Genomic DNA, 144,179 nt, shown 5'->3' with positions numbered 1-144,179 from the left:
GTTATTCTGCTTGGAAAGTTATAAAAGACATGTCATCTTCTACAAGCGTTTTGTAGATGATCTTTTCTTTCTTTGGCAGGGCAATGAAGAAGAGTTGTTTATTTTTGAGAAAGAAGTGAATGAATTGACTTCTTTTTTAAAATTTACCATGACCTTTTCTGATAAAAACATATTTTTTTTAGATATAAGTATTTGGCGTCTCCCTAATGGTGGGTTTAACACTGGTGTTCATAGGAAGATCTGTTATAAGAATAACTTATTAAATAGAGACAGCATGCACCCACCACACATCTTTAAAAATGTTATGAAAGGTCAGGGTATGCGGCTATCTAGGCTTACACCAAATAATGAATTATTTGAAGAAGAATTGAGGGATATGGAAATAAAATTTGGTGAAAAAAACTATAAAACCAAAGAAATAAATGATATATTCAATGAAGTCAGAAACTTGAGACAGAATAGAGCTACACCTATTTTTTCTGAGGCTGGTGCGATGGAATATAAAATGAATACTAGTGATATCCTGCACAATAAGAAGGACATTGTCAGGTTTATAGTACACTACACACAGGATATATACTCTATAAAAGAATCAATCATTAAATATTGGGAAATTTTGAGACTGGATCCCGAAGTATCTAAACATATTGGAGAACTTCCTAATTTTGCCTATAAAAACAAAAGTAATTTATATAATATGTTGTGTTGCTCTGATATTAGACATTGTAGTACTTCAAAAGAGTTTATGGGCTCTGTACCGTGTAATAAGTGTAATTATTGTTCCTATATATTAAATATACCTATGTTTATACATCCAACATCAGGAGATTTTATTTTTATTAAGGTTAATGCAAATTGTGAGACCAAACATCTAATATATTTAGTTAGGTGTTCCCTATGCACAGCGTTTTACATTGGTAAAACCAACCGTATGTTAAAACAGCGCATTCGAGAACACTTATACCAAATACGCATCAAATCTGAAGTAAATGCCCTATCAAAACATATTTTGGGAACGGATAACAAACACACTTTTACTTTTTCTGTTCTACAAGTTCTAGAGCCATCCATCAGAGGGGGCGATATCAAGAATAAAACTGAGTCTATAGAAACTCAGTGGATTATCAGAACCAAAGCTCATATTTCACCGGGACTGAATGACAGAGTCCCTCTGAAACCCATACTTAAAAACAGAAGACACAGGCTTTGATATATGTTTTTTATAATATTTATCCAGATACATCTCTAATATTTAATGTATCAGTTGAGGTTTTAACACGTTATGTTCAATTCTTTACATATGTAATATTTACAATGATTTGCGATTAAATCTGATGTTTTTAACAGTATTGCTTTAAATGGATGATATAGGACCTGATAGTAAGTTATTTTTAAAATTGAACAATTACTATTTAATTGATTATCTAATTGGTTAATTAAGTTGTACAAATGATATATATTGGATGTGTAAATGAATGATTTTACTGGTTTGACAAAGCTATTGCGAAAGTGCTTACCAAGGATCCAATAAACCTGTGTTTTTTACATCTGAATGGTTCTACTTTACCTTTTGGACTTGGGAATTCATCGTAGTATTTTTTGGTCTGAATAGACCTGACTTTTTATGGCTTGTTGCGTTTCATCACCTAGCTCCTGCTTTTAAGCTATGAACTGTTGTTTGGGTCTGAATAGATGTAGAGACTGATTCTGTTATGTCTTAGACGTTGTGCTTTGTGACAAAAAACTTTTTTCCATGGTATAAACACCAACAGTATTTTTCGTTATTTCTTTACATTTATTCTAAAAGTGTATTAATTCTGGTTTAAGCACTTGGGCTTTCAGGCCAGTTATTTTACATTAAGATGGTTCGTGGTCTGCACTCTTGTGGGAGGAGAGGCTGGACTCTGCCCTTCTGAGCTGGGAATTTCTGGTTAAAGGCTTATAGTGCATGCATATCTGAACTGATTCTTACTGAAGTTGGTGCGCCTTGTTTGCTGTGGCATAGACTGGATTCGGGCCTGCTGGATCGAGCTTTGTTTGTGTAACTTGAGCACTAATCCAGGCATTCTCTAAAGTATTCAATTGTATTTATTACTGCTTGGTGGTAACTTGATTAAAGTGTAGCTATCATTCTAAGTCTTTTGGATTAAGCACTTGGGCTTCAGACCAGTTGTTTTACATTAGGAAGGTTTGTGGCATGCACTGTGGTGGCAGAACAGGTAGCTTTCATCCTTCTAAGTTGGGAACTGCTGATTGAGAGCCCAGTGTCTGTTATTCTTAAAGTGTATTAGTTCTGGTTTAAGCACTTGGGCTTCAGGCCAGTTATTTTACATTAAGAAGGTTCGTGGTCTGCACTCTTGTGGGAGAAGAGGCTGGACTCTGCCCTTCTGAGCTGGGAATTTCTGGTTAAAGGTTTATAGTGCCTGAATATTTGAACTGTATCTTACTGAAATTGGTACACCTTGTTTGCTGTAGCATAGACTAGATCCAGGCCTGCTGAATCTAGCTTTGTTTATATGCTTGTTGTTTGTTTGCTTGATATTTCCCTGGAACGCTAATTCCACCTAATACGCAGCTTCTCAGCACTTCTGTGGATCACTAGTGATATCTACATTGCTTACTGTACTTATTTCCTTGTTTCACTTGAAAGAAAGTTACTGTTTGTCATTTTTGCATTTAAGTTACCTGTAACACATTGCACTTAAGTTACCTGGCACTTGCTCGCTAAAGCAATTATATAAGTCAGCACTAAAAATTAAAAGCACTACACCCTCACTCCCCACTGGCCCTTGTTTTCAATTATTAAGGAATTGCCAATAATATTCTAGCATGTCCAAAGGTCAGTTGTCAATCTCCTCTCCGGTCCAGCTGGTGAATGTGGGAATCTTAAGGCAATGTTACAACTGCCTCATGTACACAGACAACCCTCTCCTCCTCCCAACAAATTCCAACACATGTGAGAGATGCAACCATATAGCCAAACTGGAGGCTAAGCTCTCTCAACTCAGTACTGGCATAACCAGTCAGGAGGAGAAGGAAACCACACTCACTACAATTCCAGTCTCACATAGACCTACCACGACAGCAAACCAAACACAAAATCACACAAAAACATACTCGGAGGCTCTAAATAAAGATCTGTCTAAGCAGCAGAGACCTCCAAAGCAGACACCCAAGCAACCGCTACCCCAAAACAAAACACATGCAACACATATCTCACAAAGCCAGTGTGCCGAACAGTCACAGCCCTTAAGACTAAACAACACTCCTGATACACTTGTAATAGGTGACTCTATCGTCAGACACACTGACGTCCCGCTCACCAGGCTGAACAAGGAGACGGTCACGGTGAGCAGCCTGTTGGGCACTAGGATCCGCCACATAACACAAGCACTCAGGTCACTCCAAGGCAAGTACAAATATGACTCAGTCATTGTCCATGCTGGTGTGTATGACCTGAGACGTACCTCCCTGTACTACATGAAAAGAGACATAAAGGAGCTCTCTGAGCATGTAGCCCAGGCCGGTATGACCCTGACCTTGAGTAGCATCTTACCCTCACCAAGAATGATGCCACAATATGAAGACAAGATGATCAATTTCAACAATTGGCTTAAGTACTGGTGTCATTCAAAAGGGATCCAATGCCTGTCAGCTTGGGATGATATGCTCGGTAAGCCACAATGCTTCGCTAGGGACGGCTTGCACCTGTCACCCCTGGGCTTTTGGATATTGGCAAAGGCTCTTGCTACCCCCATAGTGCCTTTTTTAGGCAAGGCTCAAAAGACAAACCCACCACCATAGGTATCACAAGAGATAAGAAACTAAGAGTAATGCTACTCAACGCCAGAAGTCTAAACCTCAAGATGCACGCACACTAAACTCTCCTTAGCATGGAGAACATCAATATCTGTGCAGTAACAGAAACCTGGTTCAGGGCTCCCGAGAGCACCTCAGCACTACCAGGTTATACCTCATACCATGCTTTTCGGCCCCAAAACTTGGACAGAACCACAAAAGGAGGGGGAGTATCGATATTCATCAAAGATACCCACACCTCCAGGTTGGTGGCAAAGCACGAAGCATCAGAGACTATCCATGTGCAACTAACAGTGGGTAAAACTGCCTTCCAGTTTATAGCCTGCTACAGACCACCCTCCCAAACCCAGGAACCCCACTCAGCCTTTCTGAGAACACTGGAAAATATGAAGGTCTCTCCAAACACCATTATATTGGGTGACTTCAACCACCCAAACATAGACTGGGAGCATTACTCTAGCTCCAACACCCTAGCCCAAAGGTTCCTAGAATTTATAAACTCAAATGCTATGGAACAACTTGTTACCACTTCCACAAGAGGGGAAAACATACTGGACCTGATCATTACCAACATGGGGACTCTATGCTCCAGATCAGAAGTGTATCCCTCACTGGTAAGATCAGACCATAAACTAATCTCACTGGATATTCACATCCCGACCCCACCCCCTGCCCAGAAAACCACAGTGAAAAACTTCTCTAAAGCAAATTTCACACTCCTCAAAACCAAGGTGGAATCCTTCAAAGCCCCCAGGCCTGTGGAAAATAAGGCCCAAACCGCAGAATCCTTTATAAATGCATTCTATGAACACCTTCAGGAATGCATGGATCATGCGATCCCAAATAAAACCAAGACCCAATCCTCCAAAGGCAGACGTCCTGTCTGGTGGACCCCAGCCATAAACAAACTATACAATAGAAGGAGGAAGCTACTAAATGATAGAGCAAATTCCCAAAAGGGGAAGGCATCACTGATCAGTATTAGCAAAAAACTACGGGCACTCATAAAATTGTCTAAGGCCAGCTTCGAGAGAAAAATTGCACAGGACACTAAGGATAATCACAAGGCTTTCTTTAGTTATGTTAGGAACCTGGGTGGTAATTCCCAGATATGCTCAGAATTAGTCCAAAATGACAAAAAATACACTGAACCCACAGACATTGCCAACATCCTAGCTGACAGGTTCAGCGCAAACTCCTCCCCCTCCCCACCAAAAGGGCAAATATCTATCTCAGCAGAGTGCTGCCCCCCTGACATCTCAGATGCTCAGGTAAGAGCCACCCTCTCCAAAGCAGAAAACACAGCATCAATGGGACCAGACGGTGTCCTGGGCTGCGTCCTACATGAACTCCAAGAAGAGCTAAACCCAAACATAAAACTACTGTTCAATCTCAGCCTTACTACAGGATATGTGCCCAAAGAGTGGCGTACAGCAACAGTGGTCCCTCTCCATAAAGGTGGTGCCTCAACGGATCCTGGAAACTATCACCCCATAAGCCTGACTAGCTTGGTCTGCAAAGCTATGGAAAGGATCATCATGGACCTCATAAATAAAGATATTGGGGACCTACAGACACTGGATCCTACCCAGTTCGGCTTTGTTAAGGGCAGATCCTGCCTCTTAAACCTGGTTGATTTCTTTGAAACAGTCACCAAGGCCATTGACCAGGGGAAGGTGGTCCACACAGCCTACCTGGACCTCACAAAAGCCTTCGATACAATACCCCACTCGGACATTATAGATAAGCTCACCAGCTTAAATATAAACCCCTATGTCACTAGATGGATTGCAAACTGGCTCAAGGACAGAACCCACATGGTTAGAATTGCTGGAGCCATGTCAGACTCCAAACCAGTTACAAGTGGTGTCCCACAAGGCTCAGTCCTGGGACCTCTCTTGTTTGGTATATATTTCTCGGAGGTACAGGCCAACACGGAAGGACTGTGGCTGACCAAGTTCGCAGATGACTGCAAACTGGGTGCCATAATCGACTCTCCAGCAGACACAAGCATCCTCCAAAAGGGCCTCATAGAAACAGACAACTGGTGCCAGAGCCATGGCCTCAAGCTAAATGCCAAAAGTGTATAGTCATCCCTTTGGCAAAAACAAAGTGCCCACAAATTACCACATAGGTAGTAATCCATTAAGTACAGAAGAAGTAATTAGGTACCTGGGGACCCAAGTTGATAGCAATCTCTCATTTGACAACCACGTGGCCAAAGTGGTTAGAAAAACATTTTATATAGCCCACCTAATCATGAAGGGATTCACATCTAGATCAGGGGAGGTCATCGTGCCTCTTTACTCATCCCTCATCAGGCCCATAATTAAGTACAATGCCCCTTTTGGGATGTACCTTACCAGACACCTGCAGCAACTGGAAAGACCCCAAAAGTACCTCACCAAGAGGATCAAAGGGCTCAAACAGATGCCATATGCTGCCCGGTTAAAGAAACTCCAGCTCTACTCAGTGGCATACCGCCTGTTCAGAGGCGATCTGTGCCTGACGTATAATGCTATGTCCTACCCCTAATTAATGGACATGCTGCACCTCAGAAAATCCAAATCCCATCGAGCTATGCGCTCGAGAGACTTGAACCTCAGCACTGAAATAAATAGGACATGCTGGAGGGACAGATTCATAACCCAGAGGCTCCCTTCACTCTGGAATAAAATCCCAGTCCAGGTTAGGCAGAGTCCCTCATTGACTCTCTTCAAGAGGAATCTTGATGAGTGGATGGGAGATCGTAGGTTTACCCCGGGTATCACTTCTGTGTCAGTGTTAGACAGAGGCACAGTATACTAACCTCGAAAAAGGGCATAGCAAAATAAATTTAAAATGGGTGGTGAAAGCCAAACACATTCTGGCTAGGCTTATAAATGCCCTAGGGCAGATAGCCTAGTATGAACCTATGTACCTATGAACCTATGAATTCTGGAACAAAGTGTTTTTTTTTTCTTAACATGTTTATTAACATTACGCAATGCATAGGGCATGGGAACACATTCAAATATAAACAAGAAAATAAAGTATTACATTGTTTCTTCCTCTGTACATATTATACAACTATAATTTGTGTCTTAACAATTATTCAGTTTAACAGTAGAAGACTGTTCAAGTCCAGCCTTTCCTTAAATATCACTCTGGCTAAACATTAATGTTAAGTTGTCTATCTCGCCTTCATTCTTGCTGGATGGGTTCGGAGCCAATCCTCGGCTCCGACTTGGCCTATTTCTAAAGTTGAGAGCTATTTACTGGCTCGAGGCTTCCCCTTATCCCACAATGCTAGGCATCAGATATCCAGATCTCGTTTGATGCTTCAGCTACAAGGTTTACCAGCTTTTTACTGCTATTTTTACTGTCAGAGTTGTTATTTTTAGATTTTCTTCTATATTAGTTTTATTAGATCATGTTCCCCCTTTAGACCCCACTTAGGATCTCCTTTTTTCTGTTGTTACAGAGTTTTCTTCCCTTCCTCCCCCTCCCCCCCTTTTGGGGTAGTGGTTAGGCCTGTCTCTTTATAGTATTGTTATATATAGATATATATATAGATATATATATATATATATATATATATATATATATATATATATATATATAATTTTTGTGTTAAGTTTTTTGTTATTTATAACTGTTATAGTTATAGAGGTATTGTATTGTTAGTTCTAGTGCGTGTGTGTCTGTGTTTAGTGTTTTAAGCACTAGTTTAACTTCCCTTGGTATCTCTCCTATCATGTCTAAAGATACCAAGGTTTCAGGTTTCAAGAAGTGTGACTCATGCTGTCAGAAGATGTCTCTGACAGATGGTCACACTTCTTGTGTTTATTGTTTGGGCCCCCTACACCTGCAGGACTCTAGTTCGGTCTGTCATGCTTTCAGTCTGAGAGTCCTGCAGGAGCGTTGGAATAAACTCATTTTAAGAGGCTTGTTAAAGCCTGAAGGATCCCTGGCTAAGCCTTCGTCGGGGAAATCCTTAAAGCCCGCCAAACAGTCGGCTCCCTGTTCGGAGCCGACGCCGAGCAGAGCTTCTGCCTCCTCGTCGGTTCCAGCCAGAACCGACACTTCAAGACCTCAGTCGGCTCCGACTTTGCTATCGGAGCCTTCTCTGAGCCGAAGCATTCAAGATTCCCCTCCTTAGAGTCCGTTCACTTGGCTCCAAGGTCCCCATTACTACAATCGGAGCGGAGCCATAGATTCCACTCCTCTCGGTCCTCCAGGCTATCTGACCATGACTTAGAGAGGGTGGTCAGTAGGCTCTTTAAGTCGCAGGCACTGGCCAAAATGTTGATTAGCCCTTCTCAACAGACTGTGGCTAGCCCTGTTTCTTCAACAGTTCCTCCTCTGACTCTACTACCGTGTTCGGAGCAGGAGCTTGTTGGGGCTCGAATTGTCAGAATGTCGGAGACAATGCCCCACCCTTTGGCTCCTTCGTCGGCTCCGATCTCTTCATTGGTTCCATCCTTGGAGGGATCCGGGCGCCGAGACTCCCTCATCGGCTCCGAGGGGGTGAGTGACATCGGACCCTTGTCCGACCCCGTTCTCCCTCTCGGGGCCTCAGCGCAGGTGAGCTTGGCCCTGACATCAACCTCGGAGCCATCCCTCTCAGTACCGGGAGGGGTTCACGTCTCTTCGGAGTGGGGACCCTCTTCTCTGCCTGATAGGGGTGCCTTTGAGGTCATGAGGAGTGTGCTGACTCCGGTGTCGGCTCCGCGATCGACCCCTTCGGTTCCTCCCCCCATGGTGCCTGCGTCAGTCTCTGTCCATCCTCCTGACCCCAAACGTGGAGAACAAGCGCTCCAGGTAACCCCATTGGGTGTATCTTCCTCTTCCGAGGCCTCCCCTGATCTCTCAGAGGAGCCCCCTTGGAAGAGAAAATGTAAGAGGAAGCATGCTGACTCCCCCGAGTCAGTCACCTCTGACACCGACTTGGAGGATTCGGAAGGGTCCCCAAGGTCCCCCTCTGAGGATGTCTCCTTTTCAAACATCCTTGAGATCCTTAAGCAGAGGGGGAACTGGACCACCCTCAACCCTTCCGAGGACGAGTCAGTGTATCTGGACGTGTTTGGTTCTCGCACTTCCACCTCCTGGGTGTCTCCGCCTTTCGACCCACTCATGGAATTAGTGGCTCAGAAGGTGTGGATGGCCCTGGATACAGTGGAACCAACTCCCCGCAGGCCCACAAAATTCATTACACACCCGTCCGACAAACAGTTTCTTACAAAGGGTGTCCCTGTTGATGCCATGGTGGTTGCAGCAGCCACTAAGAAGGAGTTGGCTGACCCTTCAGTGCCTGTCCATCCACTTAATAAAGAATTTAGGACAATGGACAGGTACGGGAAGCAGATGTTCTCTTCAGTGACCTTTTCCATGCAGTCTCTGAACTATCTGTGCCATTTCACCTGCCTTCAGAAAGATCTCCTTAAGGAACTGGGTGATACCCTTCAGGATCCATCTGCTGCAGGGTCTCAGGAAAAGATTAACTCCCAGCTGGCGACCCTTAATTCTATAGTCAACTCCTCCATGCGGCTCATTTCTTATGCAGCCGATGGGGCGAGTAGAGCCGCAGGCACAGGCGTGGCTTTGAGAAGACTTGCCTGGATGCAGTTATGTAACTTTGCATATTTAAGGCATCCTTCACCAATACCCCCTTCGATGGTTCGGCTTTGTTCGGACCACAGGTGAAGGATACCCTTACCAGGTGTGAGCAGGAAGGCAAGACTCTCTCTGCCGTGGGAGTCCGTTTTTCTACTCCTTCTAGACCATACCCTAAAGGTCAGAAGAGTGGGAAAATGTGGTTTCGCAAACCCCAAGGAGTCATGCCTGACACACGTGGTGAGTTTCCCTCCAGGGGCAGAGGAGGGAGCAACAACAGACACTGTCCGAGGGGCAGAGGGGGTCCACAAAATCAGGGTAGCAGGGAATCTTTTTCTGACAAACCCTTTCAGCACCCCTGAGGGGCTGCCTGACTGTCCACTCTCGGAGGCAGTCGGGGGAAGATTGTCACTGTACCCAGAAACCTGGCGACTCCTCACACAAGACAAATGGGTACAGTCTATCATATCCGAGGGTTACAAAATTCCCTTTGTCCACACCCCCATGCAAACAAACAGGTCCCTTCCAGATGTTCCACCCAGTCTAAGGGAACAAGCAGTACTAGAAATTTCAAAACTGCTAGAAAAAAGAGCCATCCAGCCAGTCCCAGCAGACCAGCAAGGATCCGGGATTTACTCCAAGTTCTTTTTGGTACCAAAGAAAACAGGGGACTGGAGATCCATTTTGGATCTCAGCAGGTTAAACAAATCTGTTCAAAGAACAAAGTTCTGGATGGTCACGCTTCAGTCCATTCTACCCTTTTTGGGTCCGGACATTTGGATGTGCTTCATAGACCTACAGGATGCGTACTACCATATCAGAATGAACAGATGCTCCAGGAGGTTTCTCCGCTTCCGGCTGGGAGCCAGTCACTATCAATTCAGAGCCCTGCCCTTTGGCCTCACCACAGCCCCCAGCGTGTTCACCAAATGCATGGCAGTGGTCATGGCTCACCTGAGACAGCGAGGATTCCAGGTGTTTCCATATCTAGATGACTGGCTCCTAACTGCTTCCACCAGGCATCAGCTAATCCGAGCCAGGGATTATACCATCCAAACTTGCTCAGAGCTAAGTATCTCCATAAACTTCGAAAAGTCTGCGTTGTTGCCTTGTCAATCTATAACCTTTATAGGCGCCATGTTAAACACAAAAGAACTGTCAGCAAAACTTCCATTGGAAAGAGTATTAGACATTCGCCAACATGTTCAAACGTTACTACAATGCAAGAAAATCCAGGCCAGATTTGTACTGAAAACTTTGGGTCTCATGGCAGCAGCAATCACATTACTTCCCCTGGCTCATTTTCACATGCGGATTCTTCAATGGATGCTTTTTACCCAATGGTCTTTTCAACAGCTTCCGATGTCTCACAACATAATAATCACCCACTCATGCAAAGACCACCTTTCTTGGTGGATGGTCTCCCCTCAAATTTTTCAGGGCAGACCATTTGTACTTCCTCCTCCGGTTGCCACAGTGACAACGGATGCCTCTCTGATCGGGTGGGGGGGCATTTTCAGGGCAGAACTGTCCAGGGCACTTGGCAACCCCTAGAGTACCATCTGCACATAAACGTCTTGGAGATGAGAGCAGTACTTTTAGTGTTGCAAGCTCTTCAGGACTCTCTATCTCCCGGACTATTGCAGTTCAGATGGACAATATGTCAGTAGTGTGGTACATCAACAAGCAGGGCGGAACCAGGTCCTATCCTTTATGTTGAGAAGCACTCAGACTCTGGCAGTGGGTGATCTCCTCTCAATGGTTTCTGATAGCAATGCACATCCCCGGGAAGTCCAACGTCATAGTGGACATGCTAAGCAGAGCTATCCTTATGCCTCACGAGTGGTCTCTCAATCAGTTAGTAGCAGACAAAATTTTCCGCAGATGGGGTCAACCTTGCTGCGACCTTTTTGCAACCCCTCTCAACAGCAAGTGCAGTGACTTCTTCACTCTCTTCCCCCTCCCAGGCCATTCCCCCAGAGATGCTCTAGTTCACGATTGGCCCCAGGGTCTGCTCTATGCATTCCCTCCTTTTCCCTTAATTCCAAAACTGATTCAGAAAGCGACCGCTTTGGGATCCAGGATGATCCTCATTGCTCCTTACTGGCCTTGACAAATTTGGTTCCCATTCCTGCATTGTCACCTGCTGGAGCAGCCCTGGAATCTGGACCCAGTGCCAGACCTCTTGATCCATCAGTCGGGTGGGCTGCACCAATCCCTTCACTTTCTCAACCTCACAGCTTGGTTGCTCCACTTCCAACCTTAGCCAGGCTTCCACACGTTTCTCAGCCAGTGTGCAAAATCATACTTTCTTCGCACAAACCTTCTACTAGAAAGACTTATGCTAGTAAGTGGAAACATTTTTCTTTCTGGGCAGAGGCTAGGAAGATAAACCCCTTTACAGCACCTGTCCATAATGTTTTGGATTTTTTGGCGGAACTTTTTCGAGCAGGTTCCTCAGCTGCCACCATTAGGGTCCAATTGGCTGCTATCGCAAATTTTCCTGTTAGCCTATCAGTGTTCAGTATCATGTCCCACAAACTTTGTAAGGCTTTTCTTACAGGGACTATGTTACTTAGACCCCCAGTTAAAGATACCCCCCTCCGTGGGATTTGAACTTGATATTAACTTCATTGATTCTCCCTCCTTTTGAACCTGCAGCTTCTTGTTCCTTAAAATTACTCTCCTGGAAGACTCTCTTCTTAGTAGCTATCACCTCGGCCAGAAGAGTATCGGAACTTCAAGCCCTTTGTGTTCGCCCTCCATATCTTATTTTTCACAAAGATATAGTTTCACTCAGGACTAATCCTTCCTTTTTGCCCAAAATACCCTCAGAGACAAATCTCAATCAGGCTATTGATTTTCCTTTCTTTTTTCCTAATTATTCAAACCGAGCTGAACAAAAGTTACACTATTTGGACGTTCACAGGCAGTTACGTTTTTATTTGGATAGGACCAAACAGTCAAGAAAATCAGATCAACTCTTCCTGTCCTATGCTGAGGGGAAGCAGGGCCTGCCAGTTTCTAAGGTAACCTTGTCCAGGTGGCTGGCCTCTATTATTACCTTGATCCACCAACTGAGACATAAAGAACTTCCTTCAAAACCAAAAGCTCATTCCACTAGAGCATTGGCTACATCGGTATCTTTTCAGGCTAGACTTCCAATGGAATCTATTTGTGCTGCAGCAACATGGGCCACTCCTCATACCTTTATTTTGCATTACAAGTTGGATATGGCCTCCAGGAGTCGAGCTGATTTTGGTTCCACTGTGCTCAAGAGTCTGTTTCGATGAGCCACCCAGGGCTAAGGTGCTAGGGACACTGTCCCATCCAGCAAGAATGAAGGCGAGATAGACAACTTAACATTAAGAAGTTATGTACCTACCATAACGTTCTATGTTAGTTGTCTTCATCTCGCCTTCTTTCTTGCGTCCCACCCTCCATCCCCCTAGCCTGGTTAGGACCGAGAAGAATCCCTTTTTAGGCCTTCTTCCTATGGTTGACCTTGTTTTTAGGTTACGTCCTCCTCTGTTTGTAGCACTGTAGGTAAACCTTTGGTGGGAACTAGTGTGTTTTTCCATGGTGTTAGCTTTCCAAATGAGATCTGGATATCTGATGCCTAGCATTGTGGGATAAGGGGAGGCCTCGAGCCGGTAAATAGCTCTCGAGCTTTAGAAATAGGCCAAGTCAGAGCCAAGGATCGGCTCCAAACCCATCCAGCAAGAAAGAAGGTGAGATGAAGACAACTAACATGGAATGTTATGGTAGGTACATAACTTCTTATTCTGCATCGTTCCCACAGATTCAATGTATTTCTGTGTAGTTTATTCCTTTCTTTTTCTAAAGATCCACCTCTAGTTCTTTTATCTTCTTCACAACATTCAGCAGTTCTGTTACAGTTGGATTTGCTTTTGATTTCCATTTTCTAGTAGTAATTGTCTTTTGGCAGTCAAAAGCATTGAACTTAGTAGGACATTACTGTGTCTAAACATTTCAGTTTCTATATCCCAATTTGAAGGAATCAATTAATTTATATTCATAAAGTAGCAGAAAGTATTCTAAGAACTAAGCCAACATGAGAATGGAGAAAGAAAATTCTCCCTATAGAGATGACTGCAATTAGGGGTGTAGAAAATAAGCAAGATAGGGCTGGAACTTACTGGAGGAAAGTGGCAAAGGAACCAATGTACTGGGAGCAAATAACTAGAGAGGGAAAGGTAATGGAATGGGAAAAGACTAAGAAGACATTTGGACTAAAGGGTAGAGGCTGCCTTCCCTATCAGGGATTGATATCAGAGCACAGGCAAAGAAAAAGGGATCAGAGAATCCTAAGTGAAAGACCTGCTCTGGCAGAGTTTTTAGTTGCATCTAGAACAGAAGCTGCTGTTAAAAAAGGGATAACTAGTAGGGAATATAAAATATTGCATGACAACTATAAGAACCAATCAGAGGAGGTTAGAAAAGCTTTGGAAAGGTGATTGGATAAGCAATTCAGAAGGAAACAATGGGATGACATGTATATGTCTCCCAAATATGCAGTGAAGTCTAGAAGATTTAGGATCTTTGCTTGGAAGTTTTCGCATAGCTATTTTTATACCCTAAGCAGACTGCAAATAATTTTTCCTCAGTAAATGGCAAATGTTGGATGTGTTATGGGAAATAAAGAGGTAACTAGGAACATATGTTTTGGGAGTGTAATGAATTGGCAAATTTTACAAATGCCCTACAGAGTACTCTCTCAGAAATAGTGGGAAAGGAAATTATTTTTTTAGCCAGGATAGCAGATCTGAATTGCCTAGATATAGTAAGTCCTTGTTAACTGCAATTCTGTTGGTTGACAAAAAAGCAATTACTAGAAAATGTAAATCAAAGTCTATACCAACTGTATTTGAAGTAGTGAGTATTGTAACAGAGATAAAAGAACTGGAAGTGGGATCTTTAGAAAAGGGTAGGAGTAAATTACATAGAAAAAATTTAAATTGACTGAACAAAACATGCAGAATAATATTTTGGAAGAGGAGTGATGTTTAAGGGAAGGCAGGAATTGAGCAGTTTGTGTAATGTTGGATTGATGATAATTGTATAAACAAATGTATGTGAACACGTCAACATGGTTTGTTTTCTTTTATGTAAATGTAAGTTTGCCTATGTCTTAAGTGATAAGTAAATAAATGTCCTAAGAAAATAATCATTTCTTTAGTTAACATAATTGTCCCCTACCAACATTTCTGAAAAAGTATCCTGTAGGGAATTTATAAAATCTATTAACGTGTTACATTCCCAAAAAACATGTTCCCAGGTACCCCCTCTTTCCCATCACACCTCCAGCAATTGCAGTCTACCAGTCAAAATATTCTCTGAAGTCTACTTGGGGTATAAAAATACCTTTGCAAATACCTCCATGCAAAAATCCTAAACCTTTACAGGTTTTGTTGCATAATAGAAACCATACAAATATCCTCCCACTGTTTGTTTGTATATTGCCTTTCCATTCTCTTTTCCCCACTTTTTCTATACTCTTTTGAACGATTCTTATAGTTACCACATATTATTTAATATTCCCTACTAATCATCCCTTTTTTAATGCAGCTTCTGTTCTAGACTCAAAATTCTCCAACAAGGTTAACCTTATTAATGATCATAAACAATCACAATATATCAGATAATCAAAAAACATTCAGTGCATAGAATAGACTCTTGATTTTCTCAGGCTTTGTAACAAAATTCTCCAGTCCCTAAGAATTATCACAAAACAGCAGGGGTTATCCAGCTACTACACCATCTCCTCCCCTTTATTTTATATTCTTCTACTTTAAATATACCAAAATTAAAGATACTGAACTCCTACTTGAACACATTTCTATTGATGCTCCTACAGGTAAACTACATCCCTGGTTCATAAGCTTCTGCAAGGATTTTACTGACGCCAATCTTCAACATATTTCCAGCTTGTGTATTTGCCAAAATGTTATGCACAGTATTTAAAAAGCAGCCTTAGTGAAGCCAGTACTTAAACAGTCATGTCCTGCTGGTACTTCAGGTTGTGTCCTGTTTCCATTTTATCCACTTTGGGTAAAATCCTAGGAACAATAATTTAAATCTAACTATCAGAATACCTCCAAAAATACAGTCGTCTCTCAACAAAACAGTTTTTGAACATGTAAACACACAGTGGATATCCTATGAACAGTGACTGAGGAACTACTCCTTAATTTGTATAAATACACAGCCCGTATGGAACCACACGTAAAAGATATCACAAAATCCACACGATGTAAATTCACTTCCAAGCTCAGATGTAGTCAGCAAAATAAATCCACCGGATAATAAAACAAACAATGGTTTAATACAGATAAACTGCAAACGTTAAGCACTTTCACTAGACTAGGCTAGCTTCATCAGAACAAGTAAAACAGCTGATTACACTCCATTTTAAAATATAAATGGCGCCAAATATTAAACTGTTCTTAAAGCAACATGTTGTAAAATTCATCCTTAATAAATATATTGTATATACTTTATCTAATAATACAAATGTATTACAAAAATTGTGGAAGTTTAAAAACCATATATTGTTATGTGTATTTATTGTACCCACAAATAAATACTTATGTTAACTATTTAACATTAAAAGGGGTTTAATTGAAAAATGATCATTGATGCCTGGTGTTCTTGTGGCATCTGTTAAAACCTGCCAATAAAGTTCTCTATAAGCTAAAAGGTTTTTGATGTTACCTCCTCTAGGGTCACTTTTAACAACCTCTATTATAGCAAATTTAAACTTATGTTCATCTCCTTCACTTAAAATGTGCCTGGCGAGTGCATTCTTCACATCCTTGTTTTTAATGCAATATAAATGTGCATATATTCTCTGTCTTAATAATCTTTCAGTCTTCCCTATATAAAATGAGGGACAGACTGTGCACATAGCAATATATACCACCATTTTCGATTTACAATTGCCTCTAGGTGTATGAATTTTAGTTCTGTTCTCATTTCCTAAAATAATGGGACTCATTTCGTATATACTTGAACATTGTTTGCAAGTCCCACATCTGGATGTATGTGTAATCGTAGTATATTTAATCTTATTTCCAAATTCAAGTGTTCTCTTGATGTTCTTGCCCATCTTGTTCACAAATCGCCAATTATTAATGATAATTTCTTTGATAAATTGACTGTATGGACCAAACTCTATTATGCAAGCTCTTTTGTAACTACTGTTAGTTGTTTTCATTTTCATGTCTTTTATGACAGAATTTTCATTAGTTCGGTTATTTGTTAAATCTTTAAATTTTCTGTTTGAGCCAAGTAATGGTAAATATTTAATTCCCCATTGGCTTATGACGTATGCAGATACGTCTTCCATTAATTCCTTATCATATCCTCTATCTGAAAATAGGGAAGTGATATATTCAATTTCTCTAACCATGTCATTGTAATTAGAACACATTCTCACAGCCCTTATGCATTGTCCTTTATAGATGTTCCTTTTCACTTTTCTAGGATGAAAGCTATTATAGTCCACATATGAATTAGTGAAAGTATCTTTTCTATATACTGTGGACTTCATAACATCATTATCAACTGTTACCAGTGTATCTAAATAAGGAACACCATATTCATTTACCACTGAAGTGAATTTCAAAAAATCACTACTGGTATTAATGTGGTTAATAAAAGCTGTATATGAATGAATATCTCCGTTCCAGATAATTATGTGATGGACTTGTTAAATGTGCCATCCAATACATATGTTCTTCCCCATCATCATATAAGGTTTGTATAATATGGATAACAAGCTGCTCCCATAGCTACACCCTGGTCTGAAATATAATTATTGTCTAGAACAATGCTCATTAGTTCGACCAAAAGTTGAATCTTATCCCATGTCAATTTTGTGTGTTTTCTTAAACTGTTGGTGAATGCTTCTAGGCCTTCCTCCATGGGTATAGAACTAAATAAATCTATGACGTCTATAGTGCTGAATAGTGTACTGTGATGGTACTTATCTACTGGATAGTTTCTTAAGAATTCCCAGGAGTCCTTTACTAGATGTTTTACCTCATTGTATATAGGTTTTAATATTGTGTCAATTACCACTCCAAGAGGGAATGTCTTTGATCTACTTCCTGAGATGATAGGACGAAATGGAGGGTTGACTTGGTCTTTGTGTACCTTGGGTATCCCTATGATTGTTGCTAAGATAGGATGTTCAACAATCATAAATTTATACATCTCTTCAGTTATTCTATGTTCCAAAAAATATTCCTCTAGGTACATGTCTATCCTCCCATAAGCTATATTCACCTCATTTATTGATGTTACTGTATAGTTTCCCGATTGATGTAATATATCTTGTATGGTGGCATTGTAAGAAAGAGTATCATAAATAACTATGCCACCACCCTTATCGGGCTTCATTATACATATGTTGGTATTCTTCTGTAGCTCATATAATGTATTCTGTTCTTCTGTGGATAAGTTCTGTTTAATTTTATACTTATTCCTATTTCGATATAATTGGTATATGTCATTAGTAACCATCTGATCAAAAGCCTGTACACTTGGATTATTCACAGGCATAAAACTACTTTTCTTTTTTAATCCTAATAATCCTTCACTGTGTTCTTTATCTTTTGTTTCTTTATTGTCAAACATCAATGCCAAATTCAACTTCCTTGTGTATTTCTTGAATTCTAAGATGTTGTCCACTATATTGAATTTAGGAGTAGGAATGAAATTAAATCCTTTAGAAAGTAGTCCGAAATGCACTTTCTCTAACTTAATGCTGCTGTAATTATAAATTTTAAAACTTCTATACTCGTTAACAGCACTATTTGTAATAATGTGATCTTGGTCAGAAACTGGTCCATCAGTTTTAGTGCATTCTTTGCTAACTAATGTTTCATTTTCCATTTCCCTGCTTTTTTCCAATTCCCTTGATTCATCTTCTGGGTGTGTGTAAAAACTCTTGATTCATCACCCTGGTTTGTAGGTATAATTGTATCCCTATCCTGCTTATTATAATCCCATTTATAACACAAATTCCTTCTATACTGTTCTCTATCTCTGTTTAATTTTCTGTGCTTTCGTTCAAAAGCATTTCTAGCTCTGGCGTCAGCTGTAGTGAATTGTTTATGATATAGGTTTTCCCATTGGGAATAAGCTAAATCCTGTGTAATTAAATTATTAATGTTTTCCACCTCAGTCAATAGTTTGCACAACTTAGCATCATTATGTTTTATGAGTAATTTCATGTATTGGAAACCAAAATTGTCAAACATTGCATTAAATTCAGTTTCAACTTCCATGTTGATATCTATCCCCAAAGGCATTTTGTAAAATCTCAATCCCATAGGCACAATATTAATTGATAAACAAAAATTTAAATAAGCATTATCAAGCTTTAAAGCATTTATACTATTTAATTTCTTTCCAAAGGTGAAAATCCAGTCCTTTAAAGTCCCTTTGTCTTTAAAACAATGGTCGGGTTTGTTTCCCCAATGACTGCTGTCAAATTTACACTCTTGACCCAAAAAGTCTTTTAACTTATGTTGTTTAATATCAGGTTTAACCTGCCGGACAGTACCTTTGTCTTGATAGTTAGTACATGAAGCGTGTGCATATGTATTATTAGATAAAGTATATACAATATATTTATTAAGGATGAATTTTACAACATGTTGCTTTAAGAACAGTTTAATATTTGGCGCCATTTATATTTTAAAATGGAGTGTAATCAGCTGTTTTACTTGTTCTGATGAAGCTAGCCTAGCCTAGTGAAAGCGCTTAACGTTTGCAGTTTATCTGTATTAAACCATTGTTTGTTTTATTATCCGGTGGATTTATTTTGCTGACTACATCTGAGCTTGGAAGTGAATTTACATCATGTGGATTTTGTGATATCTTAATTTGTATAAAGGTAGCCTCACTGTGGCAGGCTTTATTGACTTACCCAAAGTTTTCGATCTTGTTGACCATGCCATATTCCTTAACCATCTATTGGCTTTAGTCCATCTTCTAAATAGTTCAAAGAATGTAATTCGAATAGGATATTTACAGTTAGAATTGCTTTTTCTTGCTCATACAAAACACCTTCAATCAAAGGTGCTCCTCAGGACTTCACAAAAACACCACTACTCTTCTCTGTTTTTATGTATCAGTTACCTTGTAAACTTTATCATCTCTCAATCATACTTTTTTTTTCTAATGACACAGTTCTGAGGTCATACTCACACCATTTGGCAATAGCAAAACAATTAGAAATTGATTTACATCATTACTGAAATGCTGAATAGAATGAGACTTCTCCTAAAAACCATTAAAACCTAGTCTGTGATAAGTAGAACAAAGCAAAAGCTATTCAAGGTCCCTACTTTTGGGGACATTACAGATCATAGGAGCAAACCACAAGCTATAACTTGCACCATCAAACCTCTAAATATGTCTTGCATTCAACCCTAAATTTCTAACTATATATAAATATAACAGGAACGAAATGAATTGTCTACTTTTCTGGATAACAAAAACATCTACTTTTCTGGGCCGTAAATATCTTACTTTCTCACTTTCAGTACAAGATGTTTAACTGACAGAAGAATGATGTTGCTTCACTTTGAGTACAGCTTTCTCTTAAAGGAGAATTGCATCCAAAGACTCAGAAAACATGTTTATTTCATCACGGTTTGGTATGTCCTACATTTTAACATCACTTTGGGACTATTTAGAGCTTTTTAGATATTTTTATATGCAATTTCTGATTCTGACCACATGGGGTCTGGCATCCTGAAATAATTCTGATTGTTTAGTCTGTCTCTAAGCATCCCAGAATGCATTGTTTGTCTCCAAAAAATTGCATCATGTCTGCCACTTTTTCCCTAAAGCTCCTGTCAGTGCACTGATGTTACAGGCATTCACTGCTGTGTTATAGTCACCTACGTTTGGTTAAAATGTTATCCTTTTTCAATAACTACTTCAAACACAAGCAGTGCAAATGCTACAGAACAGAACAGAGCTGAAATGTGCATTTTATTGCTCTTTCTTCTTAGAAATGCTAACTTGATTTCTTTTGTGAAGGCAGAAATCTACTTCTTCAAGGTATCTCCCCTCCCCTTTCAAACCTACCTTCCCTAGCTGTCAAAGAGCTAAGGGTAATTTGTCCCATTTTCTGCATATGATTGACAGCTCACAGCAGGTGACCAGACTAATGTGCTGTTTTCTTGTCAGCCTTTCCTTCCTTACAGTGGGAGACTTTTTTTTGTTACACTCCTCCTGTCAAATTTAGAACCAAGCTCCATAGCACTGGGAATAATCACTGCTTTGCAAAGCATCAAACTCCTATTTATTTTTCCTTCCTGTTTGGTTAAATAGCTAACAAATGATACACTATAAACACACACACACACACACACACACACACACACACACACACACACACACACACACACACAAACACACACACACACACACACACGCACATGCACGCACACACACACACCACACGCACACACATACACCACACACACACACACACACACACACACACACACACACACACACACACACACACACACACACACACACACACTTGCATTCACACACACACACACACACACACACACACACACTTGCATTTGCACACACACACACACACACACACACACACACACACACACACACACACACTTCCGCTTGCTTGCATTCACACACACAAACACACACACACACACACACACACACACACACACACACACACACACACACACACACACACACACACACACACACACACACACACACACACACACACACAAACACTTGCCCCTTTGCTCTACAAAGATGTAAACTTGGATTCAATCTCAGCTATTACCATGCATGCATGCCCAGCAAAGACAGCTGCTTAACACTTGCCATTATAGTTTGATAGAGAGATTTATCATAAAATGATTACTGGCTTCAAAAATGCAGCCTCCCAAATCCCAGAACTGGCAACTCCTTCAAAAGATTTCACATAAATCTGTTACAGACAATCAACACAAGTGAGACTATTGTTCACCCTTATAGGGTGTAGGGGGCTGGGAAAGGTAGCTCTGACATCACAATGTGGGAGGTCCACTGGCTCTTCTACAGAGCATGCAAATCAGGCAGTGTTATGTCACTTTGGGGGAGGAAACGCCCCTGTAACTACAGCAAGAGCACTGGCAGATGTGACATCATCATTTAAGAGCCAGCTAGAGGATGTTCAACTGGGTTTTCAAAGTGAAAGTAAAACAGTATGGAAAGGTAGCAAGCCTAAGAGGTAAAGCAGTTGAGTGGATTACTTTTTAAAGCTGCGGTTCTGATTTTTTGAAGCTGTATCAACTAACAGGGACTAAAAGAGACAGCAGGATGAGCAATCTGCATGAATATCCCATTGCTGTCCTTTAATTGCTTCATTGCCATGTAAAAATAAAAAAAACTCTTTGAGTCATATCAAAAAAGATATGTAGATTCATTGCCCATTCACCCTGCCAAGAACACCATTGCATTATCTTGCAGCAAGCACCATGGCTACCTCTTAAACAAATAATTAATCTATTAATGGATTTGCTGCTACTTAAGGGATCAAAACTTGAAGCATTTCCATCTCTTGTTTCAAAACTAATGCAAAGCATTCCAGCTAACAACCTTAGAATTTCTGAATACTCTGCTTTTGTACTGCAAACACCAAAGAGAGAGAGCTTGCTGGTATAATAATTACTATTTTATTTTAGTCCAAAACTATGGAAATCAATATATTGACCCATAAAGACTTTACCATCCAATAACACATTCCAAGCTAAATATAAATATAACAGAGTTTCCTACTGAAAATGCTCCAGTACAGCAAGCATTACTTAGCAATGCAAATTTCTCTTATTCACAGACCTGCATTCATTAAGTATGCTCTCCAAACTAAACACCTCATCAACAACAGCCGACCTACTCCCCAGCTATTTCTTGAAACTCACAGCAGATGCTATTGCTATCCCAATCTCCACTCTCATAAACAGATCAGTTGTTGAAAACTATGTGCCCAAACTCTGGAAAATATCCTATATTACACCCATACATAAAGGCAGGATCTCCACTGAACTTAATAACTACAGACCCATTGCTTTACTCTCCCCCCTGGCCAAAATCCTAGAAAAATGCATCCATACCCAGGTGCTAAAATATCTCCTAGACAGCAACATCCTGTCACCTACTCAGCATGGTTTCAGATCTGCCCATAGTACCACTACAGCCCTCCTCTGCTTCACAGACACAGTAAACCATCTCAAAAATGAAGGCCTGCAGGTGTCAACTCTTTTTTTGGATATGTCCAAAGCATTTGACACAGTCTCGCACCAAATCCTGCTAAACAAACTAAACCAATATCACCTATCAAATTCCACTCTTACCTGGTTCAAAGCTACTTAACTGACAGGTACCAAGCTGTGAAATGGGAAAATTCCCTCTCTCCTCAGCTGCCCATAACTATAGGAGTCCCACAGGATTCTATCTTAGGACCACTACTATTCACAATCTTCACAAATGACCTCCATACCTCCACACAGCATGCATCTATCATTCAGTATGCAGATGACACTACCTTAATCTGTGCTGCACAAAATATTCCCACCCTCCTGCAAACAACTCAACTAGCATTCTCTGATGTTGAAAACTACCTTACCAAAGCCCAATGTATCCTCAATCCAAAGGAAACTCAGCTTATGATTATAACCAGTTCTAACAAAAACACTGATAACAGTCAATTCACTATCTACTCCACAAATGCTACTCCAATTGCTCCAGTTGCACAGGCTAAGCTATTGGGAATAACCATAGACTCCACCTAAAATTTGATAGTCATTTCAACTTAACTATTAAAAAAGTACATGCCAAACTGGGATCACTCTACCATATCAAACCATTTCTTACCAACAACACAAGATCAGCCATTGCTCACTCCCAACTTCTATCCACCCTACTCTATGCATCTCCCATTCTGACTAATCTCAACAAAACTGAACTAAGCAAAATAGAAGCCTGCTATAACAGAATTGCCCGCTTTGCTGCAAATTGCTCATATAAAACTCATCACTGTACTGCTTTGAGACAGCTCCACTGGCTTGAACTGCCCAACCTCCTAACCTACAATCTGTTCTGCTTCTGTCATTCTATTACCTCCCCAATAAGTGTCCTGCCCTCAAAAACCTAGTACTACGTCACTCAGCCAAAAGGCCTCTTAGATCATCAAGCAAACTACTACTAGAAGTCACAAACAGCTACAACAGCTCTGGAGATGCACCATATAGTAGTTCAGTGGCTAAAAAATGCAACTCTGTCCCCACTAGCATTCAAAATACATCATCCAAAGCTTCCTTTAAAGACCTCATTAGGCATCATCTCAAGCAAAGTTGGCAGTGCCATGATTGCTCCCCAGGCTTGTGAAAGCAGATAAGGTACACATACTAAACCTAGAGTACTTGATAATAGTTTTCAATCTTACTCACAAACACTGGCTAATCTACAGCGTATGTACTGTACCTGTGTACTATGTATGTATTCTACCCGTGTTCCAAATTTCAGCTGTACACCACAAATCTATTAATAACCTTTATTTTTAAATTAATATTTCTTTGTTTGTTCTCTCCACTGTAACTCTTGATGTGCTGCATACCACAGTAAAAACATGTCTTTTGTAATTTGTGTGTATACTGATCATGTCAAAATAATTAAATGTATCTGTAATTTTTCTATGTGGAGCTTTTCTCCCCGGGCCTCTGCTGAAAAAGGGCTTTTTTGACTCAGTCAGACACCCCCAGTTAACAAATGTAAAATAAAATAAAAATAAATAAATAATTATTCTTTGAATAGTTTCTGGGCAGCAAACATTACCTAACACCTCTAACATCTCTTAACTCATACTCCCACATTCTTTTCTCCTCAAATTTCTTTTGCAAATGATTTATTGAATCAATCATCACCTAACAGCTTTAAATTTTCTAAGTCATACTCCCACTTTCTTTTTTTTTCCTGGAATTTCTTTACATAAAAAATTAATGTTTACATCTTATTTTTCATATACTGTGTATTAACTTTTTATTTTATTGTGAAACTTAACTCCTGCCCAGTTAATCACAAATGTAATACTTTATGACATGTTTACAATGTTTCTTTTACAGAAACTGTATCTCAAAATTGCTAGGCTATCCACAACATTCTCAACAACAGTCTGTTTGTACATATTAATTTATATTACAATATCCTTGTCTCATGTAAGTATAAGATGTTAACATGTGGATTTTATATTTTGCCATTTCTATTCTTTAAGATTTTGGACTGGATAAGAAACTTTACTTTATTGTTGCTTGCTTCTGGTATGAAACTGAAATAGTTATAAAAAAATAAATATGTACTGTCATATAAATAATTGGCAGACTCTTTCTTAGCTCGCAGTAAATCTGAAACTTTATGCCTCATCACTGCAACTTTCGCCCTTTTTGTCACTTGAAGCTCAAACCTGTTACAAACTTTTACATCTTCTTTTCCTTCAACAAACAAACATGTAGTATACCATATTTTTCATGCTTGAGGCTCAATTTGAGTCAAACAAAAGCATCTAGATCTCCTGCTTCCAGGTTTGAGATGAGTCACTCTCAAAAGAGAGCTTATTGGGTACCTGCAGCTGAACCATTTCTCCAAAAGAGGACAATACAACTTATTTTTGAATTTTTCTTCGTCAAGAGGTCTTTTCTGGTACCGTTAGAAAAATGTTGTTTCTTCACTTCCATACCTTGCACATTTTTAGGCAATTAAGACATCAAATTTCTTTATCTCTAACACACTGTAACATTTACTATATCAGGATAGCTGACATAAAAAGACCAAGACACAATGTAAATTGCCACCTTCCTCAGCGAGTGTTTCAGGCTGTGCCACATAACAGTAACTCATACGTAATTACTTGAACCAATATTATTCAGTATCTTTATGTCTGAAATTCTTTTAAATCAGAAGATCTAGGTAAGCGAGTTTGCAGATGGTACCAAAATGGCAGTATAATAACCACTGCTGAGGATGAAGCAAACATTCAAAGGTTCTGGATGTTCTTAAATGATCAAACCAAAAAGACTGACTTTTTAATGCTAAGAAATGTAAAGCAGTATATTTTGTAATAATAATCGGGTTATCCATAATCTCCCAATAGTTGTATTTTATCTGAAGAGGACAAAATTAGGGTTTGGAGCATTATTATTGCAAAGACCTAAAGAGACAAATGTTGGTAGTCCTGAAAAGGACATTTGGTATGTGCCGTCTGCTCTTTTGAAACCTGAATTGATTTATCATTCCAGTGTTCTCTCCTGTCTATCTGATGAATCTGGCCATCTTGGGGCAATGTAGAAATTGCCTCATGTACACAGACAACCCTCTCCTCCTACCACCCAACACTACAACCTGTGAGAGATGCACTTATCTAGCCAAACTGGAGGTAAAGCTCTCTCCAACCAAGACTGAACTTGACAGTCAAGAGGAGAAGGTAAACACTTGCACTACACCACACTCATCACATAGTCTCACTAAATCTACACCACCAAAATCCACACATAGAATCAAAAAAACATTCGCGGAGGCTCTCAATAATAATCTGCTCAAGCAACAGAGACCTCCAAAGCAGAAATGCAAGAAACCTCCACCCCCCAACACAACCCAAATGACACATAGCCCGCAGACTCAGTGTGCCACTCAACTACAGCCAATAAGGCAAAACAATGTACCCAACACACTAGCCATAGGTGACTCTATAGTCAGGCACACTGATGTCCCACTCACCAGGCTAAACAAGAAGAAAGTTACTGTCAGCTGCCTGTTGGGTGCCAGGATCCGCCACATAACCCACGCACTCAGATCACTCCACAACAAGTACAAATATGGCTCTGTCATTGTCCATGTTGGTGTGAAAGACCTGAGACATACCTCCCTGGACTACATGAAAAGAGACATGGAAGAGCTCTCCGATCTTGTAGCCAAGGCAGGTATGATCCTAGCCCTGAGTAGCATTCTGCCATCACCTAGAATGAAACCACAGTACAAGGACAAAATGATCGACTTCAACAATTGGTTACACTTCTGGTGTCATTCTAAAGGGATCCAGTATCTGTCTGCCTGGGATGACATGGTCGACAGACCATGATGCTTTGCCAGAGATGACCTGCACCTGTCACCCCTGAGATTCCGGATACTGGCTAAGGTTCTTGCTGCCCCTATAGTGCCTTTTTTAGGCAAGGTTCAAAAGACAAATTCAACACCGTAACAGGAACAGGCAAGCAAAAACTGAGGGTGATGCTACTCAATGCTAGAAGTCTAAATCTCAAAATGCACTCACTCAAGGCACTCCTTAAAATGGAGAACATCAATATCTGTGCGGTGACAGAGACCTGGTTCAAGGCTCCAGAGAGCACCCCTGCACTCCCAGGCTATAACTCATACCACACTTTTCAGCCATGTAACCTGGACCGGAACACCAAAGGTGGAGGTGCGTCCATATTCATTAAGGATATCCACATCTCCAGGCTAGTTGCTCAGCATAATGCATCTGAGGTTATCCAAGTGCAACTAACTCTGGGCAAAACTGCAATCCAAATTGTAGCTTGTTACAGATCCTCCACCATGCCCCAGGATTCCCACTCCACTTTTCTTGATTTACTGGAAAATATTAGGGTTCAACCAAACATCCTAATAATGGGCGATTTCAACTACCCCCACCAGTAACTGGGAAAACTACTTATGTACCAACTCCTTCACTCAACGCTTTCTAGAATTCATAAACTCCAATGCCCTGGATCAACTTATCCACACCCCCACCAGGGGCAACAATATCCTAGATCTAGTCATTACCAATATGAGTGACCAGTGCTCCACACCTGAAGTCAATGCCTCATTGGTCCGATCCGACCATAAGCTAATCACTCTAGATATCCACATCCTGCCCCCACTCCCCATTAAGGAAATCATGGTAAAACATTTCTCCAAAGCCAACTTCATGCTTCTTAAGACAGAAGTGGTGAACTTCATGACACCCAAGCAGATGGACAATACAGTTACGACTACTGAATCCTACACAATTGCATTTTATAAGCACTTACACGAGTGCATGGATTGCGCTATCCCAAACAGAACCAAGACACTATCCTCAAAAAAAAAAGGAAGCCAATCTGGTGGTCCCCTGCCATAAACAAGCTGTACAACTGAAGGAAGAAACTGTTGCAAAAGAGAGCAAAATCCCATGAGTGGAGGAGATCCCTGGTCAGCCTCAGTAAGAAGCTGTGATCCCTGATAAAATCCTCCAAAGCTAGTTATGAAAATAAAATCACCACTGATTCTAAAGACAACCACAAAGCATTCTATAATTATGTCAAGAATCTCAATGGCAACACTCAGATCTGCTCTGAGTTACAGTACAATGGCAGTAAATATACAGACCCAACTGATATTGCCAATATCCTGGCAGATAGGTTCACTGCTAACTTTACCCCCCCCCCCACCCCTAAAGGGCCCATCTCTATACTGGAAGAATGCAAAGTTCCTGTAATCATGGCTGCACAGGTAAAAACCACACTCTCCAAAGCCAAGAACACAGCATCCATGGAACCAGACAACATCCCAGGCTGCGTTCTACACAAACTACAGAACGAACTGGCACCCCACCTAAGTACCATGTTAAAATCATAGCCTCACCTCAGGCTTTGTGCCTGTTGATTGGTGCACTGCGACGGTTATCCCACTCCACAAGGGGGGGAGCCATCACAAACCCTGGGATCTACCGCCCCATTAGCCTGATGAGCCTGGTCTGCAAGGCCATGGAATGTATCATCATGGAACTTATAAGCAAAGACATTGGTAATCTCCAAACTCTGGACCCCACCCAGTTCAGGTTTGTAAAAGGCAGAGCATGTCTCCTAAACCTGATAGACTTCTTTGAAGCAGTCACCAAAGCCGTAGACGAGGGTAAGTTGGTTCACACAGCCTATCTAGATCTTGCCAAGGCTTTCAACACCATCCGCCACTCTGGAATTATAGATAAACTCACTAAACTAGGTATAAACCCCTATGTCACAAGATGGTTTGCCAACTGGCTCACTGACAGAACCCACACTGTGAAAGCAGCAGACTCCAAATCTGACTTCAGACCAGTGACAAGTGGAGTACAACAGGGTTCAGTCCTGGGTCCTCTCCTGTTTGGTACTTACTTCTCTGAAGTACAGGCTAAAACAGAAGGTCTTTGGCTAATGAATTTCGCAGATGATTGCAAACTAGAAGCCATAATCGAAACTCCTAATGATGTGGACATCCTAGAAAAGGGCCTCACTGTGACAGATGCTTGGTGTGAAAGCCATGGCCTCAAGCTCAATGCCAAAAAGTGCATTGTCATCCCCTTTGGTAAAAGCTCTGTACCCATGAACTTCAACATAGGCGGTAGTATACTTAACACTGAAAGTGTGATAAGAGACCTTGGGACACAGGTGGACAGTAGTCTCTCCTTTGATAATCACATTGCCACAGTAGTCAGGAAATCCTTCCACATGTCACACCTCATCACAAGAGGTTTCTCATCCAGAAAAAGAGGTCATTGTTCCCCTCTACTCATCACTCATTAGACCCATTATAGAGTACAACACCCCTTTTGATATGTACCTCACAAGACATCTATAACAACTGGAAAGGCTGCAGAAATACCTCACAAAGAGGATTACCATTCTCAAACAGATGCCCTACGCAGACCGTCTCAAAAAACTCCAGCTTTACTCCGTCGCATATCACCTACTCAGAAGTGATCTCCGCCTAACATACAAAGCTATGTTAAACTCAGAGCTGTTCGACATGCTCCACTTAAAGAAATCCCAATCCCTCCAAGCTACATGCTCTAGGGACCTAAACCTTGTCACCACAATAAACAGAACATGCCGGAGGGATGGATTCCTGTCCCAGAGACTTCACATACTCTAGAATAAACTACCTATCTATATCAAACAAAGCTCCTCATTAGCACTCTTCAAGAAAAATCTTGATGATTGGATGGGAAATAGGAAATTTACCCCAGGGATCACTTCCGAGGCTCTGCTTGACAATGGCACAGCAAAATAATTTTCTTGGGTGGCAAAAGCCAGGGTACCTTTTTGGCTGGGCTTGTATAGGCCCTAGGGTCGATAGCCTAGTACCTACCTATGAGTGTTTTTTCCTACTATCAGTTATCACTGCCTTATTTGCTTTGTGGTTGAAAGGATGCAAAGTAGCCTTAAATCAGTTTCAAAGTAAAAGCTTTATTCATTTTATTATTCGAAGGATACTTATTACTGACAACAATCTATGATGTGCTAATCATTGTCATTTAGAAATGTTATATTATAATAAAAAAACTGTCTCTGTTGTTTAACCAGTAGTGAAGAAAAGTTGTTGGTACTGTTTTGTATGACAGCAATTAAGCCTCACATGGAGTGTTGTGCGGTGGCCTGTATTTATGCTCTGTCTTTGCTAAAGAGTTTAGAGAGGGTTCATAAATCATTTACAAAACAAATCTGTAAAATGAAGCATGTAACGAATAGATATAGGTTGTCCAAGTTTGTCATCTATTCCATGCATTATAGGTTAATTAGTGGGGATTTTATTATCATTTATAGGTGATATGCCAATGATGCTATGTCATCATTATTGGGTACCACATTTACACATCAGATATCTAAAACAAGAAATAATAGTTTTTCGGTAAGTCTATCAACTCTCAATACAACTATCAATAGCAAATCTTTTCAGTGGAAAGCTGGTAGACTTTGAAACTTCCTCTTTTTTAGAATAAGGAAGGCAGAATGCTTGGCTATTTTCAGAAAGCCACTTGATCAGTGGTTTGGGGACAGGGTAAATAACATTGAATTCTCTAAACACATATTTGTATACAGACTCTTCTGATGTTCTGAGTTTGCTAATTAACTACATTGAAACATTGGATACATTAATCTGAGAAAATAGTTTTGTAAAGTTAAACTCTGTATGTTGCTTGGGAGGGGTATCTTGCCTATTAAAGGATGAACCATTTCCATTACAAATTGTAAAGAATAAACATTCCACTCTGAAGTACATTTGGTTATTTTTCCAGCTAAGCTGATAGTCTGCCATCTAGTGTTAGTCCAGTTACAAAGGGATGGACTTAAGCAAAGGTGAACTAGGTGGCAAAGTACTGTCTTTTTGTCAGTTATTTATTTTTACGTTGGTAGTGGGCAATCATGAATGTGTAATGGCTAAAAACTGCACCTGGTGCAGTCATTATATCTATCTGCATGACATGTACAGTCATTTAAATAAAATTAATACATATTTCTTGACAAAATCTACCCCATAGCAACTTGACTGGCACCAACCTCAAGTTTTGGCTGGTGGTGTACGTTCACTCAGAGTTTTTATGTTCCCTGCTACTGATTGTAAGAGGTTATAGAAACAGCCATTTGCAGAATATTTGGCTTTGGAGTTGGTCATGAAGTGAAGATGAGTGGCTGGCAGATTATGATGGGGGTGTTCTGGGAGGCCTGATCCTGACCACTCTAAAGACTAAAACTCAAACCAGTGAGTGCTCATATGGGGGGTAGTGAACATGTAACATTATGGTACACATTGATTCTGTCATGTCAAGCTAAAATCTTTTTTTCAATCTTTTTTTAACATCTTTATTGAATTATCACTTAAGAAGTATGCAAACATGTTATCATTTTCTCAGTTACAGACATTATACAGCACATATATTATTTTATACAATTATCACCAATCCAACATTACATAAATTGATCAATTCCTGCCTTGCTTAAACCTAACATAAGGCAGTCTCCATAATTTCCATTTTTTCAATGTCATTTGCTCCTACCACTTTCTAAAGAACCCACTTCCATTTCTTTTATCCCTGTTACAATATTTACTGTCTCAAATACAGTTAGTTTAGACTTTAATTTCCATTTTCTAGTGACTGCTTTTTTGGCAGTCACCAGAATTAAAGTTAACAACTCCTTACATTGTCAAAGAAATTCAGATCCTGTATCCCAGCTCAAAAAAAATCCTTAGTTACACTCATCTGCTCACCCAGTATTTCTGACAGAGTACGCTGTAAGGAATTTTTAAAGTCTGCCAATTCATTAAACTCACAAAACACATGTTCCCAGTTGCCTCTGATTCCCCCTCATAACTCTAACATTTGCCATGTACCTGAGGAAAAATACTTTGCTTCGTGTATAAAAATACCTATGCAAACACGTCCATGCAAAATCCCCAAATCTTCTAGATTTTGTTGCATATTCATGAGCCATACATATGTTCTCCCATTGTTTCCTTGTGAATTGCTTATCCAGTCTCTCCTCCCAATCTTTTCTGACCTCCTCTGATTGATTCTTATAATTATCCTGCAATGTCTTATATATATTACCAATTATTCCTTTTTTTAATACCAGCTTCTGTTCTAGATTCAACCAAAAACTCTACCAGAGCGGGTCTTTCACTTAGGATTCCCATATCCCTTTCTTTTTCCACATAATCTGATATCAGTCCCTAATATATAAGGCAGTCTCCAGCCTGCAGTTCAAATATCTTCTTGTTCTCTTCCCATTCTATTACCTTTCCCTCTATTTGTTCTCAATACATTGCTTCCTTTGCCAGTTTTCTCCAGTAAATTCCAGACCTCCTTGCCTAATCTCTGTATCCCAAATTGCAGTCAGCCCTATCAGCAGAATCTCCATTCTCATGTTGGTGTAGATCTTAGAAGACTTTCTGAAACTTTATGAATATAATATTCTGCATGGCTTTTGTTATTCTCCTTATGGATCTGCATCCAAAATCCTACTCTCTCATTTCTTAAATTTTCGCCATGCTTCATCACCATTCTTTTACATTTTGAATTATAGCTTTCTAATTGTGTTATGTACATGAGCCTTAACTGTGTAGCTCTAAAACATCCCTTCAAATCAGGTAATCATAAACCACCTTGTTCTACTGGAAGGATGGATTTATCCCAGTTGACCCTTGCTGTCTTTCCCTCTCAGATAAAATCCTTCAATTCTTTGGTAATTGCTATCCATCACTTCTCCTCTGGTTGATAAAAATATGCCTGAATAAAAACATTTCACTGCTTGCATCTTGCTATCCATATCCCTAAACAAGAGCTATCAGTTTCTCAGCTTTTGTATTCTTTTTTTTGTCTCTTCCCACATATAATCAGCTGCCATAGCAGAATCCTTTTCAACCCATACTCCCAAATATTTCATTTTATCATATCCCCATAGATATGGGTATTGCTGAACCAATGCATACGTGGCTACATAGTTTACAGCTATAGCCTTTGTTTTGTCTTTATTATTTTTATATCACAAAAAGACTTGAAACTATCTCAGAATATTACACAATGCTAAGTCCTTTCTGTTTTTATCAAGTACAAAATAATATCATCTGCAAAAAAGCCACCTTTTCTTGATTAGCAAACCAATTATATCCCTAAATCTCGGAGTCCCTTATTTTCTTTGCCAATGGCGCTACATATAATGCAAATAACAAATGAAAAGAGGACACCCTTGCCTGGTTCCTCTGTTCAGATACAACTTATCAGAGAAGTGCCCCCCTACACACTTTAATTTTTGCTTCTGATCCCTCACATAGTCTCCTAATTAACTTTCGTATTGTATTAGGAAATGTAAATGCTTCTATTGACCCACTTATAAAATCCCAGCTTAGTCTGTCAAATGTTTTCACTGCAACAAGAACCATGAACAGCAGTGGTATTTTCTTATATTCTGCTTCCCTCTGTGTCATTATTGTTCTATTAATGTTGTCAAATGTTTGCCTCCCCTCCACAAAACCACACTGATACATATCTATCAGTTTTGGCAATACCTTTGCCATTCTTTTAGTTATTATAGACATAAACACTTTGCAATCATGATTTAAAATTGAAATGGGCCTAAATGAAGCTGGGTCTGATGGGTCTTTACCATATTTGGGTATTACAGCCACCACTGCTTTCTTCCAGGATATTTGTGCTTCCCCCCATTTTAAAATACTGTTAAACAAAACCTTCCAGATCTTTATCACATCCTTCCCTCTTAGCTTCCATACTTCTACAGGAATACCATCTATTCCTAGAGACTTTCCTGCAGATTGTTTATACATCACTTTTTATCTCATCTCCTCTTATCTTAACTGTTAATTGTTGAGCCTCATCTACCTCTAACCTTGGCATAGCTAAGTCTTCCATAAGTATTTTCATTTGTACCTTTTCTTAATTGTCACATTCCTCTGCTTTATACAAATGTTCATAAAATTTCTGCAATATCTCTAATATCTCTACAGGATCTCAGATTATTTTTCTTGTTATAGGCTCCCTAGGTTTAGCAACAACCCTTTTTACTTTCTGTTACCAAAGTCATTTTACAAAAAAGCTGTTGTGCTCTGGAGTTATTATCAAAAAAAGTTGCTTAACAGCAAGCTTTCTAAACTTGTGCATATTATCCAGATACTCCCTTATTTTCTCTTTAACACTCTGCATTGGTGCCTCTTCTTGTTCTGTGAGATCCCCTTTATTCTGCAATACTTTAACCTTTGTCAGTCCCCTAAATAATTATTGTTACTTCTTAAACATATTTCTTTTTCTTTTATTTCTACCCTATTTTAAACTCCACTTTCATTTTAACGTACTCACAAGCTATAATGTCTGAAGATTTTTTTATCTTGTCTAATAACTCTTTAATAATTTCCACTAACCATTCCTTAAATTCCTCTCTTTTTAACAGCTAGGTGAGGAAGTTCCAGTGTCTCATTGGTACTTCATTACCCTGCATTTTTATCTTTGTTCTTATTGGCACATAGGTTGGTACTAGGCTATCAGCCCTAGGACCTATACAAGCCTAGCCATAACAATTCCCTGGCTATTTCTTCCCACACTATTTACTTCCCTGGACTCCTGTCTAGCAGATTGACTGACGTGATCCCCGGAGTGAAGTTCCTTTCTCCCATCCAATCGTCAAGGTTCCTTTTGAAGACGGCCAAAGAGGCACTCTGCTTGACATGTATGGGCAATCTATTCCAGAGTCTGAGGAGTCTCTGGGTCAGGACCCTATCCCTCCAGCATGTTTTGTTTATTGTGATGACAAGGTTTAGATCCCTGGAGCATGTAACTCTGAGGGATTGGGATTTCTTTAAGTGTAGCATGTCCAACAGCTCTGGGTTTGACATGGCCTTGTATGTTAAGCAGAGATTGCCTCTGAGTAGACGATATGCGACAGAGTATAGCTTGAGTTTTTTAAGGCGGTCAGTGTAGGGCATCTGCTTTAGGTCTGTTATTCTTTAAGTGAGGTATTTCTGCGGCCTTTCCAGTTGTTGCAGATGTCTTGAGAGGTACATACCAAATGGGGCATTGTATTCTATAATGGGTCTAATGAGGGATGAATACAGTGGGACAGTGACATCCTTTCTTCTGGATGAAAAGCCCTTAGTGATGAGGTGTGCCACATAGAAGGATTCCACATGATCTGGAACAATTATTGGATGTGTATCAAAGCTTTCAATTAAATGCACGTTTCTCTGAAATATAATCCCTGGATAGTCTTGCCCAGTTATTGTACCTTGAGAAATAATATGTGAACTCTCTCTGGGTTCCTACTACTGAATGCATGTCTTCCATATCAAATAATGTGATAAATTTCTTCAGAAATCTATCCACTTTTGTTACATTTTCCCTTCTATGCTTCCATATACATCTTCACTGTTGCAAATCAGGTTCTAGTCCCACCTATAAGTAATATTCCTTGCTGAAAGCTAATTATTTCTCCCAAAATTTTATTAAGCTCCATAACAGAGGTTTTAGGTGGAATATAAATACATGCCAGCATAATTCTCCTCCCTTACCAGTAGCCCCCTACTACCACAAATCTACCATTACTATATTTTTCCTCTTTTATCACTATTAGAGCTCCTGTAGCAATTAATATAAGCACCCCCTTTTCCTTTGTCCCTGATATTATGCTGAATATCCATCCTGAAATCATTTCTATATCAAATTCACATGCTTACTTTTCCCAAATGTGCATACTGTAGGATTACTATTTGCACTCTGTATTTCTTATATAATTCAGTAGCAGTACTCTTACCTTTCTGTGTATACCTGTGAGGCCATTCACATTACAAAATAATATGCTTAAAGTAACCATTATAAGACATTATTATTCCCACCTATTACATATGACAGCTTTTTTTAAATGTCTATTTCCAGCTTTTGTATTACTTGCACTCATTAATGTTTGGCAGATTGATCCTTATACAGTTGTTTCTTGTCATCTTCATTTGAACCTATGTCACATTTTACAAGATAACAAAAAAAAAAAACACAAACCGAACTAACACACTGAAATAGAAAAAATAAAAAAACAGTAGGAAACACAAGCTCAAATTTATTGTTAAAACATTCAACAGTAAGCGCTTTCGTCTCTGAACACAAGACTTCATCAGACTGTAAAATGCTCATAAAACACCTGCATTAAATACTAAATTACTTCATCACATGACTTGCAAATCAATACTTAAGATCTTTCCTTTTAAGGAAGGCTACAAACTCTTCTCTGTTATTAAGACCCAGTGGGTGGCAGGCATCCAGCCACACTTGCCATGAGTACTCTAGCCACCCTAGTTCATCTTCTGCATCACATATACTATTAAAATGTTTAATGTCACCCAATACTAAACATTTAAATTCAACTTTACACATACTAATTTTATAACGTTTGCCAAGTACATTGTTTTCATCCTTATTCATTGCAGCATATTTGTGTTCATACATTCATTTGTAAAGCTCCCTAGTAGTGCATTCTACATAAAATGCATTGCAAGAGAAACATATTACTAAGTAAATAACAAACTTTGATTTACAGGCATATCTTCCTTCATTTCTGTATTGTAACCATGAATACAGATTCTGTTAACATCAGTTAATAAAATATGACATATTTTGCAATTGTAAGACTTATACATACCAGGATTAGAAATATCACTTTTCACAGGTTTTAATTTACTTTGAAAAAGATTTTTAAAGCTCTTTCCTCTTTTTCACACAAATACTGGGGCATCACCCACAACTGCACATACCTCGGAGTCACATTTCAATAAATTCCAGTTATCCTTTAAAATCTTCATAACAGCTTCAGAACTCATTAATTCTCATCAGTTGTCCTTTTATGATGTTAATTTTAGTTTTTTTAGGATGCATACTACTGTAATGTAAGAACGCATTGTTCTGTACATCTTTCTTATAAATGGACATTATTATATTTTCCCCATCTTTAATAACTGTTAGATCTAAAAAAATTACAAAATTTGAATTGTAATCAATTGTCAATTGTAAAAAAGAATTGACAATGTTTAAATACGCTAAAAACCAATTAGCAATGGTTCACCACCTTTCAATACAAAAAACTCATTGTCAATAAATCTTTTGAAAAAAATGATGCATTTCATGTAGATGCTCTCAGAAACATTCACTTTCTCCCACCCATGTATAAATACATTGGCATAACTGGGGGCCATAGCAGCCCCCATTGCTATTCCATTAACTTGTTGAAAAAAATGTATTGTTGAATTGAAAAAAAGTTAAAACTTAGAATAACATCTAATATTTCTATAAAAAGACTTATGGTACTGTTAGAAAATTTGTTTGACTTCATCAGCTCAAACCTTACCATCATAAAAGGACAACTGATGAGTATTAATGAGTTAACAGACAGAGATAAAGATTCTGAAAAAGAGAGTACAGGTTTATACAACAAGTTTATTGCAAGGGGCTATCCCAAAACTGTGGTAAAGGAGAAGTTGGAAGAGGTAAAAAGTGAGAACGAATAAAAAAGAGAAAGTCAGATGTGATAAACAAGTAGACTACAGAGTCTCTATGCAAATAACAAATAGTGTTGATTCTGAAGCTGTTAGGAAGATTTTAAAGGATAACTGGAATTTATTGAAATGTGACTCTGAGGTATGTGCAGTTGTGGGTGATGCCCCAGTATTTGTGCAAAAAAAGAGGAAAGAGCTTTACAAATCTTTTTCAAAGTAAATTAAAACCTGTGAAAAGTGATATTTCTAATCCTGGTATGTATAAGTCTTACAATTGCAATTGATGTCATATTTTATTAACTGATGTTAACAGAATCTGTATTAATGATTACAATGCAGAAATGAAGGGAAGATACTCTTGTAAATCAAAGTTTGTTATTTACTTAGTAATATGTTTCTCTTGCAATGCATTTTATGTAGAATGCACTACTAGGGAGCTTTACAAATGAATATATGAACATAAATATGCTGCAATGAATAAGAATGAAAAGAATGCAGTTGGCAAACATTATAAAATTAGTATGTGTAGAGTTGAATTTAAATGTGAGCCACGGTGGTACAGCAGTTGCATTGTTGCCTCACAGCAAGAGGTTCTCCCGTTTGATTCTCAGCTAGTGTGCGGGGAGTGCCTTCTGTGTGGAGTCTGCATGTCCTCCCCGCAGTGGAGTGACCTCCAAAAGACATGCGTAAATGGGCGTGCCCTCACTGAAGGTTGGGTGTCGGGCTAGCAACTTGGCACCATAAAAATCTACTGCCAATTATTAGCGGACCGGAGTTCCGCTGTGGCTACCCCTTACCAGGAAAAGCCGAAAAGACAAACAAAAAAGAGCTGAATTTAAATGTTTAGTATTTGGTGAAATTAAACATTTTAATAGTATGTGTAATGCAGAAGATGAACTAGGGTGGCTAGAGTACTCATGGCAGATGAGGTTGGATGCCTGCCATCCACCAGGTGTTAATGACAGAGAAAAATTTGTAGCCTTGCTTTAAAGGAAAGGTTTTAAGCACTGATTTGCAAGTCATGTGATGAAGTAATTTAGTATTTAATGCAGGTATTTTATGAGCATTTTACAGTCTGATGAAGTCTTGTGTTCAATGACGAAAGTGCTTACTGTTGAATGTTTTAACAATAAATTCGAGCTTGTGTTTCCTACGGGCTTTTTATTTATTTTTTTAAATTTTACAAGATGTTTATTTAATGAAAACCCTGAAAAACCCAATCTATTAACTTCAACAAGCACAAAAAACTAAGTATACCTTTGAATAATGAAGTTTAACCCTCCTGATAGGAACAACTGACCCAAATCAACAACTGTACCCAGAAGCATTAACTAATGTAAAATTAAGTTAATCCATGCTAAAGTGCATGTTAGAGCCTGCACCCTTACTTACACTAATTGTGGTCTGTCCTTGTCTTATCTTTATTCCCTTTCTAGATGTCAAAAACGGCTTATATGATTTCAGAAAACATTAACTTTAGCCTTAAGAAAAGGTGCACTGGCTATCTGTAAATAAAACTGAATTATAAATTGTTCTAGTAAATGCATTATTTAGTTACCAAAAAGCCACTATCTCTTATTCACTTCCAGTAATTTCAAACTTTACTTTTTACTGCACTGCTTGTCCTTGTACCTTTTAATTTTACATTTCTCTCAGTAAACAATGTTGAGACCTCCTAATTTAGTGCCTTCACCTTTAGTCAGCTTGTTTCCATGTAAACACAAAAAAAGAATGTACTTATCAACTAACAATGAACATTTATATGCTAAAGGAAAACTATTCATTACATTGTGATCTCTCATTTAAAAAAAAAAACGCTTAAGCAAAAAACTTGTCATTAGATTAAGCCAAGGGCATTAATGCAGACTTTTACCTATGTAAAAGTAAAATAAAATAAAAGAAAACATTTCAGCTCGCATATATTATAATCAGTGTACTTTTACACCTCATGCCCACCCCTATAGCCCAATATTACAGCACATTAACTTAAACATGCTTTTCCTCCAGTCTTTCTTTTATTTTTACTTTGTAATACCTACATTTCTTACAACTAAAAAAGAAAAACGTACTTGTTTACTTTAGTATCTTTATCATGTATGACAGTCACTGAAAATACTTTACTATCCAACATGCCATTTAAATCATGAAATGATTTATATGAATACTGTTATCAACAAAAGTTATTTTCTCTTTTTCCTGTCTTTTTTTTCTTTTAGTTCCTTGCACACATTGATAGGAAGTGGGATATATGCCTGTCCATTCCCCCACAAGTATAACAAAGTCACAAAAGCCCAGTCCTTCTCAACCCCTTCTTCTTGTGAAGCCATATTTCACAAATGTGATTGATGCTTTATAGTCTCACATTTATTCACTAATTTCAGTGTTGCTGGTCTTCCTATTCATCTCCATCTCCCAACCCCTGACTCTGGTTCATCTCCAAGGTACTTCCGATTCTTCTAGTCAACTCCTTTCCTTTTTTTTCTGTTTCTCAAGCATTTTCCTTTAGAAAATTAGAAAAGGTTTCACTGACAAAGTCTCTCTGTTTACTTTATTATCAGACGAATGGGAAAGAGTGTTCCCTTCTTTTTGATGGCTCAATTTTTGTTGGACAAACTTGGCTCACAGACAGGACCCAGAAAGTTAGAATTGAAGAGTCCACCTCCACAAAGAGGGCGGTCACAAGCAGAGTCCCTTAGGGATTGGTTCTGGGACCACTCCTTTTTGGCATTTACTTCTTTTACATCAAGGTCAATGCCAAGGGCCAAGGGCCTCTGGCTGCCCAAATTTGCAGATGATTGCAAATTAGGAACAGTCATAGACTCCTCCACCAACACTAATGTTCTCCAGGAAGGGGTGAAGCAGACAACTTGTGTTAGAGCCATGGACTAAAACGAAATGCCAAGAAATGCATAATAATTTATTTCCGGAAGTCATCCACCTCTGGTACCTATCATATTGACAACACACCTCTAAGATATGACCAATAGTCAGGGACTTGGGAACACACACAGACAGTAATCTAGCCTTTGACTATCTTGTGTCTATAGTAGTGAGGAAATCATTCTACGTTGTGCAACTTATAAACAAAGATATGGCATCTAGGTCCAAGGAGGTCATTGTTTCACAGTATTTAATATTCATCGGACCTATTATTGCGTACAATGCCCCCTTTGGTACGTTTCTAGCTAGGCACCTCCAACAACTGGAATATCCAGAGAGGTTCCACATTAAAAGAATACAGGGTATAAGTAACTTGCCCTATGCAGACCACTTCCAAGTCCTATCCCTGTATTCTGCCTCCTACATGCTGTTGAGGGGAGCTCTATCCCTGGCATGCAAGGCATTGTCAGTCCCCACCCTGATAGACCTCCTGCATATCTGCAAAACAAACAGCAACAGAATGACCCATTCTATGGACTTAAACCTTGCCTCTGATATAAATAGGACCTGCTGAAGAGATACGTATGTATCCCAGATACTATCTCTTCTCTGGAACAGACTCTCTCCCATGTGAAGCAAAGTTCCTCCCAAAACCAATTCAAGTGTAACTTGGACAAGTGGATGGGGAACAGGAAAGTTAACCTTGGTTTAGCATGTATATCTCTAATGGACACCAGCAGCCTGTAAATGGTTCACTTCCCAAGCCCCTGCTTGTAAATATTTAATCTTCCAAGCCCTGCTTACAATTATTAAGGGTACCAGAACTTGACAGAGATTTATGATGCATGACTATGCTTAAAAAGCCTTAGTGGCCATTAGCCAAGTACACAACTATGATCCTATAAGGACAATGGGCCATAAATAAAAAGAAACAATAAATAAAAATAGTAAATAGCAAAAGGACAGAAGGAGAATAAGTAATAAAGAGTCAGAAATTAATGAAAGTTAAGCTGAATAAGCTGTCTGTACCAACAAAAATAGTTGGGACAGACCACAAAAGAGATCTCTGTTAAAAGTATGAAAAAATCATGGTGTGAAAATGCAGATAAAAGATGTGAGATGCCAAGTTAGGGAGATACAAGTTAGGCACAGTCACTTTTTTCATGTCATTCTTAAAAAGTATAGTTTGAATGGTGCATTAACTTAAAATACTCACTTCAGAAAGCACTTTAATAGAAGCAGATGCTATATACCCAAAAAAAAAAAAAACTACAGAATGTTTTTGCTTTAGTCATTTAGTGGGGTCCAAGTCTTCACAACCACAAGGACTTTAGCATACCTGGCCTGTTAATCCACCCCTGCTTCTCTAAGTTCTTATGAACTGATATTCATTTTTTCAGAGTTACTGTCTAATCATTTTAGCCTTTGCTGACACTCTTCCACTTTTGTCTTCAGTCTTTCCTGGCATCCTGGCATCTATGCCTTAATTACTGAATCTTATTTTCATATTTTGTGGCCATAATTTGAAGAATGAATTCTGATTGCTAAAATGAACTTGTAAATGTTTAAATACTGGATGTACTTTCATTGAGTGAAAGTGAAGACACTGATAGACTAAATTCTTCTGAAGATCAGTGCCATATAAAGAAACAAAATGGATTAGATTACATAGCATTCTATAATATAAATATAAATAAAATATAAATGTTAGAAATCTTGAATGAGCATACCTGAAACAGAAGTTATTTTCAAAACTATGGTAGTTTAGCTGTGAACAAAGAAAATCTTTTAAAAGACTGTGGCAGTGCTTGAATAACGTGATACAGTAGTCAAACAACAGGTTGTTTTAGTCATGCACTGGTGATTTTCTGTCACTAAACACAGGGAATGATGATCATCTTTTATCTCCAGTCTTTTTGTTCTGCTTGTCCTTTTTGGGCACAAGGAGCTCCATATAGTGGAATGATGGTGGGCTTCTACTTCCTCACGTCTTGCAGGCTCCGTCACTTACAGTTAAACTTACTCCTTTTAGAAGCAGACTTTATGATTCTGGCCCAGCCACCTCAGATGTGTCATTTTATGTGCTCAGGTTGAGGACCTTAGAGAAAGTCACCACTGTGCTGCCAAAATCAGATGGCAGTAAATCTATGAATAGGGTCTATGACAAACTCCTTTTCCTCAGGGAAGGGAGGTCAGTAAGCATACAGGGACTGTAGCAGAGAGGATAAAGCATCAGCATGAACATGGTCATGCATCCATGGAGTTTGTAGGTAAGTATCTGGCTATCTCAAAAAGCTGGAAGAAGCCATTGTGTTAAGCGGTCTTATAACTGGAAGTCCCTTACATAGTTAGTTTGATTTTTAGTCTTTCTATATAAGTATATATATATTGTGATTTTAAAAATTATTCACAGTGTAGCTTGTGATGGAGGATCCTTTTTATTTCTTTAATATTCATGGGTGATGAAGGTACTAAAATCAAGATAATTACTTGGATGGATAATTAACGATTACTGATTTGGAAGTGAAGCATATTCATAATTATCAGAGGGATGCTGAGTTTGAGAAATGAAGCTAAGGCTGTAATCCGAAGCATCCTACCATGTCTACAAAAAGTGAAATACTGTATTGTGCTAATATTAACATTTTTTAAGGCTAACTTGTCCCTGAGTGGATCCCTAATTCCTTTGTATACATTGATTTGCCCTCACTTTTCAGATTTGTGTTTTTGTTGCAGTGAATAAATATGAAGCAAAAAAGCATTTAAAAAGAATAGCAACTGACAAATGTACTAATTATATAACTAAGAACAAATCGATATTCAGAAGCTTTCCTGTTGCTAAGGGAATGTTTTTATGTATCTCATTACTAAAACATTATTTAAAGATTCAGAATGCATATCACAAATTCTAGGGTTCACTTTATTTCACTGTTGTAGAGTTGATGGTGAAGGGCCCATGGATTTAAAATACCAAGATACACTTAATCTACCACTGTTAAGTGAAGCAGCTCTCAGAGCAGAAAAAAAATACAAACTGTGCAGTGGCATGGATGATGGTGAAGAAGTGTGGTTGTTTGTTGTTCCTATCTGTTGTGCATAAGAATCACTGAGAAAGAAGGAGTTACATGATAAATCTAATACCACAAGGTAAATGTGACTGCTGTGTCCAAATATAAAATTGTATAACATTTTCTTTCAGTAAAATAAGGTACTGGTTTAATGGGGTTCTGCCCTCCAATCAGAATAATGCCCATATGCCACTACTTTACTGCAGAGAGAGGATGGGGATATTTACAGAGATCTCAAAACAGTGGGAACAGGTGGGAGATGAAGCAGCAGTGGTTATATGATCTTGCAGCCCCGGTGTTTATTTGTAATTATTAATATTATTCTGTACATTTTTGTACCATTTCATGGGGTGGCAAAAGCCACATCACTATGGCTAGGCTTACAAATGCCCCAGGGCAGATAGCCTAGTACTATACTATGAAACTATAATGATAGAAGCATTTATACACACTGATAAAGTTATAGGGACTACAGAGTGTTTTCAGTGACAGATAGAGATGTCAAAGCAAGGGAGTTTACATGAAGCAACTGAATGGATGGGAATGACTGGAATGGGGCAGGACTATATTATGACAAGTCAATGAATTGTGTACCTGAGATTAAACAACAGATGGTGTCAGTCACTCTTATCTGTCAACTGCTTCAGTATCCACTCATTCTAGCCATCACATTGATTATATACACTGCAGATGTCTGACTGTGGTCAATAGGGCTGGCCCCATGTGAAATGGAGCTCAAAACAAAAGCCTTCGTGAAGCATCCATCCTTTTGCCTATAAGATCTCCCTTGCACGACCCATAGTTTCCCCTGTGACCCTCCCTGGTTTCCTTCCATCTGGACCTTCCTACATCATCCATATTTTTTTCACATTTTTGTCTTACTATTCAGTTTTTTTATTTTCTCCACTAATTTAACACACTCTAACTGGCCAAGACTGCAGTGTAATAACTGGAAGAAGTAAACAAATTAAGCCAGGGATCTGATGCCATTAAGCCTCCCAGATGCCATGAGTTTTCAGATGATCTGATGCGTATTTCAGAGTATTTTCCAAATATTTGATCCAGTTTTGCCCTGAGGAAAAATCACGAGTAAAGAAAAATGCAGTATTATTTTTCTTCTGTCAAGAAAGAAACACATTGTGTGCACAGTTTAAAAGTTAAAGATGGCAAAACTGTAATTCCTAATAAACTGATAGGACAAACACTTACAAGATATATAAATTATATCTGGGAATAGTACGTGCCTTCCTACCCATTCCCCAAAAAGAAGATAGTCACCTTCTGTGTACCCTCTAGTGTTAGATTGGTAAGAAAGTGCAATAACAAATGGCTAAATTTATATATCTCAAGTTGTTGGTGTCACACACATACACAGCATAACTTTTCAAACCTACCTCAAAAACAAAACAATAGTTTATGCATTTCTTTGGTGTTAGAATGGGATAAAAGTGAAAGAATAAATGGCCACAGTAATATAGTTCATCTTGTTGCTATTATATATATATATATATATATATATATATATATATATATATATATATATATATATATATATATATATAGACACACACACACACACACACACACACACACACACACACACACATCATGCTTCCTTATCACTACCCCAAAGGAGAGCTACCTGTATATACATATGATGTCTAATTGTAAGAAGTGGAACAAAAATGATCACAGTAATGTACTTCAGCTTGTTGCACTTACGCAAGTTATGATACTCTCTGGTGTACATCTCTGAGGTCTGATTATGTGAAAGTTAAAGAAATAATAACCAGATTGTCTCCAACTCCTACATAAACTTTAGTGATCTTCTGTGCACAATTCTGAGCAGAGCCAGTTTTAGAGCGTCTATATTATAACGTTGACAGGGTAGAAGAGCGAACGCCCTTACATTGACACAGCTTAATCAAAATGATTAGATCTCAAATAGCCAGAACGATTTTTTCCCTGAGGGAAAAAATCACTGGGCCAAAAAAAAAAAAAAAGACAGACAAAATAAAGTAAAGGCTTCGCCCACCACAACTCCCAATGTGGGCGTCTGTGCCCCACACCCCCCCCCTACTTAAATATATCAACTCCAAGATCACACTACAGTGGAGGAAACAGCAAAGTCCCAACAATAGCCCAGCTATTTTTTCCCTGGGAAAAAAATCGCTGTTCTGGGCGTTTGAGATTTAGTCATTTTGGTTATGCTGTGTTGACGTAATGGTGTTCGCTCATCTGCCTGTCAGCATTCAAAAATACACCCAGTTTTAGACTAGGTGGGGGACATGCCAGAGGTTGAGGATGAGGCCCATGTACTAAACCTTGTCAAAAATCTTTACAAAGCCAGGATATGGAGGCTTGGTGGCCCCAGATGTTTTGAGGGTCTTGATGTATTGTGACAAATTTTATGCCTTATTTTTTTAAAGATAATTACTTGTTAACAGTTCTTTTTGCACTGTTATGCAGAAGAGTTATGTATGTGCACCATAATACTCACTGTATCCACCACAAATAAAATTTGATATTATTTTCACACATACACACACACACATACATTTACACTCACATTTACACTCAGATTGGGTGTTTTCACAAAAACAAAATGCAGGAATACCAAGTCAGCTTTGGCATGCCTTCCAGATGTTGCAGGAAGCCACACCATTTGCATAAAACCCACGCAGAGATAGTGAAGACATGTGGGCTCCACAGAGAAGGAACTGCAGCTAAAATCTCAACCAGAAAGAAAATGCACCACTGTGCAAATGATTAGTTACTTTCACACACAATCTTCTGACACCACAACCATAGTTATTTATTGCATATAATATTACTATTTTACTGTAATAGAAAGTGAAATAAATTATAGCCAATGTGTTATTCTTAGTTTCACTGCAAAACTCACCCCACCACACACACACACACACACACACACACACACACACACACACACACACACACACACACACACACACACACACACACACACACACACCAAAACCACAGCAGTTATCTTTTTACTCTGATTTCAGCAAACTGCCCTGGCTTCTGCTAAGCCAGCTTAGTGGCTATTTAGATGTGATCAAGTAACAGTATGGTTAAGTCACTTTCATCTAAAGATGGCTTCCAGTCCCATTAATTACAGACTCTTTGACTGTGCAAACCTCAGAAGTCTGGTTATGATTTAAAGACAAAGTGACTACACTAAAATATTTCAACTTGTTTCTCATAAATGCCCAGCAGTTCTGCAAAGTATATGAACTGCTTAACTAAATCAAGACAACAGGTTTAGACATTCCCTCTATACAGCAATCATAGCCACATTGTTGATCGTATACATCTCAGATGTCTGATTATGGTAAAAGTCATGGCCACAGTAACATATTTCAAGTTTGCTTCACACACACACTCACACACAGTAACCCCAGTAAATTATTTCAACTTACTTCACATAAATGCTAAGTAGTCCTGCAAAGCCAAATTAATGACAATTTAACTTGGACAAATAACAACAAGATCAGTCTCTTTCATTCACAGATAGCTTCTGCATTCAACAATTATAACCTCTCTTGATGACGTATACCTCATATGTCTTACAGCATTAAGAAACTGCAGCCACACTACTGCATTTCACTTTTACATAAACAACAGCCACAATAAAGAATTTCAACTTTATGTCACACAAATACACATTAGTCCTGTAAAGCTAGGACTACCATTTAACTTGAGCATACAACACTACAGTAGGAGATTTTCATCCAAGGACAGCCTCTGTCCAGGAATTATAGACACTTTGTTGACTGCATACACCTCAAATGTCTGACTACAGTAAAATAAAACATCCTCAGTAACTTATTTCAGCCCTGCATACATGCACACATACAGAAACACATATGCACTTGCTCAGCAATTTCATCCATGTTGACTGTGTACACTTCAGATGCATATGATCAAATGAGAGAATAAGTACATAAATAATAGCCACAGTAATGTATTTCAGAATGTTGCCCTGAAACATAAACAGTACAGCCTGCTGTAACATCTCTTTGCCCCTGCACACTCAAGTGCACTCACAAACTCATACACACTCACCAATTATAGGTACTTTATTAACTGCACACCTGTCAGATGTCTGAATGTGACCAAATAAATTAATAAGTACAAAAATAATGGCCATAGTAATGCATTTCAGCTCACTGCTGTCAGATGCATACATTGCAATCTACTGCAATCTTTTACACACACACACACACACACACACACACACACACACACACACACACACACACACACACACACACACACACACACACACATATGCATGCACACACACTGTTAGCTATGAAAAAATGCTTACTGCCCTGAAGGTTGGCAGACAGTGGAGTTCACAGAATTTATTTAAAAAGACATGCACAGTTCTCTCCCAAGCTTGCAGTCTTCCCTGCTACTCCACATTCTTAAGTTTTGATTTAGGTTGCCTCGGACATTGCTCTCCTAATACAGGCTAAAACAGTGGGATAGGCTTTACTGAGCATCCTAAGCAGCGTCCAATGCAATGTAGTTTGTATGGTCCTGAAATATCAAAAGAACCATTACTAAAGTATTAAATTCCTTATTCTTTCTAGAGACATATGCAAAAAATGCTGGGCTATTTTAAAAACAGCCTGGTCAAGTCAGGTGGCTTTTTTATAGACCATATTACTAGTTCTGATTCCAAAAACAGCAAAGCAACTGTTATAAAAATGAAACACAAATACAAAAATAATTATTTTTACTTTGGGATGGCTGCAGCTCAGCAGTCAAGTAATATAAGCCATCAATGAGTATATTGCAATTTCAATTAATTTTACTGAAATGAGGCTTTACTGAAATGTTATTAAGATTTGGTATTTCAAGTTGGTGATATGTACTGTACAACTGTTTAATGGGATGATTTGTGCTTCAGTTGCTAGTGGCTATGCTACTTATTCTGACAGAAAAAAACTTCGCACTGTGGGTTTGGCACATTTCACTTTTTCTTCACTGCACCCAAGATTTGTTCTTTTCCTGAGATCATGCTGTTCACACTGGTTCAAAGTTAGCAAGTTTTCAAAGACAAGTCACATCAAAGTAAATGCAATTCATTGAAATGCCTCATATGTTGGAAGTTTGGCAATTGTCAGAATTTATGTACATCTCGTATATTCCAAGTCTGTGCTTAACAGCAAGGTGGCAATCTGACTAATGCCCTTTTATATTTCCCTATCTGCTACAACATGCATAATGGCCGACACTATTATACTGCAGATCTGATAGGAATGACAATAACAAAATGACATTGTTTTCTGTGGAAAACATCCCTCCAGTTTGCAGAGGAACATGAAGCCTTGTATTGTATCATATCATATCATATCATATCATATCATAAGGATAGTTATATTCTGTGAGAACCTCTTGCTGTGAGGCGACAACGCTACCACTGCACCACCGTGGCTACCAGCATTTGAATCTCAATATTTACTAGATATTCTACAATACATGCATAAAGGCACATTTTGTGATGGTGCTGACCCAGATCTTGGGGAATGATTGTCATTCTACTTTAATGGTTGAAAGTGAAGCATGCATAATGCTCCAAAATTAATAAAACATCAAAACACCCTGTAGTCTAGTCAGTGACCATGTATAAATGCCGTGCCTTCTCTTTTTGGGTTGAGTGAAACTTGCTTGTAAGGAGTTCAAATATAGATGTATTATAAGATTAACATAAGTAAAAACTAAAGTTGCAGTGATGCGTTTGCCTAGTTGTTTGTACTTTGCTAATGTCTTAATTAGTTTAAAGAAAATGAGCAATGAAAAAAATACCCTCCCTGTACAACCTGACCAAGCCAAATTCTTGAAATCCATTTTCTTCTTATACACATACAAAGTGTTTAGCATAACAGTAATACATTTTTATGTAGAGATAGCAGCAGCTGTAGTCAGAAATAGTAGTACTTGTTGAACAGAAAATGTTACTAGGTATCATCCTAATTAGCATGGCATTAAATGCAGTCAGATGCTTCTGAATGTGTAATGGTTATTTCATGCATTTTGAACTGCACCCTTCTCATTACCAGTCACATTTCCACAACCAGATCTAATTTATGTTTTATTGTATTTAGATGTTGAATATGAGGTCATTAATATTCAACAATGTGCATATTGATTGGTCACAGCAATCAATATGCTGACTCCAAATTGAGTATTAACCACAAGAAAAAGTTCAGCTATTAAAACTGTTCTCTGTGCACTGCTATATGGAGAACCTAAAGTCCAAAAACTTCTAACCCACCCTCATACACACCACAAGACTGCTCAGTGGAGAATATATAAGCATTAACTAAAAAAAAATCATAGCTCAGAGTGCACAGAGTATCCATACAAACAGCTCCATGAATGCAGACTCTTTGATCTCTTTAAAAAGCACAAACTACTATACAATGTACAAACTTCAGTCTGCACATACCTGCTCAACACATGTGCAGTATATGCTTTAGACTGCCCCAGCATAGCAGAAGCCGACAGCCAGCAGAACAACATTAACATTCATTTATGCAATGACATTATTTAGAAAAGGTATGATTTTTTTCTCAGAAAGTGTCACTGTCTTTTAACAATAATGCACGACTGGGTGTGGATGATGCTGGATTTATGATGCTGGATTTAAACATGGCAGGCTTTGTTTAATTTTGGCTACATCCAGCATGCTCACATCTAGTCATGGATTATTGTTAAAGTAAACTGTTTACAATGAACACAGGAGGTTATGTAGTCTGCTTTCAGATAAATGATTATACTTGAAAGCATCTTTTATATTTTTTGCAGGAGGCAATACTTCTGTATCCCCCATGTGGGGGACTTCATCCCCCACACACATCTCCCCCTTACTTAAATATACTAAAACCATGATCACACAACTGTGAGAAAAAAGACTAACATCCTGTAAGGGTAAACACAGCAGCCGTATAGAGATCTTGCAGTCAAGAACTGGAAAATACGGTCAGGGAAAGGTAATTTTAAGGTAAACTGGACTGAGTAGACACTGACTGACCAGTGCAGCCTTGGGAAATGGTAGCTGCACTAAGCAGGAGAGAATGGAGAATCCAGAAACTGGAGGGGGGTGACTGCATTTCACATGAAGCCAACCCTGCAGTTGTAGCTTTCAACTTATTTGCTCAAAAATCAGAAGCAAAGCCAAAAATAATGGGGGAACAAAAATCTAAAATCTGGACAATTTTTAAGTATTACTGTTAAGGCACAAGTTAACAGAACAACATGTTTTACCTCAACTTGCATTATTTTTCTGAATAAGAAGTACAAACTCTTAAAGTCTGATATTGGTAATTGACTGCAATCCTCAGTTAAGTTACCAGAAGTCAAACATTTTATGACAAACATGTCAAAAATATGAGGCTAAAATTAGAGACATTCTGCAAAATCAGGAGGAGAGTTGAGAGGTATGTCTGAAGTTTCACCTTGTAAGATTGCAGCTGGACAGAACTTTCTTAACTGCTAAGCAACAAACACTAGTTTTACTACTGCTCCAATGAAATCCGGATTTCATATTAAATTTGCTAAATCATTTTAAGACACTTGGACTCTAGTTCAATATTCAGTGTATGCATAATGTCTCTAAATAGGCAACTACAGCATCAGTAGAATAACTTTGTCTACAGGATACTACTTCATGTCACCCTCATTCACTGATTTGTTTCTTGGACAGCACATCCAGCTTATACTGCTGAAACTGGGGTTCAATTTGAGAGATGATGAAATCAGCAAGAAAAGGAGAGTAGTATTGCTGGAACTGAATTCATCTACATGTCTTGGTGAGTACCTTCACGTGGTGGGCTTTGTTTTCACAAGATCTCACCAAGATGACACATATATAAACTGTAATTTGTATAGCATGTATCACAAAGAGAGGTAGATTTAAAAAAAAAAACAGCTGAGTGCACATGTCCCAGGATAAAAAAGTGTCAAATCCTGGTGTATGCTCAAGACATGGAAACATTCCTACAATGGGGTTAGGCCAGGCTTTGGGGGAGGATGCCTCTCCCCCAGTTGTACAAGGAAGTAGTAGTCCACTAAAAACACAAAAAAACCAACAGGCCAAAAAAGCCAGAAAGATGATAGAGTGGACTATTGAGGATAAGATAGACATTATGTATGGTTACTATTGTGCAAGCAGCTCAGAATTTCCAGACAGAAAATATTCAGAAAGATTAAGAGAGAAATTAGAGAAAGGAAAATACTTGCAAATGAAAAACTGTCAAATGTTTCAAATCCAAATTTGCATTCATGAATACAACAGACCCATGTAAAACATCATATAGATGAAGAAACCCTGGACCGTCTAGAAAAAGAAGCAAAGAGGAAGTGTGAAAGTATAAACAACAAAATCCAGAGATTTTTGAAAGGTATAAAAAAGAAACATGGGCATGGGAAAGGAAAAGAGCTCTGATAAAGGAGAAAGTCAAACTAATCAATAAAAAAGCACTTTCAAAGATATTTGAAGAAAAACAAACAAATGCACCCAGACATGGAAAATTTCACAATACAAAAAATAATTAAAAAAAACAAAGGGGATATGTAGAACAGAGGAGCAGTAAGGAAGAAGTTAAACCAATAGAAACCAAAGTTATGGACTACCTGTGAAGTGAATGATTTAGTGTAGAAAGTCCAACACCAGTGATATCACAGTATGGTGGAACAAAGAGTTCCCAAATTAATGAGAAACAGGTGGAATGAGAGGCATCTGAAGAAGAAATATGAAGATTGGAAAGAAAAAGAGATCTGATATGGTACAACATTTATGCAAAGGAGAAATCAAAACTAAGCAATTTAAAAAAGCAGCACCAAAGATATCTGAAGAGAAATGCAGACAAAGGCACCCAGATATGGAACATTTCACAAAACAAATAAAAATGAGAAAACAAAGGGGGAAATAGAAAAGAAGATTAATAATTAAGTTTAAAGAAATAAAAATTGAAGCTATGCATTACCTGCAAAGTGAAGGATTTATTGTTGAAAATCCAGCACAAGTGATGTCACAGTATGATGGAACAATGTCTCTAAATTAAGGAGAAACAGATGGAGTGGGAGCCATCCGAAGATTTAAAACATGGTTATAGTTTGGAGCCTTCTATAGGAAACTAGTATAAAATTAAAGTTGAAGTTGTAGAGCAAGGGAAGGAGCAGAAAACAATGGCAACTCTGACAAGGCAATGTTATGAAGTGATGGGCCAATGAGTTCTCATATGAAGGAACAGCAGATAATGCAGGATGCATCTGAAGAGGATATGTCACAGAAAGATATTCTGCAGCTTTCTGTAAAATGTCCACAGGAAATGGTAAGGAAAGAATATGCTCTCAATGTAGAAGAAAATTATCTAAGGGAAGAGTTACTTGACTCAATAGAGATGGATAGACATATTTAGATAAATGAAAATAATAGATTACAGAAAGCAAATAAGAAACAAAATATTAGAAATCTGATAAATCAGATGAACACTGTAACCAGGAAAAATCAGATGAACACTGTAACCAGGACTGTTAAGAGAAAGTCATGTGATATAACAGATGTAAATAGGATATATTACTGTGCAGCTAAATTAATAACAGATGAAGTCTTACCACAAAAACATAGAGCAATAAGGGAAAGGAAGGGAAGAAATAAAATGTCACCATGGAAGCTTTGAACAGAGAAAACTATAAAGCAGTTAGACAAGAAGTGTCACTGTTGGAAGAACATAAAAGAGAGAACAGATCAGCAAAAATACTTAGAAAGATAGACGAGGTAAAAGCAACATACAGTATCAAAACATATCAGGATCTATCATACACTATTGCATATAATAAACTAAAGATATCAAGACAGGCATAAAAAATTACAATTGCAAATAAATATAAACGTACAAAATAAGCAATCAATTGATGACCAAAAATGTTTTATAGATAATTCAGAAATAAAACAAAAGGAATAGAAACACTACCAAAAAAGGAAGAAGAAGAAGAAGAAATAGATACATTTTGGAGAAATATTGATGAAGACCCTGTGGAACATAAAAAAGATGCTGAATTGACAGAAAAAATAAAAGAAACAGTAAAGAGTTCAAGTGTAGAGGATATGAAGTAAGGCGAAGTAATGGCCAGAGAAATTTGAAACCAAATTAAGAAAACCTCCTAAATGGAAAACCCCAGGTCCAGATGCAGTGCCTAACTTTTGGCTAAAAGTATTAACATCTTTACATGAAGATTAAGTGCTGAGTAAGAATTACTTATATGCACATCCCAAAGAGACACCAGTCTGGTTAACAATGGGAAAAATGATACTCCTCCTTAACAGTGAATCTACAAAGCCATCTTAAAAACTATAGACCAATAAATTGCCTTCTAGTAATGTACAAACTATATACCAGAATTGATGGAGACACCGATTATAATCATTTATAAAAAAAAAGAAAATTACGGCAATAGAACAAAAGGGTAACAAAAGGAAATCATATGGAACAGAGGATCATTTGTTGCAAAACAAATCCGTAATAGAGAATTGTAAAATGGGGAAGAATATAAGTATGGCATGGATAGATTACAAAAAAGAATTTGACAGCATCCCACATTCATGGATAAAAGAGTGTTTACAGATTTATAAAATAAAATCTATATTGATCAATTACATTAAATTGACCATGAAATAGTGGCAAATCACTTTGCAGTTAAGCCTTGACAAAGGGCAAATTATTATCCCATGGAAAAAAAATTCAAAGGGGAATGTTTCAGGATGAATTTTTGGCACCACTGCTTTATTGTCTTGCCCTTAACCCATTAAGCTATCTACTTGATATATTAGGCCATGGTTACAATTTGACTCCCAGAAAACATCAAAGTTTAAGGAGTTCTCATCTACTTTTTGTGGATGACCTAAAACTATATAGTTCATCAGATGAGGAGTTGAAAGCACAACTGCAAGTGGTTAAAACTTTCTCAGATTATATAAGAATGTAATTTGGCCTTCATAAATATGCAAAAACAACATTTAAAGCAGGAAAGCTGCAGCACCAAAAAATATCAATCTAGAACAGAAATATGCTATTAAAAGAACTCGAGCAGGAGTAAGTGTATAAATATTTGGGAAATTATGCAGGATCAGCAATAAAACATGAACAAATTCAAACAAAACTAAGTCAGGAATACTTTAGAAGACTAAAACTAATCCTGAAAACAGCCCTGGCATTTAGGAACAAAATCCAAGCTATAAGCGCATTTGCTCTTCCTGTTCTTACTAACAGTTTTTGGGTGACTGAGTGGCCCCAAAAGGTTTAGGATCAGTTGGACAGGAAAACAAGAAACATGTTTCATACTTATCAAATGGTATATAAATAAATCAGTGTATACCAAGATTATATATTCCTTATTCTGAAGGAGGTATGGGCCTCCTCAAAATTTATTACATATACAGATTTACAGTCATGGGATTGCATACCTATCTGCTGACCTCACCAGATCAAAACATAGTGAAAGTTTTAAAACATAAGGACAGGAAGTCTAAGATGCCCTATTTGCCTAGTTTAGTTTAGTCAAGTTGGAAATTAAATCAAACCAGAATTAGACAAAAAAACAGGCAGCAACTGAGTGTGCCAAAAAAAACAAAAAGAATATGAGGAGAATGTTCAGATGAGAAAGAAAGAAATGTGGAAAAGGTATAAATATTGTGGCAAGGATGGAGATCTCATGGAACAACCTCAGGCAGATCAGGATTTGACACAGGAATGGCTAAGGAAATGTGAACTGAAACCAAAAGATGAACGGTTAATAATGACAGCCCATGTTAGTGGACTGCTTACACATTGGTGTATAAAGTTCATTGAACACGTAGGAGAAACAGACAGGTTCTCTAAAACAGAACTGGAAACAGTCACACATCCTGTTGCTGGGTGTGATACACTCATGGCAGAAGGCCTCCATACTGAAAGGCATAATAATGTGGCAAAACTGTTGCATTGGAGATTATGCAAACATTATAACATTGAAGTAGCTGAGAAGCATTGGAATCATGAGGCACAAAGTATTATAAAGAATGATGAACTTTATATTACATGGTAATCACCCATTAACAACAGTTCAGAAAACAGATGCGAGAAAGCTAGATGTAGTAGCTACTGAAAAGAGGACAAAAGTAGCATTGACCATTGAAATTTCTACACCACCGATTATAGTGTCTTACCTACAGACAGGGAGAGACACAAAGACAAAAAATGGCAAAATTTGTGGGGAGAAACGAGAGTAATGTGGAAGAAGAATATCCAGTCAGTTCCAACAGTAGTAGGAGCAATGGGTCTCATAAAAAGGAATTTGCAGTCGTATTTACATATGCTCCTGAGTTGGTTCCGAGTACATTGTGGGTGCTGCTACACCTCTCAACTGTCCCTGATTTTGACTCAGATTTTAGCTCTGTCCCTCTTAATCCCTCCTAAAACTGGTGACTTTTGCTGGAAATGTAGTGAATTACACTTAATAAATAATGACAACAGACTTCTTTTACTTCAGAAAATGTATATAATTTCACATTATCTTGTTATGTTAATGTTTCAGTTTAATAGTGCTAACATTATAAACGTAACCCTGATTATTTCTGGATTTGTCCTTGTTTTTTTTTTGTCCTGATCCATGGGCAGCCATGGGTACTGCGAAGAGCATTTTTTACTAACATCAAAGATTGAAACAATGTTAATTTCATGAACTTTAATCATAACCCTGAGTTATACTCCTTTGTTATACATATTATAAAATATAATTCTACTTGAATTACATTATTATAAGATACTATTCATGGAGAAATAAGCTTTATTTGTACATTTATGGAAAGTATGGAAGCATTCATGTAAATAGTGTATATATGTTGTCATAATGTTGTTAGAATCTTGTTTAGGAAACCACCTGTGTATTTCTCTGTCAAATATTCTGTACGAATATGGAAAAAAACAATAAAGAATTATTGAAAAAAAAGAATGGGGTCCATTCCGTCATGATATTAGAAACCCAAAGGACTTTGAGAAATTAAACTAACTAAAACGTCCTGCCATACCTTCGAATTTAGGCTGCTCTGCATGAGCTTTGCAATCGGAGGCTTGATGAGAGATGGAACTGTACTGACAGTAGTGTTTTTCGAACGGCAACAAAATAGGAAGACTGGAGGAACACATAAGGTGTTGCACAAATCAAAAACAAGGAAGAAACCCGGTAGACTAGAAGAGAAATCTGCTCTAGTGTTCTTTAATGCTGTTATAGTTCGTGAGGAGAAATGTTTTCGTGGAGTTGGATTGAAGAAGGCTTGTGGTCGTTCTTAATCGGGTTTGTCTTGCAGTTGTAAGAGGTCAGCGCGGGCCCGTGCGACCCGAAGCTGGTAAGGTAGTTTCAATGGTATAAGTGTTCTTTGTTAACGTTCGTGGTGTTGGTAGCGTCCCTGTTATTGGAAAATTCGGGAGTAATTATATGGTAGGGAGTCACATCGGGAAATACTACTGAAGTGTGAAGGCATTACAAAGGTAATCACGGTTTGGTTAAAGAAAGGGGCGATGTGATGTGAAAGAAAATGATGATACGTATGTAGACGTTACTTGCAGCTTGTCCGCCAGACGTTTTGTAATGTTTATTTTGTGTTATTATTGCTTCTCTGTTTTCTCCTTGAAGTAGTAGGTGGCCTTTTATATACACTGGCTAATTTTAATTACCGTCTTCCGGGATCATCGAACCGTTCTAGGAACTCTCAAGTACTATTTATATAAATACTACTATTGTAACAGTTAATTGTAGTTAGTATGATTGTTTGTAAAACTAACATTTTGAGGTCGAAGTATTGTTAAGATTACCTTAACAGGTACGTCTGTGCAGCATACCATAATTAGCTGCTCGTACAAAATAATCACAGGGCAGTGTATCTTTTGCACAACTTAATGTGTGATGGTTGCGTGACTGGCTTAACTGCATGAAACGTATTAATATTTATAGTTTTTAAGGAGCATGTGATTGAGTGGGCTGCCAACACAGAATGTTTATACCAGAATGCACTGAGAGCATGTAGGGCACACCCCTCCAAAGAGTATTGAGAAATATGAATTGCTCTCTTTGGTGTACACATCTGTACCAGGAAAGCAGCGACAGTTGTGTAACCCTCTTAAGCAAAAGTTGTGTAATCTGTGCTGTGTTGGATACTCCACTACTGTTTTCTCGTAATTGGTTTCCGGTTGTCTACTCCATTTTCAGCTGCACTTAATTTTAAAATTTGCTTGTGTGTATTTTAACTGAATGATTTACTTCGTGGGGGAGCTTATACTTTTCTAACTCCTGTTTCATACCAATAAATAAAAGTGGAGTGAAAGATTAAAAGCTTGCCAGCCCCCCCAACCACCAAGTATAGCACAAAGCGTGCATCTTCATATATAATTTTTTAACACTGAAAATGCAGTAGGGTGTCTGCAGTTGTAAAGAATGCTAGTTTTCCTATATGTATGTGTATCTGAGACTTCCGACTCATAGCATACACAAAACAATAACAAATACAGTGTGATTTTTAACAAACTGTGGCCAAAGGTCTCCAGCCAAAATGTTCTGGAAAGAACTGCTGCTCAGGTTATATTTATGGAGCACCTATACCGACATTTTCATTGTGACATTGGCTTTTGTGCCTCATGTAAATGCTCAGTTAACCCTGCCATTTTCAGCTGAGAAATATGTAAACCTCTTTGGACTTTATCCTAGCAATGTAAAGTTATGATCCTTGGTATATACAGTTTATAGCATTTGGATTGTTAAAAGCATTTGTATCCATAAAAGGTGATTGTGAGTATCAAAGCAGTACAGAAACCCTCCTTAGTTTCTTTGCTTGAGCATCTGAAAGGATCAATACCACAAGAATTCTAGCTACTTAGAAGACATGTATGTAAGCAGCAATAGTTGGCTGTATTGTTCTGTGAAGTCAGATGACCATAGAGATACTTGGATGTAGTTAAATGGAAGTGAAGGTGTGCTTTTTGTTTTTGCTTACTGAAGTACACAGTTTTTGTCTGCTTTGATTTTTTTTTCTCTTGGCCTTACTTATGGCATTGTAAAGTACAGTACACTTGTATGCCTACATAGATGTAATGTACTCTGATTTGGGAGTACTATATCTGCTTGAATGTAGATCCCCTGTAAATTTAGTGCATAAAGTAGACTCCCCAAAGTGTTTGCTGTTGCAGTGCTTTAACTTTGTTTTGACTTTACTGTGGTATTACTTTTTTTGAGCTGTGTTTCACTCTTAAGGGGTGCTTTCTCTTTTTCCCAATTATTTTGTACACGGTGAGTTAGTATTTGTAGTTATAAGGATGTCCTCACACATGGGGTGTGCAGGGAGCTCTCCCCCAAAAAGAACAGTGTTTTCGTGCTTTGTTTCCCCTTAATGATATGCGCATTCAAGAGTTTGCCTTGGGTGGTATGTCTGCAGGTAGTCAAATTTCTGACTTTAATAGTGGATCCGTTCACTCACTCACGTGTGTGTTTCATCAACCCGAACCCACCAAATGTTCACATATATGTCTATCTTTTAACTAAATAAAACCTCCAGGAAGCAAGAGCCTGACCCCTACAACTTATCTGTTACAATAGTTTGCACGGGTTTGCTCTCCCCTCTCCCAACTGGGATTAAACTGCAGAAAGTCTGTTTTTGCCCACTGAAGCTGGCTGTCTTTTAACTAAATAAAACCTCTGGGAAAGAAGGACCTGACACCTTATAGTTTTTCTGTTGCAATAGGTGAATTACATAGCCTACCTATCGGCCCTAGGGCCCATACAAGCCTAGCCAAAAAACGTACCCTGGCTTTCGCACCCAAGAAAATTATTTTCCTGTGCCCCTGTTGAGCAGAGCCACAGAAGTGATCCCCGGGGTGAATTTCCCATCCAATCAAGATTTTTCTTGAAGAGTGCTAATGAGGAGCTCTGTTTGACATAGGTAGTCTGTTCCAGAGTATGGGAAGTCTCTGGGACAGGAATCTATCCCTCCAGCATGTTCTGTTTATTGTGGTGACAAGGTTTAGGTCCCTAGAGCGTGTAGCTCGGAGGGATTGGGATTTCTTTAAGTGGAGCATGTCCAACAGCTCTGGGTTTGACATAGCTTTGTATGTTAGGCAGAGATTAGTTTTTGTAAAGTTCTAAGGTTTAGTGTTAAAAGGTGTGTGCACAACATTGAAGGGTCTCTCCTCCCCATTATTCCATCCATTTGACACTAGATGGTGCCATAATACCGTGAATTAGCCTTACATGCGCGCACAGGCATACACACAATCTTCCAGTCCCAAGCAGTCACTGTTTTAAATTAGTAAATTTCTGCCTTTTACTTTCGGCATTCTCTCTATATACTAATCACAGCCCTCTCTATAACTGCCCAACAACCCTGTTTGTGTGCTCCATCCCCTAAACTCTAGCTATCCTGCTCATGTTCATTTGGTTATCATGCCCATCTATTACTGTGATGTCACTTACACTGTCTCTCCTAACAGTAATTACAACTCCTCTGGACACCTAACATACCTCCTACACCCACCTGTACAACCACCACACACAAACCACATTTAGCAAGTTACTCGGACATCCACCTTAGCTTATTCACAGCTAATACCTCTGTACTATCCAAAGTAAAGACTCTACCTCTCCAAGGACAGCCCCATTATCACACCACCAGCAGCAACTATATCATTTTTAGAAAAGAATAATTCTAACCTACGTAAATTGCAAAAGCATTATATTCCAGTACAGTGATACACAATCCACCACCACCCCCAGCCCCAGAAAACCTAGCAAATCTCTCCTATCAACCATAAATCTCCAAAGCTTTAGAAACAAGATACCTGACCTCCAGGAGTGGATTTCACAAACCCTGATATTATAGCAGCTACTGAAACCTGGCTGAAATCATATGTAAAAGAGAGAGAATTTCTTTTCCTAGGCTACTCATGCTTAAGAAGCTATTGGCCCCACAAGAGAGGAGGTGGAGTAACAATACTCTTCCCTACTCAAAACCAACACCCAACTTCTTCCAGCCGAAGTACTAATCTCTATATTAAAACTTGATCATAAAAAACATTTGCATAATTGTTCTGTACATTCCTCTAGGAAACATGCCAATATTAGAGAACTTACTTGCTTGGACATCCCAAAACATAGATAATGAAACCATCATCCTAGGGGATCTAAATATTGATTGGCTAGTCATTGCCCAAAAGAACCCCTTGAAAACCATAAACCTTTACAACTTCTCCCAACTAATTCAAGACATCCCCAGACCCCACAAAAATAACAATTGGGTCTCCACAGTAGATTGGGTATTAGTGTCCAACCCTAACAATATCACCACTGCAGGCATACTACCTAATACCATTAATGACCACCACTCAGCATATATCCTGCTCGTATCTTTCCCAACGCGAGTACAAATCAACCAGAAATTTGACTAAGTTCCAACCAACCATATTTAATGAAACCTTAGTTAAAGTAAATTGGGCACCCCTCAAATCCCTACAACTTAATGAGGCTGTTGAATCCTTTAACTCAACATTAATAGACATCCTAAGTAGGTAAGGCACCCACCTGCCAAAAACTGATAAAACATAACCATGCAAGCTAGCTCTCAAAATCCACCAAAGTAGTCATGGCCACAAGGGATAAAATCTGGAAATCGTGGCAGAAAAACAAACTCCCTCAACTCTACTATAATACAAGCAACTCCATAACCAGGCAAAATGACTAATAACTAGAGATAAAAATCCCACTACCTCCATCTACAAAGCTAACATTAAAGATAATCCCCAAAAATTCTGGTCCTCCATTAGCCAACTATTACACCCAGGCTCTCAAAGCAGCCCGTACCCTGACCCAGACAAAACCCCAGCCAAACTTGCCACTCTCTTCAATTCCTACTTCATTGACACCAGAGCTAACCTAACCACCACTTTTCTTACAGTTAGCCCGACAACCACCACCAAGACAGCTGATGACCAAATAATGCCAGAAAACATTCCTACCCTCGATTCCAACCTAAAATTCTCCCCCATACCCACCTCCACAATAAAAAAAAAAAACAAAAAACTTTTAGTTGAGCTAAAATCCTGTACTCTGGCCCCTGACAATCTACCCCCACTCTTTCTGCAGCTAGCTGCAAACTCTATAGCTTATCCCATCAGCATACTCATTAACAGACCAAGTGAAGAATCTCTAATCCCAGACATCTGGAAAAAAATCTTACATTCTCCGCTTACACAAAGGTGGCACCAACACAGACATCACAAACGTTCGGCCCATAGCAATTATCTCACCCCTCTCTAAAATACTGGAAAAATGCATCCATGCCCAACTCCTCAACTACCTGCTTGATAACCAAATTCTTTCACCAACTCAGCATGGTTTCAAACCAGGACACAAGCGCCACTACTGCCCTCCTGTCCTTCCTAGATACAGTCATCCGGGCACAGGATTGTGGCAAAATAATTGTTTCTCTTTTCCTAGACCTCTCCAAAGCTTTTGATACCATTTCCCACACCATCCTCCTCTCCAAACTATTCTCCCTCCCCATTTCCCCACCTACCCTGCAATGGCTGAATAGCTGTTTCTCCAATAGCTAGCAATCTACCAAATGGCAACAGTCTTACTCTCCCTTCCTTTATACTTCCATAGGGGTACCCCAAGGCTCCATACTTGGCCCTCTCTTATTCAGCATCTTTATTAACAACTTTCACTCCACTCTTCCACAGTGCTCAGTAATCCAGTATGCTGATGACTCTACAATAATATGTACTGCAAATTCCAGCTCTGAACTCCAGCAGCAGTCACCCACAATGCCCTCACCTGTACTGAATCTTAGATGCTTAACAATAATCTTGCCCTAAATATTAAAAAAAACTTTCTGGAACAGAATCAGACTTTTGAACATTCAGGTCTGGAAACAATGTCTGACTCATGCTTTGATTTAGAGTTTGCATCACAGATACAGTGTTGTGATTGGAATGGACGAAGATTTTGGTACAGTAGGAAGTAAGATGTCTGCAATTCCTGCTATACTCCCACGGAGCTTACCAAATAGGATCTCAGCTTGGCACAGATGCCTGTAATCTGTCCTATTCGATCAAAACCTTTCATTGTCTGAATTAATACCGTTTCTCCTTCCCTCAATGAACAAAGTAGTCTGCTCAGTCTGTCGTAACTAGATTTCTGGATAGTACGCTTCTTCAATTGAGCCTTGATGGCTTTTATTGTTTTTAGAGTTAGGCAGCAACAAACTTGATGACATAGCGTACGTAGGTCTAGCCCGTCTGAAATGTAGTCTTTGAGTAGGTGAGCCAAGAATATCCTCACTGGGTATTTTTCTGAGATTATGTAAATTCAAGAATACATCAGTATTGTCATGCTTTGACGTTTCAAGTAATTGCTTTGCACTCTGTACTGCACGTTCAGCTAGACCATTGGATTGATGATATTCAGGACTACTAGTGACATGTACAAAGTCCCATTCCCTTGCAAATTTCTGAAACAACTAGCTAGTAAATTGAGTACCATTGTCGGAACAAAGTTTGTGTGGACTACCATGGACTGAGAAATGACATTTCAACTTAGTAGTAACAGCTGTTAAGGTTAAGTTTGGTAGCAGATCAATCTCAAACCAATTCGAATAAGAGTCTACCAAAACCAAATAGTGGTGATTGTTCCACTCAAACATATATCACTTGCTACAGTTGGCCAAAGTAGTTCAGGAATTGTGTTTAGCTGAAGCAGTTCTCTTTGCAAATGTGCTCTGGTACTATTACATTACTGAACAAGAAGAAAGAACTATATCAATATTTTTTGATAATAAAGGCCCAAATACTAGCTCTCTTGCCCTTCTCTTAGTGGATGATAAACAATGGGTGGCCTCAATGCAAAATCAGAATATATTCTTGCTGTAAGGATGCAGGATCAACAATTTTGGGACCTTTGAAAATAATGCCATATTCCATCAACAATTCATCTCTGTAAGGAAAAATACGATTGCACCTCCGATGATGCACTAGATTGCTTTGACAGCCATCTGACATTGATGTAGTGATTTAAGCTTTTGTGAAATTGGATCAGTCATAGTGTGATCTCTCAACTCATCAAGTCTAGTGGTGGAAAAATTACCCTCTGATATTGCATCAAAGTGAAAGTTTCAGCATCAAGCTGTTCTATTTTACTTCTAGGTGATCTGGATAAGGTGTCGGCCAAATAGAACAATTTTATCTTTAGTGTAAACATTTTGAAATTGTACTTTTACAATGTGAGCATCATTATTTGTAATCTCGCTGGAGTGGAATGCATAGGCTTCTTTAGAATAGAATGGTAACTAGAGGTTGATCAGTTTCAATCTGGGTAGTTCAACCATAAATATAATTGTGAAACTTGGAACACGCAAAACTCTATCGCCAAAAGCTCTCTCTCAATTTGAGCATAATGCATCTCAGTTTGAAAAGTGTCCTAGATGCATAGGCTACTGGTCTGCCCTCTTGAATAACTACATCAAGACCAAAATTTGAAGCATCACAGGAAAGAACTGGTTTATTCACATAATATCTTAACGTAGGTGGGGGTGGTAATTTTCTGCTTAAGGTCATCAAACACCTTCTTTTGATGTTCCAACTATGATCATGCAAATTTTGTACGTTAACTCTCTCAAAGGTGCTGTCAGCTCACTGAAGTCTGGTATAAAGTTGCTTAAATAGTTGACCATGCCCAGAAAACCTGTAAAACTTGCACTTTATCTGGTGCCAACATCACTAAAGTAGCTGTTTGGTTGGGTCAGGTGTTAAGCCTGTACTTGTAAGCAAATGATCTACATATGTGACTTCTGGAAGTCTGAATTTGTACTTCAGAGGATTGAGGTTCAAGTTTACTTCATGTGCTGTGTCTAGAACTTTGAGGTTTCTGTCATGCTCTTCTTCGCCATTGCCTCCAACTAATAGATAGTCTACTATTATGGCACAAGGATAACCTGAAAAAATTTCTTCCATTGCATGTTGAAAGACTTCACTTGCAGAACTTATTCCAGATGGTATCTTTAGGAATCTGTATCTGCCAAACTGAGTACCAAAAGTAGTTGGACATGAGGACTTGCGATCAAGCATCACTTGCCAAAATGAACTCTCTGCATCCAAAACAGAAGATACAGTGGCATTCGGTATTAGAGCTGCAACTTCTCAACTGTGCGCATTTAGTGATATGGCCTTTTTAATGCTTTGTTCTAATCTCTAGGATTAGTGCATGTTCTGATTTCGTCTGTGCCTTTCTTATGAGTGGCTACCATGGACGGCACCCATTCAGTTGGTTCTTTGGACAAATCGCACTTTGCTGCACCATCTTATCTAACTGAGCTTTAACTTTATTTTGCATTGCTATTGGAACTCTTCTTGCTGGTCTGACTACTGGAGTGATCTACGGATCTAACGTCATAGAATACACACATGGATGTTTGCCCAATTTGTCATCGATAACATCAGCATACTCAGAGAAAATGGCTTTGGAAAAACTTGAACTTGGAACTGCACTCACATGATTAACTTCTTTAGCAAAAGAAAGCAGATTCATTCTCAAACTATCTTTTGAGACCTAGTAAAGATTGCACTGGTCGTCAGACTACATAGAGTAATAAGTTGTAACCATTCTCAGTCAAATAACATGAAAGTATTAATGAATCTTCGGTTTGAATTTCTTCACCTCCATATGCAACAAGTCTCGCACTGCTGGTTCCATGGAGTTGTTCGTTTAGTTCTCACCTTTGCAAATGTGTTCGCTGATATAACATTATACTTTGACCCAGTGTCTACTTTTGAGCTGTGTGGATTTTCCATTGATCAGAACTATGCAAAATACTTCAGTCGTTGTTAATAAGTTTACTGCATCATCTCTTTCTTTAAGTACTGATACACCATCCCCAGAAAGTAGACTGTTTCGGCTCCTGTACTTATACTTTTTCTCTCTCTAAGCTTATCAGAATTGTGCGAATGAACGACACTGTAGTACTTTCAATTAACTGGACTTTATGAAATAAACTTCTCGATGCTGTATTCCACTTTGTGAAATAGCTTTTCAGATTTCTCGATGCTTTACTGTGCTTTGCGAAATAGCTTTTTAGATTTCTCAGTGCTTTGCTGTACTGTGAAATTATTTTTTTGGGCTATCCATATTTTACGGAACTTTGCGGATTAGCTTTTCGGTCTTTCAATGCTTTGTGAAATCTTCAGTATTTCTGCCTTTACCAAAGTAATTGCTTGGAACATTATCGATTTTTTTTTTAAAGGCAGGAATGCTACTGTCATACGCCATCACTTGTCAAAGTCATCACTTTTAAGAAACATTCGAGAACTTGATGATGCAACTGAGTAATTCACAAGCACTGTAATACTCTTGTAATCTTTTGTCAAACTCCTTTTATCAATGCAAGAAGCATATTAAGCAACTGTACAATGCGAATAAATCAAACCTCTGTTGCCCAAATTCAATTGAAGTATTTGCACTTTGCAAATTACTACATGCAATGCACTGAAATGTCCCCAAAATGGCAGTACCTTGCTAGGCAACTCTACAGTACAAGAAGCACTCTGTAATGGTTGCACTTTGCAAACAGACACACCCAGCACAAGAACTTTTCTTCAAATAACTATGCTTTGACTGGATTACACAAAATAGTTGCACTTTGCACACATGAACTCTTTGAAATGCATGCACAGTAATACGCACACACTTTCAGCACTTTTACATAGAGATACTTCAAATAACTTTAATTACGCCCATGATACAGTACAAAGACATGCCCAAACACAAGCAGTCACCTTTCTTTACTGTGCCCTTTTCTTTCTTCTTATTATATTCTTTTGCTCGTTTAAGCCATTTTTGTGCCCATTGTACTTTGATTGTGCTCATTTTACCCAATTCTGCCTTAAACATACTTGTTCTGTACTTTAAGCATTGTTCTGTACTTTAAGCATGCTCGTTTTGTAAGTCAATTGTCTTGTCAAATACTTAAACTTTTGTATACTTTCTGCTTGCCTGATAGTGCAGTTTGTGCCCTTGTAATGCCTGTTCTTTGCCTCCTTTCGCATTGAGTAAATAATGTGTATTATTTTCATTACCTTTGATTCTTTCTGGTTGTGTTTGTACTGTGTTCTCTTTGTTTTACCTTCGCTGTCGTCCTTGCATCTCATGGCTCCAAATATTCTCTCTTCCATCCTGGTTCTGACACCATGTCGCTTTTGTGTTGGTACATAAATGAGTCTTTGTGGGTTGTGTTTAAGAAACTTTATTCTATGCAAACACATCACTGTAGAGGCTTATTGACTATGACTTAAGTAAATGTTATATACAAACTTCTACAAAATGGCACTAGGGATTGCATGTGTCTGTAATTTTATACGTGCACGCACAGCCTCACATGCTTCTTAAAGACATAGCGCACACACATTACACTCTGCGTTATTACAGATTAACTTTGACCTACACACACAAAATAACCTCTTAAAAATGCACCAAAAGCACAGTATGCTCTACAAGCCCAAACACTTTCTTAGCTTGTCTACTAGACAAACCCTTGCAACCACCTTTTTATTACCCTCTCTCCTTTATGGCACTCCTCTCCTCACATTTCTGCAAAGTCCAAACTTGAAATGTGTTACAAGAGAATAGCCAAATTTGCCACCAAGGCGAAATTCTCATCCACCACTGTACCTTGTTGAAAAAATTATGAAAAATTTGGCTTGCTTGAACTCCCCCACGATCTCTCATTCACCCAGTTAAGTACAGCGCACAAAATAATCTACAGACCCACAGTCTGTCCTGGTGTGTCGACTATACTCATCCAATACCAGCCCAGCTGGCAACTCGGATCTGAAAATCATCTACTTCTAAAAGTAGAAAAGCCCACTTTATGTGGAAGTCATCTCTTCTATTCCTTCACCATCGCCAAACTATAGAACTCGCTTCCACCTTCTATAAGAAAGAGACAGCAACACCACCTTCAAATACTGAAAAATCGTCTCTTCCTGGCTATGTACCTGCTCTGTAACCTAACCTCCTCCTCCTCCTTATATGGTAACTAAACTCCTATACGTTTTGCTTCTGCTGACTACTGATATTATTTCTACCTCTCTGAATTCATCTGACAACCAACAAAATTCCTGCTTTTATGTTTATATTCTCTCTCCATGTATTATTGTAATGAATATCTGTAGCACTAGATATACTTTTGCACCAACGTAATGTTTAATACTTTTCTGTAGCTATGTTCTTGTCTGAGCTTTTCTCCCCAGGCCTCCACTGAAAATGGACTCTCTCAGGCCCAGTGGACTTTCCTGGTAAACACATGCAATAAAATTAAATATCTAGACACGCACACATTTTATATAGTATTCAAAAAACCTGGTATGCACAGACAACTTACATCCACAGAAAATATCGTGGAGACCATCAATTTAGCACTTTTGTCCCTTTTTTATTTTATTTTTTTTGGGGGGGTGGGGGACTTCCTAGGAAATACAAACCTTGGTTAAAATACCTTTTTGCGCCAACACACCCAACACACCACGTTAGCTTCATTTTCACAACATCCTTTTTAATAAAAACCCTTCACAAATTCAAGCAAAATGAAAAAGTTAATAAATCCTAAACATTTACCAAGACAAATGTTTTAAAAAATATGTATATGCTTACTTAATTACGTTGGACTTTTAGTTTTAACAGGCATTTAATGCTGATGTTTTCATTTAAGCCAGGGAGCTTATTGGCTCAAAGAAACATCTTCCATTTAAGTTTCCTGGTATTTAAGCTTCCTGGCATTACACCCATCAACAAATCTATTGGACCCTAGATGTTCCAGTACAACAAAAAATGAAATTTCCTAAAGTTGTGATGATGTTTAAATAAAGCATTTTTTGCAATCCTTTTGTTTGTTAGCTTTAACATGCTCCCTAATATGAATCCTTAACTGTCTAGTGCTTTTGCCTATACAGCATTGAGAACACGTGCTACACATAACTGAAGAACAGAAAGCATAAGTTATCTGGCTAAGTCTTCCTTTAGCCTCAATATTAATAGTTAAATGGGGGAGGGGAATTAACAGCACTCAGACCACTAATAAACCTACACTGCTTACAGTCATTGCAAGGAAAAGTGCCAACTGTTTGCATATGCCCTATCATGAAAAAAGTAATTCTTTTAATGTTGAAAGCTTTTTTTGTATGTAAATTGAGGGACTTCTCCTATAATGGAACAGAGTTCCATATTTCCAGAAATGATCTTCCAATTATTTCTAATAATTCTTAGTACCTCAAAACTATTGACTGTTAAAAGAAACGGGAAAGGCCAACCATTTATTTTCATTTTTTTGTTTACAACTAAATTAAGTCCTTCTCTTAAAATAGAAAGACATCCTGAAACGCAGAGTTGTATAACTTCATTACACCAAAAGCCCAAAGCGGATGGTGAGACAGTGAAGCCCTAGGAACGATTGTTTTAAAATCGCAATTTATTACACACAAACGTTGAACCGTACGTTTTCGTTTGTAATCACTTCATCAGATGTGGGTCAAACTACAAATCCATTCCTTAATAAAATGCAGATTATTCACCCTAACCTACAATAAAACCAGTTTTTATTAAAATATTTATAACCAATTCATAAAATATCTATAATAAATTAAAACATTTGATGATTATAAAAATGTTATGTTAAAAAATACATTATATATAACATTGGTTCCATCTTGTGGTTAAAATAAACATTACATCCTTAAATATTCCCTCTATTAAGCAGACAAATTCATGAATAAAATTATCCGTGAATAAAAAATAAAATGTTTTTTACCATTTTTAAAAGAAAAGCTAAAATAGGGAAAACATAAGCTTAATGTGAAAACTATAAAATACGTAGTACATCAAGTCATGTTTTCTTCTTGTTACAATTTTTTGCTGCTCTTAATTTCAACAGGGAGCTTATAGAAATGTGGTCATTTAACCCAGGTTTCTTAATTGCCTCAAGGGTAACTGCCACCAAAGTTCTTTGTACTCTGTAGTCTCTTCCCATAACCCTCCCCTGTTTTTTCTATCTACTTTTTCCAGTACAAAAAATAGAAAGTGTGCATTAATGCATTCCTGCTTATGCTTATATAGGGCATTTGTACATTTTTTGTTTTGTACATCATATAAATGTTCATATATTCTTCTCCTAAGTTTACGTTCAGTTTTCCCTGTATGACATCCATCACATTCGATCCACACAAACGATCGTTCCTTGGAATTTATTGTCTCGCCATCCGCTTTGGGCTTTTGGATTTTGTAGTTTTGGCTTGCCCATTTGGTGTTTTTGGTTAATTATTAGTGTTTTTTTTTTTCAACCATGGATTGTGAAACGAGTGAAGGAGCAACGGAGAAAGGCAGGAAGGAAGAGGTTAGTCAAGTGAACAAGCTGGTTGGCCAAGTAACACAATTGATTGGCTGAGGGGCGTTAAGAGTTTAATCAGTGGTGCAATTGGCATCTACCATGCATGAGGGGCAGAACCAGAGTGTAGTCAGCACTCGCGGATGTAAACGGAATGATAAAATGAATGGTGAGAGAGGATGTGGACAATTCTGAAGCCATTTGTAACATAAACGGGTATGAAAATGACTATGAACATGGCTTTAACCTTACTCCAAGGATGCTGAGTTCTAGAGAAGACTAAGCCTGCGCCAGTAATAGTCGAGAGTTTTCTATACAATTGGGGCAAGGAAAAAGCAACCCGGGACATAGAAATCATAATGGACATACTGAATTATAGGAATGGTTGTAGGTTAGTTTCTCCTCCAATTTTAAAAATAGAACTGTGATATCTGGAGTAGAAACGGACAGTTGTAAGAATTAACTAATGAAATTTCATAAATTAATATTTAAATGTAAAAGTTTAGGTATTGATAACGGCTATTTACAAGAGTATATATTTCCCAAGGCATTGTGCCCAAAGGATTAAGAATTTGGAAATACCCAAACAGTGTAACAGCAGGAAGCACTTTTCATAATGAATTAATTGAGGTTTTTAACAGATGTGGGTTAGACATTTTAAAATGTATTATTGAAAAAAAATAATAGGGTAAAGAAAAATGTGTTTAACACTCTTAAAAATGACTTGATGTTTTCCATTCCTGATGAACAAGAAAAATATTAAGGCATTCAAAGAGAAGTTGACGGACAGTGTAATGAACTTATTAAAAGAAAGATAAGGAAGTTGGAACGAGATATTACTGAATATAAAAATCATAATAGTTACCCAAAACCAAAAACTGGTAATAGGTTTTGGGAAAATAGTAGTAAGGGGGAATGGAGAGACACTAACAATGAAGAACAAGTTAGAATAGGGGAGCAAGTTTCAGAATTGGAAGATTTTAACCAGTTACCCCAAATAAGAAGATCTGAAAGAATTAAACAAAACGGAATATCAACAGCAACATACTTCAAATTTTCGAGGGGGGGCAACAAGTGGGAGGTACTAAACATGGACAGTGCTCCCCACCCTGACTTAGGAGAAAACATTATACAAAACATTGATATTATGCAGGACCCAAACACCCCATTTAGATATATTTATGAAAATTTTAGTATTTGTGATTGTAGTCCTGTTGTTTTTAACTAAGAACATTTTAAATTATTATCAAAAGGAATTAAATTTATACCCAATAGGAAGGGAGACTTGGCCAGTGTTTTAATGGACATCAAACTGTTTATAAGAAAAATTAATTTCCAAATTATATTTGAGCATAATACAAGAAATGAACAACAAGGGTTAGTGAAAAGTACCTACAACCCACCAATACAGCCACAAATTAAAAATTTTGAGGGTTTGGTTGAGAGAGAGATAAGAAAACAATATGGCAAAATTAGGTATAAGAAAAATTTAGATTTAGAAGAAGGCAAGGTCTTAGAGGAAATAAGAAAATATACAAATGTAAGGGTGATGAAACCCGACAAGGGAGGGGGAATGGTAATTATGAATGATATGTTAAAAGATTCGAATAAATATGAAACAGTTTTTATGAATGAGAAATATTGCATGTCATAGAATTGATATGGTCTTAGATTTATTAATGGACGGCTCCATAGACCGTAATACCTATTCAAGTGGAAAAACCCAAAGTAGCTACCATTTTTGGTATTCCTAAAACCCATAAAAAGTGGGAAGACCCACCCCTGAGACCAGTTGTTTCGGCCGATGGGGCAAAAACCTTACCCTTGGCAAAATATATAGAGAGTAAATAGAAGAGACTACGGACTGAAAAGAAAAACATATTAAAAGATTCCTGGGATTTTCTTAGATGTTTAACCCAAGAAAAATATAAGAAAGCATTAATATTTTTAACCATAGATATACTAGATTTATTTTCTTGTATTCCTCACCGAGAAGGCCTAAGTTATTTTAGAAGAAATTGTATACGAGGACAATTATTTATCTCTAAATGAAAAGGTTGTGGTTATGCAGCTGATGAAAATATTATTTTGTGTATTTTAAGGGAATCTTTTCATCAAATTCAAGGCATAGCGATGGGTGCAGCATGTGCACCCACCTACGCCAAGTGGGAAGAAAAATGGGTATTAGATTGGATATATAAGAAGGAATGGATTTTATACAAAAGATTTTTGGATGATATTTTAATATTCTGGGTGGCCACTGAAAATGAAGTGGCACATTTTATAGAATATTTAAACCAAAGTACTAACTACTTGAGATTTATATATAGGATTAGTAATGAGAATTTACAATATCTAGATGTAGAAATTAAGATGATTAATTCTAAAGTGTCATTTTAAATTTTGTTAGTGCCCACCCCAAACATTACAAAAGAAATATAGTGAAAGGACAATATATAAGAGGGTGTAGAATGACCTCCAACGAAGAAGATTTCCACTATGAAATGGTTTTATTAAGAGAAATGCTTAAAGTAAGGGGATATCCAGAGCAATCAAATGTTGAATGAAGTGGAAAGGGAGGTATTAGAAGGTAGAAAGGATATATACCAGCCCATTTTAGGGCAGGTAATAATGCATACTGTACCCTCAGTAAGTAGCATTAATGAGAACTATGTGAATTTTAACAAAGCTTTAATTTTACAATACAATGCTAGTTCATATGTAGTTAGGGACATTATAAATAGACACATTATAAATAGAGTGGGAAAGATTTCTAACCCTTACTGACTTGAAAGATAAACTTAAGATTGTGTATAAACATTCTAGGAACCTAAAGAGCTTATTAGAAACTAGTTATCAAGAAGGGGTTGTTAGAAATAAGAAAAGGTACTTACAAGTGTAGGCATTGTTCTCAATGCTCATATTTGTATAATAAGGTAAGTATTTTTTTGCAATGTAGGAATAAGATCCTGGAGGGTAAGGGATTTTCATATTGTGATAGCAATGGTCTAGTATACCTGGCAGCTTGTCAGGAATGTGATGGATTTTATATAGGGAAAACTGAACGTAAACTTAGAATATATGAACATTTATATGATGTACAAAACAAAAATGTACAAATGACCTGCATAAGCAGGAATGCATTAATGCACACTTTCTGTTTTTTGTATTGGAAAAAGTGGATAGAAAAAACAGAGGAGGGTTATGGGAAGAGACTATAGAGTACAAAGAACTTTGGTGGCAGTTAACCCTTGAGGCAAATGAGAAACATGGGTTAAATGACCACATTTCTATAAGTTCCCTGCTGAAATCAAGAGCAGCAAAATTGTAACAAGAAGAAAATATGACTTGATTTAGGTATTTTAGTGTTCGTATTAAGCTTATGTTTTTCTTATTTTAGTTTTTTTTAAAAAATGGTAAAATTTTATTCTTTTTTATTCACTGATGATTTTATTTATGAATTTGCTTAATAGCAAGAAAATTTAAGGATGTAAATTTCATTTTTAACCACAAGATGGAACCAATGTTATATATAATGTATTTTTTTAACATATATTTTTAACATTTTTATAGTTCTTATCAAATGTTTTAATTTATTATAGATATATTATGAATTGGTTATAAATATTTTAATAAAAACTGGTTTTATTGTAGGTTAGGGTGAATAATCTGCATTTTATTAAGGAAAGGATATATGTGTGTATTTGTTTGAGTCTTATTAAAGTAGGACTGTCCATTGGTTGACTTGAAATAGGAAGGCTATAAATGGAATGGATTTGTAGTTTGACCCACATCTGATGAAGTGATTACAAATGAAAACGTATGGTTGTTCAGCGTTTATGTGTAATAAATTGCGATTTTAAAACGATTGTTCCTTGGGCTTTGTCTCACCATTCGCTTTGGGCTTTTGGATTTCATGGTTTTGGCTTGCCCATTTGGTGTTTTTGGTTAATTATAACTTCATTACAGATTCTCTCAGGTTCCATTATTGGACACACATACACACACAGACATATATGCGTGTGTTTTATTTTATTTATATATATATATATATATATATATATATATATATATATATATATATATATATATAGATGTTTATTACATTTTGTAATGTAATAGAGAAAATTACCAACAAGTTCTTATTTTAGTGTAATTTCTGTTTAAAAATCATGCTGTAGGAAAATGAGTATTGTCTGGAGTGAGTGTAACAAAGCAAAGGAATTTTTCAAGATTTTTTTATAGCATAAAAAAGGTTACGTTTCCTTCTTGATTTTAGAATGTTCTTGTCACATTTCTTGTTGGAAATCTGTTACTAAGACTAACCATCTTTTAAAAAATAATAATTCTAAGGAAAAAAAATACAGGAAGCCTTTCAACACAAAATTAAGTAATTTAAAGCTTCACCTACATTGCATACTTCACGTCACCAGTCATTGTGGCTGAGGGGCCTCAACTTGTTTTACTGAAGGAGATAGTTTCTCATCTGGTTGCTGGACTTCATTCTGTAAAATGTGTTGAACAGTGTTACATCCACTTTATTTCTCTTGTTCTTTTTGTCGCCTTACTACCACAAATGTACTTCCAGGAGAAGTAACAATGCTGTGTTGTGACTGGCTACTTTGTAGCAGTCAAGATGGTGTTTGATGGCTAAACATTCCCGATTTCGCTGGCTGCTTCGTAGGCATCTGGTGTAGGGTCTGTATTTGGATTGAGATCTAATTTTTTTTCAAATTCATGGAGCACATGCTCCTTGGTGATTTTCCACTTGTTATGGTTTGAATACTCATGGGTTAAACTTCATATATCGGCTGACTGTAGTCAGTAAGACCAGGCATTTGGTGCTTAGATTTATTTATTTAATTTGTCTTGGTTTATCGGGAAGGTTTGACTGGGTAATACCCATTTTCAGCGGAGGCCTGGGGAGAAAAGCTCCATTTGCTTACAGTACATTATACTAAGTTCCAGTTAAGCACAGAGTAGGGTAGTTATGTTTCTGTTTATATTTATACACAAACAGTAGTGACATTTATACATTCTAAGATTTTACAGAAGTGGAAGTAACTAAAGAGCCCACATGCAATTTAGTGGATTGTACAGATGGCAGTTGTGTGTAAAAATTGTTTTGTCATTTCAGTGAGAAGTTGTGTGCTCTGTTTAAGGAGAGTGTCGTACGGTGAACACAAAGTGTCAGCCTTGAGATGAGCAGGTGCTGCACCAGGATTGGTTAAGATGTTTTTTAAGCAGTGGATTAAAACTTTTTGAGTTTGTTGGAGAGTTTTATTTGTGTAGGGATTCTATTCCAGAGTTTAGCAACGTATTGGTAGAGTGGGTCTCCTGCAACATTATTTGGCATATTTGTAAATTGTTACTAGAGTGGAGGTCCCTTGCTGGACAGTAGGTCAGTAATTGGTTATGTAGTGCAAGGCATTTTTCTGTATGATGAATGAGTTTGAATGCTGTAGGTAGTTATATCATTCAAGTTTAATTGCTTTAAGGTATGACAATGATGAGTCCTAGGATATTGGTGGAAAGTTTAGTTGCGTTATTGTAGCAGGAGGCAGAGGCAAGTTTCTTTCTTTGATTATAGTTTTTGTTAGGATAGGAATGGCTTATAACAAGAGTTTGCAATAAGAAGATGGTGGTTGAGTTTTTCTTGCAGTATCTGTAAGGAATCCATTGAGCCTGTAAATAGCCTAGTTTCTGTTGAGTAGATTTAATGGTGTGCAATATATGCTGGTCCTATTTGAGACTGTCATCTATTATAACTCCTAGAAGTTTACTGTGAGTTACAGTTTCTATGACATCACTGATTTTATGGTAAAAAAATTATTTTGGCAGCTTTTTGAGGTGGTAACATTAACTTAGTTTTCTTGGGATTGAGTAGGAGGTTTGATTTTGAGCTAGCTTTCCACAGAGGAGGGAGGTTTTTTTAATGTCTTGGAGCTTATTGTGAAAGCTGCACATATTTAATGTTGAGTTGTCTGCATTCTGAACTAAAGTAGCATGGCGAGTGGAGGTCATTAATAAATAGGAGAGAACCCAGGATAGACCCCCTGAGGGACACCTGTAGTAACTGGTTGAAAGGCTGAGTAGGTTTGTTGCCTTCCAGATAGGTAACTTTTAAGAAAACACAACAAAACACAACAAGGAGTATTGTGAAAGTGCTGTTGAGGAGAGTTGAACAAGCAGTTACTGGTGCAACGCAGTATCTAGTACCATTGATAAGTCTAAGGTCATGGTGGACTCAAGCAGTCCATTGTTTCTATGTTGGTTTATTATATTAGTAAAATGTAGTAGAGCAGTAGTGGTGCTGGGGTCTAAAGCCATGTTGTGATTTTGAGGGTAGGTTATTTGAAGTAAGGTATTGCGTCAGCTGAATGTGGATGCATTTTGTCTACTTTTTTGAAGAGGGGAGAGACTCCAGTAGATGTCCAGTAGTATAGTGTCTTGGGATCTGATGTACACTGTTCCTCCTCCCCCCTAGTGCCCACTACTTCTGTGACTTGCAGTGACTGTATAAGAAGAAAATTACCAACATTTTTGCTTTACTGCATGAGTGCGTGTAATATTCGGCTACAACTTCTAAGCTTTCTATATCATGAACTGTTTAAACTAAAATAAAAAGATCCTCCATTTCATTCGGAGGTGGAAACTGAAGAGTTGCTGGCTTATAAAGTCAAGGTTATATACATCCTTGATCTGGATACTAAATCTTGTTATAAGGAACTAATTTTATCTGGTTGTTCCTAAAGCTGCTTGTCTTGGTGAGACACTAAATTTGGTGAAGGAGAAGTTAAATGGTGTACTGCAGCTGTGTCTTAAGATGTGGAGTTGGGGAAGCTTTATGTGCCTTTAATCACTGGAAGTTGCACCTTTTAATCCTTTGATTTGAGGATATACACTTTTTTTACCGTCTCCCAAGAGCCTTATTCACTGCCAGTTGCCACATGTTTTGGGGAAAAAAAACTGGTCGAGAAGCGTGGTAAATTCTTGTAGAAGAGCTTTGATAATTTGGCTAACCTCAGTGTTCTGAGTAGGCCAGAAGATACTTCACCCCTCCCCATTTGGTAAAGTCTTTATAACTCTAATGGCCAGCATCAAACAATTTTGACCATATGGGGTGCATTAAGAAGCATGCATATGAGGAGGTACAAGAAAACAGACCACGAGTCAGTGGAGAACCCAGTAGGGTGGGTATTTATGTTGAATGACTGTGCATTCATATTGTAAAAAATCCATACGGCAATGGCTTCTTAAAATGCCCGACATGTGGCTTACCCTGTATAACAATTTTGTAAAGAAGGCTGTAAATATGTGCAACAGCTATTTTACTGTCCCAGTTATAAGTACACATGTTAAACAATGTGCACAGGACTGTTGCCTGCTAGCTGTACTTCAGCATGTTAAAGGAATGCCAGTCACTTGTATCTGAAACCTAGGCAGATAATATTGCAAACAGGAGTTGTATAGCTATGCATAGGCAAAAGGGAATAGGGTGGGATGTCATATAATTGTCTTTAATCGGGGCCAGTGCATCAGTGGAGAAGTTGTTGCACAGTAAGTTTGTTGGCTGCTAAACCTTGACCTGATATTATAAAGCCTAAATGGCCTCAATGGAGGAGAGTGCTCTACATGCATCTACAGTCACATGAAGTATCCGATAAAGCATGTCTGACATGTCCATTGTTTGTAGGACTGGTAGCCAAGTAATCATATTATAAACTACCCAGCTCGTCTGTCTGTGCAGTTTGGGTATTTAGAGGACCAGCCAAGGTTCATGAAGCAACTTCTCCATCTAAGAACTTGATGAATATTAGGACTCGTTCATTTGTCTGAACTCAGAATACAACCACAACCTTATTGCTTCTATGATTCTGACAATCTTGTCTAGTGATACATCTAGAGATGGAGACGCAATGAAAACTGTACAGCATGTCAGTATACCTGTACTACTTTCAGCAGACGTGGTAATGGAAAAAGATGTTAATTGAAACATGTGGCACATTCCACTACCATGCAGTGCCTGTAAAATCAAAATATAGCTATCTGGTCTCCTTTTCTTTTAAGCAAGAATATTGCATGTGTTTCCATTGTCTGTAGTCATAAGTACAGTAACCTGAACAAACTTTTTTAATGTGACATAGTGGAGTTGCCGTGCCATTTAGACCTTATGTCTCCACTTTTCATTGTACGTGTCTGTGCTGGCCCATGTCTGCTGCCGTTGTGAAATCCAAGTAAAACATGTCTATTGTGATGCCCCTGCTGTGTTCTGCTGTAACACATCACTATTTGACTTATATTTTCCTGACAACCTGTTCTGGCTAGGAGTCTGTGTACCTGGCCATTTGAGTCTCTATGAAGGCATTTGCCTTCAACTAGTTAACAGACCTATTTTTCACAGGATTTTCCTGCTGCCTTTTTGTACAAGTGGGTAATACTTAATTTCCTGTAGTTTACATATGTTCAAGCTCAGACGCCACATTGGTGACTTTTTTTTTTTTTTTTTTTTTTATCCTGCCAGCTGAGTTGTGTCCTTCATGTGTAGTGTATCCCCGTACTGTCTGATCTCGCAGTTAATGGCCCCTCTTGTGCAGATTAGTATTCCACTTCCATCTTCCTTTATTGCATATTCACATATACCTCCATGTTGCATCTGCAGTAGTTTGTGGCACCAGTAATGTCCACCCATCAAACCTGTGCTAGAACGTCATTTCCTGTATCTAGCTTCATGGATTCTACAGAGTCCTGCTTCATATTTAACTTTTATGTGCATCTTCTGTACTTTTTTCCCACACTTGCACTTAATTCTGCTGCCTGAGCCCTTACAGCAGGTTTATGCATGTATATGTCCCACCCATTCCTGAGCAGCAGTGCCTCTTCTGCTCAAAGATGGACCTGTTACTTGGCTTACAGCTATTTTGGACCACCAGTTAGGCCCCTCTTCCCAAAGTGGTTCAGGTGCCCGTACACTATATACAGTAGCTCATGGTCATTACATCCCATATTTCCACACACTAATATTGAGATTCCAGTTTGTACAGTTAACATTTGTCAGTACAAGTTATTTTACCACCAACCCTCCCACTGTGACTACAGATGAATGTGTAAGGTTTCGGTACAAGAGGGTATTGCTGCTTTGAACTAGGTACACTCATAAATAACATGTAGGCAGTTGCATTCTGTTGCTGGATTAGTAAGGGTCAGAGTACTCCCACATACATATTCCAAGCTCTGCAATGCATTCTGCTTGCTTGTTTCTTACTGACAGACTTACTAATCAGTGTTGAAATTCGCGACGCACAGATGCGTGCGCAGCTACAGGCAGGCAATCAGTCTTTAGGCCTGGGGGGCAGGTTTAAGTCATTGTACCTTGAACTGTTGTGTTACTTGGCAGCATAAAATACGACTGTAGCTTACTTGCGATCTCATCATCTGCATGTAGATGAGTCATAGTGGGTAGGTAACACCCAATATAGAGGACTACTAATTCAGAGCTTAATCTCTGAATGGTGGGACATAAGGACTGCACACAGTAATATCTTGCAGAAAGACATATTGCTTTGATTCGGCTATCAGTAAGATGACTAGTTTGCCTTAAATATATAAACTCTCCTTTGGGGCATAAACATTTCTCTGTTTTTATGCATGAAAATGTTTTTAAATATATATAGTCTGATAGGAGATGTCTCATTGGTAACCATTGGGATATGCACTGCAGGTATTAGGACTACTCGGCAGATAAAATTTTCCCAGACTGTCAGGCACTTAATACCTTTCCTGCTATACAGCACACCGTGTGTGTTCTCTTCATTTTTTCATTTTCCCTTAAAAAAAACTTCAGTAGTGTAAGAAATGGTGTGTGACTGCTGTATTTAGTATTGATGATATTTTGTATTTGACAACTATTAAATGTCCCACCCCCACTCCCCGACTGCTGTTTCTTCACTTTCTAATTGTGAGTGACCAAAGTGAAGGTTTCTTTACCTTCATCTGGATAATTTTCCTATCTTTACATATTTTTGGAAAATGTTCAGTTTCCCTTTGTCGGATAGAAGTCCACTTTCTTCATTGCTTATAATGTTCGTTTCCATTCTTTTCTGAATGTGCCTGTGATGGGGACTATTCTGCCCCCTAAATGTTTTGGGTACTTGTATAGCTTTGGCACCCAATGCAATATATGTTTTGGGTTTAATAATCCTACTAAAAGGAGGTGTAGAAAGACTTTGAATAACTTTCTGATTTCTCAAAACTTTTATGAGCAACGTTGATTATAGCTGTGAAACTGAGTGTGTGTAATTTTGGTAATATGTAGTTACTTGTAAGGAGGATGAATTGGACTGGTGTTCTTCAGCAGTGTTTATTTGAGAGGGTACGTCTTGTATTCTCCAAATCTGGCAGTCGTTCTTACTGCTGACTTAGTAAAGATGTAGTCAAACCAACAGAAAGCTACTGCTGACAAAACTGAAAAAAAAGTACTGAAAAATTGGAACACCAGATTAATTTTTTTCTGTTGTGTTGACTGTACTCTTTACATCTGCTGTGGAAATTAGTTTTCTTTAATCTTGGTTATTGCCTTTCATGTTTCCATATTAGGAGAGGCTCTCTTCTTCTAGCTTGGAATATGTAGGGGTGTGAGTACTCTGACCCCCAGAGACTCAAAGGTTTTCCATTATTTCAAAAGAAATTTTTTTTTGTAAAAGAAAATGGGCCATGAGCTGACTGGAAGAATGAGGAGTGCCTTAAATTGCAACCAGAGCTTAGGAAATATTACAGATGTCAGGAAAAAGATAATCGGCAAAGTGAATAAGTTGACTATAAAGCTCCCAAACAACTACATGTACTTTTCGTATTGTAGCCATATGTATGGTTGAAAACAAGGACTGTAAAGGGAATACAGTAAAGGTGGACATAATATCCATGAAACCTTTACACAAATGTTGACCTAGTCAATCAACCATGCTTTCCTAGGTTACAAGACCAATAACTCTCTCCATAATATGTAAGAAAAGGAAGAAATGCATATCTCAATTAATGTTACTAGAAGTAGACCTTTTCTGTTGAGCTGACTGTGTACTGTTTACATTTGCTATGGAAACTTCACTTTCTTTAATCTTGGCTATAGCCTTTAATATTTCCGTATTGGGAGAGGTTTTCTTCCAGCTTTTAGTAATTGTTTTTACTGGCCAACACCATAGTGTGCAACAAACCCCAATTTGTTTGGATCTAGACCAGATAAAATCAGAGGTTCACTATCATCCCTTAGATGTTCCTAAATACTTTGGGAAAGATACATAAGCTGACCATCTTTACGAAATTTGAAAAGGTAGGGTCTCCAGGGGTCATTCATATAAATGAGACAGAAATCTGTGTAAGTGGGAACACAGCAGAAACATGCCCCTTTAATATGGTTATCCTTAATTTTAAATTTAGGCAATGGTTGTGGGTGCAGCGTTAATTTGGGCAATTGCTCCAACTTGCAGAGTTAAAATTCATTTGCTGAAAATGAACATAGAGGATGGGGGTATTCTGAAAATGTGTGGGTTTTTTTTTTTGTCTTGCATTAAAACAAAAAATCTTGGTAAGTATGAAATAGGTTCAAATGGAGGTTACAAAAAAACCTGTGTAAAAGATCAGCTTGTCATACATTAGTGGGTGCATGTAACACGAAAGCTGGAAATACACCATTCAAATTTTAATTTGTTTACCAGGAAAGTCTGACTGGGTAATACCCATTTTCAGCAGAGGCCCAGGGAGAAAAGCTACGTTTGTTTGCATTGAATTATACTTGGTTCCAGTAGTTTAAATTTCTGTTTACATTTCTACACATACAGTAGTTACATTAATACATTAACAGATTTTACAGAGGTAGAAGTTAGTAAGGAGAAAGCTCATGCAGCTTAGTGGATTGTAAAAGCAGCAGTTATGTATACAAATTTTGTCATTTCAGTGTGAGGTTTAGAGTATCCTGTTTAAGGACCGTATTTGCAGAGTATCACATGGTGAGCACAGCCTTAACTTGGCAAATCTGTTAAGCAGTTGTTTAAAACTATTAAGTTTGCCAGAGAGTTTTTTTTTTTTTTTTGGGGGGGGGGGGGGGGGTTCTATTCCAGAGTTTTAGCAACGTATTGGAAGTAGAGTGAGTCTCCTGCAACATTATTTTGACTTATTTGTGAGTATTAAGAATTTGTTACTAGACAGGAGGTCCCTTGATGCACAGTAGGGCAGTAATCAGTTTTGTAGTGGAGGGCATTTTTCTAGCTGATTTGAGTTTGTGTCCTGTAGTTAGTTGTCAATATGTTGGGTAGTTGTGTAGTTTGAGCCAGTTTAATTGCTTTAAGCTATGACAATGGTGGGCCATGTGAGGGAGATCAGTGGAAAATTTAGCTGTTTTATTGTAGCAGGAGGCAAGTTTCTTTTTTTGAGTATTGCTTAAGTTTGTTAAAATAAGAGAGGCGTGTAAGAGAGTTGGCCGTAAGAAGGTGGTGGCCATACATTTCAGTCGTACCGAATTCTTTGGTAAATACCTGTTTTGAGGGCAAAATATTGGGGTGCCACGAATTCCTGAGTGACCTTTTAATTTCGTGTGTGTGTGTGTGTGTGTGTGTGTGTGTGTGTGTGTGTGTGTGTGTGTGTGTGTGTGTGTGTGTGTGTGTGTGTGTGTGTGTGTGTATGTAAAATGCCCCAGTTAGGTATAATTGGTAGTTAGGATTACTCCAGACTCCAAACCCTGTACCTTGGGTACAAGAAGCAAGAACGTAAATTCTCTACCTGTACAACCACTCATCATTCAAGGAACTGTCCAGAGTTTCACAGAATGTCTGGAATGTTTGGCTCATACTTTTGGTCTGTTCCTCTTAAAGTGGGGTTTTCTGGCAAATCAGTGAAAAATTAATTCACTAAATAATGATAGACGTTTAAGTTGGTCTTCTATCTTTCAGGAAATGTATGGTAACACCAAACATTTTATTCTAGTAACTGTGTAAGATTATACAAGCAATGTTTAAAATGTGTCCCTTGTTTCTCTCAACCCCCCCCCCCAATATATTTTGGCTTTTTCCAGATTTCTTGTGCTGCATAGCTCTTCATGGGGAGAGAGGTTTAGTGCTGCTTATGCCAAGTCTGTCTGCTGTTAGTAGCACAACAGGTAGTATACTTGCTTTTGATGCAGAAGGCTGTGGGTTCTACTCCCACAGTATGTAGATGGATTGCTGATGCTGTGTGTACTGTACTTTTAAAAGGGGTGGATGCTGCACTCCTGAGAATGTCCTCTTTGACAGAGACACCTAGTAACGATGAACCTGTGATCAGTTTGCCATCCATTCCCTATTAAAGTATTACCAGTTTTATCTTTTTTTATGTAATTTAGGCAGTTTGTTCTTCAAGGGCAACAGACACTTTATTTGTAGATGACACAATAAAATATAAAGTTGTTTGCTAGCAGCAACCTCTTCATTAGTTACAGATCTCTTTAATATGGAATTATTTAATGACTTTTGCATTTTCTTTGAATGCGAGTTTCAAGGACAGAGAAGTTTTAATGCTAAGTCTGTTTTCATTGTGAGACTGTATTGCTTTGTTTAGCAGATGTCTATTGGTGTTTGCTATAAAATGTAACTAAAAGTTTTAAATGAAATCCAAATAATCATTCTAGAAATAAAGTAGTATGCGCATTAGTGTTTATGGTAAATGGGGTGAAATAGCCAAGTAATGGGACACTGGAATGGCTGTGGGGGGGGGCTGTGTATGGGGGCCCTATTCGACCATGATTTGTTGAGGGGGGAAGGGTGGCAAACTCAGACGGCCCTGTGTGGCACAAGCTGTAGCTATGCCACTGATTAGTAGGCCATGGAAAATGACTTTTTGGAGGTCTTAGCAAACTATAATATTGTTTTGCTAAGATTTGAATATTACCTACCATTAAAAGCCACACAACCCCCATGCTGCAAGTCACCCAAAGCAAAATCCTAAGGTTCTTCGTCCTCTCCCTTCCCAGTGAACATCATTGCCACACATTTAAAAAAATTGGTTACCATTTACTATAGTGTCTGGGGCCATATTTTGGTGGTCTGTTCTTTAGTTTGCTTTTGAAAGTTGGTATCCCACAATTCCATTGGAGTGGGTGGGGTTAATTATGTATGCAAATATTGTTAATCAGGATACATGTATTTTTCATGGGCATTTGTCCATATTTTTGATGTTTCCAGGTTGAGAGGTATGGTGGTGGCCAGAGATTTTCTTGCAGTGTCTGTCGGGAATCCTTTGAACCTGTAAGGGGAGCCTAGTTTATGGTGTGTAGATTCAATGGTGTGCAGTATATGCTGGTCATATTCAAGACTGTCCTATATTATAATGCCTAGAAGTTTACTGCGAGTTAGTTTCAATGATAGTATTTGCTAACTTTATGTAAAAGATAATGTTGGACTTTGGCAACTATTTGAGGTAAAAAGCATTAAGTTAATTTTCTTGAGGTCGAGTAGGAAGTTTAGTTCTTTGACAGGTTTCTACAGAGGAGAAAGATTTTTGGGTAATTGTCTTGGAGCTTACTTATTGTTGAGGATGCACATATTAATGTTGAGTCATCTGCATACTGAACTAAGCTAGCATGATTGACTATGTGGAAGTTATTAATGAATATAAGTTTTAAGTAGGAGAGGACCCAGGACAGAGCCCTGAGGGAACACCTGTAGTACCTGGTGGAAAGGATGAAGTAGGTTTGTCGCCTTCCAGATCGGTAATGAAGTAACCATGACAAGGAGTTTTGAATGAGTAGTTGCTGGTGCGAGACGGTATCAAATGCCTTTCACAAGTCCTAAGAGCATGATGAACAAAAGCAGACCATTGTTTCTATGTTGGTTTAATATATACTAGTAAATTGTAGTAGAGCAGTAGTGGTACTATGCTGGGCCCTAAAGCCATGTTGTGTTTCAGGTTATTTGAGGTTTGGTATTGCATCAGCTGTGTATGGATGCATTTCTCTAATATTTTGAAGAGGGGGGGGGATCGTTATTGGTTTGTAGTTATTAAATTCTGTAGATGTGCCACATTTGTGCAGTAGTATAATGTTGGATTTTTTTCCACAGAGATGGGATGCATCTTTCTACTATGGACCTATTAGTATGGACACGTATGACTTCTGTGAACACTTCTAAGTGGGTCTATGTTATAACAGTGAACAATCAAAAGATCGAACGCTGTTATATCGACCACAAAAGAACGAAAACAAGAGCGAACAGCCAGAACAGCGAATTTTTTCCCAGGGAAAAAATTTGCTGTTACCAAGAGAAAAAAAAAAGCACAGTAAACACTATTTTAACTGGGTGACTTTGCCCCCCACACTTAAATATACCAACTCTGAGATCGCACTACAGTGCCGAAAACAGCAAAGTGACCGAAGCGGCCAAGCAGCTTCTTTCCCAGGGAAAGAATTTACTTAAAAGCCGCTTCGTCATTTTGGATTTTCGTTATTTACAGTTTGAAGATGCATTCGACAATGCATCTTCGTTCTTCTGACAGGAACCAAGTTATAGGTAGTCTGATGGCAGTTGCATACCTCTCGTCTGCCTAGATTTTTGGCTCCTATTTTTGGTCTGTTCTTAATAAGATTTGTAGTAGTTTTCTGGCGCTAAAATGATCTGAGGATTTATGTCCGTAAATAATGACATACATTTGAGTTTCAGACTTCAAATCCTTCAGAAAATGTGAAAATGTATGTTAAAACAATCCATGTTACTCTACCAACTTTCCATGTTTGTAAGAACAATATTTAAAATTTGTCCCCCATTTTGTCGGGCTTTGTCCAGATTTCTTGCACTAAGCTACCATATAGGCGGCAATCCACTAAGCACAGAAGAGGTTATCAGGGACCTGGGGACCCAGGTTGACAGTGGCCTTTCTTTTGGCACTCACGTTGCTAAAGTGGTTAGAAAGACCTTCTACATTGCCCACCTGATCATGAAGGGATTCACATCCAGATCTAGTGAGGTCATTGTTTCCCTGTACTCTTCACTTATCAGACCAATGATAGAGTACAATGCCCCATTCGGGATGTATCTCACCCGACATCTGCAGCAATTGGAGAGACCCCAAAAGTTCCTCACCAAAAGGATAAAGGGACTCCAAAATCTGTCATGTGCTGCCAGATTGAAGAAACTCCAACTCTATTCAGTCGCATACCGTCTGCTCAGAGGTGACATGTGCCTGACATACAAGGCCATGTCCAACCCGGAATTAATGGACATGCTCCACCTCAAAAAATCCAAATCCACCAAAACCACTAGAGCAAGCGACTTAAACCTTAGCACGGATATAAATAGGACGTGTTGGAGGGATAGATTTATCACTCAGAGACTCCCTATGCTGTGGAATAAAGTCCCGGTCCATGTGAGGCAGAGCACCTCACTAGCTCTGTTCAAGAGAAATCTTGACCTGTGGATGGGAGATTGTAGGTTTACCCCGGGAATCATCTCTGTGTTACTGCTGGACAGAGGCACAACAAACTAATGGGCACAGTATTTTTTCATATAAGGGGTGGCGTAAGCCACAAAACTTTGGGCTAGGCTTATAAATGCCTTAGGGCAGATAGCCTAGTATAAACCTATGAACCTAAGAGGTTGAGAGGTATAGGTAGTTCCGTCTACAGCTACAGAGACTGCTTTTAATTTAAGGAGCAGCCTCATTGAATGAGGTGGGTACCGGACAAAAAAATCAAAGAATTGTCTGTGGTTTTTGGTTGGACAGGGGTAGAGAGTGAGAGAGAGAGGCAGATGTATTGGTGTCTGAGAGATGATGGTGGTTGTATAAAGTAGGACTTAAAACTCTGTGGGGATAATATCTGTTGTATTGTCAGTTGTGGGGATAATATCTGTTGTATTGTCAGTTGTGGGGATAATATCTGTTGTATTGTCTGTTATTGGAGAGGGAGTGGTGGTCTTGCCAGGTGGAATAGTTTTAGTGATGACCAAAAATGTTTTTGGTTGTTTTGATGCTTGTCCTGTTTGACATGGAGCTTTACAAGGTTTCTAATGTGTCTAAATTGCTGGAAGGCATTTTGCAAGGTTTCCAAGATGTCTAAATTGCTTTCATGGTTAATTTGTTGGGATATCCAATAGAGGATGTTTTCAGCAGTATCATTGTTATTCCCTGGTGGTATATAAATTGCTGTTAAACATCTGTTGATTTTTAGGAGTGTTGTTAGAAATTTGGCATTGCTCAATTTGGGTATTTCCTGTAGTAGTAAGGTGATGGTTAGGGAATTTTATGGATGACTGCTACACCACCCGCACTCTTGTTTTGTCTGTCATGCCTTAGTATATTGTATTCTGGGGGTGATCTCGTTACCCTTATTTTTTTAAACCAGGTTTTGGTAGTATGACTACATCAGGAGTGTATGTGGCAAAGCTGGCATATATGTCATGGATTTTATTGCACACATTTCTGTGGTTTATATTTAGTAAAGTGAGTTTGGGTTGTATTTTTATTGAGAGGTATTAGGTGAAAGTGGTGTTTATAAAAACAGTGGGATTGGGGTTGAAGTATATCTCTGCTAATTTTTAAATTGATATTTTACAGAGGGAAGAGTGTGGCCAGTTATATTTTGGTCTTGGTTTGGTGTTTGGTCATAAATTTGGATACTTGTGTTATTTATAGATAAATCAGATTTGGTTTGTTTGTAGAGATGGGGTGCTATGGCGAGAGACAGGCTGGGTAGATGTTATTTTTGTGAGGATTGATTGAAGTCCTCAATATTTGAAGGAGGTGGATTTGATAATTAGTGGTGAAGGCTAGTATAGTTAGAAGGTATAGTAGAATAATCCTAAGTTAAGGGTGTCTTATGTAACTTGCTTTTTTTCTTTGCTGTAAATTTAGAATTAGAAAATGTTAGGAGGGTACTGGGTAGGTTGTAGACATGTCCTACAGTAGTTATAGGGGACAACAAGTAGAACAGTTTGAGAGTCTTGTGTGGGTGTTACAATTGCGAATAATTCTATTGAGTTTTAGTTTTGTTTGTTTTTTATTACTGATTGTATTAGTTTGTGGGATATTTGGGTGAGGATATGTGGGTGATGCTATGGAAGTGTAAATGTAGAATAAGAGGGGGTAGGGGAGCAAAGTGAGTGTGATGCTATGGAAGTGTAAATGTAGAATAAGAGGGGGTAGGGGAGCAAAGTGAGTCCGAGTGTTAGCAAGGGAGAACATATCTGGTTTAACATTTGGCAAAGAAGCAGAGGAAAAAAAATTGGTGACTGAACTTAGTCACAGTTCTACTGAGAGAGATAAGTAAAAGGAGCAGTGCACTTTTAGTAGGAGTTAAGGCAAATATCAGCTTAACCTCCCTAATGGTGATGTATAACAGTAACATTTTCACTTGACTGAATGACTGTAACATTAAGGAGGTTGCTATTCAAAGTCCAAAGTCTACCCCCCCACAGACACACGGACACCATGCAGAGAGAGACCGAGACAGACACGCAGAGAGAAGTTCCTTGATCTGCCTTGCCCCTTACTGGCCTTGACAAGTTTGGTTTCCTTTCCTATGGCCCTACCTTTTGGTGGAACTGTGGATTCTGGACCCATCTCCAGATCTCCTGATTAATCAATCGGGGCAGTTCCACCCCTCCGTCCACACCCTCAAATTGACAGCATGGCTGCTGCAATTCCACGTATAGCCAGGTGCATTCCCTTATCCCCAGCGGTCAAACACATCCTAATTTCATCCCATAAACCTTCCACTCAGAAACTATATTCTAGCAAATGGAAAAGGTTTTCCCTTTGGGCTACGAATCAGGGCTTGGATCCATATACAGCTCCTTTAGAATCCATTTTATCCTTCCTAACAACAATTTTTCATGGAGTGGCAGCCGCTACAGTTAGGGTTCAATTAGCTGCCATTTTCAATTTCCATTTTGGTTTCATGAGAAATCCAATCATGCAACACTCCCTCTGTAAAACCTTCTTAAAAGGAAGTTCTTCTTCTTAGGCCCCCAGTAAAACAACCATTATAACCCTGGGACTTAAATTTAGTCCTCTCATCTTTTATGTCTGCACCCTTTGAATCATCCTCGTCGTCAGACTCATGGAAAACCTTGTTCTTGGTAGCTATAACATCGGCTAGGAGAGTCTCGGAACTTCAAGCCCTAACTTTTCGACCTCCTTACATTATCTTACACAAGGATAGAGTAGAGTCTCTCTCAGGACAAACCCTTCCTTTCTTCCTAAGGTATGCTCGGAACACAACCTGAATACTACCTTTGAGCTACCTGTGTTTTTTCCAAACCACTCTAATAAATCCGAGTATATACTTCAGATTTCCTTAAATTTTTTGGTCCTGTGTATATAGAATCTGAGTATCCTGTGGACATCTAGCTGATCAACTTTTCATTTCCTTTTCTGACAAAAGGAAAGGCTTACCTGTTTCAAAAATTACTCTCTCTTTTTTTTTTTTCAAAATGGCTTTCAGATTGCATATCCTTTGCTTATCAGCAAGCTGGTAGACAGTTACTGTTAAAAGCCAATGGTCACTCTGCTAGGGCTGTAGCTACTTCATGTGCCTTTAGATCTAGGCTCCCAATTGATACTATTTGTGCAGCAGCTACTTGGGCAAGACCACATGCGTTTGTCACTCATTACAAATTGGATTTGGCCTCCCGGGACAGGTCATCCTTTGGGTCCACTGCTGAAGAATCTCTTCTCTTGAGCCACCCGGGATAAAGGTGCTAGGGACGCTGTCCCATCCAGCAAGAATTACGGCGAGATAGGACTACATAACATAAAGAAGTTATTTACTTTCCATAACATTCCAGGTTTGTAGTCCATCTTGCCTAGATTCTTGCGTCCCTCCCTCCAACCCCCTTCCTGTTTCTGGGGGATCTAGTGGACCTCTTTGGGGCTGCCTGACTTTGCTCTTTATTGTCCACCTGGAATGGATTATGTTTCTAATCTTTTGCTGTATTTATACAGCTTTTTTCTTATTACCTGATGGGTATTTATTACTTTCTTGCAAACTAGATCTGGGGAATTGCTGTGAGACACCATGGGATATGGGCTAGCCTCGAGCCAGTAAAAGCTCTCTAGCTTTAGTATCGGCCGAGTTGGAACTGAATATCTGCTCCGAACCCATCCAGCAATAATATAAGTGAGATGGACTACAAACATGGAACGTTATGGTAAGTACATAACTTCTTTTTTTCAGCTCAAGTAAACTTTCTTTCATGGATTGACTGAATTCTTTAGCTGTGTTGATGCTTGCACTTGCCTTTACTACTACTGTCCCACAGAGTGCTCCTCCAAACATACTAGCTGAAAATAAGTTCCTAGCCGCATTTGGTGGAGATGAAGTGCCACCATCAGATGCTGTTTGCTGCAACTTCACCCCCAGCATACCTTTTCACATTCTTAAATATTGTTACTCATTTTTAACTCATTAACCCCGAGTACTGTCCCTTGGCGCCTTGGTACTTGCATCCGAGCACTATCTGAGGTGCTACAAATTGTGTGCTGTTACATCAGACTGCCTTCCCCAAGTGTGAGTAACTTGTCACATTTTAACTGCACTGTTAAAAACTAAGTTGAAAAAGTACCTGAATTTTGTCCGTTACCTTCTCAGTTTAGTTGTCATTGTGGAGTAAAGTAATGTTCATATTGGATTTTTTAGAGAAAATCCGCTTGCTATGCACCCAGTATTATCTTGTGATCATAGCATGCAGATGTGTCTGTATGTGAGTGAAGGTTGGGAGTGAAAGAGCGAACATCTGAGACAAATGTTAAAGTTTAATGGAATAAACAAAGTTATTATTGAAACTACTGTTCAGTTCTTTGGAGCTTTTTATATTAAAGTACATATATGTGTGAGTGAGCATGTAAGAGAAATGCTTCACACTTCTGTGGAAAATTCCATTTGTTTTCAGTTCCTATATCATTCAGTTTAAGAATAAATCCTGGAAAAGTGCCTGAAGTGTATCGCAAACATTTCAACCGCTAGCGCACTTCAGTAGCGATCACGCCCCATAATCCTTTGCGCACTCGGTAACTGTTACTGTTAAAACGCACCTTATCAAGCCCAAAATACTTGGACTTACTGAAGGAATTCTCATCTTTCCCTAATTATAACTTTTATGCCTCAAACCACCTTCACCCCATATGTGTTGCAAAAAGATTTATTCAAGCATTTAAAGAGAGAGTCAAAGCTATGAGCCGTGATCGTAAACGGTTACAGTTCTAGGTAGACCAGTTTTCCAAACATATTGAAGCCACCGACACTGCTGCAGCAGTTCTGCATATGAACAATAGCTTGGTCAAAATTGGACTTATGAAGCCTGATATAGTGAGAATAGTATGTAAAAAGCATTTCAGGTATATGAATGACAGCCAGGCAAGTTTTTTACAGCAGTATGTGCTGATGCATGATTACAAAAGTACTACTTGGAAATCTGCCCATGTGATTGCAAGAGTAGACCTCTGATGTATATCACTGGTATAAAAGTTAGTACATGGATTTACCATTAAAACTGAATTGGAGGTACCTAGCTATGAAGAGGTGTACACCTTTTACAAATATGTTTAGTTCTGACAGATCAAGATGGCCACAGCCTTACCCACAAAAGGGTGGAAGATATCCACCCCAAAAAGAATAACCAGTCAGTATACGATACTGCAGATTAATGGAAGGGCATTATTCTTTTCCAGAGTCTGAAGGTGGTAGTGGAGAATCGGCAGATTCCCAGTGTGAGGTTTTTGGATATTATTGTAAAGGTGAATTTGCCTCTTGGTCATGGCTAGTCCCCTCCTCCATTCTCAGTGGGACCCCAGAGCCTAAGGTTATGGAATGTCCTCAAAAGTGCATGAGTCTGATGTATTCCTCTGTTCCTGCTGTTCACCTATGATTGAAAGATAAACAGAATTACATTTTTCTATGTCTAATAGTCTGTTCCTGCTAGTTCTGCTTTTGTAATTCTAAGCTGTGTCATACAGCTGTGGGTGTAACCTGGTATGTTAAATGTTTTTATTTGAGCACAGTTTCTTTTTTCGAGTAAACTACAAAATTGTGTGACTTTTTTTTTTTTTTTATTGTCCTTGAATTCTCTTATTAAAGATGAAAAAATGAACATTGTGAAAAATTAGTAGTTGTACAGAGTTTAACCCTATCTATACTACATAGAGATTGATTTCTTCTTCTAGTGGTGTGCTGACTCAGTCTAGGTTTGCCTAAACACCTGTACTTAGTAGTTTAGCAGCTCGAAATACTAGTTTATCACTTCAGGCAGTGGATGAGGTAGCTGTTCTGAATGCTTTGTCAGTCTGACGTGTTACTTTTGACTGTTTAGAACTTATCTAGATGTCTTCAGTCTTGTTTCACATGATTAAAAGACTGCAGTAAGGGGAGGAGTGAGGCTTGTTCTTGAACCCTGCAGAGCAGGTTGAAGTCCTCCACATATCGAATCCATTTGAAGTATGAGCAATGATTCTGTTTCATAAGCACAAGTTATGAACAGTGTAGCATCAGGAACAGAGCCTTAGTGCATGTGTTTTGGGCTGATTACTAGGAGTATTTTCTCAGAGGGCAAACAGTTTCTTATTCGGTAGCCAAAGTTTTAATTTGAAGTTTTGAATTTCAATGGATTTAATGAGTTCACTTCTACCTTAGTTGACACTTACTGGGTAAAACATACTAGACAGGTCCAGATTTAGGGCAGCAGCAGCATATTGCATTGATTGAGGGTTTTTTTTGTGTTTCCCCTAGAATTACCCTGGTCTTTTTCTGACAGATGGTAATTACTCAGTCTTACTTTACACCTGCACCAGGAATGTAATGAATGTTTCCTCAAAAGGTTATGTGCAGCAATTATCACCTTTGTATGAGCATGCAGAACCTCATAGTAATGAAATGCAAGGCATTATCACGTTATTTACAATATGTGCAGTTACAGTACAACACTGAGTCATTATCACTTGTCAGGTAAAGCCATCAGTAGCTGCCACTGTTCACATTACTAAGTCATTATCAGCTTGCAAACACAGGTATGGAACACTGCAGATGCCCTCGAGGGCTACTGGTTGTCATTTTGTTGTATAAGTCTGCTAGGGAGCTTGGCAACATGCTGAGTAAAACCTCATTTTAAGATGGTAAAATAACTATCTGTATGCTGTACGCATGTATAGATATTACAGTTTAAACTTGGGTTATTAAAGTTGTAATATGTTTTCATAGTTTGGTAAATAACTTTGCTAGGGAACAAGTTATTGTGCGAAGTAATACCTCATTTCGAAGACTGTATTAATAGTTACAGCATGGTAAAACGGTGTCTGTATGCTGTACACATGTACAGATCAAAGTTTATCACCTAGGTTCTGGAAATTGATTTTTTTCATATTTTGGTAAATAACTTTGCAAGGGAGCATGTAAATCTGCTAAGTAATACCTCATTTTGAAGACAGTATTACTAACAACATAGTGAAAGAACTGTGTCTGTATGCTGTACACACGTACAGATATCACAGTTTTAGTATTGTAGGATTATGAAAATTGTACATTTCCAAAACTTATTATTATGCCCATATCTTTCCAAGAGAGCGTGGTGATTTATTTTATTTATTTATTTTACATTTGTTAACCGGGATGGTCCGACTGGATACATGTCCTTTTTCAGCGGAGGCCCGGGGAGAAAAGCTCCAACAGAGTTACATTGATAATTAGGTACAGTAAATGAGCTGAAAGAACTTAACAAAAACATAGGCTATTTACATACAAGTACAAGACTGCCATTACTATTTCTGAGATTAATACAAATGTAACATTAATAACATATTAGCAAGGACTGTAGGCAGTATAATGACATAGAGTTAGACAGGATACATATTTCTTTATCACAGTATACAAAGTATTTATCATCTTAGCTAGTTGCTTATGTTGAGCTAGTCTGGGTTTGAGCAAGGACATAGCCAGTGTGACTTGAAGTGGAGTTTTAGACTATTTTTGAATTGACTTAGAGAAGCTGCAAGCGTGATGTTATTTGGGAGAGAGTTCCATATTTTACCAGTGGTGTTGGCAAATAGCGCGTCACCACCTAGGTTGAGAGATTTAGTTGTTTGGACAAGGAGTCTGTTTGCTGAGCGAAGGCAGCTTAGATTGGAGTAGGGAGTCATTAAGTTTTTTAGTGCTGGGGTATTCTCAGGTTGTTTAAGGATTTTGAAGGCCTCTATGAGTTGGGACTGGTGAAGAAGGTGTGGGAATTCTATCCATCCAAGCTTTTTCAGGTTAGTACAGTGGTGTGTTCTGTAGGGTAGGCCTGTAACGAACCTGGCAATGTGATTATAGCAGGATGAGAGCTTGGCCAGATCAGATTTGTTAAGGTGAGTGAGGACAGGAGAGGCATATAGTAGGGTAGAGAGAAGGTGTGAACGGGCTGTGGCTGCCCTGGCATTCGGGGTAAGGAAGGCTTTAATTCTATATAGGGTCCCAAGTTTCTTGTTGACGGACTTAATGGCTTGGTTGATATGTATATCAAATCTGAGTTTATTGTCAATGTTTACTCCTAATAGCTTTGTATAGGTGTCTGGGGAGATGATGGTCCCATTATTGGATTTTATAGTGAAGTTTTCATTCGGAGATCTATTGGTTGGGTAGAAGAGAAGTAACTTGGTTTTATTTGGATTTAAGATCAGGAGATGGTTGGCAAGCCAGTTTTCGACTTTGGTGAAGCTATGTTGGGTGGTAGTTAGTAGATTTGCAAGAGAGGCATTGGAACATATTATAGTTGAGTCATCTGCATATTGAATGCAGGTGGCTTCAGGGATGACTGTTTGGATGTCGTTTATGAAGACTGAAAAGAGGAGAGGTCCTAATATGGAACCTTGAGGAACTCCTATGGTATTTGGTAGTAGGCAGGAGAGCTTGTTTTGCCACATTACTGCTTGTTGTCTCCCAGTGAGGTAAGCTTGAAACCAGTCAAGGGCTGGAGTATCTAGATACAGGGTTTTTAAAGTATATAGAAGTAATTGATGGTTTACCATATCGAAGGCTTTCGATAGGTCCAGGAAGAGAGCAGAGGATATTTTTTTATTATTCCGGTTAGGATTAATGTTTTCAGTAAAAGAGAGGAGGGCAGTGGTTGTACTATGATGGGGTATGAATCCATGTTGAGAGTCTGTGAGTAGTTTATTTTGGGTTAGATAGAGCATTAGTTGGTTGTGCATGCACTTTTCCATAATTTTGGCAAGTGGTGATAGTATGGCTATAGGTCTATAGTTGGATAGTTCTGTGGATGAACCTCCTTTGTGGAGTGGAATAACATAGGATATTTTCCAAATTGAGGGGATTGAGGCCTCTGTTATGGTTCTGTTAATTAGGATTGAGATAGGGTAGGCTACGACATCTGCAGCAGTTTGCAGGTATTCAGCCGGCAGAAGATCGGCTGAAAGGGTGGTTGGCTTCAGTTTTTTTCAAAAGGGATCTGATAAAGGATGTGGACACTGGCTGGAAGTTAAAAGAGAGTGGCGAGTCGGGTATAGTGTTTATAGAAGTGTGGGGAGGCGAAAGTTGGTTAGCTAATGACTGGATGGTTTCTGTGAAGAAAGTATTGAATGAATTGGCTATATCTTCTTGGCTCTTGTCAGATAATGTTCCTGGGGTCGGAGTAGTGGATTTGCCTGGTTGGAGAAGTTTATTTATGCCTGCCCAGTACTTTTGAGGGTTATTCTGATGTTTATGTTGCAGATTGTAGAAGTAATTTTTCTTATCTAGTATGATGGCTTTTTAGTCTCATTTCTAAGTTGTTGGAATTTGATACGATCTAGGGTAGTTTGGTAGTGCCATTTATCCCACGCTTTATCTCTAGTTGTTATTTTGGTTTTGGTGTCTGTTGTTATCCAGGGTGCTAGTTGAGTTTTAATTCTTATTGAGCGTTTAGAGGCATGCGAGTCAAGTATAGTAAGGAATGAATTGTTAAATGATGACACTGCCTCATCAAGGGAAGGAACTTTAGTTTTGCCCAGTTACATGATTTGAGTTCAAGTTGAAATTTAGTTGGGTCAAAGTTTTTCTTGGATCTGATAGACCTATAAGTAGGTAAGCTTGTACAATTAATTTTGTCTTTCATGATGTATGTGAGCAGGTGATCACTAAGATCATTAGGGAGAGTTCCAGACATATAGTTCTGGGGATGACTGTTGGTGAGTATCCAGTCTAGTATACTCTCTTTTTGGTTATTGTTACCTGTACGTGTGGTAGATGATGATATTATCTGAGAGAATCCATGTAGGTTAACAGGGATGAGGTTGGACTGTGCTGTGCATTGGTTCCAGTCAATATTAACATCGCCCAGGACAATGGTTTCTTGAGGGTAGTTGTTGGCTATCCAATGTAGAATGACCTCTAGTGTTTCTACATTGTTCCCAGGGGGAATATAGGTGACAATTAGGTTAATGCCCTTATGATTATTTAGTATAATTTATAGAGCTAGTATTTCAGCGTTAGAGACCTGGGGTGGTTGTATAGGGTTAGTTATGATAAGTGTGCTATTATATAAGACGGCTATTCCACCTCCTCTTTTCTTTACTCTATCTGCCCTAAGTATATTGTAACCAGGAGGCAGGATCTCATTGTCTTTGGTTGATGGCCGGAGCCATGTTTCAGATAGACACATTATGTTGGGGAGGTATGTGGCTAGTACAGCATGCAGGTTATGTATCTTATTGTTTAGGCTTCTAATGTTTAAGTGGCATATTAGGAGGGAGTTGACCAGTCGGTGGGAGAGTGGTGGGCTGGTAGGATTTTGAGTTAAGGTTGGGCCTGGATTAGGATGGATGTCCCCATCTTTGGTTATGTTTTTTCTTAGATACGCTAGTAGTCTAATAACTTTGAATAGTAGTTTAAGTTCATATTTGGATTTTGGTGTTGATTGGAGTGTTTTTTTTAGAAGCAAGTGGTTGGAATTTATAATTTTTCGGGTAGTGTAGTAGTGGGCAAGTTCATGATCAGTGGAGGGAGGCGGGTCTTGGTTTGGCATTTTGGATAAGAGAAACCTACGAATGTGAGATTTTCATAGCTAGTAAGAAAGTATGGCAGAATTAAGAGTGGTAAGATAAGAGGAAGGAGTTTATAATTATTTATAGACATGTTATATATCATCAATGGGTGGGGTCAATGTGCTTCAGAGGAATAGTAGTGGTTAAACAGTAAAGTGGTGGGGGGGGAGGAAATTGGAGAGGAAGTTGTGTAGGTTGGAGAGGAAGTAGGGGTGTGGCCTAGTGGCTATAAATGTAGACACAGTGGGGGCGGGTGGGATAAGGGGGCAGGGAGGGGAGCGAAGCAAGCCCGAGCGTAGCGGGGCTAACCCAGTCCCAGTTTTTGGTCCTATGAGGTTGGTAAATAGTCTGATAGTGTAAGTAAGCAGATTGGAGTACAGGCTTGAAATTCAACATAAACATATACAGTTATAAAATGTCTAATACAATTCAACATAAATAGGCATTTACAGTTGTAAAACACTTACTGGAGAGACACTGAGCCTTCATGGGGCCTGTAGCAGAGTGGATTGTAGTTTTACAAATGGTGCCTGCCACAGGTAATTATTAACTCTTGGATTGTCTTAAGGTAATAAACAGGGAAGGGGAGGGGAGAACAAGGGTGTGAGCAGGCAGTTCTTTGTACTGCTGCTAATGAGCCAAAGCAAGACAAGTATGTGTTAAGAACAATCACAATTGACCAAGGACTGCTCTGAAACTGTAAGTCATGTCTTAATTTCTCAGGTGGAAAACCAGGATAACCTTGTATCAGTAGGCTACTGTGGTATAGTTTAAATAAACAAACACACAGTATTGATCAGTTATTGATACTATTTGCTAACCGAAGGGAATAAGAGAAAGTGGAAGACGTGTGTGTGTGTGTGTGTGTGTGTGTGTGTGTGTGTGTGTGTGTGTGTGTGTGTGGTGGGGGGGGGGCTGCTTACAGCCAAAGCACAGTGCTCTCCAGGGGAAAATGAAGATTGGCTGTATGATTGGCTGTGAGGTATGATGTGGTATGGTTTGGTGTGATGTATTGGCTGTGATGACACAAGTGAAGCATCATTTTGAAGCTGACATTGAGCCACATAACTTGCGCACTGATATATAGTCTGTCTGTTACAGGTGGTGAGATATTATGCGTTGTTTATTTATCAATTATGAGAAACATAAAATTAATCATTCATATTTCTGTGAATATCTCCATAAAGGAACATCACACAGTAATGGTTAAGGTATCATTTTAAAGCTAACATTCAGACAAACCTATTAAATACAAGTTGTATTGGTCTACATGGTACATTGACCAAGATAGTGTCCTTGTTTTCCCAAAAAGGTAACAAATATGCACAATATCGGCATTACTTGGCAAGTATGTAATACTGACTTAGATGCACACTGTAAACATTTACACTATTGGAAAGGTCAGTGTCTTCTGAACAACTTTCGCATGTACATTTTTAGTCTAGCTATTATGGTTAGAGTTATGAACATTTCTTTTCTGTATGGTTTTATGGATGATCTGAAAATGAGCTCAGGCTGCACTGTTGTTCCTATGGTGGAAGTAAGCAGGCAGTATTTTCTGAGCTGCTCTGGAGTGAATGAGTCCGTTCCCTAACAGTTTATAAACTTACCTCTGTGTTGTATTGATGCTGATAAATGACATGTTCTTAACAAGTATACTGCCTTCAACCTTGCAGTTGGTGCAACTTGTGTGTATGTTGCTTTGTGCATCACATTGTTAAAGTTCACTAGCTGGGCAGCTGGCTTTGCATGAAGATAAATTTGTTCATAACCTTAACAGATGAGGGCTGGAGTAAAACCCTGATAGGCAGGGAAGCAACAGACAATCTCGTTGGTTTATTCTTCACAAAGCATGCATGTTTAACTGTAAACTTTTTACCTTTATTGTATAACTATCGTTTCTGCTTCGGCTTGCCAGATAATTTTTACATTTGCTGAGTAACTGTAGTTCTCAACTTCTATCCTTTAAGAATTGGAGATGAGGGGGGCCAAAAAGATTAATTAGAAACCGAGATCCTAAATCAGAAACTTTTATATGATTGGTCTAGTTGGTCTCTTAAAAAGTTGTCAGCAGGCATTATTTATTTAATTTAATTTGTTTATTTTGAAGAATGCAAATCTAAAGCTGTTAAGTTTTTGATGTATTTCTAAAGGGGGAAAAACGTTGTTTACAAAAGAACAGATTTTATGAGGGGCAGCAAATTTTTTTAGGCAGAGTCAAGGACTGTTGGGACGTGGAAGGTGTGTGCATCCATGCAACTGTCTTATTTATGCTTATCTGTTAAATGTGTGAAAAATGGCTTGGTGACATCCCTGAAATGACTAGTGAGAAGTTCTTTCTTAATTTAAGCAACCACTTTTTCAGTTCAGCAAATGAAGAAAATGTGAATGTTTTAAAACCTGAAACAAAACCAGAGTTTACTCAGCTTGTCCCTGATCTCTTTAAAAATTGTGCATTGATTCAAAAGGATTAAGATTTTACTTTGTTTAATGAGTCCTCTGCCATGAACCCTGTGATGCACTGAAGTGTTTCCCTGAAGACAAAAGGACTGTGAATTGGTGCATCACTGAAGCTTAAGTTGCTGACAAGCTGAACATTGAGGGCAATCACTGCAGCAACACAATACTGCATGCACAAAAGTTTATAAGCAGTCTTGTTAACGACTGATGAGGAATTGGATGACCAACTGATGCAGGGCAGCCTTCTGTCATACCACATGCATCTAACTTCCCCATGCCCTTTGTTTTGTCAGACACAATTTTAGTGTGATTAAGCATGACAGTAAACTGTTACATTCTCCACAGTGCTTTTTGTTTTAATATTTCTCATGTCAGAGGTAAGTAAGTACATATTCAGTCCAGCAGATGCACCATCAATGGGTAGCAGTTTTCCCTTGGGTTTCTTGTTTACATTGCAAGCAGTATGCAAAGGCAGTTTTTCTGTGTGTGCTTTCTCCCCATGCCAGTACCTTCTTCCTGCTGATGCCTTTAAGTCAGTCTTCCTGATTCTTCCCCTTTTCCCTCCTCTTAGAGAAGTTAAGTTCTGCCCTTGTGTTCACTTGTTTCCCTTTGATCTAATGCCCCATGTGAATAAATGCTGAACTGTATTGTCATATGCTTTCCTCTCACTTTTCTTCACCTATGCAAACTCTCCCGCCACAAAAAAAAAAATTCTTGTCTTGCGTTCCCCTGCTAACCTATGCATGGTTATCATGCTTTATCGCCTGTGTTCTTATTTCCATATACTTGAGTACTCTTTTGGTAATTAGTTGCTTTATTCCTTCTCCCAGTATCGGCATCTGCTTTCTGATCTCTTAGCCAGTCCCCTCTTGTACTGCACCCATTCGTAATAGGCACAGCTTCTGTGTTTATTTGTCCCCAGATCTCCTCCCAGTCATTTGACCACTCTGTCATATAGCTGTTTTACTCCTTTGAAACTCCAGACCAGTGGACGATCCCTACCATCTGTTCAGTACATCTCCAATAACTCTTTGCCAGCATTGCTTATCCTGTGTAGCCTGGGTGACATTCAGTACAATTGTAAGAGTATCTGTAGGTTCAAGGTCAGTACACTTAGTAGTCTAGCTTTTGCTGCCAAATTCCACAGTTGTCCTTCTTCCTTTTTTGCTTACAGTTGCATCTGATTTGATTCCAGATTGATCTTGCTTTCCTGTCTTGTTTCTGTAAGTCATACCTCTTGCCTTTCCTATTGCATCCTGACCACTTTGTGACCTAGCCCCTCTTGACCTTGTATGTTCATGACATTTCTGTCCTTATGCGCTTTCCAATTTTCTTAAATATATTTTCCATTCTGTGCTTTTTCCACCATGCTCCTTCCTCATCCCATCCAATTATATTCTTGTAGTCTAGCCATCTCATTTACTGGGACTAATTGGTATAGTGCTGTCCATCCTTTGACTTTCATTAGGGCGTGCTGTTTGGACCATTCATGTCCTTCAAATTCTTTCATGTCCCACATGTTCTGCTTGAGGACTGTAAGCCTCCCACCCCCACCCTCCGAAGATGTGCACGAGGTTGCACTCTACATGCTTTTCTCTACTATTTGATCTGTGTTTCTCCTAGTTCTTGCCATGTTTCTTTTCCTCTCCTGCATATTTTCCCCTTCCACTGCTTCTGTCTCCTGAAGCCATTGGTGTATATTCAATGTCCCAGTTTGTCTTTTAAAAATTAGGTGCCCTCCGTTCCCTTCCTTCTGTCCTTAGTTGAAGTGTTTATCTCTCACACTCTGTGCCATTCACTGTAAGGTAAATATCCAGTGTGATTGGTGGATGTCTGCTGTATTTTTATCTGCGAAAATAGGGATGTATACAGTCACTTTTGTTATTGCTGGGCTGACCATTTTGATTCCATTTGCTGAACCTGCCTTGTCCTCCCTTTGTACATATTTCCTTTTCTTTTCTTTCAGGCCCTTCTGTTCAGTGTATAGCTTTGGATTTCCATTAAATTGCCCCTATTTAGTCTGTGTCCAGGCCCTGTATTGTTGATCTGTAGAAAGGTCTGTTCTAAGGAGTCAAATGCCTCTCTAATGTCAAATGAGAGTTATTCTCCCCTTTTTACCCTCCCATGCTTCTGTAAAGTCGAGAACATCTTACCAGTTGTCTGCGGTCATTTTCCCTTTTGCAAGACCCACTTGACCCACCTGGATGCATTTTTGTAAGAATTTATCTTGTATCTGGTCCAGAATTTTCACTAGGATTTTTCTCTGTTCATTACCAAGGGTAGGCTATGGTGAGCTTGAGTTTGGTAGGCTTGTTGCAACCCTTCTCTTTGGAATGTGAGCTGTCCTCCATTCCTCTGATTTGTCTCAGGAATTTCCTTTGTTTCCTCATTTGTTAAATACCCTAAGCTACTTATTTTTGTAGAATTTGAATGGATACCCTTCCATCCCTGCTGCCTTCCTTTCCTTCATATTCCTAAGAAGTTGGCTAGCCTCGTCTGATGTGATTTTCTTGTCTAGTGCTTCACTGTTCTCCTTTTACATTTTCTGTTTACACCTAAAATCTGTTTTCCTCCCCTCTTGTGACACAGCATACTCTTGTGAGAAGAACCCTAAAATCTTTCTCTGTCTTTACCCTGTCTTTCCTTTAAGCATACCAGCTGCACACATTTTTTCCTTACATTTCCAGCTTTATCCCTGCTTTCAAACTTTCTCTTCACCGGTAGTCTTTTGATCTAACAAGTTCCTCTTCTGTGGAGTTTACCTTTTAGCCTTTTTATTTTTTTTATAGCAGTTGTTACTGTTGTCGATTTGTCCTTTGGATTGCTTTAAAATTTTCTCCCAGCTACTCAATGGTCTCTTTAGCTTCCTGTAATAAATAGTACAGTCCTGCCCTCTGCATCAACTATCACGCTTTGGTGACCATGATTCCATTCCATCTTCTTCTCCTAATCATTTCTCAATCCATTTGAGTTTTCTGCCAGCATTTTGAGTGATTCCTTCTGTAAGTGCTTGTTTCCTGCCTTTCTGTTTTGCCATTTAGAAGCCTCTAGCTCCCTCTGTGTTCCTTGGCTTTCTCCCTAATCATCCACACTGTTACTGATGTGCCATCCAAGACTGCCATCACTTCTGTCTACTCTTGCTACCTTCCCCTACCTCCTTCCTCACTAAAAAGAAATCCATCTCACTGCCTTGATCCTTTTCAGTGTGTGAAAATGTGTTGTTTCAAACAGTTTACTTTCCTGTCCATGCAACTGTTCAACCCCATTTTCCAATTGTTCTAGCACTTCTTTCCTCCCTCCAGTATTGTGTTCTTTCCTCTCTCCCTTTCTGGATACATGGTTGCCTTGGTAAAATTCCTCTCTCCCCTATTATTTTCTCTGTTGGATCATCCCTGTTGTTTCCCCCCTCCTTGAAGAGCTTATTGAAGCCTCCCCCCAAATTGGGTTTCTGTTTCCAATTTCATCTCAGCGATTCACCTACCCTAATATCGACTTGCTCAATTTTTTTTACACACTCCCTCTACATCTGATCCTTGTTAAAGGTCATCATTTAGAGTCCCTCCCTCCAACATGGTCTGTGACCTCTTTTGGAAACTCTGACTTCCAGTTCTCCAGCATCTCCAATTAGTCTGATATCGCAATCCTATGTTTACCTTTTTTGCTTACTGTGATGATGTGATTCCTTTCCTGTCCATCAGTTTTGAGAATTCCTCCTTCCATGTTCCATGTCATTACCCCTTTTCTTCCCATCTTTGCCTAGTCATTTGTCTGTGTGGTGCTCATTCTTACCCTCCTATCCCTGAATGATGTCTGCACTTATTCCCATGTTTGTGGCTTTAATTGACTCATGCTTTCCCTTGGTCTTGCTGTTTTCTGACCCCCCCCCCCCCACACACACACACACGCATTGACTGGGTTGCATTGTCATCTTTCCTTTGGCCTTTTTCCCTTTAACACTTTCCCTTACCCGATTGCCTCTTTCCACATGTTTGCCTTTCTCCTTCCCTTACCTGCCTGTTAGTGTCTCCTCTCATGTAGTGCATATCTATTGCAAACTCCCACTCCCAGCTGATTTTTACCCCAGAGTTTTGGTAAATCGGGGCATTCTTCACCTGGTATGGTTAGTCCAAGGAACTCGAGTTGTTAAAATTTTTACTCAAGAACAAAGCTATAAATAATTGACAGACAAGCTCCAGTTGTAAGGGCTGGGGGAGGTTGTTGTAATGCTGAAAGGAGAACCCACTGAAGCGAGAGGGAAAAAATATCTTTTGTCCTGGGTTTGTGCACCAAAATGCATTGCCCTTGAACAACCTCAAAAAAGTTTAAAGCTGAAAAGGAAGTTTTTTTTTTATTTTGTGACATTTTCCAAATTCTGAAGTAAAGTTGATTTCTGATACAGGTGCCTGTGATGAACTCTTCATACTTCCTCCTTGGACATGTTAGCTCAACATTATTCAAAATAAAACTGGCCGTTGCTTATGTAGCAGGTTTCACTCTATAAGGGGCACTGTTGGCTCCATTTTGGATTGACACTGGTTAGTAACTCATAGCCTCACCTTGTAGGCCAGAGTTTGATTCTGTCTGCTTCCTGTTTGCCTGCTGTTTAACTCCTAAGTAGGTCACCTAACCGGACAGTGCTCCTGGGTAGCTCTTAAAGAGAAGCTTTTGCCTAGTCAGTTTACCTTAACAGCTGAATAAAATATTAAAAATGCCATCTCCATATTTTCTACTGTATGTAGTTCAGCAGCAGCCAAATCAGAAACTCTGGCGCACTAAACGAGAGTTGTTTCTAAAGCATTCTTAAAGAGCAATCTATGATGATGTTTCATCTGTCTGTCTAGACCCACTTCCAAGCTTACACAGTGACATTTATTTTTCTGAGGCACACAGTTTGAAAGAATGTTGCAGCTTGAGGTTCTGCCCTAAGAAATGTGAATGTACAAGATGCCAGCTGAAATTTCAGTAGCTGAACAGGTAGCGCATACTCCTATGGAAAATCAGAATACCCTGGCTTCCCTTCTACACAGATGCTTGGACTTCTTTTCCACTGCTAAAATTGCAGTACAACATAAGGAGGTTTATTGCACCCATGTGTTTGCTGTCCCTTAGACGATATGCCAAAAACAGAGGTCCTGTTTGCCAAGGGGAGTTTTTAGTTTAGGTGAATATAAAGGTCCTATTACTGTTTGTAAAGAATTTCTGTGGTGCCTTGAACAGATTTCGTGCTTAGTGTGACTACCAACTTGGGGCTCTCTGATAATAAATCGTAGACTTAGTGGGACTAACCTGGTCAGCAAAACATAAATGCCTGTTGCAGCTAGTACTCTGTAGCTGTCTTTCCTCCTTTTACCTGCGTAATGTTCATTATAAAGTTCTCTAATGCAGTACATTTGTTATCCATGAGAGATGTAGACAGACGTCCATCCTTCTGGCCTGCCTTCCAGAGACTTGATGTCACTGGAACAGAGATGAAAAACTCCTTCACCAGGACATCATTTGATGTCCTTTAAAGAGAGAGCAGCTCATAACATCTCTATTCTTTTTCTTTGGCCAAAACAAGTAAGTGATTGACCTTCAATCCATGTCTGGCTGTTAGTCCCTTCCAGGTGATTTCCAGGGCAAAGGTGAGTAACCAGTTTGGGAACCTTTTTCTGCCCTGCTTGTATGTTTTGATTAGTATTGTGCTTGTTGTTTTTTGTTCAGTCTTTATTTTATTAGAGATCATTTCCTCAAGGTTCATGATTTCCCCCAGAAAACATCCGTTCTGTTGTCTATCTTCACTCAATCCTTGAACAGAGGCAGAAGTGGTCCGCAAAACTAGGGATCCAGAGAGACCTTCTATGGAGCTTCCTACCCGCACCCCTGAATGGGTGCCTGCTTGCCCGCCTCTGGAGGCAGTCAGGGGACTGCTTTCTCTGCACCAATCTGCCTGGCAAATGTTAACGGACAAATGGGTGCAGGGAATTGTATCCAGAGGTTACCAAGTTCCTCTGTCACAACCTCCAAAACCACAGAAAAAATTCCCAGACATACCACCCAGTATCAAGGAAGCAGCAGTTCTAACTGCGGTGGTGGTGCTGCGGTAGTATTGTCGCCTCATAGCAAGACGTTGTCCCGTTCGATTCTCGGCTAGAGCGTCTTCTGTGTGGAGGCATACGTGAATGGGGGCGTGCCTTTGTTGAAGGTTGTGCATCAGGGCTGGTAACCCGCTAAGTAAAAATCCACTACCACTCATTAGCGGACCGGAGTTCCGCTGTCGCGACCCCTAACCAGGAAAAGCCGAAAGACGCAAACATCAGGGAAGCAGCAGTTCTAGAAATTCTGGTTGACTTTCTTTTGCTTAGTTTTTGAAAGTCCCACCAACCAGAAAGGATCTGGATTTTTTTACTCGAGATTCTTTTTAGTGCCCAAGAAAACAGGGTACTGGAGTCTTGAATGTCCGCCAATTCAACAAGGCAGCTCAGACCAAGTTCCGGATGGTCACAGTTAAGTTGATACTTCCCATTCTTGGAAAAAGACTAATGAATGTGCTATATCGACCTCCAAGATGCTTATTACCACATAAAAATGGAAAACCGTTCCAGGAGGTTTTTGCACTTCTGGCTAGGAGCTAGTCATTTCCAATTCCGAGCACTGCCCTTTGGACTCACCACAGCCCCCAGGGTGTTTACCAAATGCATGGCAGTGGTAGCAGCTCATCTAAGACTGCAAGGGTTTTGAGTATTTCCATATCTGGGTGACTGGCTCCTCTCTGCTGCCACCAGGTGTCAGAACGGGCAGGAGATTACACCAAACATCTCTGTACATCTCTAGGAACAACTATAAACTTTGAAAAGTCCGCACTTCAACCCATTCAATAACAACTGGATTTCATTGGAGGTCACTTAGACACTGTCTCGGGAATTGCATCTCTCCCTTCAGAAACGCTACATCGTATAAGGTCCCAGGTCAGTCAGTTACTATGCAACAACAAGGTCCCAGCAAAATTAGTCAATTACTACGCAACAACAAGGTCCCAACAAAATTAGTTCTTCAAACATTAGGCTCCATGGCAGCAGCAATCACTCTAGTTCCTTTGGCAAGGTATCGCATGCAGATATTGCAATGGTTACTAGCATCCCAATGGTCTCTCATACACCAACCAGTGTCTCAGCCAATTCTGATTACCAGTCGTTGCAATGATCTGTTGTGGTGGCAACGCAGCAGCCAGGTTCTCGTGGATCATCCTTTCATTTTTCCCCAGCCCTGAACCACAGTGACCATGAATGCTTCCAGACAGGGTTGGGGGGAGGGATTCTCTGGGAAGGACAGTCCAAGGCACGTGGTCCCAATTGTTTGCCAACTTGCACATTAGTGTACTAGACATGAGGGCAGTGCTGTTAGCTTTGCAAGCATTACAAGATGTCCTCTCTCTCTAGGAACAGTAGCAATTCAGACTGACAATGTCAGTCTGGTACATTAAACAAGGGGGAACCAAGTCTTAACCCGTTGTGTCGAGAAGCACTCGGAGTTTGGCAATGGGCAAGTTCTTCCAACGGCTTTCTCACAGCAATGCACATTCCGCGGAACATCGTGATAGTGGATAAATTGAGCAGAACTGTTCTCTTTCCTCACGAGTGGTGTCTCAGTCCAACAGTGGTGAACAACATTTTTCACCACTGGGGCCAACCTTGTTGTGACCTTTTTGCCTCTCCTCTAAACAACAAGTGCAGAAGTTACTTTGCCCTAATCCCCCCTCAGGGGGAGTCGCCCAGAGACGCTGTTCACCACGATTGGCCTCCCTGTCTGCTTTATGCCTCCCCCCCCAATTCCTCTCATTGCACACTTCCTGATGAAAGCCAGAAGGATGGAAAATTCGATAATTCTCATTGCCCCCTTCAGGCCTCGACAAGTTTGGTTTCCCTTCCTATGGTCTTCTTTAATTTGGAAACACTGGGTTTTGGACCCAGTTCCAGATCTACTGTCTCACCCGGAGGGCATGGTACATCTGAATCTCCAAAACCTCAATCTCACTGCATGGCTTCTCAAATTCCAATGATTGCCAGGCATCCTCCTCTTTCCTCACCGATCTGGCAAATTATCGCTCATCACAAATAGTCTACAAGGAGATTATACTAAAGTAAATGGGAGAAATTTGCTAGATGGGCTCTGGATAATGAGAGATCCTTATTCCATCCCAATCCACAAAGTATTAGATTTTCTGGCTTCACTTTACCAGTCAGGTTCCTCTGCTTCAACAGTTAAAGTGCACCTAGCTGCAATTTCAGACCTCCATATAGGACTGGAGGGTGCCACTCTGATGTCACATTATGTAAATCATTCCTAAAGGTGGTCTAATGCTAAGACCTCCATTTAAAGAACCTCTTCTCCCTTGGGATTTAACTATGGTTCTTCAGGCCCTGACTAGAAACCACTTTGAACCATCAGCAACTTGTGACTTAAAATATGTGTCTTTGAAAACCTTATTTTGGTGGCTATCACTTCTGCCAGAAGAGTCTCAGAACTTTAGGCCCTGTTATGTGAACATCCATACTTAATTTTTCATAAGGATAGAGTTGCACTTCAAACTAATCCTTCCTTTCTGCCCAAGGTTGTATCCGAGACTAATATTAATCAGACTGTCTACAGCTACCAGTCTTTCCCAAATTTTTCAAACAAGGGAGAATATGCTCTCCTTTTACTTGAACTGCACAGACAACTACATTTTTCTAAATACTTAGTCATGTGAAGATAAAATCAAACCAGCTTTTTGTGGCATTTTTCTCTCCATCGAAGTAACTCAGTTTCTAAGGTTACCTTGGCCAAATGGGTTAGAGACTGCATCACATTCATTTGTCATTCTACAGGACTCCAGCTCCCAAAAACAGTTCAAGCCCATTCTACAAGAGCAGTAGCTACTTCTGCAGTCTTCCATGCCAGAGCTTCTTTAGATGGCATTTGTGCAGCAGCAACTTGGTCTTCTCATCCTACTTTTATCACTCATTAGAAATTGGATCAAGTTTCAAGGTGACTAGTATCCTCTGGCTGTGGTGCTTAGAAATATTCTTCCGTGAGACCTCCCAAGGCTAAAATAGCTGGGGACTCTGTCTTACTGTCAAGGATTGAGTGAAGATTGACGACATCCGATAAAGACGCTATGTCTTACCATAACATTCCATTTGTGTTGTCTGTCTTCACCAGTCCTTTACATCCCCACCCTCCGTCCCCCATCTTGAGACTCTTAGACTGAATTTAGAGAGTCTGGAGAGTGTGAGCTAATGTAAACAGCTGTCTCTGTTCCGAGGTTCAGTACCGAACCCATTGTCAAGGATTGGTGAAGATCTACAACATAGACGGAACGTTATGGTAAGACATATTTTTTTTAACAATGTGCTTGCAGACTGCAAAGACCATCTAAGGCAAACTATTTGCAGTGTTTATTCTTCTTGGGGAAGAAACACAAAGTTTCTTCCTGTGGGCACTGTGTGAATTTAGCAAAATGTACTGTTTCATCTGGCCTGTAACTTTCAAGTCTATAAATTAGGTAGTTAGCAAATAATTCCAAAGTCTACTGGATAGAAATGTTCTTTTTCAAGGGTTACTTGCTCAGACTCCTACAGCATACAGATGGATGCTAAAGGAGTCTAACTCTGGATTGCCTTCTTAGAGAAGAGCCCGTAACCAACAGCCTTAAAACTAGCAGATATCCTAAAATGAATGCACACCTAGAAGGACTGAGAAATTCCAGAAGCTGTCATTTGTCCATCAGACCGGGAACAGGAAGCTATAGTGACCCCCATCAATCTCTGAGGCATAAGGGTTTTAGTTCTTCTGACACATTGCTTCATCTGCACCTGATCCTACAGCCTCCAATGGTGGTGTCTCCACCCATCTTGTTCCCTTGAGAAGCAAATGACAGGATCGTATTTTTTAATCATTTGATAGGCCCCACAACAAATTATTTTGACACCCATTTTGGCCAGTAGTTTCCCATCGCCCATAACGGGCATAGACATTTTGCACTTTCCATCTCTGTTACAGGAGCATATCTCCCAGTATAATGTCTTCTCAGTTTGTGTACGAGACATCAGAAGACCTAGCTTTCCTGCCCTTTAGCAGGCAAGTGCATCATTAACAGAAATTACTTCCTTTGTCCGTGTCCCTAATGCCTACTTTGCCCTGTGCATTGTTTTGATTTTGTAGGTTTTCTGAGGAGTGCTTAGCAGCTTGACAGGCATCACAGCTCTCAACCTTGATTGGCCCTCTCATCTAAAGAAAAAGAGATACCTGCTGCACTAACTCATCAAAAAAGGAAACTGTGGCTTGTTCAGTCCAGTTTTCCTCCTGACTGGCTGTGGGGAACTATATTAAATCAATGAACACTCAAAATAGTGAATGCTGATTTATCGACCCTTTAAGAGCAAAACCTGACCATCCTGAAGACTCAAAACAGCTATTTATTTATTTATTTTTTTCCCTAGGGAAAAAAATGCGGTGCCGTTTTTGGGACTTTGCCCTTTCCTCCACTGTGGTGCGATCTCGGAGTTGGTATATTTAAGTAGGGGTGTGTGGTGGGGGGCACTGCCCCACACCCCACTTTATTTTGTGTTTTGAACTTTTTATTTTGTGGAACAGCAATTTTTTTCCCTGGGAAAACAAATTGCTGTTCTGTGTCTTTGAGATTGATTGTTTTCCCCTATTTAAGGGTTTATGAATCAGCGTTTGCAGATTTAATATAGACCCAGCTGTGGTACTAATGCCAAAGTTCATTGGACTTTCTTGTAGAGGAGCTTCACTTGGTGAGATATTGAACCTTTCAAATGGAATGCCTAGGAGATTTCACAGCAATCTGTTCATAAGATACAAGACCGGTTTTACATGGTCTTTGAGAAAAGGGTGATGCTAGAGCAGGAAATAAGGTAGGGGAGAGAAGTAGATAAGCCCCCAGTAAGGAAGCAATAAATACAGTATGCAGCTTGACCTCTTCTTCGTTGTAGCTCCTTTCCTTTCCTTTTCCCATCCCTTCATTCTTAGACGAAGACCTGACTATTTCAAGAAAAAAAATTAAATTTAACTTTAAAACAGTTGAGTAAGGGAGAGTGTTTCCACAGGTTACATTATAGAACTCTGAATTTTCTTCCTCCTTAGGAATTTCTCCTGTTCTGCCAGAACAAATATTGTATTACTTAATGGGGACAGAGGGTCAGCAAGAGAGAGAGGTTCTCCAGACTCTTCCTAATCCCAGAAAAGGATTGCCATTTAACACCTGTCCTGCACTTGTGCAAACTGAGCAAGTGATCTTTGCAACTTTCTAGAACAATGCTGTTGGCTTTCCTTTTTCTACTTGTACAAGATTCGTTGATATGGTGAAAAAAAGGCATAATTTTTCCCTCCTTTTGAAATATTTGTATCCTTTTATATCCCTTTCCACAGAGTACCAGTAATTCCTGTCCTTTGGAGTAAGACGAGAGCACTGTGCCAGTTCATTGGTGTGCCATTTATTTTTTATCCTTTTATTCAGAGTTATCCAAATGATTGGTCCCAATGCTGACCCACCTAAGACCATTGGGGTTTATAGATCACCCTTAGGTAGACAGTCGCCTAATTGAAGTGCTCTCATTTTAGAGGAGCTGTGGCTAGCCCTGCAGTAACTTTTTTTTTCAAATGTTTTTATTGGTTGATAAAATGTTATTGTATCCTTGATTTATTCTAACTTGTAACAATGTACTTGACATTCATTCATCTGTTTAAAACAATTTGATTAAACAAAATACCTTATTTAAACCAAGTATTTTTCCAGTTTTTATAATCTAATAAGTTGTATAAAGATGTAACTATATAAACTGTCTGCAATGTGCATCTGTCACTTGACTAGTTAATGTATTCAAGCCTAAAACTCGTGTTTTTGAGTAAACGTACATAACATTGAGAACTTCTTTATACAACTTAAATTATACAGCACCACTGTAGCACTTCAGGACAGTTTTTAGGTTAACTGTTGACCACTTTAGTAGCCTGCACATGCCTTAGAACTTGCCAAACTCCAGCTTAACACTTGTAACTTTGACCATCGTGTTGTGGGTTATACTGAACATAAAAGTATGCAAACTGTTCTAGCTTCAGTAAAAGGTTCCCAAGTTGGGACACTTTGCTCAGGTGGCCAAAAAGACGTACATGACTGTCCTAACATCCTTGAAAGCACATGACCTCAAATCTGACAGTGCCAGTAGCAAGACTGCAGATGAGAAAGGTACATGGGGTACCGCAGGAGTCTGTAAGAGAGGCAGCAAGACCTCTTGCAGCAAGAAAACTCTCGTTGATCCCTTCGATGAGGAGTGGATTCATTTGTTGGGCAGTTACATTATGCCTTTTGTGACACCAGCCAGTACTTTAACTTTTGACAGCAGATCACCAGAGGAGTGCAGTGTGTGTATTAGCCAAGCCAGATCCAAGGTTAAGTATCAGAAAGGTGTTTGTGCTGGTCTTGTAGACATTTAAAACAGTGTACCATCCAGACATATTTAAAGTGATAGCAGGCAAAAGGCTAAGGGAGATGTGGTACATGAGAAACTGGGCAATCCTACTCCTTGTGCAGGCTGATCATGATGGCATGGGACCTAACCTTTCAGCAAGACCTGAATCTCCTAACCACATGTATTCAAGCAGATCAGCACTTCCTGGTAGACGAGCAGTAGATCTTTTTCCACTAGTGAAGGCTGAGCAAACAAGTTTTCCCTGGCCTAGTGCAGATGTGGGAAAACCCAGAGCTAATAGGCCTGTTTTGCATCACAGGAGATGTCCATCCATATCACTGTTCCAATTTTACTAACATAAGGGATCTGCTGCCAGGGATATCTCAATATCTGGCCAGTATACTGAAGTCTTTAGTACCTACAGGTACCATCTATGTCACATATGCGCCCCATGAAAGGCGTAGGGTCTAAAGGTGATGTTACAGATGTGCGCACTTCAGAAGATTTTTTTCTTGCTAGTATGAATGCCATCATTGAACTTTGGTCTGAATACCTTTCTTCTGTGCTGGTTAGTGATCTGTTTTCAGATCAGTATCCTGTTTGGGGTTCTTCCTTATCTTTATCTTTTATTGTATTGTTAGTTTCATGTCATCCAGAGAGGAAAAATATCTACCGATTCCCCATAAAGATCATCATGACCAGTCTTTCTTGTGTCTGGGTGCTTCCCATGACCATATACAGTGCTCTGCCTGCCAAGTGTTTGTCCCCAAGACCCTGCATAGTCAACTCTTCTCCTTGTCTAGTTACCTTGAAAACAAACACCTTAAGCTTTTGGCTCAGTGTGCTAGGACGGTCTTTTCATTCCAAGGGTCAGCCATTGGCCAAGAAAAAGACCAAAAAACTCCGGTCTGATGCAGCTGCTGTTTAGCCTTCCATGGACATCTTTCTTGAGGTTAGTGAAAGCCCAGAGGATCGTCGTATAATTTCTTCTTCTTCCTCTGCTGTACAAGGCCAGCATGGGTCTGATTTTTGTCGCATGTCTTCAGAGGCTTTACAAATGTCTGCTCCTGATGTTAAGGGGGAACCTCGGGTAATTATTTCAAAAGGACCTAGGGGGATTCTGCAGATCTTGGTGAGAGGGGAAAGCCGTACTACACTTAGTGTCAACAAAGGTTCAACTCTCCCAGGGTTATTTGTATAGGGTGTCCCACAGAAACCAAGCACATTTCCGCTGCACGTAAGGATCCCCAGCGTGAATGGCAGGATTTTACTCTGGAGCTGTTTAACACTTTAATGACTTTAAAGCTTGGGGGTCTCAGTGCCTGCCCCTCCCTGGTCTTCATCTTCTCTTAAGAGGTCTAGGGGAGCATGATTCCTTTGAGGATCAGGATTCGGGGGAAGAATCATTGGCCTTCTCTTCTTAAATCCCATCCCATTTGGACTATTAGAATCCTCATCTGAACCAGATTCTCCTTTTAAAGGCGCACTCCATTGGGACTCTACTTCCTTTATGATGGAATTCTTGAAGTGGGATTGCTTTCAGGTTTCTGATATCCAGAAGAGGTATTATGAGCTCCTGTAGATGGGATCTCCCAAGCCTTCTGCTTTCCTCCCATTCTGGTTGCCCTCTTGGATATCTTTTCAGCAGCTTCTGTAGCTCGTGATTCTTGGCCCCCTCCCCTAGAAACCTGACAGGTTTTTAAAGGTGCCTGATGACTAAATTTCTGTATAAATGCCCTTCTGTTGATCCTTCTGTGGTGTCTATCACTTCTGACAAACCCTCCAAGCTGCTCCCTTCTGCCAAGTTGCTTCCTTCAGATAAGAATAGTAGTCCATGGAGAGGCTGGGCAAAAAGGTCTATACTGCTGCCACCCTGTCTTTTAGGGCTATTCATTACTAGACAGGTATGATCGATCTCTGTCTATCTCTCTCCTTTCTCAAGTTTATTGGATGATTTCTGACCTCCCTGATTCCGAGGGGAAGGCTTTGGCCCTTTCCTTTTTTGGTTCTACCTCTCAAGTTGCCCACTACTCTCTTAAATGCAGTTATGATATAGCTGATGCTCCTTCCAGGGCTGCTGCATTTGGCTCTGTTTTATGAGGTTTTACTCTTGGCTTCATCTTCAAGATTTACTTGATGACATTATTCTAAATTATTGGATGCTTGTTCGGATAATAAAAACCTTTTTGTACTGCTGCTGAACCTCTCCAGGATATGGGCAAAGCCTTGTAGGAGATGAAATATATTTTTGTTTCTCCTTTTCCAAAGTTTGAGGAATTACCCTTCCAAATCTGCTCTTGTTTGCAGACTGTCTCGGCCTTCGCCTAAAAGTAAAAAAAGGTTCTAGACCTGTACCTTCTGCTAAATCTACATAGACTCCTATTTCTCAGAAACCTCCTTTTCAGGACAAGCTGGGTTCCATTTGACAATTTTCTTCCCTTTTCCCTTGGGCAAGTTCCCTTGTCACTTCGCCTTTCCCTGTCCCTTCCAAATTGATTATGGATCACAACAGTCGCATGGGTTCTGCTCATCTGCCAAGAGTATTTTATGGTTTGGAAATCTCCTCTTCCTCCCTTTCTGGGCATCTCTCTGTCTCCTCGAGAATAGCTTCCTCTCCTCCCAGAGCTGCTTCATTCACTCTTGACCCAGGGCACCATTCAGGCTGTGCCTCCTGCCCAGGAATTGAGGGGTTTTTAGTCCAGAATGTTTCTTGCTCCAAAGAAGGAGGGCACCTGGAGACCCATTCTGAACCTTTTTCAGCACAATGCCTTTCTCAAGATCCCCTCCTTTCAGATGTCTCTTCAAACTTTATTTCCTCCTCAGGCCTTTCTGGATCTCAAGGATGCCAACCTTCACCTCTCCATCCGCCGTTTAGGAAATGTTTGCATTTCTCTGCTTCTTCCTTCCATTTTCAGTTCTCTGCTTTGCCCTTTGGCCTTTCTGCAGCTCCAAGGGTATTCACCAAATGCATCACTACTGTCATTGCTTTTTGCAGGATGAGAGGGTTTAGATCTTTCCTGGATGATCTGCTTATTTAGGCATAGTCCCCCAAGGCTCTGCTTCAAGATCTCCAGTTTACTTTTTCTCTGCTTTAGAGTGTGGGGTTCACCATAAACTTTCAAAAATCAATCTCGACTCCTTCTCAGGATCATGTTTTCCTTGATTGTGTGATCCAGACCATCCCCATGCTGCCATTTCTGCCAGCCCCCAAGGCCCTGTCTCCAATTGCCTTTTTCCAGTCTCTCTCCTTCCGCTGGATTCAGTCACTGCCAGAGACTTTCTCAGGGGTCTTGGGTTTATGGCTTCCACCATTCTCATGCTACCTCTGGCCAAGCTTCCCTTGAGAAAGCTTCAGTGGTACTTCAAGTCAGTGTAACTTCAACATTGTCATCCTCTGAACTTTAGTTCTCTGCCTTTGCTGTCTCACTCTAGCTTCAGTGGTGTATTCATCAACTCTGTCTCAACCTGGGGCTTCCTTTCAAGTCTCCATTCCTGACTCTAGCTCTTTACAGATTCCTTAGATGGGATGGGGAGCTTCCTTTAGCTGTCTCAAGGAGCTTCCTTTAGCTGTCTCAAGGTTCATAGTCTCTGGCATCTTCATCAGTAGTCAGACCACATCAACAACAAGGAGAAGAGGGCTCTGCTTCTAGCTCTGCAGGCTTTTTCATATCCTCGTTCATCCCAAGCCCCTCAGTTTTCACAGACAGTACCACAGTGATGTAGTATGCCAACAAGCAAGGGGGTACAAGGTCCTACCTTCTTTGCAGGCTAGCTGTTCAGGTCTGGGATCTAGCTGTCCATTATCAAGTGTCTGTTCATGCTGTCTACGTTCCCTCTAAGCACAATCTAGGGGCAGACTCTTAGAGCAGGTCCCGCACACAAGCTCACAAATGGATGTTTCACAGAGATGTGTTCCTAGACATTGCCCATCAATGGGTACTCCTCAGGTAGATCTTTTTACCTCCCCTCTGAACAAACTTCCATTTTTTCCTGTTCCAGAGTCCCAAGCCCTCTGGCTTGGAAAGTGGATACCCTGTCTTTCCCTCTGAAGGGGATATTTCTGTATGCTTTCCCTCCCCTTTCTCTGCTTCTGAGAGTCTTGCACAAGATTAGGCGGGACTTTTATCAAAATCTTGTGACTCCCTTTTGGCACATACAGCACTGATTTTCCCCTTCTATCTCAACTTTTCAGGGGCAGTCAACACAAGTTACCTCTTCAGGTGGATCTTCTCACACAAGTCCATGAGTCTCATCCATCCTCACTCAGCATTCTTTAGCTGAAGCTGTGTGTGATTTAGGCACCTTTTTTGAGGACATGTTTTCGGTCTTGCAGGAGGCCAGGGAGCCCATTGCCAGGAAATCATATTTATCCAAATGGAAGAGATTTTCTGTCTGGTGCCTCTCTTGCCATCAGGATCCTCAATCTGCAGAGGTGCCTCTGGTCCTGTGTTGTGTGATCTATTCAGTGCTGAGTTGGCATATACTTCAGTTAAAGTTCACCTATCGGCAATCTCTGCTTGTCTGCCCTTTGACTCCTCCTCTGGCTTCCAGATTTGAGGTCAGACAGTTTCTTAAATGCATCCTTTATATTAGGCCTCCCAGGAAGCCTATTCCACCTACCTGGGACCTCAGTTTTTTTGTTCTTGAAAATTGACTCTTGTTCCTTCTTTAGCCAAGAGGGTTTCTGAACTTCAGGCCATCATGGCTGTTCTCCTTTCTTTGTTTTTCACAGTGTCTCTTCGTACTGATCCTTTTTTTATGCCCAAGGTGGTCAATGAGTTGTCCCTTAATCTATTAATCTGCCTTCCTTTCTTCCTTCTCTGCAGTGTGCCAGTGAGAAGGTTCTTCACACCTTGGACTTTCATAGACAACTCCGATACTATTTTGGATAAAACTAGTTATTTGCAAATCCGAGCAGCTGCTTTCTTTTCATTCCAGGTGTTTGGTTTAGCCGATTCCAAGCAGACCATCTCTTCCCGGATTTTAAGGCCATTTCTTTTTGTTATTCCTTTCATGGCAAATGTCTTTCTTCAGTAACGGCTCACTCTACCAGAGTTGTTGCTTCCTCTGGTGCTTTTTTCAAGAGGCTCAATATCCATTCCATACTTGAGGCTGCTACTTGGTCTTCTCTCTATGCCATCATTAAGCATTGTAAGTTTGGAATTATTTCCAGGGCTGTTCTACATGGATTTTTTGAGGGTTCTTCAGTGCCATCCTCCTCCCAGGGTTCCTCTTGAGCTTTTGCACTCTCCCTTATGCTAAGAGTACTGCAACAGTGATATGGAAGGGACATGCTGCAGTTGTGTAAAATCTTTACCATAACAGATGATGTCCTTCGATTCACTGTTGCAGTATTCACTCTCCCTCCTGCTCTAGCCTGTTCTCCTTTCCCTGCTGGCTGAGGGTTTTTTCTCTCTTTTTTTTTTTCTCCTTCTAGATGAACATGTTCCTTCTGGTTCTTGTGGACATTCTGTTCCTTGTGGGGCCTTTCAATTTTGAAGTGTGTGTTTGTACGTTACCTTTGTCCTGCACCTTTCATGGAGAGCGTGTATGAGACATATGGCGCCTGAAGATACTAAAGGCTTTGGTGTACTGGCTGGATGTTTGGCTATCCTTGGCAGGAGATCCCTTATGTTAGGAATACTGCAACAATGAAGAGAAAGGCATCTACTGTTATGGTAAGATTTTATAAAACTGTACTTTCTGTCCTGTTTCCATTGTAAGGAGTTCTGAGGAAGTAACTGTTTTCTTCCCTTGGTCAAACTCTTTTTTTTTTTTATGCATTTCCACCAGTTGCCATTCTTCCCTAGCTTCCCCAAAAGACAAGAAAGTAAAAGGCAAGGTTTATTCTAATAAAACACCCTCTTGCTTGGACAGCCCTGATTCTCCTAGACTTTCATGGCTCTCTCAACTGGCACAGATGAACAGAGCGAGATGGCTACCAAGTTTTGTAATCTCCTAATGCAGCAGAATAGCTCTGGTCACTAGTGCATCTAAACCTCAGGCTAATGACATGGACAGTCTCAAACCTGTTCACTTCAGGGCCCACATTTAAGGAAATGCTGTACATTCTGCTGGCAAACAAAAAATCTGATATGCCCAAATGTAAAAGTGTTTGTCTTTGGTGTAATATTAAAGGCATCCTGCCAACTGTGCTGCTCCATAGCAGGTTATCTTTTGCAAGCATTGTCCATTTAAAGTTGCATCTTTCAGCTCTTGCAGTGTACTATCCGTATGCCTCCCCCTTTTGTCAGCTTACTTTGTAGTTTCTGAAGGGGAGTTTGTAAAGAAACCACAGAAAAATGTCAGCTTGTTTCCATGCCATCGTCTACAGTTGAATGCAATAATCCCACTTTCAAAAAAATACAATTTAGAACTGTAAAATTGGACCTGGGCAAATGGATGTGGTTTACAGCTTTTATCTCTAACTAGTAACCTGGAGGCCATTTCCTACAAATGTCAAACCATCCTGCACTCTGTGTAATTGAGGCATACATAATGCTTATTTTATACTGCAATAAGGTTTTTTGGCTCATCACTTTTATCTGCACAGATCAGTATCTTTGGTTATAAAACCTGCAGCTGGCCTTCAAATTAAGAATACCATACATGTGAGATCTCCAAATCATAGCCTTGCAACCGTTTGGGATCTTAATTGTAGAAAGTATAATTATTTTGAACCTACAAATTCAACAGACCTAGGTTCATAGGTTGGTACTAGGCTATCGGCCCTAGGGCCTATGCAAGCCTAGCCATAACAATTCCCTGGATATTTCTTCCCACAATATTTACTTCTCTGGACCCCTGTCTAGCAGGACGACTGACATGATCCCCAGGGTGAATTTCCTACCCCCCCCATCCAATCATCAAGGTTCCTTTTGAAGAGGGCCAATGAGGCGCTCTGCTTGACATGTATGGGCAGTCTGTTCCAGAGTATGGGGAGTCTCTGGGTCAGGAACCTATCCCTCCAAAATATGCTGTTCGTTGTGATTAAAAGGTTTAGATCCCTGGAGCGTGTGGCTCTGAGGGATTGGGATTTCTTTTAAGTGGAGCATGTCCAACAGCTCAGGGTTTGACATGGCCTTGTATGTTAAGCAGAGGTCGCCTCCGAGTAGACTATATGCCACAGAGTATAGCTGGAGTTTTTTTTTTAGACGGTCAGCACATGGCATCTGCTTTAGGCCTGTGATTCTTTTAGTGAGGTATTTCTGTGGCCTTTCCAGCTGTTGCAGATGTCTTGTAAGGTACATACCAAATGGGTCATTATACTCTATAATGGGTCTGATGAGGGATGAGTACAGTGGGACAATGACATCCTTTTTTATGGATGAAAAGCCCTTCTGGATAAAAAGCCCTTAGTGATGAGGTGTGCCACTTAGAAGGATTTCCTGACTGTTGTGGCGATGTGGTTATCGAAAGTGAGACCACTGTCCACCTGTGTCCCAAAGTCTCTCATCACACTTTCGATGTTTAGTGTCCTGCCATCTGTGTGATAATTCATGGGTACATGTTTTTTTCCAAAGGGGATAACTACACATTTCTTGGCATTAAGCTTGAGCCCATGGCTCTGACACCAGGCATCTGTTTCTGTAAGGCCCTTTTGTAGAATATCCACATCATTTGGGGATTCAATAATGGCTCCCAGTTTGCAGTCATCTGCGAACTTTGTTAGCCAGAGTCCCTTAGTGTTGGCCTGTACTTCAGAGAAGTAGATGCCAAACGAGTGGTCCCAGGACTGAACCCTGAGGTACTCCATTTGTCTGGAGCTGGATTTGGAGTCAGCTGCATTTACAGTCTGGGTTCTGTCAGTAAGCCAGTTGGCAACCCATCGAGGGATGTAGGGATTTATGCCCAGGTTAGTAAGTTTATCTATGATTCCAGAGTGGGGGATGGTGTCGAAGGCCTTGGCGAGGTCCACATAGGCTGTGTGGACTGCCTTACCCTCGTCCACAGCTCTGGAGACTGATTTGAAGAAGTCAGTCAGATTCGGGAGACAAGATCAGCCCTTCACAAACCCAAACTGGGTGGGGTCCAGTGCTTGAAGGTTGCCAATGTCTTTGTTTATAAGTTCCATGATAATGCGTTCCATGCCCTTGCAGATCAGGCTTGTCAGACTGATGGGACGGTAGTTCCCGGGATCCAAGGCAGACCCCCCCCCACCTTGTTGAGTGGGATAACTGTAGCTGTGTGCCACTTGGGCACGAAGCCTGAGGTGAGGCTATGATTAAACATGACACTTAGGTGAGGTGCCAGTTCATTTTGTAGTTCATGTAGTACACAGCCTGGGATGTCATCTAGTCCAATGGATGCTGTATTCTTAGCTTTGGAGAGCGCGGTTTCTACCTTTGTGGCCACGATTACCGGAATTTGGCAATCTTTTGGTATTGAGATGGGCCCTTTAGGGGGTGAGAGGGGGGTGAAGTTGGCACTAAATCGATCTGCCAGGATATTGGCAATATTCTTGGGATCAGTATATTTAATGTCATTCTGTTGTAGCTCAGAGCAGATCTGAGCATTGCCATTAAGATTCTTGACATAACTATAGAATGCCTTGTGGTTGTCATTGGAGTCTTTGGCAATTTTATTTTCATAACTAGCTTTTGAGGATTTTATGGGGGATCTCGGCTTCTTACTGAGGCTGGTGAGGGAGTTTTTTGCATCCTGGGATTTTCCTCTTTTTCTGCAACAGTTTCTTCCTTCTGTTGTATAGTTTGTTTATAGCAGGGGACCACCAGATTGGCTTCCTTTTTTTTGGAGAAGATCATCTTGGTTCTACTTGGGATGGCACGATTCATGCACGAGTGGATGTGCTTGTACAGTGCCTTAGTGTAGGATTCTGCAGTCGAACTTTCAGATCCCCGTCTGCATGGGTGTCATAAAATTCGTCACTTCTGACTTCAGTAGCATGAAGTTGGCTTTGGAGAAGTTTAAGGAGGTTTCCTTATTGGGGCGTGGGGGTGGGATGTGGATGTCAAGGGTGATTTGCTTATGGTCAGACCTGACCAATGAGGGGGTGACCACTGGTGTGGAGCATCTGTCTCCCATGTTGGTAATGACCAAGTCTAAGATATTGAAGCCCCTGGTGGGACAATGGATTAGTTGATCCAGGGCATTGGAATTTGTGAATTCCAAGAAAAGTTGGGAAAGAGACTTTGTACCAGAGTAAGAGCTACACTAAAAATGTAAACGCGAAAGTTGCTCAGCAGACACTGACCTTTCCAACAGTGTAAGTGTTGATAGTGCACATCAAAGTCATAATTAAATATTTGGCAAGGAATGCTGATATTGTGCAATTTTTTTAACTTTTTGGGAAAGCAAAGCACAATATCTTTGTCTATGTACCATTCAGACCCATACAATTTGAATTTAATTTGTTAGTATTAATGTCAGCTTTAAAATGATACTTTAACCATAACTGTGTGACACTCCTTTCATGAGATATTCACAAAAATATGATTAGTATATTATTTCTCATAATTGATAAATAAACAAAGCATAATATCTCATCACCTGTAACAGACAGAGCCTACATATCAGTATAGAAGTTGTGCATCTGAATGTCAGCTTCAAAATGACGCATCATTTGTGTGATTATCATGCTCCCTCGCAAAGATATGGGCATAATAATGAGAAGTATTGTAAATGTATAATTTTCATATCCGTACAAGACTAAACAAACTGTGATATCTGTACGTATGTGCAGTGCCTAGACACAGTTCTTTTACCATGTTGTAAGGAGTAACACTATCTTCAAAATGATGCATTACTTCACACAATGTGGTGCTCCTTTGCAAAGTTATTTACCAAAATATGAAAAAAATCATAATTTCCATAACCTAAGTTGGAAACAAACTTTGATATCTGCCTATGAGTGCAACATACAGATACCATTCTTTTACCATGTTAGAACTATAAATAATCTTTTCAAAATGAGGTATTACTTAGCACATTCAGATGCTCCCTTGCAAAGTTATTTACCAAAATATGAAAAAAAAATCATAATTTCCATAACCCAAGTCCAAAACAAACTTTGATATCTGCACATGTGTCAAACATACAGGCACAATTATTTTACCATGTTAGAACCAGCAATACTGTCTTCAAAATGAGATATTACTTGGCACATTCAGATGCTCCCTTGCAAAGTTATTTACCAAAATATGAAAAAAATAATAATTTTCATAACCCAAGTCCAAAACAAACTTTGATATCTGCACGTGTCAAACATACAGGCACAATTATTTTACCGTGTTAGAACCAGCAATACTGTCTTCAAAATGAGATATTACTTGGCACATTCAGATGCTCCCTTGCAAAGTTATTTACCAAAATATGAAAAAAATCATAATTTCCATAACCGTAAGTCTCAGACAAACTTTGATATCTGCACATGTGTCAAACATACAGGCACAAGTCTTTTGCCATATTAGAACCAGCAGTACTGTCTTCAAAATGAGATATTACTTGGCACATTCAGATGCTCCCTTGCAAAGTTATTTACCAAATATGAAAAAAATCATAATTTCCTTAGCCATAAGTCTCATACAAACTTTGATATCTGCACATGTGTCAAACATACTGGCACAATTCTTTTACCATATTAGAACCAGCAATACTGTCTTCAAAATGAGATATTACTTGGCACATTCAGATGCTCCCTTGCAAAGTTATTTACCAAAAAATGAAAAAAAAAATCATAATTTCCATAACAGTTATTTGCCAAGCCCAGAGAAATTAATTTTACACAACACATTTCATAATAGTGTTTTACTTACTATACTGGTCTGACTTGGTCATGGGTGTTTTCCATTCTTCTCACAATCATGCATGGCTCTCCTCACGCCATTGTGGAGGTTGGTCAAGAAGAACGCAATGCCCTCCTCAGTTAGGTGAATGCCATCCCTTCTGAACCAGTGAACATCTTCCCTTCCAGTGACTCCCAGAACAGCAGAAGACAGTCTTATCTTATCTGAAATAAAGCATGGGTAGACACTGACAAGGGTGCCCAGCCAGGGCACATGTAAAGAGAAAAAGCAGGGTAAGGACCACCGCTCCACTAATATGCCAAGGACAGGCATGGGGCTCCAGATGTTGGTCATCTGAAGTGTCCCATTGCTGTGCTGGCTGCCCACTCAGACCGCTGATACCACTATTGTCTCATGACTTCCTTCAGTGTCAGCAGTCTGCCTTACCTCTTCCTTTTCTCTTTACATGTACCCATTCAGCAATGGACCTAAGGGATGAGGGACTGAGGTAACTCACTAATTTCTGCCCTGACCTTCATACATTTACTACCCTCACCAACATACACAGACTACACCTGAAGGGAGCGAGACCAAGTGGAGAGCTACATCAAGGCAATATGTCAAAAGACCAAGACTGATCCAGGCTGTGTCTTTTTGCATGCATCCTTTCCCAGATGGTACAACTATATTAAATAACAAGTAAGTGAAGAATGAGGGGGGTGGCTTGCAATGACTCCAAGCAGAGAAAAAATACAATCTGGCTTGTGCATTCATCAGAGTGATAACGACTTCTACTTGTGTGAATAACCGTGACAGCTGCTGAGAGTTTTACCTGAAAAGTGATAATGAATCAGTGCTATACTGTAACTGCCTTATTGCTAAGGTGATAGTAACCTGCCTTTCATTCCTGCAAAGTTATGCATGCTCAGACACAGGTGATAATTGCTGCACATAACCTGTTGAGTACACATTAATTATATTACCTTGTGCAGCTATGTAACACAGGCTCATTATCATCAGTAAGGAGAAGACCTGAGTAAGTCAGTAAAATAGTCAGGCCTTCCTCCCACCTAAATTCCACACATTACTTACAAAGCCATGAAAAATTCCCAAAATATAACCTAGCTCCATGCTGGTAGTAATCAAGTAAGAACTTTTATCTCACTCAAACAACTACTGCGTATAATCAGAAATGCAATAAGCCTAGACAAAATCTCAACCTTATGAGGCTGATCCATATATGAATTAATCCAAAAAGTAGTAATCCATGTTCTCACCTAACCATCCCTCTGAGTATAATAACACAAAACTTCAAAAGGCCGAAATATTGTCCAAAATATCTGGTTGAGCAATGCCAACATTCTGAAAACAAACAAAAGGCAGACCTACATTTAATTACAAATAATCAGATTTTGGCACCCAAAAAGGTAGCAACCCACTTTGTTTTCACTAATTGTTAATACTACCATTGCACTACTATAGGCCATAGGAGCATTGTATAACTGCTAGACTCACCCTTCACATTCTACTCGTGCACAGAATAAAATGTCAAAAGAGGTCACTGCACAACTCAAGCACATACAACTCAAATGCATCTTGTACCCAACATGTAAGTGTAGTACTACTAACACCAGCCAAACTTGAATAGATGCTCCAAAAAAGTCACTCTTAGTAACTTCTAGAACAACACTCCACATACTGTAAAGACATTACTTTAGACAAATACCATACCCATCAATGTACCCTTTTGAGCTCCCACTATTCATTTATTTATCTGTTGTTAAAGCCCCGTCAAACTAAAACTACTTAGAGGACAAATTAAGTCTACTAAAGCTAATTAAGTCTACTAAATTCCTATTTGTGAGCCAGTTGGCATTCCAGCAGGTGACATAAGGTAGTTCCAGCTTATTTATGTCTCAGTTGAGAATTGTCAACAGCTTTGGTCAAATTGAGGTATGTGGTGTGTACCATCTTGCCCACATCCCTTTTTTGCTGACTTTTCCAAAAGGGTGTTAGGGGGGTACCTGGCAAAGCATTGAGGCCTGTCAACCCTGTCATCCCAGGCAGACAGATACTGGATCACGTTTTTCAACATAAACAAGCAAAGAGTACTATACAACAGTAATAAATGTAGACTACCTGAAGATGTTTGATGCTATGGATCACACAATACTACTTTACAATCTAACAGAGGAGTGACTGGACTAATAATACCAGGTTTAGTTCACAAATGATCTCGCCTACTGCAGAGAGGCTTTTACATGTTAACAACATTACTCTGAGTTCAAGGTGATCAATGACAGGACAGCACAAGTGTCTATCCTAAAACATTTTCTTATATCAGTGCCCAAACTGACACCCCCAAATCAAAGTTGAGATTTAAATAAAACATTTTCCAAAGTAGGCTATAAAAAAAAAAATCTTCATAGACTCTGAACTGTAGCAAACAACCTACACAACCTCTTTACTACATGTACTTATGTTAAACGGTGCTAAAGTTTTTCACATAAGGAGCCACAATGTCAGCCATTAAATCCCAGTACTGCACTCACATTGATCAGTCACTGTGGAATGTTGCACCAGTAACAGCCTGCTCTCATCCTTGCATTCAACAGCATCTTCTGACTCCCGCTTGCAAGAAGAACACAACAGTAGCAGACAACAAAACCCAGCTAAAACAGCAACATACAAACCTGACCCAACAACTTTAGAGCCCGTGATTAAAGAAGATTACCGGCATTGCATTATGTTACAACAGACGGGACTGCGTTAGAACAGGAAACGGCAATTCACAAAGTTAATACTGATTTATAAGCACCTTCACGTTTTACCTGCTGTCCCACCTCCACCTTACAGTGAAAATCAGGTCATTCACCTCCACATCCCCAGCCAGCAAAGACAGATCATAAATTGAAAGTCATGAACAGGGCTTACTTTTTTGTCAAAACTCAATTTCAAACTCACTTCTTTTAGGCGTGTCAATCGCATTATACAGGCAAATATTGTTGAGACTCCTCCCGGACTGGAATAACAGAACTGGACATGCAACAATAAGACGCAGTTTAATTTGATTCGTTTACCCAGTTAAGTACTCTGTAATATGCTGTGCTGACACTAGAAACAGTTTGATGGTTCATTTAATAGTTTTGTTACTAGGAAGATAAGAGCCACCGACAACCCTCAACAGCACCAGCGCCTGTGCACTTTGTTACCACTTCCTGCATTCATATACACACACTCTTCATTCACTCCTTTACCGTTCACTCTCTCATACACACACAGGCACTGCTACATTCATACACACACTCTTCATTCACTCCTGCACCGTTCGCTCTCTCATACACACACGCAGGCACTTCTACATTCATACACACGCTCCGTTTGCTCTCTCTCATACACACACGCTGTCCCAAATTGAGAATATTTTGGAATACAACAACTATTTCGCTCACTGCAACTTCTGCAATAGTACCAGGCAACTTGTGCTAAATAATAAATTTGCAAAATACCAGTGTTTTGTGACATAAAACATTGAATCTTACGGCAGTTAGGGTCAGGTACAGTAAAGAAGCAAGGCATTATGGGGCGCAATTCCCTTGGTCTACACTCACCTCTACTTTGTAAAAGAGGACTCCGTAAGCATCTGTCTTTTCCGAACATAGCAGTAAACTCCAAACCTGTATAAGTGTCAATCCATGGTCTGGAAAAATAGATAGAAGGATCCAGTTTGGGGGTGATGGTTTGGGCTGATGGAATCCAATGGGCTGCCACAACATGCTTCATGCAATGCACGGAGAATCGGCTTACTGTAATAATAAATAGACAGACTGCATGCTAAGCTGATTTTTCTCTAAAAATTTAAATACTGATATGCTGTAAATCCACACTTAAAACTAAGTTGAGAAAGTAACTGAAAAAGTTCAGGTGCTTTTTCAACTTAAATTTCAACATGGGAGCTACAATAGAAATATAAAGTTAGACACGCTTGTGGAAGGCACTCGGGTGTAACTCCATAGAATTACTTCCGTCACACAGCGCGCTCGGGTTTAAGCACATAGGCGCCATGTGACTGCACTCGGGGTTAATGAGTTAAACAGATGAAACCACTGAAGGTCAGGAACAAAAAACTGTTCTGATTGCTGCAGTACCCTGTCAAAGATTTTCTTTTAATTTTGATGCCTTAAGTAGGGATTTTACACAACATTATGTATAATCAGGTATATTGGAGAATAAATGTGTTTTACTAGTGAACTACAGCAAATCTTCCATATTATGTGCCAGATTAGTCGAGCTGTACTTTATAACTGAATTTTAGTCGTCTTCCCACAAGTCTCACAGCCATGGCATACTGTGTTATCAAATTAAAGAACTGTTATAATAGCATACATTACCTTTTTCCAAGTTGAGAATTACTTCATTTAACTTTTCTTTTTGTTTCAGGTATTGCACATCATTGAACATGTCTGTAAAAAAGAAAGTGGTTACCAGACACAAGGAAAAACATACCATTGGGCTACATATTTCAAGGGATTATTCCTTTTCCAAAGAACAAGGATTTTTGACATTCTGTGAACATTATTCTTCCCTCATTTTTTAAAATAAAAAAAAAAATTGTGGATGTAATTGTTCCCCATATACCTCAAACTGGCAGACTCTACAGAAAATGTCTTTGTCCAGAGAGAATGAGGATCATGGTAAAGAAAACAGAGGTGCCAGACCCAAGATCCGACAAGGCAGACCTGAAGAAAGAAGAGACGGCAGTTGCAGACACAGTGGACGGGGCAAAAAGAAGCACAAACTCTTGTGTAAGGCTGAAGTCTCGACTGATCTGGAAATGGAAGAACAGCCTGGTAGAGCAAAAAATGGGTTTCAGAAAAAGCACAACATGAATTCTCTTAAAGAGTTAGACTCTGAGAATCTGGAAGAGAACAAATCATCAGGTAGGTCCCTAAGGCAAAAGATCCAAGATGCTGTGGGACACTGTTTTCCAATAAAAACGCAGAGCATGCAATCTCCAAGTTTGTCTTCCTCTCGAAGAAAGATCCATCTCAATGAACTTATGTTGGACAAGTGTCCTTTTCCTGCTGGTTCAGATTTGGCTCAGAAATGGTACCTTATAAAGCAGCACACTGCCCCTGTCAGCCAGCCTAGCAGCTTCCTGGAGAACTTGGGGGGAAACACTATGGAAGATGAGGATGACCGGTTGAGAGAGAGAAGAAGAATAAGTATTGAGCAAGGAGTTGACCCTCCTCCCAATGCGCAGATACATACATTTGAAGTGACTGCACAAATTAACCCTTTGTATAAGCTAGGACCAAAACTTGCACATGGGATGAATGAACTTGCAGGAGACGATCGAGCCACCTTACAGTCCCAGCCACTTGAGCCTTTAGAGGAAGTACCACAGCCTCAAGGATCAGTAGAGAGACTTGAGATTCAAGAAGGCTTTAGGATTCATACTCAGATTGATTACATCCATTGCCTGGTCCCAGATCTCCTCCAAATCACTACCCTTCCATGTTACTGGGGTGTAATGGATCGATATGAAGCAGAAGCTCTACTAGAGGGCAAACCAGAGGGTACCTTTTTACTGCGAGATTCTGCCCAAGAGGACTACCTTTTCTCAGTGAGTTTCCGGCGTTATGGTCGTTCCCTTCATGCTCGGATTGAACAGTGGAATCATAACTTCAGCTTTGATGTCCATGACCCAAGTGTCTTCCATGCCTCTACTGTCACGGGACTTCTGGAGCATTATAAGGACCCAAATTCATGCATGTTCTTTGAACCCTTACTTTCCATCCCTATAAACAGAACATTCCCTTTCAGTTTACAGCACATCTGCAGAGCTGTGATCTCAAGCCACACAACATATGATGGCATTGATTTTCTCCCTATCCCTAACTCCTTAAAGGAATACTTGAAAGAGTACCATTACAAACAGAAAGTTAGGGTGCGCAGATTAGAAGCGCGATGGCACTAAGCTTCATTGTTCCATCTTGGACAGTAAAGCTTATTCTGCTTTTAATAGTGAAACACTTTACAGGAGAATATTTAAGACTAGAGAGCTCTGTTTTCTGTAAGAAAATGTGTGCCTGTTTTCAAAATTAAAAAAAAAAAAAAAAGATTGCCTGGCACAAATTGGTAAAAACAATTTTGGAAATGGGACCATCAGCAACACTATAAAAAGTACAAAAACTGCACAAATATTTTATAGTTAGAATGTGAAAAAGTTGTTCCAATCATCTTTCCATAGTGCTGCTTTTTTCTCTGTGTGTACATGTATGGTTTATTATGAGACCCATGCAGCACTGTATTTCTTCCCTGAAGTGTAATAGATTATCATAACCCAGATGTTTACATAATGGCAGGTACAGTAAATCAACTTGAAAAAAAGAGGGAAATAAAGCCAATAGAGAAGTCCTTTATACTTTCTGTCTGCCTGAAAGCTTTCATCCTTTATTTCTTTCAGAAGTAATGCTGTATTCTAAACATGTTTTAACAAGAACTAGATTGTAACTGTACCATTCCCTGTACAGTATCATTAAAAGATTGCTGTATCTTACAGGTGCATATTTGGTAAACTAAATAAAACTAATGTTTTTAGTAGTGCTGCATGAACTGTGTAGCCAAATCAGTTGCAGAAAACCACTTAAAAGATGCAGTCACAGCCTATTAACCACTGAAATCTTTGTTTTGGTGCTAGATAGTTAATGTTCTTATTAGCTGTTGATTTATCTGCACCAACTAAGGGCTTTACTGATGAGATTTGTGGGGGTTTTTTTCCTGGTATAAATTTAACATTGATACATAAAAGGAATGTATTCTGCTAGTAGTACAAAAATGCTGACATATGGTCGGAGGTTGATGCATGCCTCAAAATATACATTGAGGAAGACCAACAATGCTTTGAGTAGAGGGAAAATAATAAATACATAACGAATAACAATGTAAGCATCTGTTTTTCAAACACAATTTTAGTTTGTTCTGGGACTTTTTGTGTGTGTACGTGATCTTTGACTTATTCACTTTCGTCCCTTACAGAAAATGTTTCATCTGATAAGCATTCGAATTTGTGAAGTAAAAGTGGAAGGAATCCTCCATTTTTCTAATTTCTGTGTAGTACAGTGTAGTAGGTCATTGACCCTCCCTTAACACTATCCATTTGGTTGTACACCTTAACCCATGATTCTAAAAATGGTCTCATTTAATTACTGGATGGTTCCAGTAGTACTGATAGAAAAGATTGTTTGTAGTCAGATTTAACCAGGAATGAGATTTCTAGTGGAGTGCAAGGGAGGGGGCCAGGTTGGAAAGTACTAGGCCAAAAATTTGGTGAGTAACTGTACATTTTACTCCAGTGCCTCAGTTTTAGCAAAGTCTAGGAAATGCTGAGCATATTCATTTTTTAGAGATGTGTGCCACTTAATGCTTGGGTAATTGAAGTCCCTGAGCAAAGAATATTTGGTTTGAAATGTTAAACAGTCAGTTGAATTAAGGCAGTTTCCATGATCTTTGGAGGACATTGATGAACTGTAGCTGACAATGAAGTAGTAGGTGGAGTAATTTGATGTACGATGGTTAATGTTTCTGGCAAATGCAGATATTCCCCACAATTACCCAAGGGCCTGAAGGCGCAATTGGCACTAAACCCTGGTATATTGAAGTAATGTCTCAATAACTACACAAATATAAATGTGTGTGAGTTGCAGGAGGGCTTGAAGGTCTAGCATCTTTCTGTTTAGACCCTCGCATTGAATAGTACCATGATGTCCAAATTATTTGCTGTGTTGCCATGTCCGGTAGCGAGACATCCTGGTGAAACATGCAGTCTTCTGTACCATTGCAGATTGGGCTGAAACACACTGGAATGCCTCAGAATGGCATCAAGTTCTTAGCCAAATGTTAAAAGTAACTATCTTGTCTTGATATTTAGGCATTATTCTTGGTGAAGGCCAGTTACTACTTAAAGACCAGTGTCTTTCCTGCTTCTATCACATGCACAGTATGTTCATGTCTCTTCATGCACCTTTGGGTGGAGCGACTTGGGTAATTTGTTCCCATATCTGCCACCTGTGTATAATCATATTTGTTTTTATGGGTCCTTGGAGCCCTTGTTGCATTACAGATCCTGGCACTAGACAAAAAGCTGACAGTTACCTTGTTTTTGTCCAGTCTGGTGAGTGCGGATTCTGTATGCCTAACTATGAAACAACTATGACTAAAACATTTCCTTTGTGTAATCATACTTAATGGGTCTGATGGGCTTAGGCTTGCTTTCCTGCTGCCTCTTGACTGAGCTGTGCATCTGCAGTATGTGTGAGTAGAGAATAAGAAGGGGTTACCATATATGCTGGACACTAGAATGTTTTAGGGCATATTCTAGGAAGCTTTGATAAATTAATAGCTTCAGAATAAGTTATTGGTCTAATGGGGTGTTGTGGTGATGTGGAGATGAGATGCTTACTGACAGTGAGCTGATGGTGAGAGGTTTAAATCCATGTTAATCTCTTGCAGGGTTGTGTTACTGACTGGTAGCAGCAGTGAACATTCAGTAAATGTAAGGAAGTTGCTACACTGCTATACAACATCTAATGCAGTCTGACTGGGTGCAGATGAGGTGAGAGGAGAATAAGCCATGTTGCTGGTGGGTAGAGGATTACATCTGGTAATAGCACTGCTAGGTTGAAGGGAGGGTATCGTACTAGATCCAGAATATTTTTGGCTGAAGTATTTAGAGTGATACTTAAGTTAGGTTAAGTGATGGCTAATCTAGCAGTATTGCGTGAAAAGACAGAATTAAGTTTGCCAAGAATGATGAATAGTGGTAATTTATCTACTGATTTTATAGAATAGCATTTAACCTACAATATCTCCGTGCTAGAAGGATCATCAAGGAAAGGTGCAGTAAAGAACAGTAGTGAAAACGGAAAGTATGTCAGAAAATACATTTCATTTAAGGAAAGGATGTCAGAAAATACATTTCATTTAAAATGCCAATCTTAAGATTAGTTTAACACATGCAGCTCTTCATTGTAGATGGATGAGCTAGTGTGGGTTCAAGCCTGCAAGTAAGCTGTGCACTGGCAAAGTGAAAAAACTGGGATGAGCAGAGATAAATTTGTTTCCATCACTGTCGGGTTTTCAGGTCAGATGAGGCATGCAACCTGCAAGCGCTTTCTGTTAAGTACGATGTTCATCGTGCATACAGCTGCAGTCATAACAGATGGGTTATCCTGCCGTCAGGCGGGTCGTCGGTCGGCCAAATTCCAAAGTCTAGGTCCGGCGTCGGTTGTCGTCGCTTCCTCCCTGACGTCAGTGCGGCAGGGGTATAAAAGAGGCAGCCAACGCCATTATCTTCAGTCTTTCTTGACGAGCGGTGCCCGAAGCAGAAGCAGTTCGCAAGTGCCGGTCGGCCAGCTCCTGAGATTTTCGAAAGTATTTTAGCCGAAGTCTTCTTGAAAGCTAAGTACCCCGTTGGGGAAACTTTTCTTGCCTCAGACCGATGTCAGACAAAGTTAATAATTGTATTTCATGTGGGAAGCAAATACCGCATAAGGATTTCTACTCTTACTGTATACCTTGCTTAGGCCCAGACCACGACGTCTCGGCCTGCCGTTTTTGTGCTAGATTCAACAAACGCACTATTAAGCGTCGGGCGGAGTTCGCCCTTCACTTTTTTGGCAAAATATTTAATTATATTATGTCGTCGGATACTCCGACTCCAGTTTTGAGCAAAAAATGCAAAGATAAGGACTGGCATACGAGGTCCGCACCACCTACTGATACCACGCTAAGGCAGACTACCGGTTCTCCGGTACTCGGCGAGGTGCCTACGCAGCCCCTGAGTACCGATGACAATGCATTACCGGTGTCTTCAGTACCCGAGGTCGCAGGCTCCTCTGCCCCCATTCCTACTACAGATACCAACGCCACTCCTGGCGGGGAAACTCAGAATTTAGACAGGCCTGCCATTTCTCAAGGGGTCTTCAGGCCTTCCTCCTCTATTAAAGCCTTCACTAAATCTAAAACAGCCATGAAAACCAAAAAACAGGTTCCTCAGACACCCGCTCAAGGCACCATGCCTAAAAAGCAGATGCGTAAAATGGCTGAGGATTTGATTACTCTTATCAGGGGTTCTCAACCCCCCTCTGACAAAAGGCCTAGATTAGAGGAAGACTACCCTTCCTCAGATCAAGCTTCTATTACCTCAGAACTATCTGAGGACCAGGATTGTGCCTATTCTCCATTCGAAGACTCTGATGCAGAGGAGTCTATTCCCTCGGTCTCCCCCCCCCCTGAGGACTTCTCTTTTGGGGAAACCCTGCATACATTGAGGGAACACTTTCACTGGGAAGGCCAAGATTACTCAGATTCCAAGAAAAGGCTCAGGGAATTTCTTCTGCTCCCCCAGCATAGGCCTCTGGCTATCCCTCCTGTTTTAGATGTATTGGATGATGTGTACACAGAAGCCAGCCTTAATCCTGATTCTTTGCCTCCAGCTCCTGTTAAACCAGACTGGTATTACCGGGTTCCTGATTCTCACCAGTTCCTATATAAAAGCCATACTGCTGACCCAGAAACTATTTCACAGGGTCCCAAGGGAATTAAGGCCTCTACTGCTAAAAACCCATTACCTTCAGAGAGAGATTCCAGATCTTTAGAAAGGTGGGGGGAAAAAGGCGTACACCTCGGCCACTTTAACCATGAGGGCATTAAACTGTCAGTTCCATATGTTAAAGTATCAACAGTTTTTGATATCTCAGCTGAAAAGCAAAATGACACAACCAGAACAACCAGATTTAAAAGAGTTGCAGGATTTGTTGCATGGTGCAGAGCAAGTGGGTAAACATACCTTGCAGTGTGGTTTTGATGCTTTAGAGGCCTCATGTAGAGCTGCTGTTACCAGGTCTATTATACGTAGGCATGCTTGGCTCAAAGAGCAAACCTTACCAGATCATGTCAAAGCTAAATTATTAGATGCACCTCTTCAAAAAGATGTATTGTTTGGTGTTAAAGCAGAGGAGGTGCTAAAGAAAATGGAGGAAAAAGCGAAATCAATGCAAACAGTGAAAGATTTCCTGCAGGTACAGCCTCCACGTTTCAGCAGAAACTGGCCTTCAAAAAATTGGTCCTTTCCAGCCATGGACAGACCTCAAAGGGGCAGATACAGGCGTCCAAGGGGTAGAGGGCAACCTCAAGGATCTTTCAGAGCCAGACAGTGGCAAGCACCAACCCCAAGAGGTGGAGAAGATAGGTCACAGTCTTTCAGAAAACAGACACAATGACTTCCCCCTACACCTGCCAAGCAAAGCTTTAATGGCAGCACCTTTGGGCGGAAAACTGACATTATTCTCAAAAAATTGGCATATTGTTACAAAAGACAAATGGATTCTGGACATTATAGACAGAGGCTACAGGTTCCACTTTCACACCCTTCCAAAAATGAGAGGCATGCCAAACCTGCCACAAAATCAAAGGGCAGAGGCACAAAAACAAATTTCAGCTCTCATGGACATGAAAGCAATTCAAGAGGTACCTAAAAGAACAAGGTCAAGGGTTTTATTCCAGACTATTCCTAGTACCAAGGAAAGACAAAGATTGGAGACCTATCTTAGACCTATCCATCCTAAACACATATCTACAGGTGCCAAAATTCAAGATGCTCACATTACAGCAGCTTCTTCCCATGATGGGCAAGGAGTCTTGGCTGGTAACATTGGACCTCAAGGAGGCATACCTGTATGTCCCTATCAGACAAGATTGCAGGAAGATACCTCAGATTTCTTGCAGGTTCAACCCATTACCAATTCTCTGCATTGCCCTTTGGCTTATCTACTGTGCCCAGAGTGTTTACGAAATGTCTGGCATCAGTAATCGCCTTCTGCAGACTACGAGGGATACAAATCTACCCATATCTGGACGACTGCCTGATCCAAGCGGATAGCAAGGACATACTACTGCAGCACCTGACGTTTGTAATAAAACTGTTGAACTTCCTGGGATACACAGTCAACAAAAAGAAATCAAAACTGATGCTCTCTCAACAAATAATTTTCCTGGGTGCCAACTTGGATACAACCACCCAGATGGCCTACCTCACACCAGACAAGCAAGGGCAACTGTCTCAATACTTCAGAAAAAATGGTAACTTACACCAGGCTAACTGCAAGGAAAGTCCTGCAGGCTCTGGGATTCATGGCATCTTGCATCCTACTTATCCCATGTGCAAAGCTGCATATGAGGAAACTTCAATGGTACCTAAAAAACTTATGGTCTCAACACAGCCACAGCTTGGAAGCAATTATACCACTCATTCCATGCCTTCAAAAGGAATTTATGTGGTGGGCTCAAGCTTGCCAAAGAAACACAGGTCTTCCTTTCTGTGTACCTCAAGCAACTCAAATCATCACAACAGACGCCTCAGACTACGCATGGGGAACACACATGACAAATCAGTGCATTCAGGGAAAATGGGCACGAAAAGAGAAGCTCCTTCACATCAACCAAAAGGAAATGCTAGCCGTGCAAAAGGCTATTATGACCTTCAAAGACCTACTGCATCCAGGCCAGCTATTGATAAGGACAGACAACAACACAGTGATGTAGTACATAAACAAATGGGGGAACTCATTCATACCCCCTGTGCAGGCAAGCCATGACCCTATTGAACACAACACTGGAATTGAAAATTCAACTACAGGCACAATTCCTGCCAGGGAAGGAAAACACACTGGCAGACAACCTAAGCAGAAATATGACAGATCCACACGAATGGAAGTTGCATCCTCAAATTTTCACAAAGATAAATCTGGCATGGGGACAGCCAGACATAGATCTCTTTGCTACCCACAGAAATTGCCAGTTGAAAAAAATTTGTTCAAGGACCTATCATCCACAGGCCTGGAAAGTGGACGCACTTTCCTTCAATTAGGCAACATTGACAGTCTATGCCTTCCCGCCTCTTCCTCTGCTGCCCAAAGTTCTATTAAAAGCCAGAGCAGAGAGGCCGAAAATGATTCTCATTGCTCCAGACTGGCCAAGGCAACACTGGTATCCACTCCTGAAGAGCCTGACGCATTCCCCACCATGGATCCTACCTCTAGTCCCTCTTCTGTTGTCCCAGCACAACTACAAAACTCTTCACAGCCATCTCAAAACTCTAAATCTAGCTGCATGGAGAATTCCTTGATTTCCCAACAGTTTCTACTCTCCAAGGAGGTGCAGGATGTCATCTTGGAGGCCAGAAGACCTTCTACTAGAAAGGCCTACTCCGCCAAATGGAAACTATTTTGTGCCTGAAATCAAAAGAAGGGACAGAATCCTTGGGTAATGAATATACCTCAAATTTTACAGTACCTAGCTGAGATGTTAAACAATGGACTTTCCTTCTCCTCCTTCAAGGTCCACGCTTCAGCCATTTCTGCACAAAACAACACAGATCCTCCTTTATTCTCTCATCCTCTCTTAAGGCAGTTCCTCAGAGGGGCAAAGAATATAAAACCCCCCAAGGAAACTACCAGTCCCTGCTTGGGACCTCCACTTCGTATTGGAAAAGCTGACCCTTCCTCTCTTCGAGCTAGCTTCTTCATCAGAGTTACAGTACTTGTCATGGAAAACAGCCTTTCTTCTGGCTATCACCTCAGCTTGCAGGGTTTCGGAGCTACAGGCCATCATGGCTGTGCAACCATTCATCATTTTCCATCAGGACAGAGTTTCCTTATGAACCAACACTTCCTTTATGCCAAAGGTAGTATCCAATGTAGCTTTGAATCAGACTATCCACTTACCTACCTTTTATCCTAATCCACAAAACAAAGGGGAAAGACTACTACATACCTTGGACATTCACAGACAACTTTGTTATTATTTGGACAGGACAAAGCCATTCAGGAAATCTGAGCAACTCTTTGTGTCCTATGCTGCAGGTGCTCAAGGAAAGGCCATTTCCAAACAGACAATTTCAAAATGGATAGCCCACTGCATACGCTTTTGTTACTCATTTCATGGAAAAACTGTGCCTGCATGCATCAGATCCCACTCCACCAGAGCCACAGCTACCTCTGCAACCTTCCTCAGGGGGGTCCCTACCAAGGATATTTTGGAAGCAGCCACCTGGAGTTCAGTGCACACTTTCTCCAAGCACTATCACCTCCCACTATACCCTAAATCTAGAGCGGGCTTTACCACAGCAGTCCTGCAGGGCATCCTAGCCCCTCCTAGTTCCACTTAGTGCCTACCACCCTTACTTAGCTTTGGGATTCTACCCATCTGTTATGACTGCAGCTGTATGCACGATGAACATAGTACAGTTTTGTACCTGCCATAAATGTAGATGTTAGAGTGCTCATACAGCTGCAGTCCAGGTTTCCCTCCCTCCAACCCCTCTTAGGACAGGCCTTATGACAAACCCTTTTCATATAACCTTTTGGGGTCTTGCAACTACTGTTTTTGATTTATCAACATTGCTTTTTTGCATAACATTATGTTTGCCTTCCTTCTGGGGGCACCTGACATCTGGGGCAAGAAAAACTGAAGAAAATGGCGTCAGCTGCCTCTTTTATACCGCTGCCGCACTGACGTCTGGGAGGAAGCGACGACAACCGACGCCGGACCTAGACTTTGGAATTCGGCCGACCGAGGACCCGCCTGACGGCAGGATAACCCATCTGTTATGACTGCAGCTGTATGAGTACTCGAACATCTACATTTATGGTAGGTACAAAACTGTACTTTCTGATCTGTGACAGGAGACCAAGATATAGGGAGTACGTATTATAGCCGGAAGACCATTTAAATTTCAGTTCTCCCTTTTGTAGATTCCTGCTTTTTTCAAGTCATATTCAAGTAGAGGATATTGGCGGATATCATTTTCAGGGTTGTAATTCATGAAAGGATCTGTGGTTGCTCTGGAGTTTTCGAAATGCTAGTAGGAGGAACATGGGATAACCTGAGTACCGTTAGCCTAGCTTCATGGAGTGAGCTGGATGCATGCGCTGTTTTGCCTGGAGGAAAACCACTGTAGTTTGGTGTCATGCTAAATAGAAGTAAAGTTTTTTCACTTTTGCTTAATGTAGGACATGTACATAGTAATCTACAGGTTACCTTAGTACCTAAACAATGCAGAGATTTGGATGAACAGCAGGCTAAACTGTGAATTTATTTGTTAAGCAGAAGAGTAATGATTCATGTAGTCTATCTGGTATAGAAAGGTGGATAAGTTGTGGAGCTTTCTTTAAGTAGTGCATACATATTTTAAATATACAGGCAGCATTTTGACAACAGTTATTGAAGTGTTTCCCATTTATCTATTTTGCTCCTTTTTATGAGGGGGTAGTACTCCACATTGTCTATTTTGAAGGTTGAGAGTTGTGTAGATAATTGATCTACTCGTTTTTTTAATTTGTTAGTGGGAATGGGGAATGAAGAGAGAGAGAGAATAAAGATTTTGGCCATTATTTCTGTGATGGGGGAAGAGCAGGAGGTAATCTGAGTGTGAAAAACAAAAGGGACTTGAAAAAGCATCGATTTAGCTTGTGGATAGGGGAACATCCATATGTGTATAAAATAAAGCTGGAATACATTAATCTCATACCTCCCAACCGTCCCTGATTTGTTTACCAACTTTGGTCTGTTCCTCTTAAAATTTCTTTTTCTGCTAAATTGTGGAGGATTACAGTCACCAAATAATGACAAGTATTTGAATTTTCTGACTGTGTATTCTTCTGAAAATGCACGTTGATGCAAAACATGTTATAGTAGCAGCTGTCAAGTACATCAGTACTATTTTTGGGTTTGTCCGTGCTTATTGGCCTAAGTGGTTGAGACCTTCTATTTTCAAATTTACCACAAGTTGATATCAGTCGTGCATTGATGATGATTATCTTGGGTCGAGAAAGGGTTGTAAAAACACTGCATTTATACGGTTGATCACGGACCTATGGTGTGTTGCGGGATGGCTAGTATGTGTGAACAGGAAGTTAAAATACATTACTGTTTCACAGACAAACAAAGCATACATAAAATGTGGCTGTCTGTTTTGGGGGAGGCTGGTGGGTTTTGTATGGAAGAAACTGATGGTTTCTTAGAGGCACATGCACACTTGTGCATTTGTGGTTGGAGCTCAATGCTTCTCTTTTACTCTGTCCATTTCTGGCTTGGCTCTGCTCTTAATTGGCTTTAAGAGCCAAGCCAGGCCCTCAGCTTGGCTCTCTTTCAAAATATTCCGAGCTTGCATACCTCTATACTCAAAGTACTGCTCTGAGCAATTTAATGAATCCTAACATGCTGCAAAAGCAATCTAGTAATTTGACTTGGACACCAGGATAAAGAGTTGAGAGATTTTTATATAAATGACATGGAAAGGTAAAAATAAGATTCCAAAGGCTGCTTGACTGAAGCTAAACCATTTTTCCAAGACAGCTGCAAATATCAAATTGCACCTGGAGGCACATGCTGTATGTATTCCAGAATTGGTGAAAAGGATAATTTTATCTATGCTAATTCATATTCCATGCGAATGGTTATAGAGAACTTTAGCTGGCAGTTTTCCCAATTAGTCTCTTTTTTTCTTGACAGTTTTAAGGATTTTTCTGTATCTTGTATGTAAACTAGACTAGGACAATAAGAAGCAGACTTTGAAGTGCTTTGTGTGCTTTCCATTGTGATTTGGTTTCTTTTGGCTTTAGTTACTCAGTATGGTGGAAGGAAATGTCCCAAATAATAATAGTTGGTTGGTAGCCTTATTTTTGGGTGTGGGGGTGGGTAAGGGCAAGCCCTGAGGAAAAAAATGTCTACTACTATGTTTTCCTTTCATAGATGCAGTTTCTTTGGGAGTGCATGTCAGTTTTGGATGGAGTGTAAGAAATGTGCTCACAAAATTTTATTTTTATTTTTTTTTATTTATTTAACATTTGTTGACCGGGAAAGTCCGACTAGATTCCACAGATCCTGTTTTCAGCAGAGGCCCGGGGAGAAATGCTCCTGAAAATGAAACCCTTGTTTCTGAATGCACGATCCAGAAAACTAGTTTTGTTAAAGTTAGTGTTAATGTCTGTACAACTCTTGTCATATTTTCTCCACAGCTAATTATACTGCTTGTATTTGTTTCAGTTCAGTGAGAGGAGGCCTGCTATCAGAAGTAGAATTTGGAGCAGGTAATTTTCTTTCTTTGCTTAAGTTTTGTGCCTTTTAAGTTTAGTTTCATTCGCTGGTCTTGACATTGGAAGTTTCCTTTTTCAGTGTAATTTGAGATTAAATCTCCTCTCCTGTTTTGCTTGCCAAGTTGATGAAAGGACAGACTGCACATTTGCTGAAATTTGTAGAATGTGGGAGAAAGAAACAGGCTGCAAATCCCAGGAGGAGGAGGAATAAAGCTTGAAAACTAGGAGCAGCTTATAGCAAAATATAAAGTGCCTTAAATGGACAAAACAGTAAAAGTAACCAAACAAAAATCAAGAGAAGATCGTGTTAGCAACAGCACAGCCTCACAGCTCAGCATTCGTCATGGAATCGCATACCATCATTCTTGCAATTGGTTTCCTGACCTTACAGATAGTTTTATAGTTTTATTTTACATGTTGGTGTAGTCTTTTATGTTACTTATATTTAAAACTGAGCTTTAATTTGAAGTTAATTTATTTTTTTTATGCTGTTTTATCATTTTAGTGATTTTTTTCCCCCCTTCCATCGAGTAGTTAGCAATTTGGCTGCATGCCACCATATATAGGCCAGTTAGTTGAAATGTTTTTAAACATTTTTTTTGCAATGTCTTTCTCCCTTCTGCCTGCTGACCAGCACATCTGTGAAGCAACAAATCCACTTCTTCCCCATGGAAAACAGCATGTATTAGTTCATCTAGGCAGCTTTCAAGTATTTTCTGATGGTTGTAATTCATTGTGTGGCAACAGATGTGCAAGCTGTCAGAAGTGAGGGCCTTCTTTGCCTTCTCCTGTGGATGTGCATACACCCATTGAAGGTCACTGTGAGAATACATCTTGGTAAGAGATCAACATGTGTCCCTGGCCAATACGCTGTGCCCCTCTGCCTTCACTGGGGACTGGCATTGCAATGGGCTGGACTGCTTCTTCCGTAAAGAACAATTTGACGACAACCACTCACTCCCATCCTCCACCCACTGCTACAGTACTTGAATTGTCCAAGTAATGCGCTGACCAACTTTTTTTTTTTTTCTCCTTTCAATGATGACTAACCGTGGGGAGAGCAAGAAACCTAAAATTTTGTGAAAATAAACTTTTGTCTATGAAAGAATGGCAAAACTAATGGCACAGACTCTTATCTCAGTGCTAACCGTTTTTTACTGTATCAGATGTAAAAGAAAAGTAAAATTAAAAAAAGTCTTAGTCTGAAATATTAAAAAAATCCTAGTTTCTGAGTAGAATAGGGGAATTATACCCCAAGTTGATACCTTTAAGTATAATATTATTTAGTTTGCAGCTGTGTTGACTTGAGAAGCTGAAGAAATTGAGCAGTCTTTAAAAGGAAGGATTTTAGGAAAAAGACTGTTGCTACCCTATATGTACAATTTTCTCTGAATATGAAGATGCTGAAATGATTTCATGATATTGCATGGGATAAGTGCAGTGTTGAACATGAGCATGATTCCTTGCCTGAGAGGACATTTTAAAAAATGTTGCATGTTTATGCAAATTATTTTGATTGCATTGTAACTAATTTGTTAGGGGAGACTGAGCATTTATGCAAACTATCTCTTTCTCCATCTGTGGTTTCTCCCAGGTCATATGTGAATCTTTTGCAGCTTTATGTACTCCCATTAATTAGGATCCAGAAGATTTGATCAAGAGCTTTATGTTTTGGATAGTACGAGTAGTGTTTTGAAGTGCAGCTGCGTGATCCTAAACTGGGGTCAGTAAAGTAGGTAAATTTTGCTTCTGCAAAGTTTGATAGAAAGCATTCAACAACGTTTGGTTCGGAAAAGATGCAGAAGTCACAAAGGATGTTTATTTAAAACAATGCCTTATGTTCAATAGCTCTTAAGTCTGCTTTCATACTAATGTAGTATTTTGTTTATTCCAGACTTCTGGCATTTTGTTTCCGTTATGAAAAGGTGATTGATAAGGTTGGAAATTTAATTTCAGCAACAAAACTGAACCCATTGAATTGTTTGCATATTTTTCCTTATTTAGGTCTACAGTGTCTTTAATTTATGTATAGGAGATTTGCTTGTCTTATAGGCAAGCCTTTGTTCATATAGCATTGTAACTTGTTTAGGGATCATTTTTCTCTAGGGTTAGTTTTAAAAGCGTGCTTTCTTTCAGAAATCATAGAAAATAGTGTAAACCTAAGGAAAATTTAGGAGATTTATTCATGTTGCTTACTCTGATTCCTGTCAGGAGTAGAAAGACTTTTTAAGCTATTTTTCAAATAACACTATCTTTTGAGGCAGACCTTTATGGAAGAGACAGTTTTCATATTAGTGGCATGCTTTAAAAAAGTTGGTCTCCTTGAATCGGAGAAAATTCTTCCTAAACAAATCCTGCGTGTCCTTCCTCTGCACCATAGTGCAGTGTCTTCAGCAGTGAATCTTTTTTCCAGATGTGTTTTATAACTTTAAACACTACAGTCAGTTTGGAGCAGAGTTTGAGTTTGGGAAAAGTTGGGTAACTGTTTTAAGAGTTTGGTTTGAACAGTTGCTCTTGACAAGCGACATCATTTATATTGGTCTCTGGCTACCTCCATCCAGTTCATAAATATCCACACCAGTAGTTGCCTTAGTTTTCTGATATAAAGACGTGACTGTCACATTCTAAGAAGGATTCTTGTTTGCTTCAAATGATCAAGCTATTTTCACTTTTTTTTAAAAAAATTCTAACAGAAGTCCAACACCCAAAGTGGTAGCCGAAAAGTTTATTTTTTAACAAAATAAAATCATCAGATGGAAGTCTCGTCTATCAAGATGAAAGCGCTCATTTTATTTTGTTAAAAAATAAACTTTTCGGCTACCACTTTGGGTGTTGACTTCTGTTCGAATTTTTTTGGAAGTTTATACAATTATAATTCGTATTCTTGGTTATATATTTTCACTTTTTTCCTAAGAATTCAATACTGGATATCTTAAGGCCTTGGCCGTCCAGAATCTTCACTGCGTAATACTTTAGACCTCCTTTGAAGGGGGCACATGAGAAATGTACAAATTACGTCTTAAGGACATGTAAGTGTTTCCGCTGCATGACTTCAAAGCACTCATTGACCTTTTACTTCTTCATAGGAGGTCTAAGGTGTATTATACAGTGAAGACTTTTACTTTTAATAATGTATTTTTCTGTTGTAACCTTTTTGTACTTTGGAATACTGAATATTCTAGATTTAATCAAGCATTTCAATGTTAAAGTATTCAAAGTGGTTACTCTTCAGGCATGATTTGCTCTCTTTTTCTTGGATGGTAACTGCACCACATCTTAAAGATGCTAATTGGCATGGGTCTATCTTTCCTTTAGGGAAATTTCTCCTATTAAAAGTGTGAGAGAATTCTTTTCAGTTCATGATTCTTGCAATCGCTCTTATGATGTTCTTCGTGTTTCACTGTTGCAGTCATTACGTTTGGGTTATCTGCCTGCAGGTAGCCCTCAAGACGGCCTGAATATCAAAGTCTTGGGTCCTGCGTGAGATGCTGTCTCCTCTTCCATGACGTCAGGTCGTTGGGGTATAAAGCATGCAGCCAAAGCCATTACATCAGTCATTCTTGCCCCGTGGTGCCCGAAGCAGAAGCAGTTTCAAGTGCTGGTCAGCTGTCTCCTGAAATTTTCATTTTCGAGTTTCTGAACCGAAGTCTTCAAAAAAGCTTACCCCGTTGGGGATCCTTTTTTTTGCTCTAAACCGATGTCAGTAAAAGTTAATTGTTTTACCTGTGGAAAGCAAATTCCTCAAAGATTTTCATTTGTACTGCATTTCTTGCCTAGGCCCAGACCTCCCTTGCTGTCGGTTTTGTGCCTTATTCAATCCTCTAACTATTCGTCGTCTGTTCATTTTTGCATCAAACTATTTCAGTACTTGGTTTAATTATCCAGAAATGGCTTCGGCAAGCCATCAGACTACCGACATTCCGAAAAAACGTTAAGATAAAGACAGACCGCATAGGTCCAAAGCTGCCGATGATACTTCCGTTAAGCTAGTTGCCAGTTCGCCGGTACTCAGTGAGGTGCTTTCGCAGCCCCTGATACCCGCTACTTCAGATTTGCAGGCCTCTACTGAAACCCATTCGGAGTCCGGTATGCCGCGAGATGCTTCTTCGACTTTGGAACCCGCGGATGTCTCTACCTTGGATGGGTCCAAAGCTGCTGTGCAGGCGGCTTCTGAAGGTGTATTCAGGCCTACTGACATGCATTTCAAACAGACGTCGTCTTCTTCAAGGCCTAAAACTCTACCCACGCCTAGAAAACCAACGCCCAGACTGCATGGTCAGGCCCATATGCCTAAAAAACAAATAAGAATTGCTGAAGACCTTATTACTTTAATTAGGAGAAGCCAGCCTTCACCCTCTAAGAGACCTAGAACTGATTTTCCTTCTGATTCTTCTGATCAGGATTCTGAAATTTCTGTTTCTTCTGATTACCAGGATTTGCCCTTATCTACCTAATGAGGATTTGGATGCAGAGGACTCCATTCCCTCTGCTTCCCCTGCAGAAGATTTTTCTTTTGGTGAAACCTTGTACACTCTTGGGGAGCATTTCCGCTGGGAAAGCCAGGATTACTCTGACTTCAAAAAGAG

General features: G+C 39.4%; 1 protein-coding gene across 2 annotated transcripts; it reads left to right on the top strand.

Annotated features, from left to right (window-relative positions):
* The first annotated feature begins 56,462 nt into the window (after positions 1-56,462).
* On the top strand, positions 56,463-129,037 carry LOC122795084 (suppressor of cytokine signaling 5-like). Of its 2 annotated transcripts, none has more exons than XM_044063655.1 (2): positions 56,463-56,694; positions 126,875-129,037. In XM_044063655.1, the coding sequence occupies exon 2, from the start codon at positions 127,098-127,100 to the stop codon at positions 128,412-128,414; it is 1,317 nt and encodes a 438-aa protein (XP_043919590.1). In that variant the 5' UTR covers positions 56,463-56,694; positions 126,875-127,097; the 3' UTR covers positions 128,415-129,037. The 2 variants fall into 2 exon arrangements, with proteins under 2 accessions (XP_043919590.1, XP_043919591.1); XM_044063656.1 differs by lacking the exon at positions 56,463-56,694 and adding an exon at positions 56,718-56,836.
* The last annotated feature ends 15,142 nt before the right edge of the window (positions 129,038-144,179 follow it).

This window comes from Protopterus annectens, chromosome 1.part0, assembly GCF_019279795.1.
Source record: "Protopterus annectens isolate FY-2018-M chromosome 1.part0, PAN1.0, whole genome shotgun sequence".
Taxonomy (NCBI): Eukaryota; Metazoa; Chordata; order Ceratodontiformes; family Protopteridae; genus Protopterus; species Protopterus annectens.
Note: the sequence above shows the minus strand (reverse complement) of the source record. Positions and strands in the feature narration are given on the sequence as shown.

Bases quoted from the DNA above. Each gene is read 5' to 3' on its own strand.
- LOC122795084 (XM_044063655.1), top strand. From the start codon at position 127,098: ATGTCTTTGTCCAGAGAGAATGAGGATCATGGTAAAGAAAACAGAGGT.